Genomic DNA, 134,639 nt, shown 5'->3' with positions numbered 1-134,639 from the left:
GACACATGGAATTTTCCATCATTTCAAGCTCTTCGTCAGGATATATATATGAAATATAACATTTAAGTATAAGAAGTTATATTTCATATATATTGTCAGGATGTTTGAGAGTGGTTTCAGGTCCATAGGAATCATAATGCAAATTCTGGATTTTGGAAGATCTTCCAAATTTCCAGACTTAGTTAGATTTCAAGCCATTTTCGGATCAAGATGACATTGGTGGATTGATGTGAATTTCTGGACTTGGATTATTTTGCATGCTTTCCTCTTCTGGAATAGGAGTTCCAAACTTAACCATTTTTTATCCAACTTGTATGCCTTCTGACTTTTCCGGATTTAGAAATGGTCTTCAGGAACGTTCAGTCTTCAGCGTCTTCGGAGATATTCAACTTTCAGTGTTTTCTTGTGAAGATCCTGCCAAAAATAGATTTTCCCAAATAGTAAGTGTTTCAAAATGTCAAGGTTTGGGCAAAATAGGTCAGAAAAGCACTTACTAAAAATAGAAACTTAGTAAAAATATAACTTACTAAAAATAGTAAGTTTGATTTTTGGCAAAATTAGACCAATCCGGGACTCAGTAAAATCCCTAAAAAATAGGAACTTTCTAAAAATAGAAAGTTGCTCCGTTTTGGCTCAAATTTTACTGAGAGGTTCCTTGAAGGGTCCTAATTCCAGTCCTATGTTCAGTTTTTCCAAAACCCTAATAGAAACCCCTAAAATCTAGGACAGAAGGCAAAAACCCTAAAATTCACAAAACGAGTCCTAGACTTAGCCGAATTCGCTCAAACAAAAAGCAAATTTAATCAATATGACCCCCAAACACTTGCAAAGCAGAGAGATTGACAAGACTGTTGCGAAAAGACCACAAAAACGCAAGCCAAAAAACCGGGAGGGCCTAAAAAGAAGGGGGTCCCCATTTGCAATGGGGCGATGTGTGAAAACATCACAACAAGGATGACATTCCAAACTTAGCCAAATTTCAGGACATTTGAAGATCCGGATGGCAATCCAGACTTAGCCAAATTTCAGGACATTTGAAGATCGGGATGACATTCCAGACTTCACCACTCACCAATTTGACCTAACTCAGATCTTCAAAGATGATACTCACTCACCAAGCTCCATTGACCTCCTCAAACTCAAACAAGACACTATTAGCAACAAGAGCGAAACTAGGCCTAAGGGAGACTTTCAAAGAAACCCTAACCTGGAGCACCTGCTGACTCCCCCTGGCTCAAGCAGAGCCTACCATCCTAGTGATCCCCCTGGCAACACTCAAAATGCAAAGGCTAATAGACAAAACCCTAAAAACATAGAAAGCAAAAAAAGTAGGGGTCCCCATTTGCAATGGGGCGATGTGTGAATACGTCACAACAGACAGCCAATCCAAGAAGAACAGCGACTAACTCAGATTATGAGCAGCGAACATATAAAACTAGCCATATACTTCGAACATGGTTATTAAGCTGCGATCAGCATCAAAGAGAAGGGCAACATACATCAAGTGTAAACGTCATCAGTTGATGTTAGTCAAATTTACACTTATACCAATTCAGATGGCAATTCCTTGATGGTGATTCAATAAGAAGTGATAGACAATGTTTGTTTATTAAGCCAATAAACAGAGACAGCAGTATAGGGTAGTGATTTGTTCTATCCTCCAAAACGAGGGTTAAAGTTAATCAAAAAAGAAAGACATTTAATATATAAACCATGTGCATAAGTTCAACTCATTATATAAGTTGAGTTTCTCAGGGTTAATTGCTTTGAAATAGCTAATGTCATAGATCAATTATCGAAAGAAATAATTAGTTAAGAGTAGACGTGAATTTGTGTGTATTAAAAAGACGTGGACAAGTCAATTCCACGACCCACTAAAAGACTATATCAACAATAGTTAAAAAAAGTGAATTAAGATTCTTAATTGCCACAGTTCATAAAGAATGTGTCCCTTTGTGAAATATCCCTAGCCAATTTTTTTTAAACTTTAAAACAAGTTGGATTGCAATAACTTAGATGATTGTACGTTTAAGTTAGAATATAATTCCATGTGCTGAAACAACTCTACCCAGAATGCGCCGTGGATGGCGAGCATTGGTCAGAGGATCTTAAAAACAGTTGCTTATGCAGAAAACTCTAACCAGCATGGCGCCGAGATGGCGAGCATTGGTCAGAGGATCTTAAAAACAGTTGCTTATGCAGAAAACTCTAACCAGCATGGCGCCGAGATGGTGAGCATTGGTCAGAGGATCCCCTAATCTAAACTGGAATGGGAACTCTACGCCAAGTATGTGCTACCCACTCCAAACGGACAGGGGCGACCATATGACGGAGTGAAAACTATAATGCTTGTTTGATTAGAGATGCAGAAACTGAAAACACTCAACACCCGGAATGTGCTTTCCGACCCAAGAAGGGAGAGTAGCTACCATAGGGTGGAGGATAAACTGTTACAACAACTTTAATTGAAATTGAGAATTACAACCAGAATTGAGCAAGAAATCAAGACTGCCAGTACTACTGTCAGTTTTACAAAATGCGTATTCCTCTGCTAATATCTTGTGAAATTTTTAAAGGATCAGCATTACATTATGAAGAACCATTCTGATTGTAGACAGAAATTCCAAGCCCAAATGCTTCAAGAATCAAAATACTGGATTCCGGGTTCCTGTTACAAATCTGCACATTCAATGAATAAAACAGTAGTCTATGGGACTTCTTCACATGCTCATATTCTTCACGTGTGACCCCCAATTGACCAGAAAGCAAATGCAATCAACCTTAACAATGGAGATGCCTAAGACATGTCAAGGAAACAAGACCCAAACCCATGCATTAAATCTGTACGAATTCCAATGCACCCCAAATGGTACGGCCCAGCTGAATAGTACGATTGCTCTTAAAAAACCATGCAAACTCCAAAAATTCCACAAACTTGGAAAATGCAACGCCTAGGTCTAGCAAAGACAATGGGTTGATACCCAGAACAATATTTTTGGTATTTTATGATTTATGAATGAAAACATGGATTCGCTATGTCCTGAATGCAGTAAACTGAAAACACTAACATGCCTAAGAACTAACAATGCAATACACTGAGGACAATAAGCTAAATAAATGCAACACATAAAGAGATTAAATCACCACTAGTTGTTGTCTTTCAAACAAGAAGCGATGCCTGTGCTAGAAGGCCTTCATTCCTTGAAGCAAATCCCAGAGCTAGACGGCAGCCGGACAAAATTCTCCAAAAAAATCCCTCCATGATGCACAAGACTCCAATATATAGATTCCTTGGACTCCACGAAACCCTAAATGCAACTTCACCTCAAACCCTAATCTCACCTTCAACATAGCGTCCCATCTTTCCTAGCGCCAAAAGTCAAGGTATATAATAAAGTCTTCACCTTGGTAAGTCACGCCTTGGTTTTGACTTTGGCTTAGGACAAAAAAAATATTAAATATACTCCATGAAGGCGCCACCCTTAGAAACCCCCTTTTAAGTTGTCATTAAGTCATTTGACTAGGCCAAGGGGTAAAATAACATTATAATTATAATGTTATTTTAAAATTGAAATTACTTGACTTCTCAACCTTGCATTCTGGAGCTCGAATCTGTCTACGCCCTTTTGAGTCGACTGAACAAGGAAAGGAGATTGCCTGATGCCACCTGGATACTGCCAAAAATAGAACTTACTAAAAATAGTAAATTCTAAGAATTGCCTCGAAAGCAGAGATGAATATACCGTTGCGAAGCTCTCTGAGCAACCAGAAAGAAACCGCCAAGGAAACCACCCAAAATGAACAATGTCCTCCTCAAAAATAGGAAACCCTAATTATTCCTTCCGACTGGCCTCCGAGTTTCCAAACAAAAGACCAACGGTCGTAGAGAAAATCAGGTCCAAGAAGGGGACATTACACTTTGGTCAAAAGACATCCTTTCATGAGGAAACGTATATATGAGGAGTTGCAAACAGCAGATCGGGGAGGATATATACAGCGATGTTTACAAGAAAATAACAAATCAGCGATTCAGGAGACATTGGACAGTCTAGTAATAAAGCAATATAATTATAATGATTTGTAATTCTTTAAGGGATGGCAATTGATAAAGACTCTTGATAAAGGCCGATACAAAGTAAACAAGGAGATATCAACTACACCTTATCAAAGAGAATCTATTGTATGCAGCAATTACATGATGATCAAGATAGAGATTAGTATTAAACAAATGCAGTGATCAAGGAGGTATATTGAGAATGATTGATACCAAAGGGTGCGATTAAGAAACAAAGCACATAACCATTGACTAAAGCCAGCGATTCATATAATGAAGGGACATGTGATAAAAGTATGATTTGGTTTTAGTAATAATCTTCAAAAAGGTGGAGATATTATTTGAAAGTGAAAGGATAAGCAACGATTAATAAAGACATGTCTCTTAAATGAAGCATCCATCCAAAAGGATTTGACCCTTGAGCTTTGAAGATATAAATAGAGATTGAAATGAAGATGGAAAGGAGAACTTATTTTCTTACGTATCCATTTTGGGATCTGTGGATAAAGCATCTGCCTATTCAGCATATAGTCGGTCTATGTATCTTGCATTTATCTTTTCTGAAAAAACATTCATATATTACAGAATAGTTGGCATCAATAGATGACAACTTCAATCTATGTGATGACCGATTTACCAGCAATGTTATCAAACCAATCTAACATGGAGGATTATTACAGATGACACAGATGATCCTTGACGTTGATTAAGAAGTATCAAGTTGCAGTCACAGAATGGTTTAGTGAGTCGCCACTATAGAGGAATAATGACCTGACAAAGTATTATGGAGCAAAAATATCGTGTGAAGGAATGCGATGTCATCCAACGATAGCGAATACACGTAGGAGTCACTACTATTAAAGAGGCACGATGTTATATCCCAATTAAGCTATGAGGAGGCACCAACAATTACAAGTATGAATCATAGTAAAAGAATACCAAGTACAACTGATGACCAAGATAATAATAAAGGAAATGATTAATAGCACTTGATATAAGAAAGCATTTCTCCACCTTTGAATTGAATCACTGTAGGATATAATAAGAACAGATCAGACACTGCGAACTTAAGATTAAAAGATTACGTCAGACATAGCAGCTCAATGACTATGAACAATTATAAGGCAAGATCATAGCATATCTTCTATTGCCAATTCTGAGAAAACTATCAAGATAAGTTCTATCGTCTTAATTCTTAGAATTTTAAGTTAAATACTAAAATGAAATGTCTTCAGATTTGATAATGTTAATGCATTAGTAGCTTCTGCAAGATAAGACTTTCCTAACTCATTAATCTCCTCTATTCTATTATTAGTTTACTCATTCATGCTTTATGTTTATCAGACTATAACATTGATCATAATTATGATATTGATATTGAATAATGATGGATTAGATTGACGACCTACTTAACTATGTTAAGCGTCAATCTAAATGCTATCGGGCTATTAACCCGATAGCATATCTAAATGCTATCGGGCTATTAACCCGATAGCATATTAATGTCGATTCATACTTAACTATGTTAAGCGTCAATCTAAATGCTATCGGGCTATTAACCCGATAGCATATCTAAATGCTATCGGGCTATTAACCCGATAGCATATTAATGTCGATTCATATATGAATCGGCATTAATATACTATCAGGTTAATAGCCCGATAGCATTTAATGCTAACAGTTATTGTTATTGTTTACTTTAACCGATTCATTATCAGTGTGTTTATATTGATCCATTACCATTAACAATGATACCGATTCATTATCGGGTATGCTTATAGATCTGTTACCATTAACAATGATACCGATTCATTATCGGGTATGCTTATAGATCTGTTACCATTAACTATGATACCGATTCATTATCGGGTATGTTTATAGCATTGATTAGTTATCATTATGGATCGGTTGATGTAAGAGTCACGACCAAGTGACATCTTGGTCGGACATGTCTAAAAGACATGTCCGATCAAGGTGCCACTTGATCGTGGCTATCTTACTATTTATACATCATCCAAATTAAAGGAGATGACATTGAAATTGATACATGTTCATCCTCCTTACCTGCAGTAAAAGAAATATAACAATATTAGTGTCATAATCATAATATCAAAAGAAAATACACCATCCTGCATATAACTTGTCCATTAAATTGGAAATTGCAATACTTTTACATGGTATCAGAGCCAAGTTGATCGAACTTGAGGCTATTCAATTTCGTGAAACAAATTTAAGAACAAGTTTATATACTACATCACATTTCTTCAAATGGCCAGTGCTATCAGATTCAAAGACAGACTCGGAGGTGGCGATGATTTTTCAGCCTGGAAATTCAGAATTCAAATGATCTTAAAGGAGAACAAAGTGGATTTGTTTGTTCAAACTAAAAATGATCAACCCGAAAATGAACCTGACAAAACAGCATGGATTGAGGGAAATGAAAAGGCAATAAAAATAATAGTTGATGGGGTGAGAAACAACATAATGCCCATCATAAGAAAACATCAGACAGCCTATAAAATGTTCAAAGCTCTTGAAAGCACATTTGAGATATCAAATGCAAGTTGAACTCTAGCATTAAAACGAGAAATAAATCATATCACCATGAACAAAGGGGAGACAATCAACGCCTACTTTATGCGGATATCAGTTCTAAAAGATGAACTAGCAACTCTGGACTACGAGATCCAAAGCAAAGAGTTAACACACATTGCTTTAGATGGGTTGCCTAGTGGATGGAGCACATTCATCCAAGGCATCAGTGCAAGGTCCAAATATCCCAAGTTTGAAAGATTAAGGGATGATTGTTTCCAAGAAGAATCAAGATTGAACAAGATAGGAATGAAACATAAGAATATAGATGAAGACCTACAAGTTCTAAACACCAACTCCACCAAGCAAAACAAGAAAAGGCAGTTTAGAAAGAGAAAAGGTCGTCAAGGGAAGAATACTTCAAAGAAGGACTTATCTCACATTCAATGTTACAGATGTGATCAATTCGGACACTTTGTTGCAAAGTGCCCGGAAAGAACCAAGAAACATGCTACATTTGTCAAAACAGGAAAGACTAAAGGGGAAGATGACTCCGGGAAATACGTATTCTACTCAGCACTCACAAGCCAAGCTTCTAACAAAATCAACTCATGGGTGATTGACAGTGGTTCATCCAGGCACATCACTGGGTTTAGAGAAGTACTTGATTCCATGACAAAGGAGAGTGATGAGGACGTAACCATCGGAGATGACTCCACACATCTAGTCAGAGGAGTAGGAACTTGCACCATCAAATTGAAGACAGGCATAACCTTGCGGCTCGAAGGAGTACTATATGTCCCCGGCATCAAAAGAAATCTAGTCTCTATATCGGCACTGGAAGATAACAGATACAGAGTGACATTCATGGACAATAGAGTATTGGCTTGGCCAAGGAACTCCTCCATCAAGAAGGCAAAGACCATTGGACAGAGACGAGGCTATTTGTATGAGCTGTGCACGGAACCCAACCTAGCCCTAATCCATGAAGCCACTAATGCAAATGAAGTTTGGCATAGAAGATTAGGCCATTTGAATTTTAGGGCTTTATCTTCAATGGGAAACCTTGTCACAGGTCTACCCAAGTTAAAGCAAGATCATTCAGGGGCATGCAAGGGATGTGCCCTAGGTAAAAATACCAAAGGTGCATTCCAAAATAGTACTAGGAAAACTAGTAAAATTCTAGAAATAGTTCATTCTGATGTATGCGGACCTATGTCCGTATCCTCTCTAGGGGGATTCTTGTATTATGTAATATTTGTTGATGACTACTCTAGGAAGACTTGGATCTACTTTCTGAAAAGTAAAGAATCAAAAGAGATCCTCTCTAGGTTTAAATAATTTAAATCACTAACTGAAAACCACTTAGGAAACAAAGTTAAAACCCTAAGAACCGACAATGGGGGAGAATACACCTCAGATTCGTTTAAAGAATTTTGTAGAGATAATGGGATTAAGAGGGAGCTCACTATACCTTATAACCCCCAACAAAATGGAGTAGCGGAAAGGAAAAATAGGACTATAGTTGAAGCTGCCAAGGCCATGATCCTAGATCAAAACCTTAACACAAATCTCTGGGCTGAAGCATCCAGCACCGATGTATATATACAGAACAGATGCCCTCACTCCCATCTTGAGGACAAAACTCCTGAGGAAGTATTCACTAAAATTAAGCCTGATATTAGCCACCTTAGGATATTTGGATGTCCTGTCTATATTCATATACCTAAAGAAAAGAGACTAAAACTAGAGCCTTCTGGAAAAAGAGGATTGCTTGTAGGATATAGTGAAACCTCCAAAGCCTACAGAATCTATGTACCTGGTCAAAGAAATATTGAACTAAGTAGGGATGTAGTCTTTAAAGAGGACCTAGCTTTCAAAAGAGCTTAGAACTTCATAGAACCCGAAATCTATGTACCTACCTTTAACTTAGATGAAAAGCCTGCCCCTGAGTTTCAGAGGGAGAATCTAGATGAATCTGAAAATGAAAATGAACACTCACCTAGAAATCTCAAGAAAAGACCACTATGGGCCACCAAAACAGTAGAAGAAGCTCAGAGGTTTGTTGCTCCTTCTAGAACCTTCAGAGAAAGCAAAAGACCTAATAAATTTACTAGCTATGTTGCTCTTATGAATGATCTATCTAAAAACAAACCTGACAATGTAACAGATGCCCTTAAACATCAAGTAAGGAAGGATGCTATGTCTGAAGAGTATCAATCCATAATGAAAAATGATGTATGGGAAATTGTTCCTAGGCCAACTAAAAAATCTGTTGCTTCTTCTAAATGGCTTTTCAAGATCAAACATGCAGCAGATGGCAGCATTGAAAAATATAAGGCAAGATTTGTAGCCAGAGGATTTTCTCAAAAGGAAGGAATAGACTATGAAGAAACATTTGCTCCTGTAGCCAGATATACATCAATAAGGATTGTACTAGCCATTGCAGCAGCAAAGGGATGGAAGGTACATCAAATGGATGTAAAGATAGCTTTTCTTAATGGAGAGATATCTGAATAAGTATACCTAGAGCAACCTGAAGGGTTTGAGATTCATCATGCAGAATCTCATGTGTGCAAACTCAAGAAAGCTCTATATGGGCTCAAACAGGCTCCCAGGGCCTGGTATGAAAGAATTGACACATATCTATCAAAACTAGGCTTCTCTAAAAATGATGCAGATCCTAATCTCTACTACAAACAGAATAAAGGTGATATGCTGATAATGATTTTATATGTTGATGACTTATTAATCACAGGAGAAGATCACCTTATAGATCGATGCAAGAAAGAGCTATCCAAAGAATTTGATATGAAGGACTTGGGAGTCCTTCATTATTTCCTAGGGTTGGAAGTATGGCAGAATTCTGATAACATTGTTCTAAACAAAAGCAAGTATACATTGGACATCCTGAAGAGATTTGGAATGCTAAACTGCAAACCCATGACCGCTCCAATGGAAACCAATCTTCATAAACTGAAAGAAGTAGCAACAGAATCACCTTCTACTGACCCCACTCTATACAGGCAAATGATTGGGTCTCTTATGTATCTGGTAAATACAAGACCAAATATCTGCTATGCAGTAAATGCTTTGAGTCAGTTTATGTGTGAGCCAAAGGAGATACACCTGGTAACAGTAAAACACATTATGAGATATTTACAAGGCACCTTAAATATTGGTCTCAAGTATGAGAAAATTGATCTTAATCTACACGGATTCACATATTCAGATTGGGCTGGAAGTGTGACTGACTAGAAAAGCACCTCTGGGTGCTGCTTCAGTTTGGGATCAGCCATGATATCCTGGATCAGCAGAAAGCAGTCTTCTGTAGCGCAGAGTTCCACCGAGGCCGAATACATTACAGCCTCCATGGCTGCTCGAGAAGCGGTGTGGCTTAGAAAGTTACTTATGGGATTGTTTGGTAATCCGATGAAACCTACTATCATCCATTGCGACAATCAAAGCTGCATAAAACTTTCAGTGAATCCAGTGTTCCATGATAGATCCAAACATATTGAGACCCCATACCATTATGTACGAGACATGGTAGACAAAAATGTGATCAAATTAGAATATGTTAGTACGGGAGATCATACTGCAGATATTCTGACCAAACCACTTTCAAGAGTGAAGGTTGATCACTTCAGAAAGGGTTTAGGTATGATAGAAAGGTAATCTGCTTTGTAAATAAGATGTTGAAAATGTAAACTTCTTTTGTCATGTTAAGACATTCTGGGTTTTGCCCCCTGTGTTCATATCTAAGAGGTGACGATCTCTCAGATTATGAACACTTGTATACAGACATCATAAGGTGACGATCTTATGATTCTCAAACCAGTTATCATGTTGGATCTCTGGTATGTCATGGATGTGCCTGTTAAGATATAACCCTCATGAATCTAACTAATGGTTAATCAGTTATTATCTGGAGAGTGATATATTAACAGAGCATACAGTTTGGAAATTAAACATAAACAAACTAATTGTTATGAACGGTTGCCTCCGTAGGGACATGTCCATACGTGGCAACTGCCACATATGGACATGTCCCTATGTAGGCAACCTTTCCTCTTGTATTTAAACCGGATTCAATGATGGAGACGATCAATAACTCACGGCAATCAGTCTTCCAGAATCGCTGTCATTATTCTTCGATCCATATTTCACAACATGGTATCAGAGCCAGCATATTAAGAGAATAAATTAGACAGCCATATTACTCATAAGCATTTATCGGAAGTAATAACAAATCAACGCAGAGGCTATATACGCAGAGGATATATCCGACTAAGAAAATATTCAAAATGTCAAGTAATATGAGAGTGGAAGATAGACTCGAAGAAGCCTCCAACTTCGTTTCCTGGAAGATACGAATCATTGCCATTCTTGAAGAACAAGAATTAAAGTCTTACATAGAAGAAAATCTAGACATGCCAAATGATGAACCAGAGAAATCTACCTGGAAAAGGCGTAATAATAAAGCAAAGAAAATAATTATTGACTCAGTCAAAGATCATATTCTTCCATCTATAGCCAGACTGCCTAAAGCATATGAAGTATTTAAAACCATTAAAAATACATATGAAGTTAACAATGCGAGCAGAATGTCAACCTTGAAACAACAACTTTTAAACATAAAGATGAATAAAGATGATACAATATCTACATACTTTTCAAGGATATCTGAAGTAAAAGACCAATTACAAACTATTGGAAGTGAGGTAGATGGTCAAGAAATCTCTCTCATAGCCCTAAGAGGATTACCAATTTCATGGGAATCCTACATTCAATGTATTAGCGGAACACCCCCCTTACCCAAATTTGAACAACTTAAGAATGAGTGCATTCAAGAGGAATCTCGACTAATCTCAAGAGGATTAGGGACAAATAAAGAAGGAGAAATCCAAGCACTTAATACAAATACCTTCAACAAAAAGAAAAAGTTCTCCAAACGGAAGAGAGGAAATAAAAAACCATCAGAAAAGAGATATGTCTAAAATTCAGTGTTACAAATGCGACAAATATGGGCACACTCACAGGAATTGTCCAGAAAGGAAGAAAACACAAGCTAGTCTAGCCGAAGTCAAAGGAGAAAACTCACTTTTCTTCTTAGCCCTATCAAGTGAAATAAATACAAATAAAAACACTTGGATCGTAGACAGTGGAGCATCAAGGCATATAACTGGATTCAGAAATCAGTTTGAAACACTTAACGGGCACTCAAGTGAAGAGGTTACTATTGGAGATAACTCCACATATCCTGTGAAAGGAATTGGGACCTGTACTATCAAACTAAGAAATGGAGTATCTCTACAATTAAAGGATGTTCTGTTTGTACCTAGAATAAAAAGAAATCTAGTCTCAATCTCAGGCCTAGCTGATCAAGGATATCGGGTTACCTTCAATGAAGATAAAGTTCTACTCTGGCCTAAAAATACAAATATCAAAAATGCCATAACAGTACGTTCAAGAGATGGTAGCCTATACAAACTATGCAGTGATCAAAAGGAAGCACTAAATCTTGAAGTTTCAAATAATAATGAATTATGGCACAAAAGATTAGGACACCTAAGATATAGTGCTCTATCCAACATAAAAAAGATTACTTCAGGACTGCTCCAACTAAAATCTGAACACACAGGCATTTGCAAAGGATGTGCCTTGGGAAAGAATGTGAAAGTTTCTTTTCCCTCAAGCGAGCACAAATCAAAAGTTATTTTAGAACTAATTCACTCAAACCTATGCAGTCCCATGTCAACACCATCCCTAACTAGATCCTTATACTACATAATCTTTGTTGACGACCACTCTCGAAAAACATGGATATATTTTCTAAAGTGCAAAGACTCAAATGAAGTACTAAGTTCAAAGAATTCAAGGCACTAGTAGAAAACCAGTTAGGGAAGAAAATTAAGGTGTTAAGATCCAACAATGGGGGAGAATATACATCTGACAACTTCAAAGACTTTTGTAATTCTGTTGGGATTAAGAGGGAGTATACTGTACCATATAATCCACAACTGGAGTAGCAGAAAGAAAGAACGGAACCATAATTGAAGCAACAAAAGCCATGATGCATGACCAAAACTTACACACTTCATTCTGGGCAGAAGCTTCAAATACAACAGTCTACATTCAAAACAGATGTCCGCACTCAGTTCTAGAAAACATAACTCCTGAAGAAGCTTTTACAAGGAACAACCCAGACTTAAGTCATTTAAGGATATTTGGCTGTCCCGTATATATACATGTTCCTAAAGAAAAGAGGACAAAACTAGAACCATCTGGAAAAAGAGGTATCTTCATTGGCTATAGTGAAAATACTAAAGGATATCACATTTACATTCCAAGGAAAAAATCTGTTGAGATAAGTAGAGATGTAAAGTTTGAAGAAAACACTACACTCAAAGAACCTGAGGATGATAACATTACTAAAGAAGAAGAACACATAACTGAGATTGAGAGGGAGAATATCATAGAAAATTCCAAACCTTCAGACACTGAGAGGGAGGACATCATAAGAGCTTCTGAACCTCTTGTTGATGAAAATATTGAAACACTCAATAACAAGAAAAGACCTCTATGGGCAAGGAAAATGATTGAAGAGAATAATGTAGAACCAAATGAAATTTCCAAAGAAAATAAGAGAACAAGAACTCTAAAATGTTATGCTGCACTTCTAACCGAACTCACAAATTCTGAACCAACAAATGTCAGAGAAGCCTTATCAAAACAGGCTTGGAAAGATGCTATGGTTGAAGAATATCAATCTATACTAAAGAATGATGTTTGGGATATAGTGCCTAGACCAAAAGACAAATCAGTTGTCTCATCCAAGTGGTTATTCAAGATCAAATATGCATCTGATGGTAGCATTGAAAAACATAAAGCTCGCTTTGTGGCCAGGGGATTCTCTCAAAAAGCAGGAATTGATTATGAAGAGACATTTGCCCTAGTTGCCCAGTATACGTCAGTAAGAACAATCATTGCAATTGCAGCATCCAAAGGATGGAAAATTCACCAAATGGACGTAAAGACTGCCTTCCTAAATGGTTCAATTGAAGAAGAAGTATATATAGAACAACCAGAAGGATTCACCATACGTGATAAAAATTGCTATGTTTGTAAACTAAAAAAAGTTCTCTATGGGTTAAAACAAGCACCTAGGGCCTGGTATGCAAGGATAGACAACTATCTCTCCAAACTAGGATACTCCAAGAACCTAGCAGATCCCAACATCTACTTCAAGGCTTCAAATGGCAATATGATTATATTGGTCCTTTACGTGGATGATCTTTTGATAACAGGAGAGGATAATCTTATTGAGAAATGTAAGCAAGATCTGGCAGCAGAATTCGATATGAAGGATCTAGGGCTTCTACATTATTTTCTAGGATTAGAAGTATGGCAAAAGAAAAACTGCATCTTCCTAAATCAAGGAAAGTACACCACAGATATTCTAACTAGATTTGGGATGATGGAGTGTAAGCCATTAGCTACACCAATGGAAACTAATTTGCACAAGCTGAAAATTGAGGCAGAAGATTCAGAACCTACAGATCCCACACTCTACAGACAAATCGTCGGTTCAATCATGTATTTGGTAAATACTCGTCCTGATATCTGCTATGCTACAAATGTATTAAGTCACTTCATGTGTGAACCTAAGAAGATACATCTAATGGCTGCTAAACACATTCTAAGATATTTACGAGGCACAATCGGACTTGGCTTAAAGTATGAAAATGTTGAGATTCAACTTGAAGGATATTCTGATTCTGATTGGGCCGGAAGTACCACTGACCGTAAAAGTACTACAGGGTGTTGCTTCAGTCTTGGTTCTGCTATGATATCTTGGTTCAGCAGAAAACAGTCAGCAGTTGCACAAAGCTCCACCGAAGCAGAATATATGGCAGCCTCCATGGGAGCTCGTGAAGCAGTATGGCTAAGAAAGTTATTATTTGGATTATTTGGAAAAACTCTAAATTCAACAATAATTCACTGTGATAATCAGAGCTGTATCAAGCTCTCAGTAAATCCAGTTTTTCACAATCGATCCAAACATATTGAGATCCCTTATCACTACATAAGAGATATGGTAGATCGAAACGTCATAAAACTAGTGTACATCAGTACTGATGAACAAAATGCTGATATCTTCACCAAGCCACTTGCAAGATTGAAGATAGAATACTTCAGAAGTAAACTTGGTATGACTAGATTATAATTGAGATTATTAGGATGAAATTCCTACCATGTGTAATTTGTTCATGAAAAAATAAATAAAATGTATATTGCAATATTCTAACTGTGTTCAAGAAGATGACGATCTTCTTATGTTTAAGGTTACTATTTCAAGGTGACGATCTTGACAATAGTTGACCAAGTGTCAAGATTGACTACATTAAGTTGTTGTCCTAGACTGTACCGGATATCTTGATCCTAAAGTATGTGATCATCTCATGATTGACTTCTTAAGTGATTGTCCCGGACTGAGCCGGATATCATGATATTGAGTTTATTGTCATGACAAGACTATATTAAATGTTGTCCCAAATTGTGTCGGAAGTCATGACAGAATATGCTCCCAAGAAAATTACTTAGATCCACTCCTGCTAAGAGGGAGTGTTAAGATATAGCCCTCATGAATCTAACTAATGTTAAATCGGTTATTATCTGGAGAGTGATATATTAACAGAGCATACAGTTTGGAAATTAAACATAAACAAACTAATTGTTATGAACGGTTGCCTCCGTAGGGACATGTCCATACGTGGCAACTGCCACATATGGACATGTCCCTGCATAGGCAACCTTTCCTTGTAATGTCCCCTTCTCAGACCTGATCTTTGACTTGGTCATTATTGGCTTCAGGGCATGATTGAAGAGTTAAGTTGATATATTTAATTAAAAGGTCACGTTTTAATATTATATTCGAACGTTGACCCCTTGGCCTAGTCTATTGACTTTATGTTGTTTTGAAAAGTGGGCTTTTTGAGGGTGGCGCCTTCATTAAAGATTATTTTATTAATTTCCAAAGTCAAAGCAAGCTTAATGTGGGCGCATTTATCAAGGTATTGAATTTAATTAAAATATCAATATTAAGCTTGAAAGGAAAAGGATGCCATCTTGGAGAAATGATTAGGGTTTGGATATTGAAGTGGATTTTAGGGTTTCGTGAAGTCAACAGGAAGTTATAAAAGGAAGACTTTGAGCATCATTTCACATCTTTGGTCTCCAGTACTGTTATGTTGTCGGTTTGGCTCTGGGTTTGCTTCGAGGAATGAAGGCCTCCTAGCTCGGGCATCGCTTCTTGTTTGTAAGAAAACAACTAGTGGTGATTTTAGTCTAGTTTGTGAGTTCCTTGAAATTTGTGCATTGTAATCAGCATTGTAGTTCTTAGTTTCTGATTTTTGCATATTAGAAGTTCCTGGTTTTTGCATGTTAGCTTCAGCAGATTGGATGTTTAATTCATAAATCAAAAAAGACAAAGAAATTCATTGTGGGTATTGCATATTCCCTTCCATATAGGAAAGGCGCCCATGTGTGCCAATTTGTAGATTTATTTGTGAAGCATCAGATTTTTAAAAGAGAAATCGCCCTTTCCAGCTGGGTCGTACCTTTGCTGTCTTGGGAATTATGCATTGAGTGTTACATGCTTTTTAAGTCTATTTTCTGTTCTTAGTCTGAGCGCCTCCTTTCTATTAGAGTTTTGCAATTGATATCAAGCATTTTGAATGAGTAAAGAGTGAGTTCCGAGCATTTCAAAGGAATCCTATGTTGCTGGTTATTTGTTGAAAGGTGCAGGTCTGTTAAATCAGTTTGGAGAAATCTGCAATATCTTTATTCGATGGTGGTGAAAGTTCTTTGAAAGCGATGGGAATGCTTCATTGAAGATTTATTCAAGTCTGGAGAAAAGGTTGGATCTGTTTATTGCCATTTCCATTAATCTTACTTCTCAGCAGAGGAATTCATTAATATTGTACCTCTCTATTTATATGCTGATACGTATTGTTTGCAAGATTTCATCTTTCATAGTGTAAGCTGGCAGTAGTACTGACGGCAGAGTAAAATCTTGCTTTATCAAATTGTAATGCTCTTCTTACTTTCAGCATTTGATATTGTATTTAATTGGCCTCCGCCCTATGGTAGCTACTTTCCCATTCTGGGTTAGCAAGCACATTCTGGGTGTTGAGTATTTCCAGCTTCCGCATTTCTTTTCAAGCATTGTTTTGTAATCACTCCACCATATGGTCGCCCCTCACTCCATTCTGGATTGGGTAGCACATACTTGGTGTAGAGTTCCCTTTCGGCATTTAGGGTAGAAGATCCTCTGACCATATGCTCGCCATCATCGGCGCCATTCTTGGTTAGAGTTACTGCATAAGCAATTTGTTTTAGATCCTCTGACCAATGCTCACACCTTGCCCACAACGGGATCCTAGTGTACATTCTGGTTAGAGTTGCTTCAGCACGTTTTGGTTTATCTTCTAACCTTAACGGGTGCATTGAATATAATTTGTAATTTGTACAAACGAAAAAATTTGGCTCGGAATATTTCAGTGGTATCAGAGCCAAGATCTTGCCATCCTGTGAACAATCTGTCTATGAGTGACAGAGAAAAGAGGTACATTGCAAGGGAAGACAAGAAGGTTGGAAAAGAGTTCCAGCCTTATCAGGCTCCAGAAGGTCAGACAACTTCAAAGATCTTGAGGGCTCATTGGGAGTCTTCTCAGGAATCAGATATGGCAGAGGGTGAGAGATCAGTTGGGGGTAACGAGAGAGTTACCAACAATAGAGATGACAGTGGGAAAGGAAGAGAAAGATCTATGAGTCCTGGAAAGAGATTTGAAAGAAAGATGGATGCCTTGATGGACATGGTTTCTCTCATGATGGGGAAAGTGGGTCAAAATACTACTCCACAAAACAACTCAGGGCATAGAGGAGAGCATAGTGCCTCCAACCAGCATGATGGACATGCAGCCCGGACTGTGTCAAACAACACCTATATTTCTTCCAGGCCATTCAAACCCACCTTTTTGGCACCTGAAAACACTCAGCCAGAGCCTGAAGAGAATGCTTCATTCGTGGAGCAGTTGAGACTTGGTCGTGCAGAGTATGATTCTCTACCTGACGACATCAAGATGGATATGTCCTATAACGATTTCATGGATCATAAAAGGAAAAACAAAGGACAAGGGAGACACTATGATCAAAGAAGACCATCAAATCAAGGAGACTATTACCAAGCTGTCAACAAGGTGACACTTCCACACTTTGATGGGAGTGATACCAGTTCAGCCCAAGCTTGGATTCAGAAGCTGGATAACTATCTAGCTCTCAGACCTATGGCAGAAGAGGAAGCGATCAAGTTCGCTACGCTACACCTTGATGGGGTGGCGCATGAATGGTGGTACCATGGCCTAGTTACTCTGGGTCATCGGTCTATCACAACTTATGATGAGTTCACTACTAGGCTCATCGAGAGGTTTGAAAAGAAGGATCCTGAAATTCATTTCAGAGAACTGGCACAATTGAAACAGTATGGCACTATTGATGCCTACATTGCGGAGTTTCAAAGACTCTCAGTCATGGTGACTGGAATCACGGAGAGGAGATTGGTGATCCTTTTCAGTGAAGGGTTGACAGAACCACTCAAAGGTTGGATTAAAGCCTTTGATCCACCAACCCTGCAGGAGGCCATGAAGAAGGCAAGAAACATGGAGTGGGCTGCTCCTAAGGCAAAATTTCAGTCAAATTCCCCCTTCCAGAAAAGGGATAAAGGGAAAAGACCTCAGCATAGACCTCCTTTGAGACCTCAGCACAAGGAGTTCAAACATCACAATCCCCATGTCACTAGGTTGGATCCTGAAACCCTGAATGAACTCAGAAGAAAAGGGTTGTGTTTCCGGTGTAGGGAAAAATGGTCTCAAGATCATGTTTGCCCTAAGGGAGTTAAATTCAATCAGATTGAGTACTATTCTGCTGGTGAAAGTAGTTCTGATTTTTTCAACCAGCAATCTGATTTTGAAGAAAGTGAGGTAGAAAGAGCTCCAGAAGAGTCCGGAGATGAGAAGGAAAGTGGTGGAGTTTTGGCTCAGCTTTCGAGCTTCCAAAGAAACGAATCATTCAAGGTTCGAGGGATGATCAAAGGGCAGCGAATCGTTGCCTTGATCGACACTGGAGCAACACATAACTTCATTGATGAAGTTGTGGTAGCAAAGAAGGGGCTGCAAACAGAGGAGTTTGAGGGCTTCAAGGTCATGGTTGCCGATGGATTCCATATTTCATGTACTAGGAAAATCTCGAACCTGACCATGCAATTGGGGAATTACGAAGTCAAGGATGACTTCTATGTAGTCCACATTGGAGATACTGATGTTGTCTTAGGCATTCAATGGCTGCGTTCTCTTGGGGAGATCTCCTTGAATTTGCAGACTATGGAGCTGAAGTTTCAATCTGATGGGAAGAAGATAGTTCTAAGAGGAATGTCCAATGGGGGCCCTCGAGTTGTGTCATTCAAAAGAATGGCAAGGCTGATCCGTCACGATCAAGCCGAGTGGGTTGCAGAGTGCATGATCCTTCCTGCTAGTCCGGTTGAGACTAAACGAGACCATCCTCCTGATGTTCAGTCTCTACTCACGAAGAAGAGCAAGGTCTTTGCAGACTTGCCTCCTGGACCACCACCTGAACGGGGTTCAGAACATATCATAGAGCTCAAGGAAGGAGCTAAACCGGTGATTACAACTCCATATCGGTACCCGAAGAGGCAAAAGGATGAGATTGAGAAGAATATTCAAGAACTCATGGAGATGGGTTTCATTCGCCCAAGCAAGAGCCCCTTTGCATCTGTCGTGGTTCTTGTGAAGAAGAAGGATGGTACCATGCGCATGTGTGTGGACTATTGTGCTTTGAATCAAAGCACCATAAAAAACAGATACCCCATTCCCAGGATAGATGAGCTCATTGATGAGCTACATGGGGCCAAGTTCTTCTCGAAGATCGATTTGAGATCGGGTTACCATCAGATTCGAATGAGAGGATCGGATGTGGAGAAGACAGCTTTCAGATGTCACTATGGCCATTTCGAATTCTTAGTCATGCCATTTGGGTTGACTAATGCTTCGGCTACCTTTCAGTCTTGCATGAACCATGTTTTTCAGAATCAGTTAAGGAGATTTGTGTTGATTTTTTTTTATGACATACTGATTTACAGCAAGACTTGGGAGGATCATCTCAAGCACTTGGAGGAAGTGCTTAGTATTCTGGAATCTGAGAGTTTGTTCGCAAAAGCATCCAAATGTGAATTTGGAATGGAGGAGTTACTGTACCTTGGCCACATAATCAGTGCTGAGGGAGTAAAGATGGATCCTGAAAAGATCAAGGCAGTAGTTGAGTGGCCACCTCCTGAGAACTTAACTCAGTTGAAAGGTTTTCTGGGTCTTTGTGGTTTTTATCGGAGATTCGTAAAGGGGTATTCACAGAATGCTGCTCCCCTTACTGATCTCACCAAAAAGGGAGCCTTTTGTTGGTCAAAAAAGGCTCAAATTGTTTTTGACAAGTTCAAGAAGATCATGAGCTCGTGCCCGGTTCTGGCTATTCCGGATTTCTCCAAGCCATTCGAGCTGCAGTGTGATGCATCAGGTGAAGGAGTTGGGGCTGTCCTGATGCAAGACAAACACCCTATTGTGTTTGAGAGCCGAAAATTAAGGGGTGTGGAAAGAACATACTCAATTTATGACAAGGAAATGCTTGCCATTATGCATGCATTAGCCAAGTTTAGGCAGTACTTGGTGGGGAACAAGTTTGTGGTTAAGACTGACCACAATAGCCTCAAGCATTTCATGCACCAGAAGGACCTAAATGAGAGGCAACAGAAATGGGTGAGTAAGCTTCAAGCTTACGACTTTGACATTGAATATGTCAAAGGGAAAAATAATATCGTGGTTGATGCTTTATCCAGGAGACCTCATCTTAGCTCATTGTGTGAGCTTACTGCAGATTGGAGAGACATGTTGCTTGCTGATTATGCCAAAAATCAGTTTGCAACCAGCATTCTTGAGGGTACTTTTCATGATGAAAGGTACAAGGTGGTTGAGGGATTGATACACTATAAGGGAAGAATCTTTCTGGTGGCTGATTCTAAGCTTAAGAAGAAGATTCTTTTGACATTTCATGATATTCCGGTTGCTGGTCACCAAGGTTTTTTCAAGACATATAGGCAGATCCGAGAAAGGTTTTCTTGGAAAGGGTTGAAAGGAGAAGTACAACGCTACATTCAGGAGTGTCCTGTTTGTCAAGTGAACAAGAATGAGCATACATTACCAGCTGGTTTGCTACAACCACTTCCTATTCCCAGTCAAAAATGGGAAAGCATCTCGATGGATTTCATCACAGGGTTGCCCAAGGCCCAAGGGAAGGATTGTATTTATGTAGTGGTGGATAGGCTAACCAAATTTGCTCATTTCTTCGCCATTACCAGCACTTTTTCTGCAGCCCAAGTTGCAGATCTGTTTTTTCGAGAGGTGTTTAGGCTGCATGGGTTGCCAAAGAACATTGTGAGTGATAGGGACAGCAAGTTCCTAAGTACTTTTTGGCAAGAAGTCTTCAGAATGAGTGGTACTGTGCTCAGTCCAAGCACTAGTTACCATCCCCAAACAGATGGACAAACGGAATTAGTGAACAAGTGGTTGGAAGGCTACTTGAGAAACTATGTGTCAGAACAGCAGAGAGCTTGGGTCAAGTGGCTGCATATAGGCGAGTACTGCTACAATTCTTCTTTTCATATGTCGATTAAGATGTCTCCTTTCTTGGCTCTTTATGGGTATGAAGCACCTAGCTTTGCCGATTTGGTGTTTGGTGAGAGCAGAGCACCCCAAGCCAAGGACTTGTTGCAGCAAAGTCAAGACATCATGAAATCCTTGAAGGATAATCTGCAGATTGCACAGAATCAGCAGAAGATGTATGCTGATCAGAGACGTGTTGAGCGTTCTTTCGAGGTTGGGGATATGGTTTATCTTCGATTGCAGCCTTACAGACAGTCTACTCTCAAGAAAAGTGGAGCTGAGAAGCTCAAACCTCGTTTCTATGGGCCATTCAGGGTCATCAGAAAAGTTGGGGCAGTAGCTTGAGTTAGAGCTACCTTCTGATAGCCGAGTGCGTAATGTTTTCCACGTGTCTCGTCTCAAGAAGGCACTTGGACATAATGTGGTTGCTTCATCACAGTTGCCGCCTTTGGATGAGGAGGGACAGTTAGCTCTAATTCCAGAGGAGATACTTGATTTCAGAGAACGTTCTTTGAGGAAAAGAACTATCAGAGAATACCTGGTGAAGTGGAAGAACCTGCCTATGGAGGATGCGACTTGGGAAAGTGATGAGATTCTGCAGCATCCTGGTTTGCGATTGCTTGAGGACAAGCAATCTTGGGGAGGGCGGACTGTAATGTCCCCTTCTCAGACCTGATCTTTGACTTGGTCATTATTGGCTTCAGGGCATGATTGAAGAGTTAAGTTGATATATTTAATTAAAAGGTCACGTTTTAATATTATATTCGAACGTTGACCCCTTGGCCTAGTCTATTGACTTTATGTTGTTTTGAAAAGTGGGCTTTTTGAGGGTGGCGCCTTCATTAAAGATTATTTTATTAATTTCCAAAGTCAAAGCAAGCTTAATGTGGGCGCATTTATCAAGGTATTGAATTTAATTAAAATATCAATATTAAGCTTGAAAGGAAAAGGATGCCATCTTGGAGAAAGGATTAGGGTTTGGATATTGAAGTGGATTTTAGGGTTTCGTGAAGTCAACAGGAAGTTATAAAAGGAAGACTTTGAGCATCATTTCACATGTTTGGTCTACAGTACTGTTATGTTGCCGGTTTGGCTCTGGGTTTGCTTCGAGGAATGAAGGCCTCCTAGCTCGGGCATCGCTTCTTGTTTGTAAGACAACAACTAGTGGTGATTTTAGTCTAGTTTGTGAGTTCCTTGAAATTTGTGCATTGTAATCAGCATTGTAGTTCTTAGTTTCTGATTTTTGCATATTAGAAGTTCCTGGTTTTTGCATGTTAGCTTCAGCAGATTGGATGTTTAATTCATAAATCAAAAAAGACAAAGAAATTCGTTGTGGGTATTGCATATTCCCTTCCATATAGGAAAGGCGCCCATGTGTGCCAATTTGTAGATTTATTTGTGAAGCATCAGATTTTTAAAAGAGAAATCGCCCTTTCCAGCTGGGTCGTACCTTTGTTGTCTTGGGAATTGTGCATTGAGTGTTAGATGCTTTTTAAGTCTATTTTCTGTTCTTAGTCTGAGCGCCTCCTTTCTATTAGAGTTGTGCAATTGATATCAAGCATTTTGAATGAGTAAAGAGTGAGTTCCGAGCATTTCAAAGGAATCCTATGTTGCTGGTTATTTGTTGAAAGGTGCAGGTCTGTTAAATCAGTTTGGAGAAATCTGCAATATCTTTATTCGATGGTGGTGAAAGTTCTTTGAAAGCGATGGGAATGCTTCATTGAAGATTTATTCAAGTCTGGAGAAAAGGTTGGATCTGTTTATTGCCATTTCCATTAATCTTACTTCTCAGCAGAGGAATTCATTAATATTGTACCTCTCTATTTATATGCTGATATGTATTGTTTGCAAGATTTCATCTTTCATAGTGTAAGCTGGCAGTAGTACTGACAGCAGAGTAAAATCTTGCTTTATCAAATTGTAATGCTCTTCTTACTTTCAGCATTTGATATTGTATTTAATTGACCTCCGCCCTATGGTAGCTACTTTCCCACTCTGGGTTAGCAAGCACATTCTGGGTGTTGAGTATTTCCAGCTTCCGCATTTCTTTTCAAGCATTGTTTTGTAATCACTCCGCCATATGGTCGCCCCTCACTCCATTCTGGATTGGGTAGCACATACTTGGTGTAGAGTTCCCTTTCAGCATTTAGGGTAGAAGATCCTCTGACCATATGCTCGCCATCATCGGCGCCATTCTTGGTTAGAGTTACTGCATAAGCAATTTGTTTTAGATCCTCTGACCAATGCTCACACCTTGCCCACAACGGGATCCTGGTGTACATTCTGGTTAAAGTTGCTTCAGCACGTTTTGGTTTATCTTCTAACATTAACGGATGCATTGAATGTAATTTGTAATTTGTACAAACGAAAAAATTTGGCTCGGAATATTTCATTCCTCTTGTATTTAAACCGGATTCAATGATGGAGACGATCAATAACTCACGGCAATCAGTCTTCCAGAATCATTGTCATTATTCTTCGATCCATATTTCACAACAGTGCCATGATGGTGTTGTGATAAAACATTTGTATAAAATGTTTGTGCACATATCACAATCTAGATAAGATGAGAATTTAACCATCCTCATATGTTTATCCTTAGTATTGCGTGTTTAGGCAATACTGATATCACGTGTTTAGGTGATATCTTGTCATAATAAAATGATGAATCTTTTATATCACATGGTTGGGTGATACTCTATAGAGTGATGTTTTTATATTTGTATCTTATGTCATGATGATACTTCGTATCATACGTATAGATGATATATATTCTTGGAGACTGACATTATGGAAAAGAAATGTGATGCAGGTTATTTTATCTATCTTCAAAAGCTAAGAGGGAGTGTTAATGCATTAGTAGCTTCTGCAAGATAAGACTCTCCTAACTCATTAATCTCCTCTATTCTGTTATTAGTTTACTCATTCATGCTTTATGTTTATCAGACTATAACATTGATCATAATTATGATATTGATATTGAATAATGATGGATGAGATTGATGACCTACTTAACTATGTTAAGCGTCAATCTAAATGCTATCGGGCTATTAACCCGATAGCATATTAATGTCGATTCATATATGAATCGGCATTAATATACTATCGGGGTATTAACCCGATAGCATATAATGCTAACAGTTATTGTTATTGTTTACTTTAACCGATTCATTATCGGTGTGTTTATATTGATCCATTACCATTAACAATGATACCAATTCATTATCGGGTATGCTTATAGATCTGTTACCATTAACAATGATACCGATTCATTATCGGGTATGCTTATAGATCTGTTACCATTAACTATGATACCGATTCATTATCGGGTATGTTTATAGCACCGATTAGTTATCATTATGGATCGGTTGATGTAAGAGTCACGACCAAGTGACATCTTGGTCGGACATGTCCGATCAAGGTGCCACTTGATCGTGGCTATCTTACTATTTATACACCATCCAAATTAAAGGAGACGACATTGAAATCGATACATGTTCATCCTCCTTATCTACAGTAAAAGAAATATAACAATATTAGTGTCATAATCACAATATCAAAAGAAAATACACCATCCTGCATATAACTTGTCCATTAAATTGGAAATTGCAATACTTTTACAGATAAAACTATTTTTATAAATTTATTACAATTCTCATTTTAAGTTATAATGGTTGTCTCAGGACTAAGTTAAGGCAAATCTCAAAGGGAACATTACAACAAAAGGGTAATGCAAACTAGCACTTCAGTTACTCTCAACCCAATGATGAATAAATCTAGTTGTCCTGTGATTTGTACTTGTTTCTACTTGCTTTCATCATATAACATGTCCACTATTAGCTGAGTCTCATCTTTCTAAGTTGTACAAATCTATTGTATCTAAGTGAAAGAGTTGCAAAAGTCTCAAATATCAGTGAAAATTTTATTATATAATATATCAAGATTCAAAACAATTGGCTTGGAGTGAAATCCCCACTAAGAGCAAGAATTCTTATTTTCCTTTTCAGACTTTTGCAAAGCCTAGAAACTCCACTTCAAGATCTCTCAAAAAATGGTAATACCTATGCTTCAAGCAACCTTTTATCTTGCTTTGAATTTTCCTTTCTTTGATGATCCAATTCAAATCAGAAAAAACTATTTTTGATATAAATAGGAAGAATGTACAACCTATTGACGTGTTTTTTAGGACTACATCTAACACAGAATAAAGTTTACCAACGGTCACTCTATTCTCTCTTGATTAAAGTTATACTGTATGCTAAGATTGCAAGAAAGTTCAAACGGCTAACTCCAAGGTTCCTTTATGCCTGGACGTGACTCAGTCAATTGATGTGATTGCTGATAACCCAAGGGGCCTTATGCATTCACTTGAAGAGGATAACAAATTTGTGCAAGTTCAAGGATTTGATACGAATAATTTAGCTTTGAAAACAATGTTTTTGTGGGATTTTTTGGTTTGGAAAATACTGATAATAAATAAGGTGAGGGTTTAAGAAACTACACTAAGACTAACTTAATTCTAAGAACAAGGAGACGAGATCACTTAAGTAGAATCAAACCATGCTTCGGTTTGCCAACAAAGCACAACTACGCGAAGGTGGTGCAATCTTCAGAGGGTGTGTAGAGGTTTTTCAAATCATCAACAGAGACCATCAAGTCGAATAATCTTCACTGATAATAGAAGTTAAGCATACACATTTAATAGGCTCAAGCTAACTTTGCAAAGTATACAACAATCAGCTGCACACAAAAAGTATGAGCTCGGACTCTACAATAAGCAATCCTATCAAATTCAGTTCTTATAACAACATAAAACAAATCTAAAACAAATCTACTTTAAGTGAAGAAAGCGAGAACATGCAAGCTTTGAAACAACACAAGAACACACCAACAATCGAACAATGTATTAAGTCTTTGCTTCAAAAACTCTAAGCAACAATATCTGAAAACAATCTCTCCTCGTTTTACAAATGAGGGGGGTCACCCCTTTATATAGGCTTCTGGCCTTGGCAGCATGCAAACCCTAATTAGGGTTTTCCCTAAAAGATTCCCCACTCAACATGCAACAAGGTGGGAATCAACAATTAATACCCACTAAGCCCATATACAATTAATTCAAACAATCCCAAAAATGGCATCCATTCGTGCATTAAATGCACCCCATTACATCAAATTTGCCCAAAATACCATAAATATTCTTCATGCAGAAATAAATGCCAATCATTCTCCATGCGACAGCTACATGCACAAGGAATTTATCATAAAATCATTAAGATGGCGGCTGCATGCAAGAAGATTCTTCATGCATTCAACATGCATTGACCGGGCCGCCACTAAGTCAAAATATCCCAGCAGTAAATGTGTCGCCACTACTCGGTCAAAAGATTCTCGTCCAAGAATGGACTACCATTATCTCGTTCATTAATTGCATACGCAATGAATTTACCGATGATAGCCTACAGCTCTCCTATGGAGACACTTGGCACACTTTCAATGTCAAACTCCATCAAGGTGATTTCTTCCTCGCTCCTGGAAAAGAAGTTTTCCCATTCCACAATCATTTCTTGTGCCTTCTTCATTGTGTTGGAAAATGAGGAAACATTCTGAAAATGCTACAAAGAAGAATTCATGTAACTGGGATCTCAAGGATTTCACCGTTACTCCATCCTCATTGAGTCTCTTTGCGAACAGTGCTTTGATCACATTGACACTTCCTCCTACACCCTTCTAATTGAGTGTTTCAAAGTTAAAGACTCCATGCTAAACTTTTCAAAGGAATTTTTTCCTCAGCAAACGGCACAGAACCATCGAGAAAAGTCATAAATATCATTCTCTTGGATTACTTTTCCATCAATCAGTGTTTGCCTCAAAATTTTCATTAGCGCCCTGAGTCGCGGAATGGTTAAGTCCTGATAGATGTGGACATCTTCCCACAAACCTTCCGCTACTGTAATGTCCCCATTTGGGCATTTCCTTAAGTTCATCCTCTTGCAATTGCTAATATTAATCATTACTTCCGAAGGTAATAGCTGGTGGCTGTTTGTTCTCTTATCATCTTTTACAATCTCTCATTCTTATCTATGCTAATGTTGCTCCTTCAAGAAAACACAGCTTCTAGATTCCCATCGCTGTCCCTTATCTTCACATATTTATATAAAAACGATAGTCTTTGTTCATGCGTCTATTACTATCTATTTATTCTGATCCATAACGATGCATCGTAATCCTTCCCGCTTGTAATATTCCCGGAATGGATGTATTGCTCCCTGTATATATATATATATATATATATATATTTGAAGGGCGACATCTCTTCATTATTCCCTGTTCTAAATCTCCTGTCTATTTCCTCCTTTCGCCACACCACATTCTTCTAATATGACATAGAAACGTATTGCCATTATTAGTCATACCACCTATAGCAGCTTGTTTAAGAATCGCAGTAGCATATAGATCGCATCCTTCGTAAAGATAATCATTTGATTTGTCATATAATCCATTTCATCGGGTCTTCCTGGTTCAATTTAGGTATCCATCAATTAATAGATTCTATCAACTCCGCTCGACAGTATGTATTCTTGTTTGTGGTAATAATGTGTTGATGTCTTCCATGGAGCTTGTTGTGACATCTTCATACATCGCCCCATTGCAAATGGGGACCCCCACTTTTCGCTTTTTAGAGCAGAAGTTTTGCCTAATTTCCTAGTGTTTGCCTTTTCCGATGAGAAGGTTTTTAAATTTTGAATAGGATCATGTGTTTAAAATGTCAAAATGTTAGAGTGATCCTGAGTTTTGCCTAAGTCTAGGGGTTGCCTTAGTGGTTTTGAGTGGAAATATCATCATATTCCAGATGAGAATCCACAGTCTAAGGGTCAAAAGGTCAAAATTCCAGACTAGAGGTGTTTTTCCCCTCATATTCCTAACTACCCATGATTTTCCCCGCTCAAAATCCAAACTAGACATGGATTTCCCTTGGAATTCAGACATGCCCTATTTTTCCCCCATTCAAAATCCAGACTAGGGGCGATTTTCCACCAAGATGATTAAATTTTGTCTGTGTTGGAAATTTTCCTGACTACCTTCAAATTTCCGCTAGGGAGTGTGGATGAAGTTGTGGATGACTTAAGTGAGGATTCCTAATGACAATTGATTTTCCACCAGAGATTTTCATGATGACTTTTTGTGGATTTTAGTGCGGATAGTGATTCCAGATTTGGTGCAAATTTCCACCAAGTGCAAATTGAAGATTTTTAAGTCCGGATAATTGTCCAGACAGAGATTGATTTTCCCCCAAAGACATTTTCAATGATTTTTAATAAGTTTTCATTGGGATTTTTATCCCAACATGGGGCAATTTTCCCCCCAAGGGTCAATTTTGATCTAAATTTTAAAATATTTTAAATAAATTGAGTCGAAATTAATTGTTTTTACAAGTGTTGACAATTTTTTAAAAATTAAAAAACAATTATTTAATGATTTGCAATGATCATTTAATAATTAATTATTTTCCTAATGCAAATCGATTTTCCCAGGCAAGTATAAAAGGCAAGTTTTTATCCCACATTGCTTGTGTGGTGAAGTTTCAAGGGGAGAACAAGAATAAAAGGACCCAGCCAGCATTAAAATATTATTATAAGTGTTGATGGTGATGGCCAAGTGGCTGAATGAAGGCAAATTGAAGGTCCCGGCTGGGCGATTTTTGCCCAAGTGTCCATTGGACACCATTTTCGGAAGCTAAGTTGCAGATTTCAAGAGTTTGTTTGCCCAATCAGACCTGGGCGCCACCATTGGAGAGGAGCTACAACATGTTTAATGGCTGATTAAGCCACATATAGTGATTTTGGGAGATGGCACCATGATTGGAGGGGCTGCGATTTTGTTTGTGAGGCATATTGCCCTTCATTTTGGGTGATTTTTGTGATTCTCTTGAGCTCCATTGTTGCTGGGAGGTTGCCATTACACTCAGATCAGAGTTTGATGCCATTGCTGGAAGTGATTTGGACATCATTGTTGGCTGAAACCTTCATTTCCAGATTTAACTTTTCACTCCCAGCCATCACACACTTACGCGATTTCCTTGGGAAGCCATTTTGGAGTGATTTGGAGGCATTTTTTGAGGTACAACATTGTTGTTACAGTCTGAAACTCCATAGTTGTAGGTGTCTTCAGAGTAATTTTCATTTCCAGCTACCTCCACACTTGGGCGATTTTCATTGTGCATCATTTTGGGTGAGTTTTGGGAGCATTTTCTAGAGCTTCCATTGCTGATCTAAGTCGGAAACTTCACTTACAAATTTGTCTTCAGACTTGGATATTTTTTACCAGCATTTTGTTCGTGCCCAGATTTGACAAACTTCACTTTGGGAAGGTGAAATCCATCAAATATAGGTGTTTCCTATGACTGCGACAAGTTTAAATGACTGATTTATTTAAGTTGCAGGTTGTCTTCAGACATTGGGCAGCCATTGTTGGACCTTGGAAGGGTGTCTTCGGACTTTAAGAACTAAAAATCAGACTTTTCCACACCTTTTTCCAAGCATTTTCAGAATTGCGGTATACTTCCGGGCACCATTTCTAAGTTTTGGAGGGTAAAATAATTCAAATGCAAGCATGTGACATGGCCATGACCACTTCCAACCATTGATATTCATAATTTTCAGTGTGTCTTCAGACTTTTTGGAGCCATTTTCAGACTTTCAGAGGGTGTATTCAGACTTAAGAATCTGAAAATAAGACTTCAATACACCATTCTCAGAGTGTTTTCAGACCTGGACATTCATTTTTGGGCACCAAATCATGCCATTTTCTGAGTTTACAGGGGTGTCTTCAGACTTATTTATTGCAATCAGACTTATCCTAAGTCTAAAAACTAGGTTTTCTTAAGGAGAATTTTCCAAATTTCAATCCGGACCTTCATATTTTCCAGAATCGGTGCTACAATTTTCTAAGACTACCTATCACAAGTAGGGACAAATGTCAGGAACAAAGTCTTGATGGTGTCTAGATTTCCGCTCCAAATGATGATGAAATCAACACAAAATTTTCAAGGACAATGAGTCTGGATGGGGGTCAGATTTCCCCTTGAAGACAGAATTACGAGGAAGAGACAAATTAATTCGGATGAAGATCAATAACAAAGTTGTCTAGATAGACATCAAATTTCCACCAAGTGAGAATGGACAAGGATAATACGGATGGTTTTGAGGGCTAAACTGTCCCTATGCAGATAGTTAACTAGGGATGCATATACAACTATCTAATGATGTATTATATAGGATTAGGCCCAAAAATCATGAACTAACAACAGGCTGACATTTTAGCAAACAGTTGTCATACACCCTCAGAAAAATCATGAATGAAGATGCAATCAATATTCCTTCCTTCTTTATTCATATGATGATCAAATGAGACATTACATTGGCAGCAATATAATCAAATACATGGACTGCTATCAAGGACCCTTTATAGACTTTCTGTAGACAAATGACATCAACTAACTTATACTTTCAGACTAAGATTACAATGAACTAACAATGCCAAAAGAACCTGGAATTTAGCGCCTTGAAGAAGCAAGCAATATCATGGTATAGGGAGCCTCCAATGAGTCAATTCGACCACCTTGGCAAATCGCCCCTGCTGCTGCTAATGGAGGTCTGATACAATAATGACTGTCAGCTGCAAGTCCTCCATTCTTCTTCAAAATGATCACCCTTCCTCCACAAATATAGCGCTGTCCTTATTGATGAGTTTTGATGCCGAATAGAAGAGCTATGAGCAAAATCAAAGGTAGGAAGCTGACTGGTACGATTCTGATTCAGACTGATTTATCACTGATTTGGTCACAAAATCTCCCTCCAAATGTCTCAAGGAGAATCGCCTTTCACACCCAAAAATATTGCTGACCTCTAATATGGTTTTTGATGCTTCAATGCTGAAGAATGTATAAAATCATGGGTTTGGGGTTAGGAGCACGATTTTGTTTCAGACCTGAGATATGATCAGCAAACTCACAATCCACCCCCAAAGCTCCTCCAATAGGATCGGCTACCCTTTCTAATCAAAAATCGATATGCAATGGACACTCAATCTGCCAATCTGAAAATTCAACGAACTTCATCCACCATGGCATATAGCAAACTCAATAGGCACACCTAGGAAGACTGATATGTCTCCCTCTCTCAACAGCAACCCCTCGGAAGATCTCTCACCTCCTCAGTTATGCTAGCCATCAGGAGTTTTCGTTCCCAAATGATTGTCTGCAGAAAACCCTTTGGCTCCATAAGTCTACACAAGAAGAGATATTCACAACAACTGATGATCAACAATGAATCACCTTCCTCTATTTATTCTTTTCATATCCAATCATGTCATTCCTTCTAGAAGATTCCCTTCTTATCATGTTGGTACACTTTATTATTATTTTATTACACGTGTTGTGACGTTTTCACACATCGCCCCATTGCAAATGGGGACCCCTGCTTTTTGCTTTTTAGGGTTTGTTTTCTAGGTCTTTTAGGGTTTTGTCCGTTAGCCTTTGCATTTTGAGTGTCGCCAAGGGGATCACATGGATAGCAAGTCCAGCTTGAGTGATGTCCTGATCCTGAAATTTTGGCTAAGTCTGAAAGTCCTGATCCTGAATATTGGCTAAGTCTGAAAGTCCAGATCCTGAAATTTGGCTAAGTCTGGAATGTCCTGATCCTGAAATTTGACGAAGTCTGGAAACTGAAAAACCTCAAAAAACTAGATTTTGCAATATAACTCCTGGAGGTCTGAAACCACTCTCAAACATCCTGAAAGTATATATGGAATATAAATTAAAGTATAAGTGAGAGAAAGATAGAAGTTATACTTAAATGTTATATTCCATAAAAATTATCCTGTCGGAGAGTTCGAAAAGTCAAATTTCGCTCCTGTCCTTCACTGAGGATCCAGAGCGCATAGCGCTCCTGTCCCTCTCAGGAGGACCAAGGCAAAAGCGCTCTTGTCCCTCTCCAAGGGACCAGGGCGAAAAGACTTATTTGAGCCATTCCTAGCCTTGTTTGGTCAAATTGAAACATCAAAGGCATAGTGAAGGACGAAATGAACATGATAAAGCATCCAGACTTGATCAAAAACGATGAAATGATGAAGTTTTTGCCTAGAAGGTCAAAAGTGCTCCTATCCCTCACTGAAGGACCAGAGCGCTTTTCTTTATATGCACAATTTTAGACCTCTTTTGGACATTAACTTCTATTCATAGCATGAAGTAAGATGAAATTTTCCCTAGCAAAGAAATTTCGAGGTGAAAAGTAAGACAATTTGGCTTAGAAGGCAAAAAGTGCTCCCGTCCCTCACTGAAGGACCGGAGCTTGAATTTCAAATTTGCACTATCTTTGCAAGGTCAAAGTGATTTTACGATTTGAAGAGGTCAAGGGAAGCATGTTTTGTCCATTGAATATAATTTAAACGGTTCACAAAGGAGTAAATCAACCCAAATGACAAAAAGTGCTCTCGTCCCTCACTAAAGGACCAGAGCGAAATCTCCAAATATGCCCATTTACCTTGCATTTTGAAAGGATATTTTTATTACTGTTGTGACGTTTTCACACATCGCCCCATTGCAAATGGGGACCCCCTGTTTTTTGCTTTTTAGGGTTTGTTTTTTTTTTAGGTCTTTTAGAGTTTTGTCAGTTGGCTTTTGCATTTTTGAGTGCTATCGGGGAGATCAATAGGATAGCAGGTCCTACTGGAGTGAAGTCCCGATCCTGAAAATTTGGCTAAGTCTAAAAGTCCTGATCCTGAAATTTGGCTAAGTCTGGAATGTCTTGACCCTGAAATTTGACTAAGTCTGGAAACTGAAAAACCTCAAAAAACTAGATTTTGCAATATAACTCCTGGAGGTCTGAAACCACTCTCAAACATCTTGAAAGTATATATGGAATATAACTTAAAGTATAAGTGACATTCTTCTTTCTTATACTTAAATGTTATATTCCATAAAAATTATCCTGATAGAGAGTTCAAAAAGTCAAATAGCGCTCCTGTCCTTCACTAAGGGTCCAGAGCGAAAAGCGCTCCTGTCCCTCTCCAGGGGTCCAAGGCAAAGCGCTCCTGTCCCTCACCAAGGGTCCAGGGCGAAAAGGCTTATTTGAGTCATTCCTGACCTTGTCTGGTCAAATTGGAACATCAAAGGCATGGTGAAGGACGAAATGAGCATGATAGAGCATCCAGACTTGATCAAAGACAATGAAATGATGGAGTTTTTGTCTACAAAGGTAAAAGCGCTCCTGTCCCTCACCAAGGGACCAAAGCGATTTTCTTTATATACACATTTTTAGACCTTTCTTAGACTTGAACTCTTATTCATGGCGTGTAACAAGATGATATCTTCCTTAGCCAAGACATTTCATGGTGAAAAGTGAAGCATTTTGGCCTAGAAGACAAAATTCGCTCCTGTCCCTCACTGAAGGACCGGAGCTTGAATTTCAAATTTGCACTGTTCTTGCAGGATCAAAACAATTTTATGATTTGAAGAGACCAAGGAAAACATGATTTATCCATTGAATATAATTTGGAAGGCTAACAAAGGACAGATAAGCTTAGATTTGCAAAATCGCTCCTGTCCCTCTCCAAGGGACCAGGGCGAAAAACCTAATATCCAGTCCTTCTCGCCAAGTTTGGACAAATCTAAGCCAAGGCACGAATTTGAAATGATGTTTAAAATGCCTTGAGGTTGATATGATCAAGAATTTGCACAATGGATGCAAAAGGCGCTCCTGTGTCAATCATCCTTTCAAGTGCGAAATTGGAGAGCAATTTGAGGAGCGAAATCCAGAGGAGTGGAGCGAATTTCTACTAAGTGTGGAGAAGCTAGTGGAGGGCGAAATTCATCTTGAAAGCTATTGGAGAGGAGAATTTCTTGCTAGATTGGAGGATAAATTCCAGATGTTTTGAGGGTATTTGAAGACGAATTTCCAGATTTTTGAAGAGGAAGGTGGAGTTCTTTTCCAAGCTAAAGGAGGTGCATTTTATCCAAGGGAGAGCTTTGATCTACACTTTGCCTAGCAAAATTCATCTATTTTTACATCATTTCTTAGAGTTAATTCTCAAGAGGAGGTATGGCAAAATCATCTTGACACCCTTATTCAAGGTTTGATTTTTTTAAACATTTTTTAGAAAAGTCTAAGTATTGCATGGTTAATTAGGAAATGATAACTCAAGATTTATCATGAAGTTTCCTAATTAAAATCTTGAATCTTCCTTTTAAAGTTTAATTTTTAGATTTCAAGATATATTACTAATTTTGAAATGTTGTGTAGGTATCAAGATGGCGACCCCAAAGCCCGGAGGATCTACAAGTCGGCAGGTTCTCATCAAGGATGATCAAGCAAGGACAAGGGCGACCTCCTCCAGCCTAGCATCGACAAGGACGGCCTTCTTTGGACTAACGTCATCAAGGGCGACTTCTCCAATCCAGTATTCCAAGGCGAGGTACAACAATCATCCTGCACATCAAGGACACAAGAAGTTAGAACAAGGGTTCGTTGAAGAAGCAGATAGTTCCAGATTAATTAATTAAAGCTAGCTTCTCAACAACATCAAGTTGAATATTTACTAAGTTACAAGTGTCAGACAAGGTGGCACCCTAGTCATCACTCCTCCAATCGGATTGGTCCACCTCAGCATTTCCAGATTCAATGTACCTAACTCATGGAAGGTGGCACAAACTCCGATGTACCTACCCCAGCTATCCATTGGTGGAATTTTCTAGAGAGGACATGTGTCCAAGCAATACAATTTTATCATTGGTCAAGCATTAAATGTTTTGTAATGGTTGTAACAAACCCTAATTAGGGTTTTCATTGTTGAATCTTGGCCATTGATCTCGAATTGATCTAAGCCATCGAATTGTATTGAGGGCACTATATAAGCCCTGGCATTTCATTTTGTAAAGGCAGTTAGAATATAGTTGGAAGTAGTTAGAAGACAAATAGAGAGTAGTTAGAAGGTGATTAGCTAGTTGATAGAATAGCAATTAGAGTAGAGTAGAGAGAGAAGGCAAAGATTGTTGCCAAGATGTTGTTGTAAAAGACTTGTAACTTCATTGAAGAAATGGTGAAATTTATGGGTCGATTCGACAATTTGCATGGTCTTTATACTTCTTATATTTGATTTCATGTTATTAGATGAGTGGAAGAAATGTGCTTGATTGATGGTGAAATTCGTATATCCATACTACTAGTGGTTTGTTGATTGCAGACTTGCCTTGCGTAGTCAACTGGAATCATTCAGCTTAAGCTTAACTTCAATTGTCGCTTCTTCATTGATATGCATCAACCTGATGGTGTCTATGCTTGCAGTGATGATTTGAACATCATAAAGTTTTCCTTCGAAGATCGCACTAACCTTGTGGAGATGTTCCTGTGATGTCAAAACAAGACTTAGTTAGAATTTCATCAAAGATCATTCATTGCTCCTACATTCTTAGTATTAGAATTAGATCCTTTCCTCGCCCTCGTCTTTTTTTTCCTTTTTTTTAAATCAAAGCTAGTGAAGTCCTATGTTCCAGCAATATTCAAAGCAGATCAGACGTTCAATCATCAAATGTAAGTCCCCTTGTGATTCCAGCAAATCACATCATACCACAAAGAGCTTATCCACACGTAGAGACCCTACATACAAGAACCTTGAAGTCATCCTGATTGATCCTTTTCCACGATATCTTCAGCAATCAGAGGCTTTATTCAAGAGAGGATAAGGTACCCTTGGGTATTTTATTCTGTGTTTGATTGTGTACAAAATACACGTCAACAATTACCAAGGCTCAAAAAGGAGTGAAATATGATGTTCTACGCCTTGAGGGTAATTTGAAGATTAATGTGATCAAGAATTTGCACAAGGACTCAAAAAGTGCTCCGGTCCCTCACTGAAGGACCAGGGCGCTTTTTATGAAACAACAAATTCCCTCCGAGATTATGCTAAGGCAAAGTTGTGTGAGATGGGAAAGATCTTCTAAAGCATGGTGAACAAAGGTTTGACTTCAAAAAATTGAGAATCCTAGCCTAAAAATGAAAAAGTGCTCTTGTCCCTCTCCAAGGGACTAGAGCAAAGTTAATGGCATTCATTATTTTTTACCATATTTGGGCGTTAATATCCTCCAAATCGCATTAGATGCCAAATTGCTAACTTTGGAATATTTGAAAAATTTAATTAAATTGGCATTTAATAAATTAATTTTGGGCCTCAAAAAATTGAATTTCTATTATAAAGGCATTTAAAATTAATTTTTGTGAAATAAAAAATTAAAAGTTGAGCGCACAAGGCATTATTTTGTCTTTATTTATCAAGTCAGCCTTCTTCTTAGTGTTTTTTTTATATTTTATTTTAAGGCTTATTTGCTAGGTCGGCCTCTTGGAGGAAAGAAGGTGAGCGCTCTATATAATAGGGGGGGCATTGTTTCAAGTTCAAATCATTCATTCATCCCTTCTAAAGTGCGAAAGTGTGGAGACTAAGGAGGGCGAAATTCATCTTGAAGGCTATTGGAGAGGCGAATTTCTTGCTAGATTGGAGGATAATTTCCAGATTTTTTGAAGACATTTGAAGGCGAATTTCCAGATTTTTGAAGAGGCTAGTGGAGTTTATTCTTTTTCAAACTAGAGGAGGCATACTTCATCCAAGGAAGGACTATAAATCTTGCCCAACAAAATCCAGTCCTCTTCCTTCATTTTCCAAGGTTTTGTACTTAAATACTCAAAGGGAAGGTATGAAGAATCATTTTTTGAAGTTCTTATTCAAGACTTATTATGATCCCATTGCAATTTTGTAAAGTCTAAGTCTTGAAGATCCAAAGTCCATTCATTATTAATTTGAAAATGCATAGTTCTTGATTTATCATGACTTTTTTCAAATTAATATCTTAAGTTTTACCTTTGAAAGGTCTTAAATTTCATACTTTAAAGTTTGATGCTCAAAAGACTAATTTTAATATTTTGTGTAGGCATCAAATGGAGATCCCGGAGTTGGAAAATCAAGCCAGATCAAGGACAGTCTCCTCCAAGAAGATCAAGCAAGGACAAGGGCGACTTCTCCAATCCAGCATTCCAAGGCGAGGTACATCAACATCCTACACATCAAGGACACAAGAAGTCAGAGCAAGGGTTCGTTGAAGAAGCAAATAGTTTCAGAAAAGTTAATTAAAGATAGCTTCTCAACAACATCAAATTGAATATCTACCAAGCTACAAGTGTCAGACGAGGTGGCATCCTAGTCATCACTTCTCCAGTCAGTGTGGTCCACCTCAGCATGTCCAGATTCAATGTACCTAACTCATGGGAGGTGGCACAAACTTCAATGTACCTACCCCAGCTATCCATCGGTCGAATTTTCCAAAGAGGACATGTGTCCAAGCAATACAATTATTTCATTGGTCAAGCATTAAATGTTATGTAATGGTTGTAACAAACCCTAATTAGGGTTTTCATTATTGAATCTTGGCCATTGATCTCAAATTGATCTTAGCCATCGAATTGTATTGTGGGCACTATATAAGCCTCGGCTCTTCATTTTGTAAAGGATAGTTGGAAGCAGTTAGAAGACAAATAGAGAGTAGTTAGAAGGTGATTAGCTAGTTGATAGAATAGCAATTAGAGTAGAGTAGAGAGAGAAGGCAAAGATTGTTGCCAAGATGTTGTTGTAAAAGACTTGTAACTTCATTGAAGAAATGGTGAAATTTATGGGTCGATTCGACAATTTGCATGGTCTCTATACTTCTCGTATTTGATTTCGTGTTATTAGATGAGTGGAAGAAATGTGCTTGATTGATGGTGGAATTCGTATATCCATACTACTAGCAGTTTGTTGATTGCAGACTTGCCTTGTGTAGTCAACTGGAATCATTCAGCTTAAGCTTAACTTCAATTGTCGCTTCTTCATTGATATGCATCAACCTGATGGTATCTATGCCTGCAATGATGATTTGAACATCATAAAGCTTTCCTTCGAAGATCGCACTAACCTTGTGGAGATGTTCCTGGGATGTCAGAACAAGACTTAGTTAGAATTTCATCAGAGATCATTCATTGCTCTTACATTCTTAGTGTTAGGATTACATCCTTTCCTCGCCCTCGTCTGTTTTCTTTTTTTTTTCAAATCAAAGCTAGTAAGAGCCTATGTTCCAGCAAGATTCAAAGCAGATCAGACATTCAATCATCAAATGTAAGTCCCCTTGTGATTCCAGAAAAATCACATCATACCACAGAGAGCTTATCCACACGTAGAGACCCTACATACAAGAACCTTGAAGTCATCCCGATTGAACCTTTTCGCGACATCTTCAGCATTCGGAGGCTTTATTCAAGAGAGGATAAGGTACCCTTGGGTATTTTATTCTGTGTTTGATAGTGTACAAAATACACGTCAACAACATGTTAATTTAATTGCACTTTTAAAATATTATTATATTATAATTAAAGTGCACACGTCTCACAATACGTGTAATCTTCTTATTTCGCCATAAAACCAAGTAGATATGAAATGTGAAGTCATAAATCACTACAAACCGACCCCCTAATCAATCCTCTTGGCCTACGAGGGTCAAGTGATAGGCCAATCTTGTGAATATCCACGGACTAATGAGAAGGGGACATCACAGTCCGCCCTCCCTGAAATTGCTTGTCCTCAAGCAATCTCAATGTTGGATGTTGCAGAATATCCTCTCTCTCCCAAGTAGCATCCTCAACCGGCAAATCTTTCCACTTCACCAAATATTCCCTGATGACTCTATTCATTAACCTGCGCTCCTTGGTATCAATGATGGCCTCAAGTACTGATATCAATTTCCCCTCTTCATCAAGAGGAGGCAGCACTGTGGAAGGTACAACGTGATGTCCTATTGCCTTTTTAAGGCGTGATACATGAAAAACATTATGTACCTTTGCATCTGTCGGTAGCTCAAGCTCATAGGCCACCTCCCCAACTCTCCTAACAATCCTGAATGGCCCATAATAGCGCAGCTTGAGCTTCTCCGCACCACTCTTCTTAAGTGTGGATTGCCTGTATGGTTGCAGCATCAAATACACCATGTCACCTACATCAAATGACCGCTCAACTCGCTTCTGATCTGCATACTGTTTCTGCTGATTTTGTGCCTTTTTTATGTTCTCCTTCAATGATCTCACAATGTCTTGACTCTCCTGGAGAAGATCCCTAGCACTTGGCACTCTGTTATCACTCAACAAAAGATCCAAGAAGTTGGGCACATCATACCCATACACAGCCATAAATGGTGTCATCTGGATGGACATGTGATAAGTAGTATTATAACAATACTCACATAGGTGCAACCACTTAACCCATGCCCGTTGTTGTCCAGCTATGTAATTCTGGAGGTAACCTTCCACCCATTTGTTTACATTCTCTGTCTGACCATCAGTCTGTGGGTGGTAGCTCATACTAGGAGTAAGCTCGGTACCATTGAGTCTAAATAGCTCCTACCAAAAATTACTCATGAAGCTGCTATCCCTATCACTGACTATGGTCTGAGGCAACCCATGAAGTCTGAAAACCTCTCAGAAGAATAAATCTACCACCTGCACTATTGAATAAGTAGCTGAGATCGAAAAGAAGTGAGCAAACTTTGTAAGTCGATCAACTACCACATAGATACAATCACTGCAATGGACTCTAGGCAATCCTATAATGAAATCCATCGATAGGCGTTCCCACTTTCTGTCAAGAATGGGAAGTGGCTGGAGAAGTCCTGTTGGATAGGTATGTTCCTGCTTGTTCTGCTGACAAACAGGACATTCCCTAACATACTGAAGAACATCGGACTTGAGCCCTTTCCAAGTAAACCATTCCTTGACCTGTCTATATGTCTTATAGTAACTTGGATATCCGGCCATGAGTGAATCATACAAGGCTCTCAAAATCCTGCTCTTCATCTCTGATCCTAGTACAGGAAAAATTATCCCTTTGTAAATGAAAAGATCATTTACAATGGAGTACCTGCTATCCTGCACTATACCATCCATAATGCTAGAGGCCCATGAATCCTTAGCATATTATGCTGAAATCAAATGTCTCCAATCCTCAGTAATCTCAATCATAGCGCTCAAATGTGGCCTAGGAGACAAAGCATCAGCTACAACATTATTCTTCCCTTTGACATAGGTGATGTCAAAGCCATATGCCTGCAGTCTACTAACCCACTTCTGCTGGTGGTCATTCAAATCATGCTGCCCAAGGAAGTGTCTCAAGCTGTTATGGTCTGTTTTGATGTTGAATTTAGAGCCCACCAAGTCCTGCCTGAACTTGGCCAAGCATGCATAATGGCCAACATCTCCTTATCATATATGCTATAAGTCCGCTCAGGCCCTCTCAATTTCCGGCTCTCAAAAGCAATAGAGTGTTTGTCCTGCATAAGAACTGCACCAATACCCTCTCCTGATGCATCACACTGAAGCTCAAAGGGTCTAGAGAAATCTGGGACAGCCAACACTGGACATGTGGTCATCAACTGTTTGAACTTTTCAAAACACTGTTGTGCCTGATCAAACGAAAGCACCCTTCTTCGTCAAGTCTGTCAATGGTGCTGCCTGTTGGGAAAAACCCTTGACAAAGTGCCTGTAAAAACCACATAATCCCATGAATCCTCTAAGTTGTGTAAGGTTCTCAGGAGTAGGCCATTCTATAATGGTTCGAACCTTATCTGGATCCATCTGCACCCCCTCAGTACTGATAATGTGTCCAAGGTATAACAATTCTATCAATCCCAAAGCACACTTGGACTCCTTAGCATACAAGGACTTTATCAAATAACACAAGGACATATTTCCTCAACTGGCGCTGGAAAACCCTGTTCATAGTGGACTGGAAGGTAGTTGGTGCATTTGTCAAACAGAAAGGCATGACACAAGAATTCAAAGTGTCCACAATGGCATCGAAAAGTTGTCTTTTCTATGTCTTTCTCCCTTACCTGAATCTGATGATATCCTGATCTCAAGTCAATTTTCGAGAAATAGCAAGCTCCATGCAACTCATCAATGCACCGAATAGGGTATCGCTTCTTGATGGTTCTCTTATTCAAAGCCCTGTAATCTATGCATATCCGAAGAGTACCATCCTTCTTTTTAACCAACACCACTGATGAAGCAAAAGGAAACTTACTTGGACGTATGGGGCCCATGTCCAACAACTCCTTGATGGTCTTCTCACTTTCATCTTTCATCTTTTTTGGATGCCTATATGGTGTGATCATGACGAGTTCGACGCCCTCCTCTAGCTCAATGATATGCTCAATACCCCCTATCAGGAGGTCTACTTGGTGGAATAGCACTAAACACCTTGGGGTGTTTAGTCAACAAGATTTGAATATCGGGTGCATACTCGACCTTCTGTTGCTCCATTTGTGTAGGCATTATTCTACATGTTGCTGCCCACTCTAGCTGATCATGGTGAATTAATCTCTCCATTCTCCTAAAAGAGATCATTCGCAAGCTCGTGTTTGTGATTGCTTTGAGCACATGCTTCCTCCCATTAGCTTCAAACTGCAGCTCCATATGTTTCACATTGAGTGTGAGCTCCTCAATAGCATGAATCCAAGTTATCACAAGTACTACATCCATATCTCCCATATTGACTAGATAGAAATCAGCCTTGAATTCATAGTCACTCAGACGCATAGGGAGATCAATAATCATCTTATTACAGGTGAGGGCAAAACCATCAGCAACTCTCACACGAACTCCCTCAAAATCCTGTGTCTGAATCCCACGTCTAGCTACCAACTTCTCATCAATGAAGTTGTGTGTTGCTCTTGTATCAAAGAGAGTGATGACTCGCTGCCCTTCTATGACTCCCCTCGTTCGAAAAGAACCCTCACAATGCAAGGAAGTGATGCACATGGTAGTCCTTTTACCTTCTGACTCAATTTCGGATACTTCTGAGGCTTTTTCTGATTCTACATCATCATGATCAGTCTGCTGGTCTGAAAAATCAGAATTATCCTCGTGCTCATAAACCCATTCCATCTGCTTCGCCTTGGCCTTGGGTTTCATGGGACACTCATGATCAAGTGTATAGGGTGCTTTACACCAAAAACAAAGTTTTTTCCTCCTTAAATCGTTCAAACTTTCTTGATTTCTGCCCATTGGAAACTTGTTTTTGAAATCTGATTTCTCATTTCTCTTGTGAGGGAATTTACTATCTTTGTTGGAAGAAAAATTGGTTGGAAACTTACTTCTAGGTGCTGCAAGCTCCATATTGCATGCTTTCTTCATGGCTTCCAACAATGTAGGTGGGTCGAATGCCTTAACCCAACCTCTCAAATGCTCCAATAATCCCTCCATGAATAGTATGACCAGCCTCCTTTCTGAAATGCTAGGCACCATCTCCGCAAGCCTCTAAAATTCTCCAATAAAGGTCTCCAAACTACCAACCTGTTTCAACTGTGCTAATTCTCTGAAGTACATCTCTGAATCCTTACGATTGAACCTCTCTATCAACCTGTCCGTGAATTCAGCATAGGTGGCGATGTGATTGTGGCCAAATGTGACTAATCTACGATACCACCATTCATGAGCAGCACCCTCCAAATGCAATGTGGCAAACCTGATAGCATCCTCTTCGAGCATCGACCTGAGTGACAAATAGTTATCCAGCTTTTGCACCCATGCTCTCGTTGTACTTTTGTCACTCCCATCAAAATAAGGCATGGTGATCTTCCCTAAAGTATGCTGATAATCAGTCTGCGCCGGAGTGTGGTAATCATTCCTCCCACCGTTCCTCCTACTCCTCTGGTTCATAAACTGATCAAAAGACCACATATCTCTCAAGTCGGGAGGCAGTGTAGTATACTCCAGCTATGCTTGTTGAGCTTCATCAACATAAGGTACAGGGGCAACAACCTGCGGTTGTTCTTCACGTGGAGTGAAGGTAGGAAAAAGTGGCCTTGTGATAGATCCGCTAGTGTAGGCATCACGTTGGTTGGTTGTTCTATCTCTTCCTTCTACTTCATTGTGGCTACCACTCCCACTGTCTTCCCCTGAACTATTTGTTTGTTGTGGTTCAAGTTGCTGAGTATGGTGTGTTCGATCCATCCTTCCAAGCAACCGTGACATCATGTCAATCATGGTATCGAACTCCTGTTTGATTCTTGCATCCTTATCATCTTCGGCCATGTTCGAAGCTTCCTTATCTTTTTCTTTCTCTCTCAATGCCTCTGAAAATGTGTCAACTTCAGGTACCTATGAAATGTGATAATGCTACCTTCATTGTTCCCTGTTGTGGTACCTTATTTCCCTTTCACCCATCAATCACGGGATGGCAAGATCTTGGCTCCGATACCATTGAAATATCCCCTGTACTGAAATGACTGAGAATGAAGAATATTTAACTGTCCAAACTGCATGTTATGTTGTTCTGAGATTTGTGTGTTATGCTGACAGAGTTTTCAGTTTGATTTGAAGATCATCACACATGTATAACTCATGAATAAACAACTTCTAATGACTCTTCTTGACTAATACTTAACTAGGGATGCATATACAACTATCTAATGATGTATTATATAGAATTAGGCCCAAAAAACATGAACTAACAGCAGGCTGACATTTTAGCAAACAGTTGTCATAGACCCTCAGAAAAATCATGAATGAAGATGCAATCAATACTCCTTCCTTCTTTATTCATATGATGATCAAATGAGACATTACATTGGCAGCAATATGATCAAATACATGGACTGCTATCAAGGACCCTTTATAGACTTTCTGAAGACAAATGACATCAACTAACTTATACTTTCAGACTGAGATTACAATGAACTAACAATGCCAAAAGAACCTGGAGTTTAGCGCCTTGGAGAAGCAAGCAATATCATGGTATAGGGAGCCTCCAATGAGTCAATTCGACCTCCTTGGCAAATCGCCCCTGCTGCTGCTAATGGAGGTCTGATACAATAATGACTGTCAGTTGCAAGTCCTCCATTCTTCTTCAAAATGATCGCCCTTCCTCCACAAATATAGCGCTGTCCTTATTGATGAGTTTTGATGCCGAATAAAAGAGCTATGAGCAAAATCGAAGGTAGGAAGCTGACTGGTATGATTCTGATTCAGACTAATTTATCACCGATTTGACCACAAAATCTCCCTCCAAATGTCTCAAGAAGAATCGCCTTTCACCCCCAAAAATATCGCTGACCTCTAATATGGTTTTTGATGCTTCAATGCTGAAGAATGTATAAAATCGTGGGTTTGGCGTTAGGAGCACGATTTTGTTTCAGACCTGAGATATGATCAGCAAACTCACAATCCACCCCCAAAGCTCCTCCAATAGGATTGGCTACCCTTTCTAATCAAAAATCGATATGCAATGGACACTCAATCTGCCAATTTGAAAATTCAAAGAATTTCATCCACCATGGCATATAGCAAACTCAATAGGCACACCTAGGAAGACTTATATGTCTCCCTCTCTCAACAGCAACCCCTCGGAAGATCTCTCACATCCTCAGTTATGCTATAACCAAAGATGAAAATATTAGGAAAAAATAGTGCAAATCGCGATTTTCCCCGATTAAAACCCATAAACGATTTAATCGCCAATAAAATCGCAAAAGATTTTATCGAAAAAATCGGCCCGAGTTTGACTTGTAAAATCGTTGAAAATCGCGATTTTTTTAGTGTAAAATCATTGGGAAAAAAAACACATGTTTTTATTTTAAAACGTGCAAAAGTTAGCCCTAACTTCTATTTGCTACGTAATACTTTCGCGTGGGTTAAGACGGCGATATTTTCACGCGGGTTAAGACGGCGACGGCAGGGGCAGACATTTGTGGAGTGTTTGTGGAGTGCTTGCGGCTGCGCAATCTGCAACAGTGCAAGGTAGACTTTCTTTGACCCTTTGTTCTCCTTAAATATACATTTAGTGAAAATTTCCCAGCACACACAGGTAATAAAATATACATTTAGTGAAAATTTCCCTTGACGGGAATTCACAATAAGCATAGAATAATTCTCCCTCACAAAATACACACATTTCTTACCAAGAGCAAGATCAACATCATTCAAAAAAAATACAAGGCGATATTTGAACTTTAATCATTCCACCGTCTATTGACCTTAAACTATCTTTGGTTTTAATAGACAACAATGACTACAATAGCACTTGGTGCTTATTTATTGATATATGATCTTTGTTAAATTTCACATATGTTTATAGTTGTACTTGTAACCATACTTACATGTTAACATTGTTTATTAACACACACACGTGTATATATATAACTTTATACTTACTCAACTACTTCGGTTAAAACCAAATAACTAAATACAAATGGCAGAAAACAGTTGAAACCAAACCAAAACTGATTTACATTCATAACAAACCCGATGCATATATAGTTCGACCTGAACATAGTAATGGATCATGAAGTTTTGTATCCATAGTGCGTATGCAATATAATTTGAATCAAATATTATGCAGAAACAAACATGTTTGCAGATATCAATACTCTGTAGTCTGCCCAATATACTATTATTTCAATATCTTCAGAGATAAATACAATCAAAACAAATTGAAGGTAAAGGCAGTATCATTTTCGTTGTATGTCTAATATTTGTTCTGTTGTCATTCATCAGAATGTTGGTCTGTAAACATGGGTACTTATCACATCAGCAACCAGAATTTTAGACTGTGTATACTGTATATGAATATGATTTTTTTGTTGACTCTCTCTTTTGCTAGGTTTTTTTCAAATATTTATAAAATACAATGGCTTCTTCATCTATTGGTGGTGGTAAAAAGAGGGATCCTTTGTGGAAACATGGCACACCAGGTGCAGTGGCAGGAGAGGTTATTTGTAACCATTGCACGAAAAACTATGACCGATGGCATATATCGACTCAAATATCACCTTGCAAAGATCCCTGGAAAGAATATTACGACATGTACCAATGTTCCTGAAGAGGTTCAAAGCGAGGCAAGCACAAGACTTTCAGGATATGAGCAAAATAAGGCAGAAAAAAAGAAGACAGCAAAGGCAATGGCAGCCCCAATGAGAGATATCAGTTCTACAGGGTCCGAAAATATTGGAGTGGGCAGCAATACATCTAGTTTCTTCATTCCTCGTAACACTCCTAGTGCGCAACCCGGATTGTTAAGTACTTCATGGAATAAGGAAGTGCATCAGTAGACAAAAGCGGTAGTGTCTAGATTTTGGTTTTGCAACAATATTCCGTTTAGTATTGTTGAGAGTCCATATTGGGAGCAAATGGTCAGTGGATTGACCATTTCTCGTAAGGGGTTCAAGTCCCCAAGTCGTTATGAGTTGAGTGGGCCATTATTGCAGCATGAGGTCCAAAACACACATCAGCTAGTGGAACAACAAAGGAGGAATTGGGAAAGCAATGGCTGCACCATTTTATCTGATGGGTGGACGGATAGTAGGAATACGACACTCATAAACTTTCTAGTTGCTTCAGGGGGACAGGTGGTATTTTAAAATCGATTGATGCCTCAAATGAAGTGAAGAATGCAGAAACCTTGTGCAACATGTTGGATGAGGTGGTGACCAAAGTGGGAGTGCAAAATGTTGTTCAGGTTGTGACCGATAATGCAGCTGCATATGTGGCAGCCAATAAACTTCTACAGGCTAGGCATCCAACATTATTTTGGATCCCTTGTGCTGGTCATTGCCTTGATTTACTCCTCGAGGACATAGGGATACTTAGTTGGGTGAAGAATGTGGTTGAAGATGGAAGGGAAATCACAAAGTACATCTACAACCACACATGGGTCTTGGAGCTTGTGAGACAACACACTGATGGTAAGGATCTTGTGCGTTCAGGAGTCACACATTTTGCCACGAATTTCCTCAACTTACAGAGCATATTACATGCATTGCCCAACCTGAAGAGGATGTTTGTGAGCGAAAGATGGTTGGAGAGCCCCTATTGTAGGAAGCCTGTAGTAGAGAAGGTCGTGAAGGCCGTTTTTTATGATAGATTTGGCAAACTCAAGGAGGAGATCATCAACGTAAGTCTTCAAAGTTCAAATTTCAATTCATGATTTATTTTTTAATTTTCTAATATTACACATTGCTGATTTTTGTTAAATTTGTCATGTCTAGTTGTCAGAGCCGTTGGTGAGGGTTCTACGGATGGTGGATGGGGATAAAAACCCCATAGGGTATCTATATGAGGCCATGGATAAGGCCAAAGAGGCAATTCAAAACTTGTATGGGTCAGACAGAACCAAATATGAACCCATATGGCACATAACTGATCGAAGGTGGAACCGACAGCTCCACCAACATATCCATGCTGCTGCCTACTATTTGAACCTCAAGTTCTTTTACTCCCGCACTTTCAAAATAGATGAGGAGGTTCAACTTGGCCTTGACACATGTATTTAGAGGTTGGTTCCTGATCAAAATATTCAAGACCTCATTGTTGATGAGTTGCAGAGGTACGAGAAGGAAGATGGGCCATTGTTTTCTTCACCTATTGGTATTCGTAAGAGAGACACCCTGCTGCCAGGTAAAAAAAATGTCCTCTTAAATCTATTTTACCATTTATTTCAATCTTTAAGTTAAAAAAAATATTTACCGAGTTATAAATGCCAAATTGTATGCTTGCAGATCTGTGGTGGGAAGATTATGGTGCCACAATGTCTAATCTTCAAAAGCTTGCAATCCGCATATTATCTCAGCCTTGTAGTGCTTCTAGTTGTGAGCACAACTGGAGTGTCTTTGAGGCCATTCACACAAAAAAGTGCAATAGGTTGACTCAAAAGCGCTTGAATGTCCTTGTTTATGTGCGGTACAACCTTTGACTGCATGAAAAGAGGGTACAAGGGAACAATTCATATGACGCACTTGACATTGATGAGATTGATCCATACACAGCAAATTGAATTGCTGAACCTGATGGTGCTATTGGTGATATTGATGTGGATGCATTTATCACTGACGATCAATTAGATGAGATGGAGAGGGAGGCAATTGAATGGGCGGCAGAGGTGGCAGAATGTGAGGAGGCGGGAGATGAGTTTGCTAATCCAGAAGAGGCAGATTCCTCCCCTGTTGAGGATATTGCAGCAGCAGCTGCAACACCATCTTCTTTAGCACCCACTCAGCGACAACGGAGTTTTTTGAGCTTTAGTCGTAGACACAATCTATGATTTCCAGTTTTCAACAATATGAAACCATGAACTTAATATGTATTCAGACTTCACAGATTGATTTATTTTGTGGTCTAGACTCTACAATATGTATTTGACTCAAACGTATTTACTATTTAGACCTTGAACTTGTTTTTTGGTATATCACTTTGCTATATGGTATGTATTTGACTCAAACTATGATTTATATATGATGGAAACCAGTAATATGCTATTGTGTTCTATAAATTTAGTGTATACATGTGTTTTTTTAGAATTTTAAGAAATTATATATTTTCAAATGTTCAATAATTTGGCCAATTTTTTCCCAATTTTTTCCCGATTCGTGATTTTTTTAAAAATTTCGGCCAAAAGATTTATTGTCGATTAAGATATTTACATCTTTGATGCTAACCATCGGGAGTTTTCGTTCCCAAATGATTGTCTGCAGAAAACCCTTCGGCTCCACAAGTCTACACAAGAAGAGATATTCACAACAATTGATGATCAACAATGAATCACCTTCCTCTATCTATTCTTTTCATATCCAATCATGTGATTCCTTCTAGAAGATTCCCTTCTTATCTTGTTGGTACACTTTATTATTATTTTATTACACATGTTAAATTTAATTGCACTTTTAAAATATTATTATATTATAATTAAAGTGCACACGTCTCACAATACGTGTAATCTCCTTATTTCGCCATAAAACCAAGTAGACATGAAATGTGAAGCTGTAAATCACTGCAAATCGACCCCCTAATCAATCCTCTTGGCCTACGAGGATCAAGTGATAGGCCAATCCCGTGAATATCCGCAGACTAATGAGAAGAGGACATTACACTTCTTCTCTGTCGGCTGATCCATTCTTTTCAACAGCTCTTCTAATTCCTATGCTGGATCAGTTTCCTTTTCCGGCTCCTCCCTTAATCTATCCATCAGCCAATCAAGAGCGGGAATGGAGTGACTATGAATTGCCATCTGCTCGTGCTCCTGCAATCCTTCATCCATTTCCTCAAGGATGGCCTGCACGAAACTATCCTGGCGAGTTTCTTCTTGATAAGGAGGAATCTCCTGTCTTTGACTTCTTGGCTGGTTTGGTCTATGTGAAGCACTGACGCTGAGAATATCTTGTGTTGGAGCACTGTCAATGATGTTGCTTGGAGGTGGATTACTGGATTTTCCTGTGAAAACATTTCTACCTCCTGCACGCTGGAAGAACTGGCCGGTGACTGCATCCTTTCTACCCCCACTCTCTTTTGCAGTGGTTCTTCTTGCTGAACTTCTTGATGGACTACATGATGGACCTCCTATTGGACTTCTTGATGAACATCCTTCTTCCTTGTTGTCCTCGGCCTCTTTGGAGCACTCTTCTCTTTATCAAGTCGGACTCCTTCCTGCTGAACTTCTCCTTCTTCAGCCTAAGCTTGTGAAGATCCCTCCGTAGCCTTGTTGTGGTAATTGAGATTTTCCATTAATTGAAAAGTGAGGTGGACATTTCCCTCTTTCAACCTTTTGATATGCCTATCAACCTAGTGTCTGGAAAACTTTAAAACAAGTCTGGGCAAGATGTCTAGATCATCAATTTTAGGTTCCAACCAATCTAGCAGGTGAATGGGTTGATCTTTCACCCTTTTGAATTCTAGTTGCACCAAGTCCGAATCTTCCTTCACTTGATTCGGCACCTGCATTATCTCACCTATCCTGATGGTGTCAAGGGGCAGTCTAGAATAAATTTTCTTCTAGACTTCAAGGTCATCCTTCGCACTTGCCCAATAGTCTTCTAGGTGAAACTTATGCATAAATTTCACTCCATCAACCTTTCTGATTTGGCGATAAGGATCATAATGAGTTGTGGATGTGTAAAATGCCAAGCGATAGAATGCCAACTCCTCTGTTGCCTCCAAACTCGGGCACACCTCCATGTAATCACCTAGGACAACTGGGAATTCAATAGACTGCTTCTTCTTCTTCTTCTTCTGTAATTGATCATAGGTTGTCAACTGCCTCATGAGTTCAAGTTGTACCAATTTGTCAGAAGGATACCTTGGCAATTTGTATGGCTGGTACGAGAATCCCTGCGTTCTGATATAGGTGAACTTCGAAAATTGCAAGAACTTGGCTCCATATTTCTAAACCAAGGCCCTAGCCTATTGTGACACCCTTGTGTGCAATTCATTCTGCATAAGTCTTGTCAAATACATAGTGAGGGTGTCATTTGCCAGCTTGTAAGAATTAGTATTATGAAGATGCAGCTGAGGATAACACTCATGCACTTTCAGTTGTGCTAGTCCACAACCCATGATTCCTTTTGCCAGCAAACCATCAAAGCCTCCCCTTCTTGCGAGCATATAAATAACGTACGAGCTCATGAAGAAGGATTGGGACTTCCTTTCTTTCAAATCTCTCAGTTGTTCGTGCAAGTAGTGGCTGATCAACCTGGCCCAATCCACTAACCCATTAGCATTCCTGATTTCGTCGATGTAAAAGAGCATCCACGGTTCAAAATTCACAGTATGTGAACATCCCACTATCTTACTTAGCATCTTTATCAGGTCCACATATTCCTGTTTGAATTCGAAGATAGTATCTTAGGCATTTTAGAAATATGCGGCCTAGGCTTCAGCAACCACTTGTTGTTGATCATATCCCCACATCTGCCAGGACCCGCTTCATATATTGCCCTAGCTCCATTTATAGTCTTGTATGTCATGGAATGGTGTGAAGGAAATCGGAAGGCTTCACCAATTGATTCCGGAGTTAATATTGCCAGCAGCTTGCCATCTGATGTTGAAATTGTCTTCCGCTCCTGGTTGTAATGTTTTGCACATTCCAGAATCAAATCTGGACACTGGATAGAAAGAGGAAAACTAGTTGCGGCAACAATTCTGTTCTAACAAACTTGACAGCTGTAGGAGATGGATTATGCCCTGCTATTCCAAACATCCTGATCTTGAATGCAGCCAAGTTGAACGTTCCTAAATTTGTATCACTGATTTCCTTCCACCTGGAAGCAATCTTGGAATCTGGAAGAAAGCCCTTAATTTCTGCTTTTATCTATGCTTGCCTGGTGATGGTAGCTGCCTTGCTTGATTCTGCCATCCTAGAAAAGCTCCTCGAAAATGATGAGAAAAAATCTAAGTATGACTTTCTTCACCTATTCAACTCTTCTTTCTTGAAACTCGCATGTGAGAAATGAAATGTATCTCGATGCTTATATAGAGCTTCCCTTATGTGCTGCTAAGTTTGGAGGAATCAAATTTGGGCAATTGCATTAATTATGCATCATACTTTCCAATTCACCATGCCATGCATATGGAACCTTCCTTGTAGTTGGGTTCAAATTTGGAAATTTCTCTAATTGTATTGAGTTTTGCATCATACTTAAAATAGTCCCTCACTAACTGTTGTGATGTATTCACACATCGCCCCATTGCAAATGGGGACCCCTACTTTTTGCTTTCTAGGGTTTGTTTTCTAGGTCTTTTAGGGTTTTGTCTATTAGCCTTTGCATGATGATTGTTGTCAGGGGGATCGCTGGATAGCAAGCTCTGCTTGAGCTAGGTTGAGTCAGTAGATGCTCCAGGTTAGGGTTTCTTTGAAAGTCTTCCTTGGGGCCTAGTTTTGCTCTTGTTGCTAATTGTGTCTTGCTTGGTGAGTAAGTATCATTCTTGAAGGTTCGAGCTAGGTCAAGTTGGTGAGTGATGAAGTCTGGAATGTCATCCTGATCTTCAAATGCCCTAAAATTTGGCTGTCTGGAATGTCCTGATCCTGAAATTTGGTTGTCTGGAATGTCCTGATCCTGAAATTTGACTGTCTGGAAAACTGAAGAATCCTCCAAAAACTAGATTTTGCAATATAACTCCTGGAGGTCCGAAACCACTCTCAAACATCCTGACAGTATATATGGAATATAACTTAAAGTATAAGAAATGTTATATTCCATAAAATGGTCCTGACGGAGAGACCAAAATGTCAAATTTCGCTCCTGACCCTTCCAAAGGGTCCAAAGCGAATTTCACTCCTGACCCTTCCAGAGGGTCCAGAGCGAAATTCACTATAAACCTCTTTTGCTACCTTGTTTAGGATCCAATCCTTCTTCCTTAGGTGGAAAATGATCTAAGTTTGCTTCTTGAGGTAGTTTGGAGTTGGAAAAGTGAGTGATCAAGCCTAAACTAAGATTTTCGCTCCTGACCCTTCCAAAGGGTCCAGAGCAAAAATCTTCCTAGACCTCATTCCCTTCCTTGTTTAACCAAATTTTGACATTCAAGACATGATGAAAGGGAGATTGGACATGTTTTTTGCCTTTGAGAATGTTTGAAGCGTTGAAGAGTGAGGATTTTGTCCAGGAGGGTGAATTTCACTCCTGACCCTTCCAAAGGGTCCAGAGCGAAATTCCTTACACACCTATTTTTTGACCTTGCTTAGACCACAAACCTTGTCCCTTGGGTGGAGAATGATATTTAGCTACCTTCTAGAGAGGATTGGAGGTGTAGAAATGAAGGATTCTAGCCTAAAAAGTGAATTTCGCTCCTGACCCTTCCAAAGGGTCTAGAGCAAAATTCTTGAAAGCCCTCATTTTCCCTCTAGCCAAATCAGGATCTTGGTGGAGATGCAAGAGAAAGGATCTATGTTTGCCTCTCAAAGAGGATTGGAGTTGGAAAAGTCAAGGATCAAACCCAAAACATGATTTTTGCTCCTGACCCTTCCAAAGGGTCCAGAGCGAAAATCTTTGTAGCTCTTATTTTCCTCCTTATTTTGGCTAAGCTTTGGCATGATGGAGAAGGAATTAGTATGTTTTGGCCCTGAGAGGGAGTGGGATGCTTTGGAAGATCAAGATTTTAGCCTAAAAGAGAATTTCGCTCCTGACCCTTCCAAAGGGTCCAGAGCGAAATTCACTATAAACCTCATTTGCTACTTGATTTTGGCATCAATCCTTGTTCCTTAGGTGAAGAATGATCTATGTTTGCTCCCAAATGAGATTGAAAGTTTGAAAATTGAACAAACAAGCCCAAATCATGATTTTCGCTCCTGACCCTTCCAAAGGGTCCAGAGCGAAAATCTTCTTAGACCTCATTCCCTTCCTTGTTTGACCGAATTTTGATTTGCAAGGTATCTTGAAAGTAAGAATGGACATGTTTGGCCTTTGGAAATGTTTGAAAGCATTGAAAAATGAAGGATTTTAGCCAAGAGGGTGAATTTCGCTCCTGACCCTTCCAAAGGGTACAGAGTGAAGTTCTTGGAAACTCATATTTTCTTCTCGGAGATGGTCAAATTCTTGAGTTTTATGGCGTGGTTAGAAGGACTTTGATGTGTTCTTGCCTTTGAATATTGGATTGAGGTAATGGAGTAGTCGAAACAAGCTCAAAATAGGAAATTCGCTCCTGACCCTTCCAAAGGGTCCAGAGCGAAATTCCTAAAATCCCTTATTTTCCTAGCAAAGACAAGTCAAACTTGGGTTTTTGTAGCTTGGATGGGTGAGGAGAAGTGTTTCCTTGCCTTTTAAGGTGGACTCAAGTTGAAATGATGGAGGAATAAGCCTAAAACAAGATTTTTGCTCCTGACCCTTCCAAAGGGTCCAAAGCGAAAATCCTAAAACCCATCATTTTCTCCAAAATTTGTACCAAGCCATGCCTAGACCAAGGTGAGGGATACCCTTGAGATTGTCCTTGAATTGATTGTTGTCTCAAAAAATTATGATTTTGGGCTAGAAAGGGAAATTCGCTCTTGACCCTTCCAAAGGGTCCAGGGCGAAATTGTGCAAAACCTATCTTTTCCCTTAGTTTCATGCCAAATCTAGTGTGGATCATGATTAAAGAAGGCCTTAGGAATGACTCCAAATTGCCAATTATTATCAAGATTGAAGGATTTGAGCCAAATGATGAAAATCGCTCCTGACCCTTCCAAAGGGTCCAGAGCGAAAATTCTTCAACCACCTATTTTCCCTTGCAAAATCAAGTCAAACTTGGGTTGGATGTGAGAGGAGAAGTGTTTTCTATCCTTTTGAGGTGAATTCAACTAAAAATGATGGAGGAATAAGCCTATATTAAGAAATTCGCTCCTGACCCTTCCAAAGGGTCCAGGGCGAAATTTCACCAAAACCACCTTTTTTCCAAATTTGTGACAAGACAATTGCAAACTAAAGTGAATTGGGATGGAAGAAGTCTTTAGGAGTAACTTCAAGTTGCTAGGAAACATTGAAATTTAAGGAATTGAGCCAAATCAAGAATTTCGCTCCTGACCCTTCCAAAGGGTCCAGAGTGAAATTCTAAAATCCACCTACTCCTTTCACATTTAGACCAAGCCAGGCCTGGACAAAGATGATAGAAGCCCTTGAGATTGCCCTTGAATGGATTTTGGTCTCCAAATATGAAGAAATGAGCTCAAAACAAGAAATTCGCTCCTGACCCTTCCAAAGGGTCCAAAGCAAAAAACACTAAAACCATCCTTTTCTCCAAATTTTGTGCTAAGTCGGGCCTAGACTAGGGTGAGAAAAATTATTTGGAATGCCTTGGAAAGATGTTTGACCATCAAAAGTGTGAATTTTGAGCTAAAATTGGAATTTCGCTCCTAACCCTTCCAAAGGGTCCAGAGCGAAATTCTGGATAGGTCCTGTCCCTGGCTAGGTTTTTGAGCGAATTTGACTATTTAGGCCTTGTGAAGATCAAACCAATGTTGCCAAGTTGGGAAGTGGATTCAATATGGGGGAGTCCAGATGAAGTGAAGTGAAGAAAGTGAAATTTAGTGTGAATAGGCAAGCAAAAGGTGAATTTCGCTCCTGACCCTTCCAAAGGGTCCAGAGGGAAATTCATCAAAGTCACTATTTCCTCTTCGTGTCAGGACAAGATTTTGATTCCTAAGGCATGAAAAGGCTAGAGAGAGGTTATTTAAGCCTTGCAAGATGAATTCAAGTGAAGGAAGTGTAAAATGAAGCCTAAAGAAGGAATTTCGCTCTTGACCCTTCCAGAGGGTCTAGAGCGAAATTCCCAAAATCACCTAGTTTGCCCATGAGGAAGGTCAAGTTGTGGATTCCTAGCCTTTGGTGAGGAGAAGGATAGCGTATGCTTGCCTTGGAAGGCATTTTGAAGTAGAGACATGATGGAATTTGTCCAAAGATGCAAAATTCGCTCCTGACCCTTCCAGAGGGTCTAGGGCGAAATCCTTTGAAACTACTATTTTTCACCTTGTTTGGGGTCAGGCGAGGAGCTAATTGTGAGGTAATGTTGAAAAGAGGTCTAAATTGGCCAGGAATGCAAAATTCGCTCCTGACCCTTTCAGAGGGTCCAGGGCGAAATTCTTATGGAGCCTGTCCTTGGGGAGAATCTTGAGCAAGCTTCATTTTAATATTTTTTGTTGATGATTTGAGGTATAAAATGCTATGTTAGAATAAATATATTATGTGTCCTTAATCATTTTATGGTTTGTCTTGCAAGTGAAAGAAGACAAGGCCAGGGGAAGGACGGCCTCCTCCAATCCAACATCAGCAGGGATGGCCTCCTCCAGTCCAACATCAGCAAGGATGATCTTCTCTAGTCCAACATCAGTAGGGACGACCTCCTCCAGTCCAGCATCATCAAAGATGACCTCTTCCAATCCAGCATTTGAAGGAAAGGTACACCATCCATCCTGCACATCAAAGACAAAGGAGGTTAAAGCAAGGGTCCATTGGAGAAGCAGATAGTCTCAGAAGAGTTAATTAAAGTTAGCTTCTCACCATCATCAAATTGAACATCAACCAAGTTGCAAGTGTCAGACAAGGTGGCGTCCCAATCATCACTCCTCCAATCGGATTGGTCCACCTCAGCGTGCCCAGATTCAATGTACCTAACTCATCAAAGATGACACAAACTTCTATGTACCTACCCCGGTTATCCATTGGTCAAATATTTCACAGAAGACATGTGTCCAAATAATGCAATTATTTCATTGGCCAGAATTGAGTTTGTTGTAAAAACCCCTAATTAGGGTTTTCATTGTAAAATCTCGGCCATTGATCTCAAGTTGATTTGAGCCATCGAATTGTATTAAGGGCGCTATATAAGCCCTAGCTCCTCATTTTGTAAAGGCTAATAATAGTTAGTCGGTAGTTAGAGGGTGAATAGTTAGAAATAGTGAATAGTCAGTTAATAGTATAGCAATTAGAGTAGAATAGAAAGAGAAGGCAAAGATTGTTGCCAAGATGTTGTTGTAAAAGGCTTGTAAAACTTCATTGAAGAAATGGTGAAATCTGTAAAAGTATTGCAAAATCCAATTTAATGGACAAGTTATATGCAGGATGGTGTATTTTCTTTTGATATTATGATTATGACACTAATATTGTTATATTTCTTTTACTGCAGGTAAGGAGGATGAACATGTATCGATTTCAATGTCATCTCCTTTAATTTGGATGATGTATAAATAGTAAGATAGCCACGATCAAGTGGCACCTTGATCGGACATGTCTTTTAGACATGTCCGACCAAGATGTCACTTGGTCGTGACTCTTACATCAACCGATCCATAATGATAACTAATCGGTGCTATAAACATACCCAATAATGAATCGATATCATAGTTAATGGTAACAGATCTATAAGCATACCCGATAATGAATCGGTATCATTGTTAATGGTAACAGATCTATAAGCATACCCGATAATGAATCGGTATCATTGTTAATGGTAATGGATCAATATAAACACACCGATAATGAATCGGTTAAAGTAAACAATAACAATAACTGTTAGCATTATATGCTATCGGGTTAATACCCCGATAGTATATTAATGCCAATTCATATATGAATCAACATTAATATGCTATCGGGTTAATAGCCCGATAGCATTTTGATTGACGCTTAACATAGTTAAGTAGGTCGTCAATCTAATCCATCATTATTCAATATCAATATCATAATTATGATCAATGTTATAGTCTGATAAACATAAAGCATGAATGAGTAAACTAATAACAGAATAGAGGAGATTAATGAGTTAGGAGAGTCTTATCTTGCAAAAGCTACTAATGCATTAACAAAATCTATGGGTCGATTCAACAATTTGCATGGTCTCTATACTTCTCAGATTTGATTTCATGTTATTAGATGAGTGGAAGAAATGTGTTTGATTGATGGTGAAATTTGTATATCCATACTACTAGCAGTTTGTTGATTGCAGACTTGCCTTGTGTAGTCAACTGGAATCATTCAGCTTAAGCCTAACTTCAATTGTCGCTTCTTCACTGATATGCATCAACCTGATGGTGTCTATGCCTGTAGCGATGATCTGAACATCATAAAGCTTTCCTCCGAAGATCGCACTAACCTTGTGGAGATGGTCCTAGGATGTCAAAACAAGACTTAGTTAGAATTTCATCAAAGATCATTCATTGCTCCTGCATTCTTAGTGTCAGAATTAGATCCTTTCCTCGCCCTCATCATTTTTTCCTTTTTTCAAAAAATCTAGGCTAGTGAAATCCTATGTTCTAACTTCTAGCAATACTCAAAGCAAATCAGACGTTTAGTCATCAAGTGTAAGTCCCCTTGTGATTCCAGCAAAATCACATCATACCACAAAGAGCTTATCCACGAGTAGAGAACATACATACAAGAACCTTGGAGTTGCCTCGACTAATCCTTCGGCGAGATCTTCAGCAGTCGGGAAACTTTGCTCAAGAGAGGATAAGGTACCTTTAGGTATTTTATTCTGTGTTTGCATGTGCATGAAAAACACATCAACACTAACTCATTAATTTCCATTTTTTCCAATTCGGAGGGAAATTAGAAGATTCCTTCAAGATTCATCCGATTCATTCACTTGGCTTGACTTTCCTTGCTCTGGAGAAGATTTTCCATGCTTTTTGCCATCTCCTATTTTCTAGGAATTTTCCTAAAATTTAGGACCTGAGTCTAGGATAGAGAGAAATCTCTCACGATTCCAAATCTACAAAAAATTTTGAACCATGATGGGATTTGGTGGCTCTCCATCACCTTCTAAGTTTTCCTTGAGGCCTTTCATTTTGGTGCCTATAATCAAGCTTGGGCGCTATTTGCATGCAAGGAAGGATTTCACTATTCTTTCTATCTTCCATGATGACCCTCCTTTGGCGCCCTTCTCACACCTTGGGTGCTAGAATGCATGCATCATGGAATTCCTCCATGTTTTGATTTCTCCAAGACCCATTGACTTTGGCGCCCTTCCTTGTCTTAGGGCGGAATTTTGCTAGAAGGAAGGAATTTTGGCTTTTCATGAATTCCATGGCAAGGTGGTTTTGGTGCCCTATTCCTTTCTAGGGCGGAATTTTAACTTGGGGAGGGAATGCACCTTGTTGAGCATTCTCGATGAGCATGGGGTTTTGGCACCTTGTGCACTCCTTGGGCGCTATTTCACCTTAGGCGTGGAATTTTGAATTTCTTCCATTCTCCTTGAGCACTCCACTTTGGCGCCCTTCCTTGGTCTAGGGCACAAATTTGCCTTAGGGAAGGAACTTTTGACTTTTGCATTCTTCTTTCTTCACCTCTATTTGGCACTCTTTGACTTCCTTGGGCAGAGTTTTGACATTGCCAAGGATTCATTGCATTTTCACCTATCCATGATGACTCCACCTTGGTGCCCATCTGACTTCCTTGGGCGGAGTTTTGACCTGGAGATAGAATTTCATCTTGCTTCTTCCGGACTTAGGTGAATTTTTTGAGCTTTCCATTTCAGGAATGGATACCAACACTTAGCCATATTTTATCAAACTTGTCTTCTTTCTGACCTTCCGGATTAGACAGATTCTTCAGGAATACTCAATCTTCATCGTTTGCCTACGGGGACTTGTAACAAAATGAACTTTCCAAAGATAGAAACTTTTCAAAAATGTCAGAGTTAGAGCCCAAAACAGGACGCAAGATGACTTACTACAAATAGAAACTTGCTAAAAATAGTAAGTTTGATTTTTTGGCAAAATGAAGACATTTCAGGACGCAATAAAATCCCTAAAAATAGGAACTTTCTAAAAATAGAAAGTTGCTCTGAATTCGCTCAAATTTTACTGGGAGGTTCCTCTAAGAGTCCTGATTCTAGTTCTACACTTAGTTTTTCAAAAACCCTAACAGAAACCCCTAAAATATAGGACTAAAGGCAGAAACCCTAAAATTGACAAAACGAGCCCTAGTCTTAACCAAATTTGCTCAAACGAAAGAAGGCTTAATATGCCACCATTAGAAACAAGTATCTCTTGCCAAGAATTGATGATCTATTCGACCAAAAGCGAGGAGCTGCAGTATTTTCCAAAATAGATTTGTGATCAAGATACCATGAACTAAGATTGAAAGAAGAGGATATACATAAGACAACTTTCAGGACAAGATATGGGCAGTATGAATTCACTGTCTTACCTTTTGAGCTCACCAATGCCCTAGCAACATTCATAAATTTGATGAATAGTGTGTTTAGAGATTGTCTAGACAAGTTCATGCTAGCGTTTTTGGATGACATTCTAATCTATTCAAGGCGTGAGGAGGAACACCTTCAACATTTGCAAAGAGTTCTACAACGGTTGCGAGAAAACAAGCTATATGAAAAGCTATCCAAATATGCCTTCTTTCAGAAAGAAGTACAATATCTAGGGCATATCATTTCAGCTAAGGGAATAGCAGTAGATCCGACAAAGGCAAAAGCCATAGTAGAATGGCCAATTCTAAGGAATGTACAGGAGGTGAGGAGATTTATGGGATTGGCAAGTTAGTACAAAAAATTTGTAATATTTTTTTCTCGAATAGCACATCCTATCACTACCCTTTAGAGAAAAGGGAAAAGATTTGAGTGGACGAAAAAATGTCAGAAAGCTTTAGAATATCGAAAAGAGAAGCTAACTACAACAATTTTGAAAGTGTCAGGTGGGGTCTGGATAAGGGCTAGGTGGGGTCCTTATGAAAGACGAGAAGGTAATTGCTTATGAGTCCAAGAAAGTAAAGAATTATGAGCAAAACTACGCACCCCATGACCTTGAATTGGCAACCATTCTACATGCTCTCCAGATGTGACTTCATTAGTTAATAGGGAAAACATTTGAGCTTAGGTTAGATCACCAAGGATTAAAATACATATTCACCCAGCCTAATTTAAATTCTCACCAAAGAAGATGGTTGGAGCTAATTTCAAACTATGATTTTGAAATCAGCTATATCAAGGGTAAGGAGAATAGAGTGGCAGATGCTTTGAGTCGCCGAAGACATTTATCTTCCATGGTAATTGTTAACACAGATTTTAGAGCACAAAAATTGTGAAATCTTGAAGGGGATGACTATTACAAACAAGTCCGAGAGGCATTACAAGACAATTCTCAAGATCCCAACTATGAAGGGTTCAACATTGAGTTAGATGGACTTCTGAGATTCAGAGGAAAAATGTATATTCTAGATTCTCCGGAATTAAGGAAGCTAGTTTGGAAGGAGGTACACTCAACATTGTATTCCAGACATCCAACTAACTAAAATGTTGGCGATTTATGGCAGGATGCTTCGAATGCCAGAGGTAAGAACAGAATACCAACATCCGACAGGGTTGCTGCAACCACACGTCGTTCCAGAATGGAAGTGGCAAATCATCAACATGGATTTTGTTCAAGGTTTACCCATGATGAGGAATAGACATAATGCAATTTTAGTAGTGGTGGATAGACTCACCAAGGTAGCACATTTTATATCGTGAAATTTGATTGATGGAGCACTTGTAATTGCTCAGAAATTTGTTCAAGAGATTTTTCATTTGCATGGGGTACCAGAGGATTATATTTGATAGGGATGCCAAAATGACATCCAGGTTTTGGCAAACCTTGTTTGTAGCTTTAGGAACCCAGTTAAACATCAGCTCAACCTACCATCTCGAGACAGATGGACAAATAGAAAGAGTGAACCAAGTTTTGGAGGACCTCTTAAGAGTGTACTATATAGACCAGCAATACAAATGAGAAGATTATCTTCCTCTACTGAAATTTGCTTACAAAAATTCATATCAATCTACCATAAAGATGGCGCCCGTCAAAGCATTGTACCAAAGGAGGTGTGAAACTCCTATCAGCTGGGACAAGCTAGAAGATAGAATAACCCTCAATCCTGAGATGCTCCTAGAAATGGAAGAACTAGTTAAGCTGATCAAGCAAAGGTTAGCAGAAGCTAACGATTGACAGAAAAGCTATGCAAAAGCAAAGCGAGTTCCTAGACAATTTGTGGTGGGAGAGAAAGTTCTCTTAAGAGTTAAACCACAAAAGAGTTCTATCAAATTTAGAAAAGCCTCCAAGCTAGCCCCAAGATGTGTGGAACCCTTTGAAGTCCTAGAGGTTATCAACCCAGTAGCCTACAAAATTGCTCTACCTCTAGCTCTCGCCCAATTGCACAATGTTTTCCATGTTTCCTATCCTTAAAAAAACATTGCAGATTATGATCGTATGATTGATTGGAACTCCTTGTAGGTGCAGGATCCAGGGATGGTTATGATCAAACCACTCAAAGTGCTTGAGGTATGTCAGCTTCGCTTACATAACTGCAAGGTTATGCAATGCAAGGTCCAGTGGGACCAGTATGCAGAACATAGTGCCACTTGGGAGGATTATGAGGAAATCCTTCAGAAATTTCCTTATCTTTTCAAAAAAAATTGAGCTATTTGTGATGTTGAAATGAACAATTAATATTTTGGTTTTGAATGTTAATAATCAATCATTGAGCACAATGATTCACAAAGGGCAGAATATGTTATATCCCTCTTTTCAACAATGGTTTTATATTGAATAATGCAATTGTGTGTGGTTAATCATTGATATATCATTACTTCCATATGTGGATGAGTAATCTTAAAATAAATCGGTAAATGGAAATGAACCATTATTATAGGAAATGTATATTTTATATATATTAATGATTAATGAGAAGATAAGATTAGTCTAACCATTTTCATGTAACCAAGTGGATGCAGGATAAGCAAAGCCCTTAGGAGGGAAGGAGAGTATCATCAATGAGAGGATTGCAAACTTTGGAAGAGATCAAACTTGCCATCAAGCCTTGAGTCTAAAGATAAGTTGTTAGAAGTTGATTGTTGCCTTTGGGTGATCATGTCATCTTGTCAGTCAGTAGGTGGTCAGTCTTATCCTTTTCTCTTCTTTTTGAGTTATGTGTGTTGTATTTCCTAAGCTAAATAATTTTAATAACGATTATAAATTGACTTATTATTGCTCGTAAATTGGATGACCATATATATATAAATATATATACATATATGAGTGTATATAGCATACATACATACTTATATGCGTATATGTATATGTACATCCAAATTATTATGAAATGACGTATGTATATATACACGTATATACATATAGATGTAAGCATGAGATATAACTCATACGTGGATATGTATTTACATATATAAATTCGTTATGTTTTATCCATTATGGGAAATATGTTATTGGCTAGTAAGCCGATGCCTTGCTCATTAAAATATTGTGAAGTGGGATGGAGACGTTACTCTCTCCCCGCCACCACTCAGATTTTCCTTGCTTGAAACCATCGAACAAAATGGTGGACATTTTTGCATGGGCAGTTTTCTTTTGTTTACTTCACATTCATTAAAGAGAAGGCATTTTCGATGAGAGGGGGTTCAATCTTCCATTCTCTAATCCTGAAATATCCCCTGCTGTTGATAGACTGAATATGCAAGGATATTTGTCAAACAATAGGCTATTAACCTGCTGTTCTAACTCTTAGTCTGTATAACCTGCGTGTTATGCGATTTCTAGACTGCAGTATAACTTGCGTGTTATGCAGCCCTTGAAAAATTTCGTCGAACACTTGACATATGACTGAAACAAAACTTCAGATTGCTCCTATGGTTGTTTGCTGCTGAAAGAGTGTATGTTTACTTGTTTGTTCACATAGATGCAATGCAATGCGCTAAAGAACAAATTGGCTAATGAAAACAACAAAGGACCCATACAATTTATCACATACAACTAATTGTCATTTCATCAAACATATGGTAGGCATCCTCAGATTAGAACTTATAACAGCACATATAGAGTTTCACAACTAAATCATTTATTCAATGCAGGACTGATTACAAATACTAGAGAAATGGCCAAGACTCTTGGCTCTTCACAATTTATTATCAGAATTTCCTGAGAACTATGGCTGCCACTAATCCATACACATATGACCAAAAAATTCAATGAATACGATGTCAAAGGAAAACTTGGATAAATCGCCTTAGTGTATTGATGAAGGAGCAAGCAATATCCTTCCACCTTGAGCCTTCACCTTGCCAAATCAAACCCTTCTACAAAATCGCCCCTGTTCTGATCTGCAGACTGTTAATAAATAAACACCATCACATATGTCTCCTTTTAAGCACTTAGCCTCTTCAATGATCTCCTTCCAATGGGGCGCTCCAATCTAGGAGTGATTTGATGCACAAAATTGAAGATATAAGCAGAATCAAGGGATATGGCAGGTCTCATCAACTTGTCTCAGACCTGAAATATGACTGAATCCTCCCTAAATTCACCTCCAAAATGCTTGCTAAGAAATCGCCTTCTCTCTCCTAATATGCAGATACAAATTCAGTTGATAATGCACCAAGGAGCTGAAGTCTTTTCCAAAACCGACCACCATGAAGCTGCTGTCAAATCTGAAGGTGTCTTTAAAGCAGATCGTACAGTTTGCAGCCCATAATTCAAGCTTCAATTCCCAATGATGCCACCCATTGAATGTAGCGTTCCAATTAGGAAGCGAGTAGATTGCCAATATGGATTTCAATAAGCAAGTCAGGGGTTGCCCTTAGCCGTGGCAAGACTGACAATGACTGAAATAAAACTCAGAGACTGGAAGGTACAATCAGCATTCATGTAGCACAATCAATGAAGTCTATCACACCAAAGAGTCTCCATTTGATTCCTTCAAAATTGAACCTTAACAAGTTGGCACTTGGCCACAAATCGAGCACAATTGAGATGACTGTAGTATCACCTCCTCATAGCAACCCCCTCGAGAGATCTTTCACTCCCTCAGTTATGCTATCAATGGGAGTTTTTGTTCCCAAAGACAATATCCTGCAAAAACCCTAGTCTCTGCAAACTTCACAAAGCAAATATCAATTCCTGGCTGATTAGAAGCTGAGCTAAACCTCATTTTATACTTTTTTAATCCATCATCCAGAAGCTTCTAGAAATAATATTAATTTAATATTATTTCACTTAAGTGACTTTATGATATAAATTTAAATTAAGTCACTTTATTAAATTAATTAAATATAAACTCATCTTTTAATTTTTAATTTATTTGATAACTTTATAAATAATTAACTTAATACTATTAATTAAAATAATTAATTAAGCTATCCATAAAAAAATAACAATAATTTGGACAACTTAACTAATTAAATTAATTAATTACTCTTACTCCAAAAATGGGGACATTACACATCCACACATCATGGCTCCTTTTGCTTAAGCAAAATTCATCTGCAAACCACTGCTATCATTCCTATTCATACTATCCTTGAGTATTGTATCATTAGCTTTTTTGGCACTCAGTCTTAAGGGAAACTCTATGGGATCATCGTGGAAGTTTGTTCAAGTGTGGCGGTGGATTATCCATCAAGAGGCGACATCCTTTAACAGCATCGCCACAGCTCAAGCACATTTTTCCTTTTTGTTTAATATGGATACCATAGTCTCGATACTGTGCCAGCATTATTGTTTATTATGATTTGAATATTCGAATATGTATGTGTATGAATAGCGCATTGTTGAGAGTTAAATCTGTCTATTATAGAGAGGATCTGAGAGCAAAACAAAGAACTGCCTATATACCCTGTTCATGGTATAACAGTGCAGTGTATTTGAAGTCTCTTTGTTAATAAACTTAATCAAGAAAGAATACGTAAACCGCTAGGTGGATCGTCTCTATTGTATTATTATCAATACGTATTGTTCAATTATAAGCCAACATGAATCATTATTAAAAATTGAAATTGGGTAATTGATCAACCTCTGAATCAGGTCGTAAGACCGATGAGGGATCTCATCATTAAGTCGGTGCAGGTCATAAGGTATAAATATGAAGTTGCATAATCTGAATGTATTTTAAATGTTCTTGTGTTTATAAGTAACTAAGTGGGAAATCGATTCTCTATTCAAAAAGTTGAGATGTAATTAATAGAACCTTTGTAGACAGTTGGGTCAATATGAGTCGGATTTACAGCAGAGGCTGAACTATATGTGTCACTTTTCCTTGAAGATCATATAGACTCTTAATGTCAGTCGTCAAGAAACTAAGGGGCATTTATTGTTGGTACTACAATGGTTCAGTTGTACCTATTGTTTAGAAACCTATGTGTTGTATTGAACTCCAATGTGTACAAGTCGAGTAAGGGTGGTGAAGTCTAACAGCAATTTGTTGTGCATGTTAAATGAAACCTTGGCCAAGGTCGTGTTGCTTAAAGCATGCAACTGTTAGTTCACAAGAACCAGTTATACCTACTAGTCAGATGGTCATACTAGTTAAAGGGTACCTATAATGTGCGACCTACTAGATTTGTGTAGGCTCTAAACACTAGGCTCAAATGGAAAGATGGCAACTAGGTCTAATACTTAGTCTGCACCCTCACAAAGGGTAGGGCCACTTCCAATTTGAAGGTGTGCGGGAGACTGCCAGGTCTATGGTTGGGTGGAAAAGCCCTTGATGATGCTGTCCCTCTTCTAGACTATGCCGAGGCTTGATACAAAAGAATTCAAATGGAAAGCTTATTGATTGTAATCTCTAAAATTTTATCTTATCTTTTGAAAAAGAAAAGTAGTTATATTGAATTCTCCTTTTCATTAAATGGCAAAAGAAGTTTGTTCCTTTTTATGTTCAATAAAACTTTAACTACTTTTCAGTTGAATTAGTTAGATTCTTAATTTGACGAAAGTAGTTAGTTAAATACTTAATTTTCATCTTCAGTTGAAGCAATTAAGTTTATTTGAAAGCTCTAATTACACATAGTTTAGTTAGTATGCTATTTTCTTGAGTATAGATTTGTGGTTCTTACAAGAAGTTCATTCTTCAGAGGTGTTTATCATGCCATAACTTCTATCGGCATTGCATGACTTTTGTTGCCCACTATGCCATTACCTGTCACTCATCGAACTTGTTCAAATTCAGAAGACGTTCCTTCAAACTCTCTGTGTCACCAAATCGATTCTCAACAGCAATCCGCAAACTTAGAACCAAGTACTTGGCCGAAACCACCGCCTCCTACCCGTACATTAGTTGGAATGGAGTGTGTCCTATCATCACCTCGAATGTCGTACAATTTGCCCATAGCATTGTCAAGAATCTCTCTTCTCAATCTTCCTCCTTGATGCCACAAGACTTATAAATCACAGAAACCAACACTTTATTTGTCGATTTTGCGTGACCGTTGGCCCTCAGATAGTACAGGCTGGAGAGGTTGTGAAAAATCTTGAACTTGGTGGTCATGAGTTAAATGACGTGGTTCACAAAATCCACTCCACAATCAATTGTAATATGGATCCCACACCTCATCACTGTCTGTTCATAGATGAATTCTGTTGTACTGACAATAGTATTGTTCGGAAGTGCTCTCGCCTCTACCCACTTCATAAGACACTCCGTTGCCACCATAATGTACTTGCACTGCTGTACCTGGCTCACTTTTAGTGGTCCAATAAAATCCAGACCCCACCTCTCAAACAAAAGTAGAGACAGCGGCACCGCAGCAGTTCATCCCGTTGTTTATGATGTTGAATCTGAACTTGTTGATCCTCCAGTATCCGAGGCGAGAGAAGCAGAGACAGAGACATAGAAGGTGGTTGCATTTGATCTAGGACAAAATTCAACTTTCCAATTTCCCTCCCTTAGTGCATGAGTTTTAATACTATTAGTCCTACCTATAGTATCCCCATAAGAAGAAGTTGTAGAATTAAGGCTTCCCAAGGTTTAATTATTGAGGAGAAGGAACCTAATTTGGCTAGCTTTTCGACCACCATAGTCCTAAAAGTAATACCTTTCACGCGGTGGTATCCAATCCCATGTGGCCTCCTGCCAACCCTTCATATGACTTCTTCAAGACTCCAAGAATCTCTTCCTACGTAACGCATCTCCGCAACACTTGGTCAAGACCCATCTTATATAACAATCCATTTATAAGCTGAAACGTTTTTACTTAAATGCCAGTTTCCTCCTCTTGTTTGGCAGCATCTGTCTCAGAAAGGTTGAAGTGGATAGATACTCCTTGATGCTTTCATACCAAGGTGGTAGTGCAGTAATTTGAAACAAATGGGCACTCGGAAAGTCTTCGTTTACCCCATCAGGTGGCTCTCCTGACTTAATCCTTGACAACTGATCCGTGAAGATGTGGCTTTTTCCCAATCGTACTATGATAGTGAATGTGAAATCCTGCACTAACAACAACCACCTACTCGCTCACCCCTGAATGGTAGGTTTTTTTACCAGGTACATTAAGGCTTGATGGTCCACATAGAATGTGAACAGTATCGCCAGGAGGTAGTGACAAAACTTTTGTATGGAGTAACCATTCCCAGTGCGTCCCTCTCTGTTGTACTATAATTCCATTTAGCCTTCGAGAGTAGTCGACTGGTAAAGAACACCATGTGATCCAGTCCCTATACGCCTACTTGTGCCAATGTAGCCCCGATTGCATAGTTGGAGGCATCCACATGCACATGGAATTCCTTATTCCAATCTAGGTACGCCAATATCGATGCACTCACCAGTCTCGACTTCAGTTCCTAAAATGCCTTATTTTGCTCATCTCCCCATGTGAACAATTGTCCTTTCCTCGTCAGCATGTCCAATGGGTATGAAATCTGAGCAAATTTCTTTATAAACCTTCGGTGGTAACCAACATGACCCAAAAAGGATTTGACTCCTGTTACATTCTTCAATGCCTCCATCTGTACAATGACCCCTACCTTGTTCAGGTTCGTCTTCAATCCTACCTTACAAACTATGTAGCCAAGTGTGGTGAGATGAGTTTCTTGCTTGCTGTATATTGACCAATCATCTAGAAATGCTTTGAAATTCCCCACGGATATCTTTTCAAAGATATGTAGAATGATATGCTAGAAGGTGATTGGGGCGTTGCACAAGTCGTACGACATCCTGTTGTCCGCATACACCCCGTCCTCCACCATGAAGGAAGTCTTGAGTTTATCTTCCTCGACATTTCTTATCCGATTGTATCTGAGAATCCGTCCATGAAGGAGTACATTTCATGGTCTGCTACTTCCTCCAATATGGTGTCAGTGAATGGGATTGGGAACGAGTCCTTGATTGTTACTGCATTGAGACACCTAGAGTCCACACAAATCCGTATTTGTTTTGCTTCCTGTTGACGTGTTTTTTAGGACTATGTCTAACATAGAAAAAAGTTACCAATGGTTACTTTACTCTCTCTTGAATAAAATCAGGCCATATGCTAAGATTGCAAAGAAAGATCAAACAGCTAATTTCAAGGTTCCTTTAAAACGTGGACGTGACTCAATCAGTTAATGAGTTTGATGTTAACCCAAGGGGCCTTACACATTCACTTGAAGAAGATAAGCAAATTTGTGCAAGTTCGAGGATTTGATACAAATGATTTAGCTTTGAAAACAATGTTTTTGTGGGACTTTGTCGATTTGGAATATACTGAAAATAAAATAAGGTAAGGGTTGATAGAGCTATGCTAAGACTAATCTAATCCTAAGAACAAAGAGACGGCATCACTTGAGCTGAATCAAACCAAGCTTCGCTTCGCCAACAGAGCACAACTACGCGAAGGCAGTGCAATCTTCAGAGGGTGTGAAAAGGTTTTTTAGGTCATCAATGGAAACCATCAATTTGAACAATCTTCACCGATGATCGAAGTTAAGCATACACATATGATGGGCTCAGACTAACCTTGCAAAGTATGCGACAATCAGCTGCACACAAAAGGTATGAGCTTGGATTCTACAGCAAGCAATCCTATCAAATCATGTTCATCTAATAATCACGAAAGTAAATCTAATCTAACTGAAGAGAGTAAGACCATGCAAGCTTCGAAATAACAGAAGAATACACCAACAACTGAACAATGTATTAAGTGTATACCTCAAAAACTCTAAGCAACAATCTCTAAAAACAATCTCTCCTCCTCCCTAAATGAGGGGGTCACCCCTTTATATAGGCTTCATGCCTTGAGGACACATGAAAACCCTAATAAGGGTTTCCCAAAAAGATTCCCCACACATGATGCAACAAGGTGGGAATCAGCAATTAATGACCCATCATGCCCATATACAATTAATTTTATGTGCTCAAAATGGTATCCATTGTGCATTAAATGCACCACTTCTTTCAAATTCGCCCAATGTGTAATAAATGCTCCATCATCTCCTGATTACGATAGTTACATGCGAAAGATGCTCCACCACTGCATTAAGTATGATGGCTGTCATGCAATGAATTAGTTGCCACCATGGTCAAATATTCCAACAATGAATGTGCCACTATGCCTTCCTACGATGTGATGTCCCCACCCTAGTCAGTCTCTATGACTGATGGGTTAGCCTATCATTTTTGGACTCTCATAGGCTAACATTCTGGATAGAGAGTCTCAGTGGCAATTCCACTTCTTCAGTTTAGTCTTGGGTTCAGTTCTAGGGCCTTAGCAGTTGGTGTGTGGGCTTAGTTGCGGGACTTACTATTTTTAGTAAGTCAATCTGGCAGTAGTGCTATGTTTAGTCAGGGCACCTGGACACAGGGGGGTTATTCAGTGTTGACCCCTGCTTTTGACAGTTCGTCAAAAGACTGAATATTGAGGGAGATATTAATATTCTTGTGGTTAAGTTATTTAATAAACTTACATGATTATTATAAAGTCATAAAGTGACTTTATTAAATTAAAAGGCCACTTAATATTATAAAGTGATTTTAATTAAATCACTTAAGTGAAATAAGGGGCCCAAGTGACTATTGAAACTATGCAAAAGTAATTAAATATATTTTAAATGTATTTAAAAGCATTTAGGCGTACTTGTGGAAAATCGTGTCATTTGGGGGTTATAAGGGAATTGAAGGCAATTCAAACTCATTATTGATTATTTGACATTGCTTGTTATATTCTCTGTGGATTGTCTGAGACAAGGGTTTCATAGGGTTTGCTATTGAAGAACGTTCATTCTTCATGGATTTGTGATTCTGAGGCTATGAAAGATCAACTGAATTATTGCAAACTGAGAGGGCTTCACACAAAAGTTTTCAGGTGCTTCATCAGAGGTTATTTGTGTTAGTTATTTGCAGATTTGGAATAAGGAAGGAGGCAATACAGTTTAGAAGCCTCATTATCATCATTCTTTCAGTTCAATAACCAGCCGTATAGGATTCATTGTTGGTCGTACCAATTTGGTTGGCACATGGGGCTCCAGAAAAGAGGTGTTTTGCCTGGGAGGCTGGAACGCCTACCCAAAGTGCATTCTGAATGCACAATTCCCAATGTCTAGTCCTTTCAAGCTATTCTACCTACTTTCTGGCTCAGAGAAATCATTTCTTGGACTTGTACAGCCTTTTTGGTCAGTTTCCCAGTTTTGGCTAGCAAACACCCAATTTCTTCATTTAAAATAAGCTAAGGACCCATGGGTATGCAATTAGTAGTAGGATTTATTGTAGCCGGTATCTTATTCATAATATAGTTGCAGTTGCTCTCAATTTTGTTTCTATTTGGTTTTATGTGCAATTCTTGCCTGGCACATGTGTTATTTTATGCTATAAAATTGTTCAAAAACCTTGAAAATCCAAAAACACAACAGCAATAGTATTTCAGGAGAGTTAGAACCAGCAGGGTTCTTACATGCAAAAAGATGCTCCATTGACTCAACATGCGTTGACCCATCTACCACTTGGCAAGAAACCCCTAGAGAGAGAAAAATTTGATCCATGGAGAATTTTCTTGAAGTTTTTCGAACTTTCCTTGCTCTAGAGGAGATTTTTAATGATTTTCCACCACTTTACAAAAATAGGGTTCCAAGTTCTAGGTTCGAGAAAATTATCTCACGAATCCAAAACCGAAAGAATTTTGAAACTTGGATGTGATTTGATGCCCGGAAGTGGATTTTTCAAAAAATTTCCCGAGGGGGAATTTCTTGTTCAGTTCATCCTTTATTCCTACTTTGCCTTAGAAATTTTCTCTTTAATTCATCCTTGGGTGTGATTTCTTCCTTGCTTGGAATTTTGTCCCGAAGGAAAGAATTTCCAACACTTAGTCAACTTTCCACTTTCCTAGAATTCTTCATCTTGGGTGCATTTCTTCCTCGAGGAAGGAATTTTTTTGAATTCTTGAAGTTTCCTTTCTGAAACTTGATTTTCACGTTCTTCTTCCAACCTTAGGCACATTTCGGAACTGGAGAAGAAATTTTGGAAATTTGTTCCTTGAGGAAGGAATTTTTGTGCTTTTGGAGTTCATCTTGTCTCGAGGAGGCTTTTTCATCAATTTGCCACATTTCCTATTTTTTAGGAATTTTCCTAAAATTTAGGACTTGGGTCCAAGAGAGAATTCTCTCACAATTCCAAATCTGCAAAAATTTTGAAATTCGGACGAGATTTGGTGTCTTAAAATGGATTTTTCTAACAATTTCTCGAGGGGATTTCTTGCTTCTTCATTCCATTCCTGACCTTCAAATTCCCCTTTGCCTTGGAAAATTTCCAACCTTGGCCATGGAATTCACTTTGTATGGTGGAATTTCATCATTTTGCACATTTTCCATGCCTTAATGGATTTGTTGCCTAGATTCTTCCTTGAATGTTGTTTGTAGATGGTCAAGGAATTTCACATTTTCCAAGTTCTCCATGGCATGTCACTTTTGAGTGCCCTTATCATGTCTCTTTGAGTGTGATTTTGACTAAGTCATGGAATTGACTTTTTGAAGTTTTCCTTAGCTCTCTCCATTTGGCGCCCCTCCAAGACTTTGGGCGGATTTTTACCTTGGCCAAGGAGAGATGAATTTTGAACCTTTTCCATGCATCATCCATTTTAGTGCCCTATCCAAGACTAGGGCGCTATATGCCTGTGGTGATGGAATTTGTTGAATTTGGAACTTTCCATGACCTTTCTCTTTTAGCACACTTCCAACTCCTAGAGCGGTATTTTGTACTTGTCAAGGACTTTGAACATCTTCAATTTTTCCATGCTACCCCCTATTTGGCGCTTTATGACTTTCTTGGGCGGGATTTTGCATTAGGCATGGAATTTCATGTTTTGGAGTTTTCCTTGATACCTCTACTTTGGGACCCATCTGACTCCTAAGGCACTATTCTTCACAAGGCATGGAATTTTGAAATTTCCAAACTTTCCATTAGGTAGTCACTTTAGCGCCCGACCTCCTGCTTGTGCGCAGTTTGCATATAGGGAGGGATTTTGACATTTTGATGAGTTCCATGATGACCTTGATTTGGCGCCCATACCTGATCTTGGGCACCAAAATCACTTTGCCTTGGAATTTGATCCCCTTTCATCCAGACTTAAAGATGATTTTGATGTTTCCAAATTAGAATGCCACTTTAGGAATAGAGATGAACTTTCCAAACTTAGATGATTTTATGCTTTCCACTTCTGGAATGGATCGCCATACAGCCATTTTTGATCCAGTTTGTCTGCTTTTGACTTTCCGGATTTGTACAAATCTTCAAGAATGCTCAGTCTTCAAAGTTTGCCTGAATGGTTCTGTCAAAAATGAACTTTCCAAAAATAGAAACTTTTCAAAATGTCAGAGTTAGACCCCAAAATAGGACATAGGATGACTTACTATAAATAGAAACTTTCTAAAAATAGAAATTACTAAAAATAGTAAGTTTGATTTTGGCAAAATGAAGACATTCTGGGAGGCAGTAAAATTCCTAAAAAGGGAACTTTCTAAAAATAGAAAGTTGCTCAGAATTCGCTCAAATTTTATTGGGAGGTTCCTTGAAGGGTCTTGATTTCAGTTCTACATTCAATTTTTCCAAAAACCCTAAAAGAAACCCCTAAAATCTAGGATTGAAGGTAGAAACCCTAAAATTGACAAAACGAGCCCTAGACTTCACCAAATTCACTCAAATGAAAAGCAGACTTGATCAAAATGACCCCACTCACTCGCAAACCCAGAGAGACTGATGAGACTGCTACCAAAAGACCCCAAAAACTAAAACCAAAAGACTGAGATGGCCTAAAAAGTAGGGGGTCCCCATTTTGAATGGGGTGATGTGTGATTAGGTCACAACACTTCCTTTTTCAAACTTATAACAATCAACGAGACCCACTCGTTTGTTTCCACCTCAAATATTATGCTAGCTTCCAGCATTTTTTCAATCTCCTTGTGTCTAGTAGGGCCGCTTTCGTATGGGTTGTGCACCTAGTACGAGAGGAATTCTGTGGACGCATAGTTTCGGTGGTATCCCCTTCAGGTCTTTGTACGTCCATGCAAAGGTGTCCTTATACTCCATGAATATTTTGAATGTTGTCACCTTCAGTATCGGGTCCCAATCGTCACCAACAAGAATCACCTTTAGGTTGCCTTCACCACCCAAGTTTACCTTCTTCACATTCGGCTCTTCATTCTTCATGACTTTATTCCTTTCAAAACAATGGGCAAGCGTCTCATCCACTCATGCCACCCCTTATATTCTTCATAAACTAGAGGGAAGGTAGCACTCTTCGTACCTTCGGCAATTTCTTCAATCCTCGCGATCTATAGCATGTTACTCTGGGTGGAAGACTTCATAATCCTCCATCTACTAGTGAAATCGCTCGTTAAAAATACTTGTTTCGTCTTCCGAGTAATCTTCCAATTCCAATACCCCTTCGTCATTCGGTTCCATCCTCTTCCTTCCTACATACTCCACTCTCTGTCTTCGGACTCCGAGTTTGAAGATGCCAATTCTTCACTCACCACTTGATTCCTCAGGTTGATGATGCACTTCCTTCCCTGACTCTTGATCAAGAGTGTGTTTAGCTTCCAGTTGTGATCTGCATTGGTAGTGATTAACCACTCTCTCCCAAGGAGAGCCTTGTACGCCTTCTTCTGTAATGGGACGACAACGAAATCCAAGAAGAATGGTTGTGTCCCAATTATTATCTTTTGTGCCATCAAAGTCCCTAAGGGCTTAATGCCATGCTGGTTGACACCCACCAAGTTGAAGGTTGGCAGCCAGAGTGTAAGTTTTCCAAGGCTCTTCCACGTTTCCTTCAATAGTACATTGCTCCCAAGCCTCCATCGACGATGGTGTTTGTTAATTTTATTCCCATAATTTCCATCTCCACAACGATTGGCTTCTTGCCAATGCTCACCGTCAGCAACATTTGGTCACTCACCCCGTCCCCTTCACATGGCGGTTTCTCCGTCAGTTTCTCTTGTGGCTTGTTCTGTTTCTAATGACTGGAGTTGTCATCACCAACACTGACTATATTTGTAATTGCTATTTTTAGTTGCGGCATGGTTTGTAGAAGGTCAATTATCTTTATGGGTATTGTGGTTTGAAGCACCTGTCTTACAGTGTTTTTCTCTGACTCTGACCATAATGGAGTACTAATGGCTTCATTTAAGGCTCTTCTTTCATTCACCATTGCCCGTTACACGTCGGCACTGGCTTCCCAAAATCTTTCTTTCTCTGTACAGGGATCTCGATATATTGCTTTCTTTGTTTGTAGCTCGGTGATCACCAATACTTCTTCCTCTGGCTTTTCCACGGCCAGCATATTTACCCCCTTCTGCTTCAGGCAGTCAACGTCTCCATGATTTCAGGTCCACTCCATTTGCATAGTAGACTTGCGTTGTTATTTTGACCAATCTAACAATCCAGCACAAAGTGACCCCATTCATTACTTTTTGGCATTGGATCATGGGTCTGCCCTTCATGTCATCCTATATTCTGCTTTGTGGGGTACTGTTGTTATTATTGTAGCAGTTGTTATTATTCCCTTGTCTATTGTTATGGTACTTGCTAGGCGATGCATCAGGATTGGCAGGTGGTTTTGGTGGTGTGGTCGAAGAGGTTGCTTGTTCCTCTTGGGCAAAGAGCACTTGTGCTTCTTGTCTTTAGTTTGTACAGGCACTCCTTGATGGAATGTCCCAATACTTGACAGATATTGCAAAACAATTTCTTTGGACAGGTTGTTTTCGTGTGACCTTCTACTTTACAGTTAGTGCACCGCATTTCCTTACTCCCCTTTTCGACCTTCAATTCCTTCATCATTCTCAACATATCTCGTCGGAAGGCTTGTATTGTTTTAGTTTCACCATCGTTGTTGCTCTCCTTTGTACTATCATCAGCACTGACTTTCTTCTTTCCTCGAGATAATGCCCATCACCCAATTGTAGACATTGGTGTACGATGATGGGGGTACCACCTTCATTTTCTTCCTCAACAAGGGGATCAACCCCTCAATGAACCACCGTTTTTTCATCCCATCAACTAGCTGGTTCTCCATTTTACTCAACAACTCCCTGAGCATACAATTGTAAGCTCTCACATTCTCATATTTTCCTTGTTTGGCATTATAGATTTTTGCCACAATTTCATTGTCATCCCGCAAGAGTTTAAATTCCTCCTAGAATGCCTTCTTCAAGCTATCCCATGAATTCAAGTGTCTCACTTCCAACTCTAAAACTTAATGTTGTAGGGTATGACCTCAACCGGTAGTCTTTGTTATCTTGGTCGCTTGCAGCCATATGGTTTCACATGTCTTGCAGTGTCTTACAGGATCCTCTGAACCATTACCGATGAACCTGGAAATTTTTTGCCTGTCCACAATTGGACTTGCTGAGGGGGTCACCATCATCCTCGAATGGTGTATACTGTGTGAAGGAACACAATAGGTCACTAAGAAGGGGGGTGAATCAGTGAATCTTTAAAAACTTTTAATCTAAATGTGCAGATACTAAAGATGCAAATCAAATAACACACACACACAAATCAAATCAAAGAACATAAGATTTAGGAGGAAAACCCAATGTGGGAAAAACCTCGATGAGAATAGTTGTTGGAGTCTATTGCTCCAATCCAGCCTCACAATAAAATCATTGATTACAATATGTTTAGGGCACCAACCCAAGGAGCACCAACCCTTGATGACTTTGAGCACCAACCCCCTAACAATTTAGAGCACCTACTCAGGGAGCACCTACCCCTACTCAGAGCACCCACTCAAAGAAATACAACAATATCAAATTTTTGAAATACAATGAAAAACCTTGTTACAAATGTGTTTTGTAACACTTACAAATTTTCCCTTTCTGAGAATAGTTCACTCTTCCTTCTGATCGTCTCCCTCTGATTTGTTTTCTCCCTTCACCCTACGTGACTAACCCACTATGTCATCTGCCTCGACTCTCCTCTATCTTGTCTTTGATCTCTACTACTCACTTCTGATCTTCTCATTTTGCTCTCTATCTAAGTCTTTGCTTCTAGACTCTCTCATGTCTCTGCTCTTCAACAGCTCCGCAACTGCACCTTCGATTTCAAAATCACGTCCTCTATATTTTTATCACAATTAACTTGTTTGTCTCTACCTACTCAGCTATCACACCTACCCCTATCAAATCTCACCAATCTCAGTATACATAAGATTTTCCCTCCAAGATAGAATTTAAAAATAATTCTTCTCGAGCTCATGAGAAATCATATCTTCCTATTGATTGGATATTCTGTACTCATCTCTTAGACAGATAGCCACCCATATTAAATACATCCTTTCTGTCATCAGATAGTTCTCTGTGTACCGATTACTAAGTTTAGTAATCTTCATCTGCACTAAGAGATCTGGTATCCTTCATCGAGACACACAAACAACCTGCAACTCGGTCGCCATTAATGCATTCTCCATTCTCTTTCGACCTGCCCTGAAAAGATTGACAACTACCTCATTAAACTCAACTTCATCCTCGACTTTGGCATATCAGGTTTCATATTCAACCACCTGGAAGCCACTTGTCTTCATTTTTGTCATCCAAGTCGCCTAGTCAATGTCGGTCAACTGCCATGTGGACCTCTGTGTTTATCGGCATGCACTGAGTCGTTAAAAATCTTCTTATTCAAAGTCCAAATCACTTGGTCAACCGCCACTTGGACCCCTATGTCTATCAGGTTGCCAACGTGTCGACAAAGTCATCTCAATTGATCACACCAACCTTAGACTTTGTCATTGCGGGATGGTGGGATGCGCACCATCTTCCTTTTATCTTACCCCGCAGGGTCCTCTTTCCATCCTTCTGCTTGTTGCAGGATGGCAGGGTACAGGCATCAACACTGTAGTTGTTACCCCACAGTGCATCTGGCCTCCGGTCTTTGACATTGCAGGATAGTGGCTCCACCTTTTCTTTCTTCTTTTGTTTCCTCGTGAGGTTTTCTTACTTCGGCTTTTCTCAGCGCGGGATAGTGGGAGACATCTCTCCATTCACATTGTGTTATCCCGCAAGATCATCATACACCCATTTTACATGGTGCGGGATAGTGGGATACACCGTTCTCTTTGTTCTTACATACCCTGTGCGACCATCGCATTTCTCTTTTCAATATTGCTGGATAGCGGGGGGACATTGTTTCCCCTTTGACTTTTTTGTCCCACACTGGTTTCACATTGGCCTCCATACCCTTATGGGGTGGCGAGATGCCTTCATCTACTTATATTTTCTTATCCTGCAGGCCCAACTTTCTTAAGCTTTTCTCATTGCAGGATAGCAAGGGCTACCATTTATTGCACTGTTATGTTATCCCGCAAAAGGTTATCCTCCTTCTGTCTTTTTCGTCGCAGGATGGCAGGCAACATCGTTTGCCTCGCTTTTGTGTTACCCTGCAGGGTCACATTTCTCTTGTCCATCACGCCACAAGATAGCGAGGAACCTCATTTGCATTGCTTAAATGTTATCCCCCAAGGTCTTTTTACTAACGACTAACATGTCACGAGATAGCGAGGGACGCCTTTAGCTTAGCATATATGTTACCCCATAGGGTCATTCAGCTATGATCCAACATGCGCTACGGGTCCCACACGTACACAGCACAACCTAAACAAACCAATGAGCTGCCGACATGTGTACACTTGCGAACACTTAGACAAGGTGGGGATGTAATGTCCCTACTAGTTAGAGATCACTGTCCTGCAAAACAGACTGTTAGAATGCAACAAATATATATGTAACTAATCTAATTTGCAGTTAAACTTCAATTATTTAATTAAAACTAATCTCAATTCGCCTTCTTGGAACCCATCTTGGTTCCAAGCCATACCAGGAAATCGATGGATAATTCGATTCTTGTCTTGGATGTAACATCTTACATCCAAGCCTACCAAGGAAGACCATCATATATGATCAATTCCTTGCCTTGGATGATGCATCTCATCATCCAAGTCTACTAGAGAGGACCGGCCAGATCCGTCCCTTCTTGAGTGAGCTTTTGACACCCAAGCCATCACATATATGCATATAAATACTCAGTATATACTGCCTACCAGGGATTATCATAATCCCTGAATTAGGCTAAGGGAATTTCCTCCCAATAGCCTCCATCATATAGCCACATTATTCATATAACATTCTACAATTCATTATCATTTTTCAATCCATAATTTATGCTTACATCTACATATTCCTTAATTCCCATTATTGATCCTACATACATATAGATATCCTGCATACATACCTATATTCATTGCTACATACACATAAGATAATATCACTATCCTACTATAGCTCTGTTAAAGGAATTGGTATATTATGATGTATGACAGAATATTCAATAATATATATGTGTGTGTGTGGTACACACGTCCACACACATATATACTCATGTGGCCAGTAAATACCTCTTACCTGTTCGCAGCCCGCAGCCCGCAGTTGCAATTCGTAGTCCGCAGTTTGCCATTTGCTGACCTCCCGTCTTCCCGCTTTCCCCCACTCCCTTGCCCTGGTCTCATACCTTATACCCCGTGGAGGGGAAGGGTTGCATCCCTCCACAGGTTCCTTCCGCGGAAAGGGTGCGACAGTGGTCGCAGCCCAGCCCCGTGGAGGGGAAGGGTTGCATCCCTCCACAGGTTCCTTCCGCGGAAAGGGTGCGACAGTGGTCGCAGCCCAGGCTGCGACTACCGTCGCACCACTTCCCGCAGGGGGGTGGTGTAAAGTCCTTTATAACATCTTAATTGCATTTAACATTATTCACTAACAATACATTTCTTCATTAGTAAATATATTAAATACATTAACATGGTTTAATCAATTATTTATAATAACCTTATTTAATATATTAGTAATATTTAATGATTTATTTCTTTTTGCAATATATTAACATTATTTAATCTATTAACATTAGTTTAATAATTGCTCCTTCATATTAATAAAATGTACATTAGGTGATACAGTAGGGGTCATCACTGTCCCTTCGTCTCAATTTTGCTTGTCCTTAAGCATATTTAGGTCTTCCTCTTTCTCCCAAGTAGCATCCTCATTTGGGAGATTCCTCCATTTAATCAGGTATTCGGTAATGGTTCGGTTCCTTAGCTCTTTTTTTCGCGTATCCAGAATGACCTCAGCGTACAAAGTGAGTTTCCCTTCATCATCTAGGGGAGGTAGTTCACTGCATGGCACCAAGTGTTGCCCGAGAACCTTTTTAAGTCGGGAGACATGGAACACATTATGTATTTTACTATCTTTGGGGAGTTCTATTTCATAAGCTACTTCCCCAATCCTTCGAATTACTTTGAAGGGTCCATAGAACCGGGGTTTCAACTTTTCAGCCCCATTCTTCTTGAGGGAAGATTGTTTATATGGTTGTAGCCTTAAAAACACCAAATCTCCGGCCTCGAACGACCTTTCCGTACGCTTCCTGTCTGCATAGATCTTTTGTTGATTTTGGGCTTGTTGTAAATTCTCTTTCAAGGTCTTCATGATGTCCATACTTTGTTGAACAAAATCTTGTGCTCTTGGTACTTTACTTTCTTGGGTTATTAACTCCCCAAAGCTTGTGGCCTCATAGCCATACAAGGCTTGGAAAGGACTCATCCCTATTGACATGTGGTGTGTCGTGTTGTAACAATGTTCTCCTAGGTGTAGCCACTTAACCCAAGCAGTCTGTTGCCCTGTAACATAATTTCTTAGGTAGCCCTCTATCCATTTGTTCACTATTTCAGTTTGCCCATCGGTTTGAGGATGGTAACTGGTACTAGGGGTCAAGACTGTTCTTGCCATTCTGAAGAGTTCCTGCCAGAATTGGCTAATAAACTTGCTATCTCTGTCACTAACAATATTCTGAGGGAGTCCGCGGAGTCTGAAAAATTTCCCTGAAGAATAGATCGGCTATTTGGTAGGCTTTGTATTCTGTGGAGACTGCCAGGAAATGGGCATACTTCGTGAGTCTGTCTACCACCACAAAAATGCTATCCTTTCCTTGTGCCCTTGGCAACCCTGTTATGAAATCCATAGAGATGTTCTCCCTTTTTTGATTGGGAATAGGTAATGGTTGAAGCAAACCAACTGGGTGGATGAGTTCAGTTTTATTGCGTTGACAGGTTAGGCACTCTTGTACATATTTTGGACATCTCTTTTTTGGTCTTTCCATGCATACTTTTCCCTAATGTGTTTATAGGTTTTATAGTATCCTTGATGTCCTGCCAGGGGTTATCATGGAATTCTTTTAGGATCTTGCTTTTGAATCCGGTTTGAGGGGTCAAGTATACCCTTCCCTTGTACAAGATGAGATCTACCCTAACTTTAAAATCTTCATTGGGAGGGTTTCCCTTCAAAATTTCCTTTGCTTGTGGATCTAGGTCATATTCATTAAGGATTTCTTCCTTCTAGTCCTTTGAAATGTTGGTAAGGGTATTGAGGTGGGCTCTTCGGGATAACGCATCTATTGCCCCGTTATTTACCCCTTTTACATATTCTATATCAAAGTCATAGGCTTGTATTTTGCTCACCCATTTTTGTTGCCTATCATTAAGATCCTTTTGGCTCAAGAAGAAGCGTAGGCTGTTATGGTCGGTTTTCACACTAAACTTCCCACAGACAAGGTATTGGCGAAATTTGGCCAACGCGTGCATTATGGCTAGCATTTCTTTGTCATAAATAGAGTAGTGTCTTTCTACTTCGGTAAGTTTACGGCTCTCAAAGGCTAGGGGGTATTTCTTTTGCATGAGGACTGCCCCAATTCTCTCCTCGGATGCATCACATTGTAGTTCAAAAGGTATAGAGAAGTCGCGAATGGTCAATACTGGACATGAGCTCATAGTTATTTTAAGTTGTTCAAAAGCCTTTTGGGCTTGGTCATTCCATGTGAAAGCCCCTTTCTTAGTTAGGTCAGTAAGGGGTGCTGCAATCATGGAGAACCCTTTTACAAAACATCTATAGTAGCTGCATAGTCCCACAAATCCCCTTAATTGTGTTAAGGTTCTAGGGGTGGGCTATTCCTTGATGGCCTTGATCTTTTCTTCATCAACACTTACTCCGGCCTCACTAATTTTGTGTCCTAGGTAGATGATTTCTTTCATCCCAAATTCACACTTGGAGACTTTGGCATATAATGATTCAGACTCAAGGATATTTAATACCTCCTCAATGTGTCAGAGATGTTCCTCCCATGTCTCGCTGTAAATAAGTATATCATCAAAGAATATTAGAAGAAATTTCCTCAATTGTTGCCTGAACGTATGATTCATGCATGACTGGAAAGTGGCCGGGGCGTTTGTGAGACCAAATGGTAGGACCAAAAACTCAAAATGCCCATAGTGACATCTGAATGCTGTTTTGGGAGTATCCTCTTCCCTCATTCTAATCTGATGGTATCCTGACCTTAGATCAATTTTTGAGAAATATCTTGCTCCGTGTAGTTCATCCATTAATTCGTCAATTCTCGGAATGGGGTATCAGTTTTTTATAGTCTTTTTATTTAGGGCCCTGTAATCTATGCACATTCTCATCGTCCCGTCTTTCTTCTTGACCAATACCACTGATGAAGCAAAGGAGCTGCTGCTTGGTTGGATGTGCCCCATTTCTAATAACTCTTTTATGGTTTTTTCAATCTCCTCTTTGAATTTGTGGGGGTGGTGATAAGGAGTGGTAATGACGGGTTTTGCTCCTTCTAATTCAATGGAGTGTTCAAATCCCTTTTTTGGGGGTAAGCCGGAGGGGATGTCTTCGAAGACTTTTTTGTGTCTCCTAAGGATGGGTTGTATATCACTATGAATGGTTTGACCTTCGGTCGGAGATTTATCCAAGACCATACATTGGGCGACCCACTCTCCTTGATCGTGCCTAAGGATTTTCTCCATTTTGTTACATGATACTATCTTTGGAGAGCCATCGGGAATTCCCTTTAGTGTTATCTCTTTCCCTTCATGTTGTAAGCATATCTCCCGATTTGGACTGTCCATGGTGAACCGGCCCAATGAATTTATCCATGGCATCCCCAAAATGATGTTGTTCTCTAAGTTCACCACAAAGAAGTTCCTCTTAATTGTATGTCCCCCCATGGTGACTTCCAATTGAGGTATAATTTTAGTGCACCTGTCTATGACTCCGTTGCCCGTGATCACTTCAAATCCTCCAAACTCTTGAGTTTTTAACCTTCTCTTTGCTGCTAAGTGTTTGCTAATGAAATCGTGTGAGGCTCCTGTGTCTACCAAGGCGATTACGTTCTGTCCTTTGATTATCCCTTTGAGTTTGAAGCATCTTCACGAATCCAACTCTGCCTAAGTACACCAACGAACGAACGCCACCTGGACATCTGCAGACATATTTAGCCTAGCATGATGGGCCAATGAGTAACACAAGTTGTCTGGTCGAACTGCCATCAAAGAAGATTTTCAACATATCTCGACCTGCAGTGTTCATGAATTAAACCCTGCAATCCATGTTCTTCTGCAACCTACAACTGCAACCTGCCCTAGTCGACATCCCAGTTGACATCAATGACAACATTTGCCAACACTGTGTGCCCAAGACCAGATTGGACTACTTTGCTCTCGACATTCCGATGCTTCACTTGCAATCTTAGCCATGTCCAATCCCTCTACCCATCCATCGTCTGCGTCCTCTACACCTTGGCTACCTTCCTCGTTCCTGGACTCCCTCCTCCCCAAGTGTTTGGATCAGGCCCCCCTATTCTCAATCCCTCTCTTATGGATAGGCTCTCAATGCAGTGAAAATTGTGTTCAAAGATTTTGGCAACCTCGCTTTGGATGTCCCTGGCTTCGTTGTCTTCTTCATCATGTACCGATTGTATGGACGGGCTACTTTTTGTGGATTCAATCCCTTCATCCAACACTAGGTGTACGGACTAATTATTTACCTGGTTGGCAAGATCCTTGTTTACTTTGTCCGAGAGTGGTAGATTCCTGGCAACTTCCTCCCACTCACTCCACATACGTGGTCTCTACCTCTCCCGATTACGGCTTTGGCTAACACTTCTTCTCTTACTCCTTGCTAGACTTTAGGACTCCTCAACTATTCTTCATAATCACTATTGTCTGTCACTTTGTTCCTTGATTTAGAGCGATCTTCTCAGTGATCCCTCTCTCTCCTCCTGAGTGTTTGCAATGCATTTTCTTTCTGTGTTTGGTCATAGGGGCACTAATTTCCAGGGGTACGGTGTCTACTCATATCCCTCTCTTCTTCCTCCCTACAGTTTCTCTCCTCGTACCATTGACGTATCTGTTGCCGACACTGATCTTGGTTTTTGTCCTCGCGCAAGTCTTGGAGAGCAATGAGGTTATGTTCCAACAACGTTAGTAATCTGGAAAGGAGATGATCAACAACGTCGTTCATTGTCAAGTTGTCCCGTACAATGCTCTCAGGGACCTCGTTTTCACGAGCCTCCCATCGAATGTATTGATTGACGAATACTTCCCACAAGTATACCAAATCCTGGGTCAACTCGTCCTGCCTAGGGTCGTCCTCTTTCTCAAATGAATCTGGTTGTTCAATCAATTGGCCCATCACTCCACCATTCTTGGCCACTTAAATCTCTAGGTTTGAATTGGCAACGGCGCCAAAATGTTTACTTTCAAAAGGAAATTATTTGAATATGCAGAGTAAACAAGATACAAAAACATGCCATACAATAGTACCATATAACAATAATCAACACAATAACATGGCAGAAAGATGTGTCCTTTATTATCAAAGTGTAATGTGTATATAATCATGAATGTTTCCCGATAAAACAATCAAAGTATATGTAGTGCCTAACGGTTGGTTAAGACTGCCAATTGTCGGCAACTACCACCGACCTCTCAAGAACAAAAGTAATTGCACTACCAATTATCATACTAACAATTTATTTATGATTATGGCATAACTATTGCCTACATTGATGCTCTTGTTGAAGAGATATAAGAAAATTATTCAATATTGATTGCGATTTTTCATTGTGTATTGAGATTTGACAAGACACTAATAGTTGAGCTCATACCCATACCCAAGGGAAAAAAAATTGTCATCCTGTCATATCTGAACCCCATACCTATCTACCTTAACTGACTTACAAGGTATCACTTATTACCTATCTTAAATTGACTTACAATGTATCATTTTTAACCTCACATACATTTTTGACACATCCATGTCCTTTATTCAACCACGAGGACTCAATATTGATGCTAAAATAGGAGCCATCACTTACAAGTAAGGAGGACCAATCAAAGGATTAACTCTTTCTTTGAGTGGTATTTCAATCCTCGTTGTTTACAACTTTATGCAAATATCATTATTTGAAACTTTTTGTGGTTAAGCATTACACTTTTCTGATAAATGAGATGTTTCCTTAGTCGTGACTGATATCATCACACCAGAAGCAAAACCTAGTTCAAGATCTTCACATATCTAGGTGATATTAATGGAAGTCATGTGCAACTTCAACTCTGGGCTTTTAAAAGGCCTAGTTAACAAAATGATTTCAAATGATAAGGAATAATAATAAGATAGCTGTTGACTAAGGAAGAGGACCCAATAGTTGAGTGAATGCTACTAGATGTGAGGGCAAATGGAACTAAAAAACCATTTCTTGTTTGAATAAAAGTTATTAGATCCAACTTTTAAATCTTCTGTTTAAATAAAAAGCAGTCATCACAACATCACATTAAAAATACACAAGGTATCAGATGTTACTTTCAAATCTTGTGTTGAATAAGCAGCACTCATCGCATCATCACATTAGAAAAACGATAACTCAAGTGATGACACATAGATGCACTAAAAAGACATGACTTAATGTACAAGATATGGAGCAGCCTAATTTACTATATTATAAAAAAATTAAATGTCTTAAAAATAAGCTTCTACTTAATTTAAATACCCCAAAGGCTTAGTTTAAAATTTTGGTTGTCTGACGCAGCTCCAAATAAGAGCAGTGAACCCTTCAATGTAGGGTGCCCAACTACTGCCCCGCTTACCTTATTTATTAATTTAATGATAAAAGTGATTCTTTCACAATATGACAGGGTTGTTTCACTGATTCACATATGGAATAAAATTAACTGCTAAAGTTTAAGATGGTAGCATTCTGGAATGGAAGGTCTTGCATGAGATCATCCACAAGGAACATTCAAAAAATCAAAGGCTTCATGTTGGACCCCAAACATGCTAGGAATATCTCTAGAATATTTTAAGTAGGTACAGCAAACACTTTACCTGGCGATGAAGGCCTTCCCAAAAGAAAAGAATAGAGGCATTAGGATTCTCAAGTATCTCATGTGCCTTTCTACTTTCATAATTTGTATACCTGGTTTATCATCATGAATAACAAATGATATAAGAGTGAGTTAATGCTGAATCATCAACAATGCATCCATAAAAATGACTCCTCATAAATAGTCACATAATGAAGTGATTTAGAACAGCGTATATTAAGTATAGCAACTATGATATCCAAGTTTAGTATAAAAAGAAGCCTTACCAAACAAAACCATGTTCATCAACTCCTTTCAGCAAGACCATACGTACAGAACTACAAAAAAACAACATTAAATGTGACAGCTGTACAAGGCCATTAAGAAGCTGCAATATTTCACTGTTGAATTAAGCCTAGACTGCCTTGTTGATTTTTCCATGATTTAGAGTTCTGATATGATAATTAATTGAACAACAATCAGAGATATGCTTTTCTTGGAAATAACAGTAAAATTAGAATGATATATATTTTATATAGTAAAACAACATACGGATGACCAGATTTATCTGTAGTCGCCAAAGCCATTGCATTTGGCTCATTTAATCCAGCCACTACAGCATCCTCGAACCATTCTTGGAACTGCAAAATAGCAGCATTACATCGATAATATAACATTATCTGTTCACTTCATATAGCAATCTTAAGTCAAACCATGTATTGGTCCTTGTCTAGTCATGTATTCTTGTTGACTATACATAAAAATTGTAGACCATCAAACTATACTAAAGATTTTCACAACTTTATCTTTTTTGATCTTGGCTTTCAAACAGAAAATAAATAATCAACCATTCAGAAATGGTTTGTACTTGTTTAATTGGATCATCCTTCAATTGTTCTTCAAGAAAAACTGGAGAAATATAATTCTCTCGAAGAGCTGACACATCAACTGATGGGGGCTTTCCAATGCGCACACACATAGCAGTATCTGGATACTGAGGAAGCTGTAATGAGTATTTTCTTGCAACTTCTGGAGGCACAAACCTACCCCCTAGAAAGTGATGGGGGCCTGTGAATTTCCTCACACACAGTTTTGGTGCAGTTAAAGACACCTGAAAAAGCAAGTGACATGTCTGTAGTAAGCAACAATAAGTGTATAAACCAGCCACAATAGGCCTTTGCTTCCACAGTCAGTTCTCTATGCATTTTGAATGGACGCCAAGATTAAATAATGAAATCTAAATAGATATGAGCCAAACAACTAGCAGTAATTATCTTGTGTAAGAAGATAAAATAGCATGGATGATGAGAAACCAGCATATCTGGACTAAGGCCTGTGTCATTTATATCGCCTTCTTCCACATGCCATCCAGAGGGAATATCAACTGACACAACAAAAGGTGTTCCACCATTTTTGGAAGTAGAAGCAGTTGCCATGACAAGTTTGTGAATCAAAGCATCAAAAGGAGGCCTTGGTGTACCTACAAGATTCAAATACTACACTCTTAAAGTTAAAATGCATATATATATTATGACCATGAACATTAAGACGAGCCAACATCTCAACAAACTGAAAATTATAGTTTATTATATTTTTATAATAAGGATCCCACTTTGGAATACTGCCACCATTTTCACAATTCCATGTGCTGCATGCATTAAAGGCACGATACCTAATAGATTAGTTTCAAAATTAACTGAGCCATTTCAACATGCAAATTCTCTTAATCAACAATAATCTTGGATTCAATTTCTACCCATTTCAGCATAATACAATCATTGACACTGCAGAAAATTAAAAGAAATCCCAGTATGAGCATTGGCATTGTCTACAAATTGACACATAGGCCAAGGTTGTCATATTCTTCTTTTCTACAATTAAAATCCTATGGGCAAGCCTTGCATCTCTTTTTTATTTTTAAAACTCGAGCAGTTTGTAATGAAAAACTGAAAAGGCAGTGAGAAAACAAAAAAGTCTATTCATTTAAATTTGGGATTCAAAATATAGTAGGATGCATCCGACAAGATTGGCCAAAATATGCAGAAGTTAGCATTTGCAGATGGGGTCCTAAAACTCGGTTTCATGATAAAGAAAATAGACCAAATCATTTTAAGACAGAAGATTTAAACGAAAGAAAAAAGAACAGATTCATAGAGTGAAAAAGTGGGTTCGAACAAGTTGAATTATGACTGACAGTCCAGCGGGCACCACTGAATGGTAAAGATGGAGTGCTCCACAATGAGATCTGTGTTCAATTCCCCTTAGCCACTACTAGGTAAGTTTCTGTTGTATTAATATAGCAAAATGAAGTGCAAACTGTAGATACTTGGGGATTAGACCCCATTTGTGCTCCATGGGCCAACGAGAAAGTAAATTCTCATTTGACATTGGCCAATAAAGGAAAAAAGCTATATCTTTTTCCTAAATGTGATACAAGAACCTCAACAAACAAGGATAGTTTTCTTTCACCCCAAAATCCAAGAGACGTATGGATAGTTTTCTTTCACCTCTGTATGGATTGCTCATAAATATCATAGCATCTTTTAATTTCCCTCTTGTTTGTCTTTATTTGCAACTAAAAATTGTTTTTCAATTTCTTGTATGCAATTCGCTTGCATATATTTACCTGCGTAGAAAAATCAATTTTCTGCCTGTATTTTCCCTTGCAAGTGAATTTTTTTAACTCTGGACAGTTTGTTAGAATATTTGTCATTAATGTCGAGTACAGAATTGGCAATTCTGATGCAATGCAGAAGTTAAATGAAATTTGCAGAGATTGTGAAACTCTGGTTTGGATTGTAATGCCAGTGTAATGATCATCATTTTTTTCTTGGTTGTTTCGTGAATGATAACTAATCCTGATAAAGAACAGATTTATTAATCTTGATGTTGAAAAGCAAACCCATACAAATCAGATTAATATTGAAGAGAACAAACACATACATTTTACAAGTCCCGTTGGTTCTATCTGAATAATTTAATCTTCGTGTTAATACTCAAGATTCGATCTGTGTTGAATGATCAAAATGCAATTTTCACTTCTATTCACTTACAAAATATCTCAGAAAATTGATTGATCGTTTCAGTTCGATGATAGTTATTAGGATATCATCACTACTAGGGTTCTTGCAGTCACGTTTTATTGCTTTTTCATAAACATGTTAAAGGATTGGCATTTGATATACATTGGTTCTAATGGTGGTTGATGCAGTAAGAACTGTTACTATCTCAGTTATGGTTTACAGACTTCCTTAAGTATAGTCACCTCTAGAGCCTTGCACATGCTTCAGCCACATAAGTGTCAACTTTTAAATAAGAGATGTCAGTTGTAACTACTAAAGCTGCAGTTGTAACTGCTTAGGCAGTTGAAACTACTTATAACCATACAACCAATGGAAAAAAGATATACCGTTGCTCAAGTTCGATGGTTGTGAAGTTGATTGTCAATTGCCATTGCAGAGCATAAGACGTATCATTCATGTGCCATTCCCAATAAACTTAGTGTCAACTTATGTGATGTTTCTGAAAAGTAGTAATCAGAATGCCATGATTTATAAATAAGACTCTGCAGTCGATTATGGGTGATGAATGGAGTATAGAATCTATTGAAGAAAATCTGATCAATGTGCAAACTCTGAGGTATACAGTATTTATGCAAGTTATTTGTTTTGACAGATCAAAGCATTGTGTCAAGTATACATTGATTAGTTGATTCAAATAGCGAGAAAGGTCTGATAGTACAGTGATTTATAATATCTTGTTTCGAGTTATTGTGAACAGGACTTATCAAAAGTTTGCAGACTGTATATTGTTTGTAAAATTCTTAACAAATTCTATCTGAGTTTGTGAACAAAACTTCTAGGTTGCTGATGGATGGTATTGAATCTGTAAAGGTTAATCAGGAGATTCTTAGCATTATGATGTATAAATCAGACCAAAACATCTGAAGGATGATGTTATTCAGTTTGTAGTATTTCTACTTGTACATCTTTATAGTTGTGAAGTTAAAGTCTTCATAGTTGTGAAGTTAAAGTTGCAGATTGTAAATCAGTAAAAACTTGTTTTGTAACATCCTTTGGTTGATGCCTCAATGATGCTGGGTTGGTGCTCAGATTGAAGAGTTTATGATAACAAGAGTTGGTACTCTTTAGCAAGGAATTGAGTGATTCCTTAGGGTTGGTGCCCTTAAAGTGTTGTAAACAGTTTTATTCGTGACACTAGATTAAGACAGTAGATCCTAGCAGCATTTCTCACCATGGCTTTTTCCATCCTGAGTTTTCCACGTATTTATTGTGCATTAGCTTCATCATGTGGTTGCATTCCTTTCAGATTTCAGTTTAAAGTTTTATTAAAGTGCATCAAAAGTTTTAACTGGTTAATAATCTGAATCTTATCTCTTCTACTGATTCACCCCCTTCCTGCAACCCCCGGGCCTTTCAATAGAAGAATTGTGTTCTACAATTGGTACCAGAGCCTAGTGTTTGAAAAGGCTTAATCAACATAAATAGATCTTGGTTAAAGAACACATGGCTTTTTTAGAAGGACCTTCCTCAAATAAAGCCCCCTTATTTGATGGTACTAATTATGCTTTTTGGAGTATTAGAATGGAAAGTTATTTGTCTTCTTTGGGGTTTGATGTATGGATGTCAGCTGTTAATGGTTATATAATGCCTACAACTCCTTTAACTGATCTTGCTGATAAGAGAGAGTATGAAAATAATGCTAAGGCTAAGAATGCAATTCTGTGTGGTTTGTCTAACACTGAGCTTGTTAAAGTAATGTATTGTTAAACACGACTCTGTAGTTGTTCAGAATGTTTTGAAGTCTTTACCTTCAAGATATAATGCTAAAATCTGAACAATTGAAGAAGCCAGAGATCTCAGTAAAATTACAATTGATGATCTACGTGGCATTCTCATAGCATATGAAATGGGAATGGATGGTGAAAATACTTCTAAAAGAGTAGTTGTTTTTAAAGCAACAAAGAAAACAAAGGAAGTAAGTTCAGAGTCAGACTGTGATATTAATGAAGCTTGCAAAGCTTGTTAAAAAACTCAAAAAAGTGTTTTGGCAATTACAAAGGGAAGCTACCCTTCAAATGCTTCAACTGTGAGAAAATTGGGCATTTTGCTACTAATTGTCCCTATACCAAAAACGATAAAGATAATGAAGAAGGCTTCAAGAACAAAAACAAAGACTAGTTTCCTTACAAACAAAAAAATTCTTCAAAGAAGAAGAAAAGATTGTACATCAAAGAAGATAGTTCAAATTCACAAGATACCAATGAGTCTGATGCTAGAAACTGTGAGACATTGTTCATGGCAATTGGGTCACTACCGCAAATCAGAGTGATAAAGATTTGCATGATGTTGAAGAAGGAGAAATAGATCTTGAAGGAGAATTATTATGTGCCCTAGATGAAATCACGAGATTGAAGAAGGAAAATTCTCAGCAAAAGGTTTCAGCATTAAAGGATAATGAAGCCTTGAAGAAAGAACTTGAAGAAGGTGATCAGATGATTATCAATCTGAAGGTTGAAATTGAAGAAGGTAAGAGATGAGAAGAGGTAATCAATTCTGAACTTATGTTAGAATCTGAAAACTGTTCGAAGTTAGAAAGTGTAGTAGCCTTGAGAAATGAACTTGAAAAATTGAAGATTGTGTTTGAATGAAAAGCTAAATTTGAGAAAAGTTCTGATATGTTGGATGAAATGTTAGCTAACGAAAGATTAGATAAAGGCAAAACTGGTTTGGGTTTTGACAAAGGCCAAAATTCTAGTTCTTTCAATGGGAAGGATAACAATGATGGTTTTGATAAGGTTCAAAGGCAAAAAAGGTATCCATAGTGGCATCCTCCTACAAGAAGAGTGACAACAAACAAGTTTTATCCTTTTTATGGTTATTGTGATTTCTAGTTCTACAATTATCTTGGTCATAAAGCAATTAATTGGAGTTATATCAAGAAGGAAAGCTAATTTTGTTAGTCGAAATCCTTTTGGTTCTTTGAAAGACTTCAATGTGATCTGCTATAAATGTCAAAATATTGGTCACAATGCAAGCTAGTGTAGCTTGAGTTTTGCATAACAGAAAAGGACTGGAAGCAAATTCTTAAAGGATTCTGATTTATCACATTACAAGCCAGTGTATCCAGGGGACTGATTTATCCATTGCTGAGAGTTGACTCTGTTAAAGTGTTTATATGCAACAGTCGAGGACAAGATAACAAGGAGACAAAATAAACTCGATATTATGGTGTGTTGTTTTCATCTTTGAAATTTAATTAAGAGTGCTACAAGTTGTAGATGTTAAATACAACTCCAGGCAGCAAACATGGTAAGTGGATTGCCTTACCATGGAATGAGAACCCAAACATAGCATCCACAATAATGTCAAAATCACTAGCCAATTCTGTTGGCAAATCATCCGGTAGCAAGAATGGAACAGCAAGTGCCTCCAGCTATAAAACACAGAAAAACATAGTCTAAGACATTTTAAAAGAAAATTAACGCAGATATTGTCTTACAATAAGCTTGAAATTTCATTGAGCAAACTGTCAAATAATTTTTGTGGGAACTGCATCTAAGACAAAATGTACCTGAGTAACAAGCCCATGGTAAAGAGGCTTATCAGTGCGTCTGGGATAGCAAACAAATGGCATGTATCCAAAATGATAAAGGTGGCGTGCAGCCACCAAACCATCACCACCATTGTTGCCAGGGCCACAAATTATTAGCACTCGGTTGTACTCATTTGGTTTGTAAACCTAGGTAAACCCAGCAAAGATGTTAAATAATATAAGGCATCAAAACAATTATTTTGCATATTTTATTAAGCAAGAAATTTTTATAAACATAGAATTAAACTGATACAAACAACATAGTCATAAATACTCTTAAGCTTCTAAAGTCTGTGGAATAAAGATTATCTTAGTGAAGAATCATATACCCTAGGTGATTGTTTAGCATATAGAAACGTCACTGTGCTAGATGAGCAAATCCTAAAGCTAAAAAGTGATGAGATGGTTCTTTCTTTCATTTCCTTTTCTATCGAATCCCTTAGACTAGTCTTATCACTGTAAAATTGTCAATTTAGTGCAATTATTTGTAGCTTAGAATCTCTGTTGTGAGCTATCACAGATCAGAGGACCTTTGTAGTTAAGAATTTTTCAATTTTCATGCTGTTGGATAGCTTAAGTCTGTTCTGTATATCTTCCTAAGCTGCAAACTGCAGATGTTAATGCTGATTGCCTTTAGTAGTACTGCAAGTGCATACCTTATGTATAAAATCCTCTCATAGATTTGTAGTTTTTACATGTCTTCAAAAAAAAATTCTACTTCGATATCAATTTGTCTAACTCAAATGTCATGATAGATATTCATTGTTCAATATTAAAATAGTAAATTCGGGAATCAGCGTTATCTCTTCATAAAGATCATCATTAACATTAAATGGTATAGGTAGACTAGAGAATCACAAGGAGTAAGGATCACTGGCAGTTGCATTAAAAGTATGTTGACTATCTGAATTCCTCAAAAAATGAAGATAGTTAGGCTATGGAAGCATCCAATTCAGTATGTTATGGCTCTACATCATACAACTCCTTTGCCCCTTCCTTGCAATCATTTTGTTTGTGCAAAATAAGGCACAAATTCGAATTCACATAAACTAATTGCTCTACCTTTTTTTATGCCAATCAGTTGCACTTTACTTTGTGAATGGAGGAGTGTATATTCCAATTGCACTCAGATGTAAACAAATTGACAACCAATTGACACAAAATTAGAGAGTTGAGCTATATAAAATAAGTGAAACTTCAAACTTGAAAAAAATTATCAAAAAAATTAAAAAATTAAAATTTAGAGAGTTTTAGATTAAAAATTTTATACTTGCAATAGAAGCTTGATCGCAAGAGGTTATAGGTGTTGGAATGCTTGGTCATGCATATACCACCAATTGTTAGCATTCTTCTCATATTTGTCATGAGAAGTGTGTTGTGACCTAATCACACATCACCCCATCCCAGATAGGGACCCCCCTAGCTTTTAGGCCCTTTTGATCGTTTGGCCTTGGTTTTTGTGTGTGTTGGTAGCAGTCTCTTCAAATCTCTCCGCGTTGCGGATGTTTGGGGGTCAGTTAGAATTAATCTGCTTCTCTATCAAGCGAATTCTATGAAGTCTAGGGCATGTTTTGTCCTTTTTCTAGGGTTTTGCCTTTTGTCCTAGATTTTAGGGGTTCCTGTTAGGGTTTCGGGAAAACTGGGCATATGACTGGAATCAGGACCCTTCAAGGGACCTCCCAGTAAAATTTGAGCCCAAACAGGGCAACTTTCTATTTTTAGAAAGTCCCTATTTTTTAGGGATTTTTCCGAGTCCCAGAATGTCGCCATTTTGCCAAAAATCAAACTTACTATTTTTAGTAATTTCTATTTTTAAGTTTCTATTTATAGTAAGTCATTATTGCACCCTGTTTGGGGATCTAATGCTGACACCTGGAAAGTTTCTATTTTTGAAAAGTCAGTACTGGCAGGGTCAGTCAGACAAGGCGTTCGCAGACATTTCTAATTCCGGAAAGTCAGATAGCAGACAAAGATAGCCAGAAATGGGTCAAGTGCTGGAAATCCATGCCTAAAATGGAAAGCTCAAGAAAACACTTCAAAAGCACAGGAGGTCAAAATATTCTAAGTCTGGAAGCCATTCACAGGTGGAAAAATCCATGTATCCATGGACAAAGCCAAAATGCGCCCAAGGCTAGACTGGGGCGCCAAAACCAAGAAGGCATTCACAGGTGGAAAAATCCGTGTATCCATGGACAAAGCCAAAATGCGCCCAAGGCTGGACTGGGGTGCCAAAACCAAGAAGGCATTCACAGGTGGAAAAATCCGTGTATCCATGGACAAAGCCAAAATGCGCCCAAGGCTGGGCCGGGGCGCCAAAACCAAGAAAGCATCCACAAGTGGGAGAATCCGTCAATCCATGGACAAAGTGAAAATGTGCCCAAGGCTAGGTTGGGGCGCCAAAACCAAGATGTCATTCACAAGTGGGAAAATCCGCCAGTCCATGGACAAAGTGAAAATGCGCCCAAGAAAATGTGCCCAAGGCTGGGTTGGGGCGCCAAAACCAAGATGTCATTCACAAGTGGGAAAATCCGCCAGTCCATGGACAAAGTGAAAATGCGCCCAAGGCTGAGCTGGGGCGCCAAAACCAAGAAGGCATTCACAGGTGGAAAAATCCGTGTATCCATGGACAAAGCCAAAATGCGCCCAAGGCTGGGCTGGGGCGCCAAAACCAAGAAGGCATTCATAGGTGGAAAAATCCGTGTATCCATGGACAAAGCCAAAATGCGCCCAAGGCTGGGCTGGGGCACCAAAACCAAGAAGGCATTCACAAGTGGGAAAATCCGTCAGTCCATGGACAAAGTGAAAATGCGCCCAAGGCTGGGCTGGGGCGCCAAAACCAAGATGCCATTCACAAGTGGAAAAATCCGTCCGTCCATGGACAAAGCCAAAATGCGCCCAAGGCTAGGCTGGGGTGCTGAATTCAAGAAGGCATTCACAAGTGGAAAAATCCATGAATCCATGGACATGGTGAAAATTTCACCTAAGCTAAAAATTAAAATTTTGCCTAAGGCATGGAATCCAAGGGGTCAAGAAGGAATAAAAAGCAAAATTCCCCTCAGGCAAATTTTCGAATATGCTATTTTTAGACACCAAATCCCGACCAAAAGTGGAAAATTTTATAGATTTAGAATCAGGATGAAATTCCCCATCCAATGAAGCTGACTCCTAAATTTTAGGAAGATCCCTAAAAAATAGGGATGTGGAGAAGAGCCATGAAAATTCCTTCGAAAGCAGGAGATGACAAGTTGGAGTAGAATCGAGCAAATCTTGAGCAAAATCCTTCAAAATTGGAAAGAATGAAATCAACAAGTTGGCAAGAGGAATCTTCCAAGTATGACGCATGACTTGGAGCATTTAAGGAAAGTTCTAAATTTGAACTCGTTCGCATGGGAAGTTGCCTTTGCATGGCATAGTGATTGGGGAAAGTATGACGCGCCATAAATGCAATTACTAATTAGATGCCTCTTGAGAATTCTATATAAGTTGGGAAAGGCATTTCATTTCTCACGTGCAAGATTCAGGAAAGAAGAAGTGGAGAAGTGAAGAATATTCATACTTAGTCTCTATTTTCATCATTTCGAAGTGCTTCCAAGATGGCAAAACCCAGGAAGGCAGCTACTATCTCCAGACAGGCATTGATCAAAGCGAAGATGAAGGGTTTTCTTCCTCATTCCCGGTTGAATTCAAGATGGGAAGAAATCAGCGATACTAACCTTGGCATGTTCAACTTGGCTGCATTCAAGATCCGAATGTTCGGAACAGCAGGGCATAATCCATCCCCGACAGCTGTCAGAATTGTGAGAAGTGGAATAGTTGCAACAGCTGGCTTTCCTCCCACTATTCAATGCCCAGATCTGGTCTTGGAATATGCAGCACATTACAATCTGGAGCGGAAAACAATCTCAACGCCAGATGGCAAGTTACTGGCAACATTGACTCCAGAGTCAATTGGTGAAGCTTTCGGAATCCCTTCACATTATTCCATGACGTACAGGACTAGCAGCGAAGCTCAGGGAGTATATGAAGCAGGCCCCACCAGGTGTGCTGATTTGATCAACAAGCAGTGGTTGCTGAAGCCTAGAGTGCACGCTTCCAAAATGCCCAAAACTCTCACAATCTTCGAGTTCAAGCAGGAGTATGTGGACCTGATAAAGATGCTGAGCAGAGTAATGGGATGCTCACATTCGGTGAACTTCGAGCCCTAGATGTTCTTCTACATAGGCGAGATCATGAATTCAAATACACTGATCGACTAGGCTAGATTGGTTAGTCACTACTTGCATGAACAATTGAAGAACCTGAAAGAGAAAAGGTCTCAGTCCTTTTTTATGAGCTCCTACTTGTTCTATATGCTTGCATGAAGAGGAGGATTCGATGGGTTGCCAACAAGAGGAATCATGGGCTGCGGACCAACTCAATTAAAAGTGCATGAGTGTTATCCTCAGCTACATCTCTCCAATATTAGCTCTTACAGGTTGGCAAATGACACCTTCACCATGTACCTGACACGACTTATGCAAAATAAGTTACACATGAGGTTGTCTCCACAGGCAAGTGCCTTGGTCCAGAGGTATGGCGTTGCGTTCCTGCAATTCCCCAAATTCACCTACATCAGGACGCAAGGGTTCTCCTTCCAGTCTTACAAATTGCCCAGATATCCGTCAGACAAGCTTATATTGCTCGAGCTCATGAGGCAGTTAACTACCTATGATCAACTGCAGAAGAAGAAGAAGAAGCAATCTATTGAATTTCCAATTGTCTTGGGGGATTTCATGGAGATATGCCCAGGTTTGGAGGCTGCTGAAAGTGCAGCAGGGGAATTGGCATTCTATCGCCTACCATTTTACACATCCAGGGCCCAATATGATCCTTACAGCCAGATTAGGAAGGTTGTCGGTGTCAAATTCATACACAGATTTCACTTAGAGGATTACTAGGCAAGTGTCGAGGATGACCTTGAGGTCAGGAGAAGAATGCATTCCAGACTCCCCCTCGACACCATCAGAATAAGTGAAATTCATCAAGTACCGGATCAGGTGAAGGAAGATTCAGATTTGACGCAACCCGAATTCGAGAAAGTGAAGGATCAACCTATCCAATTGCCAGATTGGTCAAAGCCTGAGGTAGATGATTTGAACATCTTAGCTAGACCAGTGCTAAAATTCACCAAGAACTGGAATGACAGGCAGATAAGAAAGCTGGTAGAAGACAATGTCCATCTGACATACCAACTTATGGGAAATCTGGATCCCACAGCGAGGCAACTGAAAGCTCTTCACAGGTTCAGGCAGGAAGAGAAGCCCAGATGGACAAAGGAAAAAATGCCCCAAAGAGGCCAAGAGCAACAAAGATGAAGGATATCCAGCAAAAAATCCCACACGAAGTTCAACAGGAAGCCCAACAAAAAGAACCTCCACAAAAGAGAGCAAGGATAGGAAGGGAGCATTCACCAGTTAGCTCCTCGAGCATACAGGAAGTGGAGATGTTTCCACATCCCATAGGCCCACTTCCAGGGAACGTTCCAGCGCCGGATATACTCAGCATCAATGCTTCACAAGGCCATCATCAACGAAGAAATCAAAGGCAAGAAAGTCCCCCGCACCAGGAGGAAGTTCACCAGGATAGCTTCGTGGAGACTATCCTTGGTGAAATGGAAGAGGAATCTCAGGAACAAGTACATGCAGACAATCATAGCCATTCCATCCCCGCGCCTGATTGGTTGATAGGCAGATTGGGGAATGAAGTAGAAGGAGGAACCAATCCTGCTCAAGAGTTAGAAGAATTATTGAAGAGGATGGATCAACCACCGGAAAGGAAGGCTCCCCGAAAGTTTTTCAAGGTAGTCAGGGAAGAATCCGGATCCCGGACTTTGCACATCGCTGAACCTACAGTGGATAAAGATAGGAGTGAGATTAGGCAAGAGAATTACGTCATCAGACAGGTTGATCTTGGCCATGCTTCCACCAGTCAAGTTGTGGGGGATTTTGAAGATTCCTCCTTAGCCATGAAGGAGAAGTTGTTAAAATCAAAGGCAAAATGTAAGCGGCTAAGGGAGAAAAATAGATTTCTATGCGAATATGTCAGGAGTTTCAAAAGACCCCTCAGGGAAGCAGGTCCTTCATCCACTCCTCCTCCCTTCCTTCCCAAGGAAGTAGTTGATGATGCAGAACTTATTAGAGCAATGGCACAACATTCTCGGGAATGGGTAGAGGATGTCTACGCTGAGGCAGGAAAATTCATTGAGGATCTAGCTCAGCTTCATTCGAAGTTCGTGGCCCTCCTAAGAAGATTAGAGACAGCAGAAGGACTATGGGAGGATGTAGATGTTTACCAAGACTTAACCATTTCCCGGCTCAGGGCTTTGACGAAGACTCCAAGGCAAACTTTGGTGGACGGGAAAGTGATCCAAGAGAATGAAGCCTACGACTTTCCTTGATGGTTCTACGCCATCTGTTCAGGAAAGAACACCCTTGACAAATTCAGCATTGACTCTGTCACCTTGAAGGAGTCTATCAGAGGGATACAGGAAGAAATCCTTAGTGCCATGGAAGCTTTATTTTCAAGGAAACTCAGTGACGGAGGAATAACGGTGAACTCTCTGAAATCCCAGTTGCACGATTTCTTCTTCGTCGGCTCGTTCCCTAAGGAACATTTTGCAAATGTTTCTTCATTCTCCGGTATGATGAAAAAAACACAGGAAGTCATGGCAAAGTGGGAAAGCTTCTTTTCCAAAAGCGAAGAAGAAATTGCCTTGATGGAATTCAACATTGAGAATGTGCCAAGTGTCTCCATCGGAGAACTAGAAGTTGTCGTCGGTAGATTCATTGCATACGCCATTAATGAACGAGATAATGGTCGTCCATTTTTGGACGAAAGTCTTTTGACTGAATAGTAATGGCGTACTTATTGCTGAAGGAATATTGACTAGGCGTGGACCAGTCAATGCATGCCACCACCAGATAGGGAATCTTCTTGCATGTTGCCTTCTCATTATTATTTTATGACAGATTCTTCGTGCATGCGGCCGTCACTTGGAGAATGATGGGCATTTATGATGGTGTCGGTTATATTCTGGGCATGGTCAACATCATGAGGCATTTAATGTGCTGAGGGGGCGCTATTTTAGGCTCTTTTAATTAATTGTGCATGGGCATAATGGGTTATTAATTGCAGATTCCCACCTTGTTGCACCTTGAGTGGGGAATCTTTAGGGCAAACCCTAATTAGGGTTTTTGCATGTAATCATGGCTTGAGGCCTATATAAGGGGGTGACCCCCTCATTTGTAATCAGGAGAGACTATCGTCAGAGATTGTTGCTAAGAGTTTTTGAAGCAAACACTTAATACATTGTTCAATTGTTGGTGTGTTCTTGTGTTGTTTCGGAGCTCGCATGGTCTCATTCTCTTCATAGATTAGATTTGCTTTCATGCTATTAGACGAACTAGATTTGATAGGATCGCTTGTTGCAAAATTCGTGCTCATACTTTTGGTGTGCAGCTGATTGTTGCATACCGTGAAAAGTTAGCCTGAGCCTCCGTTATATGTGTATGTTTAACTTCGATTATCAAGAGAGATTGTTCGACTTGATGGTTTCTCTTGATGATTTGAAAAATCTTTAACACACCCTCTGAAGATTGCACTGCCTTCGTATAAGTTGTGCGTTGCTGGCAAAGCGAAGCGTGGTTGGATTTTGCACAAGATATCCGGTCTCCTTGTCCATAGGATTAGATTACTTTTAGTCTAGTTTTTCTCTACCCTATTCCTATTTACTTTCCGCATAATTCAAAATCCGAAAGATCCAAAACTAGAGCTTTTATTGCAAATCATCCGTATAAAAATCTTTGAGCTTGCATAAGTTTCTTCAACATACGTAAGGCCCCTTGGGTTATCAGCAAACCCATCAAACAACTAAGTCGCATCCACGCACTGAAGGAACCTTGGGAATTAGCCGTTTGAACTTTAAGTAATCCTAGCATACGGACTAATCTTAATCAAGAGAGGATAAGGCGACCGTTGGTGACTTTATTCTGTGTTAGTCGCGGTCATAAAAAACACGTCAACAGAGTGGAAATCCTTTGACCATTGGAGTGTACAAAATCAACAAACTTGTTCATGACTACATCCTCCAAATCAAGATCAAGGAAGAGTCCAACAAATGCTAGCTTGTAAACTTTGTTGACTTCCACTTCTCTAGTTGCAAACCTCATCAATAAAGAAGGGGTCTTAATGCTGTAAAATTTTCAAATCAATGCAAAGGTAAGAAGATGTAGTGGAGTGGTCAATTTGTTCCATTGTCCAACAAGAACTATTTGCACCTATTTGAAGAAAGTTTCTTTAGGATCTTGCTCTCTTATTTATGGCAGTCTTTATCTTCTCAATCATTGAGTTGATGCCACCATATACCTTACCTAAACACGGTTTATTAATGTCAATATAGAAAATCATACTCAAGAAGAGGTTGGTGAAACCAAAAAGATATTCCACAAAATTCCACTAAATGTCATCTAGGATCATCTACTTAATATTTGTTGCCTCACTTTTGTTGATTGCCCCTCTACAAAATAATGTTAACTAATGAACATACTGGAGAGTGCCTCCCAAACCCTCACAAGACGATTATATTGGAGGCAAATAGGGTCCCAGCAACCTTTTCAAAAATGAAAAAAAGAAAAAGAAAAAACAAATAAAATAATATACATAAATTTTAAAATTAAATTATTAAGAGAAAACATCAATAAAAGGCAAAGAAAAAATGCACTTAAATTTTAAAAATTGAATTATTAAGACAAAACATTAAATTGTACTGTTTTACTTACCTTCAATAGTTCTAATTTTGAAAATAAACTGAATATGCCCTCTAACATGTGGTGGTTGGTGATGGACATTTGGATCTTTTCAACCTCAGCATACACTATTTGATTCAATCAATTTTGTTACTCATCTTTTGAAGCATGAGGTTGGGCAAGTGGACAACACAAGGTATCTAAAAGAGGTGTGAATGGCATGCCCCAACAACAACAACCACTCTACAATTTGTTGTGTTGTTTGTTATGACTTGAAAAACATTACTAGGCCCCACTTCTGCATTGGCCCCTATGACGATGTCAACAATAAATTGTGCATCATTTATCTGCCCTCATAATTCACTGTTTTCAAAAACATTGCCTCTTTAGGGAACATTGCAATCACATTAATCGAGGGCCAACTTTTGGTATCCTTCCATCCATTGGAAACGATGACCAACCCCATCTCAACCCACAAACTCCTAATGCGCTTCAATGAATCTTATCTTCTACAAATGTCGCTTTCTCTACCAATAAGGTGCTATACATCTCAAAAATGAGACCCTTGTACCATTTTGAACCATCATTAATTTTCCTTGCCATTTTAGCAATATTGAGCAAACAACATTGAAAATCAAACTCTATGCATGGATGCATCTTCCAATGTGTTGATCAGCAATTTCTTGTATTCATTTTGAAATGCCTTCTCCAATGGTCCCTTCATTCTCTTATGTGCAGTGGTATCTTCTTGATTTGTGGCCAAAAATGTGTGCCTCTTTTACTACAACTTCAAGAGTAGATGGGATAATAGGGAGCCTCATAGCTTGAGATCCTCTCCTTGCCAAAGGATGATAAATTCTACAGGCGATTGTTTCTTCTGATTGGTCTTTCTCTCTAATATATACCTAACACTTTAGATGTTAGCAAAGTTGCATCTTTCTTGTCAAAGCAAGTTTTGATGCCAATTCTAAGAATACCACACAAATGAGCTTTCACCCAACTATAGGAGCTTCTATATTTCTTAGTACACCCGTACAAAACCCAAACATATATCCCACCACCTGTAACCTACAACATCATGTCAACATACATTCATAATGCTAAATTGGGGTCTATTTTGAAGCAAGGTTGACCAAGGAGCTAGAATTGGTTACTATGGCAACAAGGTATAAAAAACACATTCCAGACTAGTGTTTCACAAAGATGCATCCCCCAAAAAACATTTTGTTTCCAAGTTGGGGCGTCCCCAAGATGCAAAAAAGTGGAGGAGATCTCCCCTACCATGCTCACACCACCACCAATGGAGGGGAAACGACCTCAAGATGCTCAACAAAAGCAAGGGCATCTTCAAGTCATCCCACCAATTGGGATGCTTAGAGGGATGCCTTACATTTCTAAATCATCAATAAAATGAAAGAAAAGGTCCCAAAATGGAAATTAAAATCAGAGAAAGAAAAGATCTTTTCTACCTGCAAAAGATCATAATTTGCAAAGATTTGACAATCACTAGGGCACTCAACAAGAGGAATGGAATATTTTTCGTATTCAATCACATTTTTAACTATTCAGTCAAGTGAAGTTGCAATATCCATGCATGGTAAAACTAGCCATAGGAGTCCCCCATTAGTCACGAATCACCTAAAATTGTGCAAATTTTGTATCAAACATGTTGTATAGGGCAATGTACATGTACTCTAAACTCTACGGAACACTCTCTAAGCTCTTGAATTGAATCAATGAACACCATATATTATAAATATTAAAAATATAAATGAAAATTAAATCTCCCACCCATAAATAAAATAAATACCAATTGTGTAGTAATTTCACAAATTATCCTACATAATAGTCTATTACTAAGTATTAGATGAATGAATTTGACATATATATTTATTATTAATAATCTATAAATAAATATTATGATATATATTATTAATCATATTAAAATATTTATTATTATTATATTATATGGTCATCAACCCCCTACTATCCCTAAATTCAAGTCCTTGGTCCCCTTGTCCTCAAAAACTCCATGGCATTATGTTCCAAATAAATGAAAGCAAAACATATATATATATATATATCCTAACTCACATATATTTTAAATATAGAATAATATATATATATATATAATATATAGAATAATATATATATATATATATATATATATATATATATATATATATATATATATATATATAACTCATTTATATTTTAAACATAGAATAATGAAAATGATGAGGATTCATAATATAAAGGTTATAGCATTAGGATTTTTACTTTATTATTTTATTAGCTTTTAATCTATATAAAAAGTTAAATGTAAAACTTAAATGTAAAAGTCAAATGTTAGTTTCCTAGTTGTTAGTAGGTTAGTTATTGAGCTAATTATTAATTAGTTTTTGTTTTATTCTTCACATTGAGATTTGGAAAATATTTCCAAATAGTTTAATTTAGGTATATTCATGCCTCTATATTTGTAATATTTCTTCACATATGACATATTGGGAAATACAAGATTGTAATTTCATTTTGCACAGACTACTATCTTTGTGTTGAATTTGATCTCTGACTTTTGCTTGCTTCATTTCCATATCAGTTGGTATTAGATCATGAAGATCACCATTTCAATCTATGTATTAATGGTCTTCATTGGAATTCCAACAGACATATATTCACAATGTTTCTTATACATCAGCAATGAGTATTTAGTACAGCCATGTCCTCCATTGCGAGTATTCTCGGGATAAAAAGGCAATATAAGTTTCTATTGAGTGGACATTTGCTACATCAATTGGAGAAAGCTGCCACCATTATTGATCTCCAATTTTCCGATAAGGCACAATGTAGAAGGAAAGAGGGCATGTTTCATAAGAAATTGAGCAGAAACACCAATTTGTTGTTTGTGCCCAGTGTAAAGGTGAAAAGAGTTAGAGAGAAGTTGAAATTTGTCCATTGGCTTAAGTCATTGTGGCTGCATACTATTTGACTGCCAAAGCACAAGTAGCACCATGGAATTTAAGAGGGGGGGGTGAACCAATCCGGACCTTAAAACAACTTATTTATAATCCTTTAAACTTCAAACCACATTAAGTTATCTCTACAACTATGAAACATGAAAGCACAAAGCACAATACACACAAGAACACCAAATTTACGTAGAAACCCCAAGGAGGGAAAAACCACAATGAGAATCACACTCACGATATGAATAGCTGGTTACAATGCTTAAGGCTCAAGACCAAGGGGCTCACTGCACCTAAATAGACTTGCAAAACTAAGGTACACAACCTTAGGACAAGATACAAAAGACTTGCATTACTGAAGCGCACTACTCCAGGGCAAGATACAAGAACTACACAGGCTACCAAGGGACTCACTGTCTTCCGATAGGTACAAGAAATAATGAATTGTAATGAACAAGATCTCCTGATCATGAAACTATCCTTGAACCTCTGTGTCAAGCGAACAATATCATGACAACCATCTTTGACTTCATTCACTCTCTCAACACACTGTCACACTGAAGATATGATCATCAAGGCTCACCATAAACTGAAATTCACACTTCTGCTACTTGCATATCTTTCAAATCCAATTCACAACAATTCACACACCAAATCACACATCCGCACTTCCATTTATACAAGATTATACATTGAAACCATCAACTAGGTCGACCACAGACAAAATATACATGAATTACATAAACTAGGCCACCCGGTCCAAAAATACATAATGTGGTCCACTCTAGGAGATAAAGGGGACCCAAACATATCACAACACATCTTCCTAAACTGGATCCAACAAACCACACACACTAACACTCCCTCCGAAGTCAACGAAAAACGTAACGTGTCGAAAAACAACGAAACACGACCCAAACACATCACCCAATGCAACATACTTAATGCACATCTACACACGCCATGGTGAGACCCATATCAACATACTAACTCGACCTCCAATGCATATCCAAGCCAAAGGAATATGATCCAAATAAGATAAATCCACTGAGTCAACCAGAGGCCAACACAACTAACAACGCTAAACACAGAACAACTGTAATATTCCTTGCCAATTCTGACCTCAAAATGTTGATTAGAGGCTCAAAGAATATCGTCAAACACTTTGCATACAACCTCTTTACTGGCTGTTTCTATGTTTCAGTCTGATAATGATTGCTTGAAATGATGTCAAAAGTAATTTAAATGCTTTCCAAATGATTACTAAGATGTCTAGGCAAAGAACTAAAATGTAAGTGCAATTCATTTGCCTTTATGAATGCATATAGATGACCCACACAATGTAAATATGCACCTACAACAACTAGACATTAATTCAAACAATTGGCATGCAATCTATTATGCTGTCTATGAAGATTATAACCATAGGCATTACATCAAACATCTATCATGCAAGCTCTCCTTCCTTTCATTGATGTTCTATCTCATTCAATTTATTCAATGGCTTACAAACCAAATGCATTCCCAAAGGAATGAGTAAGTATTTTTATCAAAACCTGATAATAGGCAGCCACTGCTGAAGCTGATTACAAATTCAATCTGCTGCATATAAGTCACTGCTGGGACTGATTATAAGTTCGAACTGCTGTATGCATGGATTTTAATTCACTATTGGCTGCAAAACACAGAGCTACAGGCCTGCTTGTTAAGGAGTTTTCAATCTGCAATGTTTGTCCCTTTTAATTTGCTCTCAAAGCCTGCTGTAACATTCTGGGAAAAATATTTTGTTGATAATATGAATTTGTGTGCAGACCCTAGCTGCCATTATGCTAAAAACATGAATTAAGAACCTGCAATAAACTCCATAGTGATTCCTGAGTGAAACCACCTCACAATGGTGCTTGGGTTTTCGTCCCACACCAAGAAATCCAAGGGTTTTCGTCCTTAGAACAATCCAATCACTGATTTCCAGCAACAATGGAGAAATAGCTTCAATGAAATAATCTCATAACATGCTCTTGAAGAAAGACAAGGTTTGTTTATAAAGACTCCTCAAACTCCAAATCAATCTCCACACTCAATGTGGGATAAATCCTCCTTTAATTTTAATTCCTCCTTATGAAGTCGGCCATCTAGAATCTTCTAACAAATCATTAATAATATAATTTTATAATTGCACTTTATGTCATTTAATTTCCTCCTTGGCTAGGCGCTCAATAATTAATTAAAACATGGTCCCATTTTAATGATGAGTATGACCATTTCTTTATGAAATAATAATAACTTATAATATAACAATAAATGAACTCATAATAAAATTTATTAATAAAGTTATCACTTTATTAATAATCAAATAAGTATGACTCCATGATTAATCAATATTTCTTCATTTTGTCTACACCGGGGAGTAGACCATTTTGTCCTTTGTCCAACCCACTAACTTACTAAAAATAGAAAGGGTCCCTCTCGATCACCTCCTAACTTACTATAAATAGTAAGTATATGAAATTGAGTCCAAACGAAGTCCAATTTGAACCAAACGAAGAGCAATCCTGAGCACTTTTGGCATCCGAAATGGGAATAAGCCTCCTACACTGCCAACTGGAACCCTCTAAACGTCAGTCTTAGCCTACGAGGGCCAATAATAGGCTAATCCAATCATAAACCATATCATCCGAAAAAGGGGACATTACAACAACATAACTTCACTTGCCAATCAAACCAACACTAGAAATCTAAACTGGAACACTACACAAACCATATGAACATGTCCTCCACCCACAACACTTGAATCACCATAGCGGAGCAATGCAGAACATTCTTCGAACTAGTCCTGAAAGACAACCTCACTGTCACTCAACAGCCAAAACCAACTACATCATCAAAGCAACGGAGAACCTGAAAACATGATAGTGCAACATCCACAGAATATAGAAATTATATCAAAAACCGCTGGCCATGAACATCAAGAACTGGAGGAATGTAGAGCATTCTTCCATTAAGACATTTAAATACTCTTTCCTACATATTGAAACTTCCACTACACTAGCCTTCCAAAAACACCTCATACTTACTCGACATCACCACCAAACAACATAACAACATTTAAACACTCATTTCCGAACCATCTACAACATCTGCATAGCTGAGTAACTACAACTACCACACATAGTGACATCAATGACAATACCAGACAAGTTGACATAAATGACAATATAAGCAACACAACTCAAGTTTCCAACATTATTGTTGCTCAACCCAGTAAATTAGAGATTTGCAGTAGTGACAGATGCAACTCGTGTGCAAAGCTATGAGGAAACTTGTTGAGGCAGCCTACAAACATATTCAGCGGACTCCATGTTGTGTGCATGCCATGAACAATGCACTCAAAGACATGGGGACGATTGAGTGGATTAGAGGAGTGGTCAGCGATGTGAGAGATGTGCAGTTGTTTATTCACAACTACCATACTTCACATGCTCTCCTCAGAAGCTTCTCTAAGAAAGAGTTTTGACTAGATATGCATCCTATTTCATTCTCTTGGAGAGAATGAGTTGCAAGAGGCACTACAACTCATGGTTATGAAAGCTGATTGGAATTGATGGGCTGAGTCCAAGACAGAGCAAGGGAGGAGGGTGAAGGATATAGTGAAGAGTGATATGTTTTGAAGTGATGCAAAATACATAGTTTCCATCATTGCTCCAGTTTTCCAGGTCATCAAATATAGGGATCGAGATGCACCTAACCTTGGAGAGGTGTATGAGTGCATCGATTCTATGCTTGACCAAATGAGGGTTGTTGTGCGAGTGAAGTACCCAACTTTAGTATTCTACAATGAGCACATTTAGCCAATCATTCAGTGGAGATGGGAGAGGCTCAACACTCACTTGTATATGGCTGCCTAAGCATTAAATCCTAAGTGGTACAAGACTAGGCCTAGTAGAGTTACACCAATTCAGGATGCTAAAGTGAAAGCAAGGTTCTTTAGGTGCAATGAGAGGGTATATGATGCTAATAATGCCAATACAATTCGCACTGAGTGGACCAAATTTGCCACTCTGAGGGGTTATTCTGAGGCGGCCAAGATGGATATGGCAACTATGGCACAAGAGGACCCAATTTTGTGGACGAACTACCATGGACCAAAACCTTTGACTACCACTCTAGCCATACGATGGCTATCTCAGGTTTCTAGTTCTTCAATTGCTGAAAGGAACTGGCTTACCTATTGCTTCATCCACTCTCTTAAGAGGAACAAACTTACCTCTAGGAGAGCACAGAAGCTTGTGGCCATACATACTACATAGTGCTTTGCATCTCATTGATTGCAAGGCACTTGTGTACAAAGGGAGTCCAGCAGCATGATGGAATGTAGAGTCAGAGGAGCCATCAAAGATTGATGAGGATGCTACGACTTCAGATGCAAGGCTGGTTGGTGTTAGTTTAACAGAGCTTGACCATGAGTCCAACAGTTCCAACAATGAGGAGTTTGGTGATGACTAGAGGACTCCCTTCACTACATTTTGACATTTTGAACTTATTTTGATATCATGGTACTCATCTTTATGGTATTTTTGATATAATAGAAATCTCCAAATTGACATTCTCATTTGTCAAACCTTATTTAGTATTCAAGTATTTGAAATGAAAATCTTAAATCTTAGTATTTAGTATTTGTAATTTTGATGTTTTACTAATTTGCCAAAGTTCCATTTGAAATGCAATTCTTATACATCTTTTCATAACTAATTTTTCAAGTACTCTATGTATATCAGCACCGCTCACCCCCCAGCCCCCCCTCCCCAAACTTAGGCCCCCAGTCCCCACATCAAGAAACTCGGTGGAACATTGTTGCAAAATAAACTAGAAATAAACACATGAATGATGTATATGAGAGTTGCAAAGTAATTCAATAGAGTTTCAATATGACATCTTAATTCATTTACTCATAGATTCTCTTATATGAAAACTACAATAAGGAAACAATTCCAGCGCACAACCCCTTTCCCTAAGTGCAAAGGTTCTATATAAACTCCTTAATGGCTTCCAAGTAAACACTAAAATCGGCAACTACTAAAAACTATTTCTTGTAGCTACCACAAGCCAATGATGTATTATCATACCCATTGGTGATAATCAAAACATAACTTATACAAATTATACTATAGAAAAGCACTAAATTAAATATTTTCAATATAATATTTGTATATAAAAATAAAGTTTTCATATTATAAAATTATAAATTGACTGATTTTTTGGTATTAACACTAAATATTTAATATCTTTGAATCTTGTCCCATATCTTCCATCAGAAAACATCAACTGTGAGGCAGATTTGCCGATGTCAAAACCCTAGATGTATTGAATGAAGGAAATAATTGCAAGAATCACATAATAAAAAACTTAACCACTAGTATTGATAAGATTAGAATTTTGAACATAGCAGCATCAAAATTTGTACTAATGATGATCCAGCAGGCTCTTTGCCCAATTTGTATACATATTAAGGATGAGATTGACGCACCTCAAACCTTGTAATGTCCCCTTTCTAGTCAGTTCAATATGGTGGACCCTTAGCCAATCTGGTGGGTTCCCATGGGCTAATGAATTAGGGTTAGGGGACTCATGGAGATAGTCTATCCAACAATTTAGCAGTGACAAGTGTTATTTGAGCTCCAATGTGCACAATGTGCACAATGTGCACAATGCTCTTTTCTAGAGTGGTTTTGATGATTTTCAATGCTTACTATTTTTAGTAAATCAATCGTGTGCATCGACTAAGCCAATTGTCAGTGTTGCTGTTTTTAAATGTGTTGGTCGATGCGATTAATATCGATATCTTCATTTATTTCTTTTTATACCTAGGGTATCCCCAATCTTCGCGGCCCCAGCCCAACATTTCCTCCCAAGGGCGAGTCTAGGGGCGAGACTAGTCCTTGGGGGGGTGAATCCGCAACCCGCAAGCAGTCCCCACTCTTAAACTCGGGAGGGAGTTGAACCCGAGACAGATGGGGAGCAAACCCACCACCCAAGCCAACTCACTACCTATGTCGTCTAATATCTTCATATTTAGTATAGTCCAATACATTTTAATTAAATAACGATAAGTTATTAAATAATAAAGTTAAATTGAATATTTAACTTTATCATTATTTTTAATTTATTAAATAAAGGACTACAGTGGCACCAAAAGTTAAGTATTTTATTTAATGAAAGGGACCGTCTAGCCACTTTATGAGGGAGACATAAGGATTAAAAATAAATTAATATTACATCCCTGGGCATGGAATTTGGGGAGGTTATTTAATGTGTTTTGGAGCTCATTCTTGGCATGCTTGGATTGATATTTTGATAAACTTGTTTGCTGGAGGAACTTCTTCTTCTTGAAGGTTTGTGAGGACGAAATCCCTTGCAAGCAACATCTTTCACTTTGGTGAGAGACCCAATTTGGAGGATTTTTGGTGGTTCCATTTAGAAGTCACATTGGAGCTTCATTGGTGTTTAATACCTTATTCTTCAGCTTTGGAGCTTCAGATTGACAAAGTTCATTCATTGTGACTGATTAAGGAGGATTTCTGAGTTTCTTGCACATTTGTTGGCTGTTTGAGGCTAGCCATACAACCCTTCTTGGCTGGTTGCACTTTCCAGGAGGTGGTGTGAGGGTTTACAAAGGGTTTTTCTTGGAGTTTGGGGGTTGTTTGCTGGAGTTGAGAGACATCTTGGGCCTGCACCTTCAATTCTATTCCTTTTGTGGCTTTGGGAAGAGTTATTAAGGAGTGGCGTCCAAAATACAAGTTCCAGTTTGCAGATTTTGATACCAGTTCAATATTTCTCATTGCTGCATTGTATGGGTATGTCTGAAATACATTTGTAATGTCATTTCATGAACTGGGTTGTTCATACTTTGAGAAATATTGTATCTTCAGTTCTGAAATAAAATTTGGGATATTTCAGCCTGATGATTTCCCAAATATTGTCAATTTTCTGAGTTATTTAATTGCTGAAAGCATTTCTATTATCTGCACTTTTCTTTATTTTACAAAACAATTCCAAAACACAAAACAATACACAAAAAACAAGGCAGAACAGGGCTGCATATTACAAACCTCCAAGCCAAGTTATTATTGTTTCTGAGATATTGCAGCTGGTTAGCAAGAGAAACAGATGTTTATGTATTGGTTCGTCAATTTAACTTATCATGTTGTCACTATATGTGTGGTGATATTTTGATGAGACCTGTTTGTATCTTAAGACTAGTGATTACTGAATTAAAAAGCCCTTCAAAAAGCATATTAGCAAAGTGGTGGCATAATAGTATGGAATAGTAATATACAATTAATCATTTCAGACAGTCCCTTTCCCTAATAAAAATCCTACCTCTGCTATGGAAGTTGCAACGCTGAGGCCAGCAAGCTCCTGCATCCAGTCGAATGATTATGAGAGTTAATTTAAATTGCCCATAGCCACAAATCTTGCATCTGCAAAAATTCTGCTTGTTGACTCTAACACTAGACAAAATAATTTAAAATGTATATTCTAAAACTCATGGTGCAAATGGTTTTGTGTCCAAATCAGATTGATCAGTATCAGTGTCAATAATAAAAATAAAAGTAACATACCATCAGCTGGTCTACACTAAATCCAAGTGGACCCATAAGGAGTTCATCAATTGCAGCAGCATCCATCTGTGAAATGTATGATATTAATTCTGGATCATGGATGTGCTTAAGGGACTGAATAACTTTTGTTCCCATTTCTGCAGATCCTCCAATGCTCTGATGATAATCACGTTTAATTGATGAAAATCTGGAATAAATGCCTTGCACCTGAGAGCTCCAGATGCAACTACAAGACTACAAATAACATACAAAATCAGTTGACATAATTTGTTCAGAAGCATCTTGCTTGAGAAAAGAAAAGAATAGCTTATAAAAGCCAGCGTTCTTTACTCAGACTTTTAGCAGGCATCCATGCAAGTTCAGGCATTCCATCAATGAGGCACTAGCAAACAGGGAGAAACAATCAGGACTTTTTTGTTAAGGTATCATACATCTTTTTTGATATCCAGATTATGTTTTTTCAATTGTCTGCAGCAAGACCGTATTCTCAAGCAGCAAAATTTCTTTGAGAATATGAACCACAGATCATGGAAAACTTGAATCGCATAATTTACACATGCACACAAACATGATTTTGAAATTGAACAAAATTCCATCCTTTTTTAATTTTAATAAATATGTACGGCATGCTTTGGACAAAGGAAAAAATTAAGGAGAGTTTGCCAGTATTCAATACTAATAGCACACAACTACAAGTGTTAACAGATGATTTCAGAAGTCTTCGTAGTGAATAAGCAATTCACAACAAAACATCCTTGACAATAATAATACATAAAAGCCAACTCTTTATGTTATGCAACATAGATAGCTCCTATAACGGTTGGCAGAATTTAGAAGAGAAGGTAAATAGAAAATTCATATTCAGATAATGGAAAATTAGAATAAAAATGACTTACAAATTGTAAATTTATCCCATAATAGTGACGTCTAGGATAATTTCCCACAGCCATAATCATTTGCCAAACAGGCCAGATCCATGTAAGACAGACTTCATGATGGTGGAACACATCTTCTATGTCATGAAAAACCAAAAAACAATTCAAGACAACGCAAAAGGCATTTAAAAAGTCCATGGCATTTGATCCACAATGCTAATTCTCTTAAAGAGGAGCTCCAAAAATCTCACACTCAAATTGTTGCTGCAGAGAGAGATTACAAATGGGCATCCACAACCACATGATGGTGATTAGTGATCCACGCCCATCTAGGTTGATTTCTTTGCCAACCAAATGAGAGCATTCATAGGTTTGAGAAGGCACTGGTAATGTCTGTATTGCTTGCTAGAATTGTAATAGCTCCCTTCAAGTATCATGTCACACAATCATGTCCTTCTCATCGAGATCACTGAGAGCCCCAAACGAGACCCCCCCCCCCCAAATTTGTCACCGATCATCAAGGATCTTGCCTTTCTGACATGAGACTCAAAGATCAAGTGATATCCATAGACCTGATGGCGTGGAATCACATATTCATGACTGCCTCTGATCTATGATTTCACTGATAGTTCCTTATGAGCACTCTGTATAAATGCAGCTTCGAATCTGCTGGTGGTATCCATACCTCTTTGAGATATCTTCTTTATGGTTTGTTACTTCCCCCCAACTTCATCCTTTTTTTTGTTCATAGTAATGATGATCCAAACCTTTACATATGCTAAGATTTTCCATTGTATCATCCTTCTGTATGATTTTTTGGCCTAACTAGGAGCATCTAGATGCCTCTTTGTGACTAGACCAAAGATGGGCTTTCTTATAAGAAATTCAAGTTGTAAAGATCTTCTATACATGGATAAAATCCATATACAATGTTTCATGGGCTAAGTAGTATTGATATCTTAGAGCTCTTTATTATTGCTGCCATGAGGCTCAACATGACTATAGTCGACCATCAAAAGTAAAACTAGAGTCAATTAAGGATGCCCTCTCTTAGAGCACTCATGTTTAGCACAAACATACCTTATCTTACATCTTGATTGTAATGCTTCTTTTTGTCAATGATGTAATCCTCCTAGCTCATTCTCCCAAGGGATTTCATAATTGGATACTCTTGTTTTCTTTTCCATACTCTACTATTTAGAGGTTAACTTTAGAAAGACTAAAATTATAGTCTTCAATTGAGGTTTCCCTTCTCCCAACAACATATTAGAATTTTAATTTGCACCTTTCAGAGGGACACAAAACAAAACAAATGTGTGGTAAAACCACTATTCAAACTAGAAAGGGAAGCTCTTTATAAATTAAACAATAATGTAAAACTGCACAATATGTACTTGCAATTCACAATCTTTAAAATGATTTTTTAGGGTGTTTCACGTTCAAGCTAAAAAATTTGGATACACATCTTTTCGGTTTTGCCTAGGGTAAAAGGTTAAGACACTCTTTCAACATTGGGCAAAGGACTTTTATGCTTTTTGAATTAAAACAAATCTATGACTACACACTTACACCATTAAGTTAAAAACAAGGACTGAGCAGGGTAAGCACACACAGAATTGACTAGGCTAACACATAGAAATGAATGCTACGGTTAAATTGAATGTAAACCACGAGCAACACCTCTGAGCTTGCCTACAATACAAGTCTTGCAAATTTTCCAAAGCAATTTAACCCTTAGCACACATAATTAAACATCACAATAAATATTTATAAGCAAGATAGGCATAATAAGTGTCATTAAGTGATACGAATTATGGACCGTAATAACACTAAATACTCAATGAATATCAACTCCAACGATATGTAGGCATTAGAATTACTATTGATTCAACCAAGTGAAAAAAGGCACTTATTCATACTATTTACAAACAATTGCATGAATACAAATGAAACTAATTAATTAGACTTCTACCTTAACTACAATTGTTTTTACATGATTTGAAGGTTTTATTACAAATTAACCCTGTTCACTAATTCTAAGTTTATATGAGATTACTAGTTCAACTAACAATTGAAATCATTACAATTATCCCTTAAAGCTCATGTCTCGCACATGATGAGATAGGCAATCTAACAATAGTTGATTCCCAGCCATAAATAGAGGATGCTAAAAATAGCAAGTTCTAGTTAAAAATAGCTTTATTCTATAATATGCCCTGTGTTCGAAAATGATGACAGCTAAAAATGGCGACACTTTTTAACACATGCTCAAAATAGGTTTTCTGGAAGCAGCTTTGGAGCTGATTCTGCTGAGTCTTCTCTTCTATGCATGTCATGGTGGAACTCTGAAAAGTTGAAAACTCCTGACATCTTCACAATTTTGGCTGGATGTTTTGGCTCTGAAAAAAATTTCATTCCATTGATTCTACATCAAATCCTAGCTGAGAATATGGCAATTTAACTGATCTAAAATTGTAGCATTTATCCTTTGCCATATATGTTGATATTTGTATGTAGGCTTGCCGAGATGACGACAAAACAACAGTATAAGAATTGAAAAATGTTTTAACCACTCGGCACATGTAGAAGTCTGATTTTTTGAGATGTGAAGCCTTGTGAAAACAAAGAAAAACCCTTCTTATCAGTCTAAATCTGCATGATATGATAAATACTCCATTGAAAACTCAATAAGATCACTGTTACACTGCTGCCATCTGTTCACAAACTCGCTCAAATGATGACTGAATATTGTCTTGAAATACTGGACACACCCAGTCTACTGGAAACTAAAATAGTCATCATGCATGCTTATAATTGTAAGCTTGCTGCAATAATGACCAAGCTATTTGCAATTTTGAAAAGGTAAATTAACCAAGGTTTTGAACTTGCAATTATTAACTGAATACCAATCCAAAATTCTGAGTGCAGCTGATAGTTTAAAATTCTAAATTTTCTGTGCAAATCCATGTGGAAGAAAAAAACCCTCGCCAAAAGAATGAAGATTACCCAATTCCAATGCAAATTATTGCTGGTATCAGGTGACTTTTCTGTAGGTAATAAAGTCTGGTATAAAACCTTACTGTACTGACACAGATCCTTTCAATGATGGAAGACACTGCTGATCAAGTGTTATGAATGATCTGTTGTAGGTGGCAAAGACCCTACTATCCTCACTAAAACCCTCTTCAATAAAAAATCTGCAATAGACCCACTCTTTGTATGAGCTCACATCTATATAGCAGATCAGCCATATCTGCTCGTTGAAGGGTGTGCTCTATTGATAGCTTGAACAAGCCTTCCTTTGGAATTAATTGACCATTTTCTTATGTATCACATGCCTCTATTAATGGATTTGCATAGTTTGAGAAATCTTGACCAGCAATGCTACCAAACACAACCAAAAAATGGATTTTGATCTTTGACTTCAAATTTACTTTCACAATTGCAGGCATGTGCCATTTTATGGGATTTCCTTATTCTGATTTCCTTGTTAGTATGCAAGCTAATCACCTCAAAAATCTATATGATGCAATCAATTTTTCTTTATACTTTTTTCTGAGGCACATGATCTAACACCACATATGCACCTAAGTATAGATTGTGGAAAACCCTCCCTATTCTGAGACACATGCCTAGACATTAAAAAACTTCAAAACACACCTCATAATCGCTATGTATGCATCCATGTTGTTTTGATCGGCAAAGAAGAATGAGTTTTTTGTTCAACGTGCATCACTGCTCAAGTGCACCCCTAACTAACAGAATGAAAACTTGATCTCCTATAATGGTGTGCCTATAATCTCACGCATGTTCATGCACTCTAAGTTCTATGTACACGGGAATAACATTAGTTAATTGTGTGTAATTGTTTTGGTTAGTTGGCAACCGAGGGGTGGAAGTTGCGGTGCGACGGTTGGCGCTCGCACCCCCTCGGTACCCTTTTATACTCCAGAATGTAACTTGTAAAACACGTTTGTGATGAATAGAACATCTGAGATACTTTGTCTGAGATTTACGGCATTATTCTGCGTTATGTCCTTTATGTCTTAAGTTATTCACCCGAGAGGGCAAACATTTGGCGCCGTTGCCTAGACGAACTCGGGAACGGAAGACACGGATGGCGCACAGACACAATGGGCCTACCCGTTGGTGAAGTAAACCCGGAGGCCGACGACGCGCGGACAGAACTTTACACAGGAGAAGACACGGCAACGCGAGAATTTTCAATTTTGCTCCAGGTAGCCATTCAGACATACGTTCGACGAGAAGCGATGGAGGCAGTGGATACAAAAGAGAAGGAGTTACTGGAGCCAGCACACATGGTGAAGACAGCTCTAGAGAAGGTCCTCGTAGCGGAACGGGATGTGGCTGCACGCACTCAGCAGGTGTATGAGCTTCGTGCCCGCTTGGCGACCCAGACACCGCCATCTCACACTTCTACTTCAGGGACGCTTTCTCAGCCCCCTCCCTAGTCTTTCAGATATCTTGTATAGGTTGCATTATCTCCATTTTTGTAAGTCGCCTGGAGACGACTTTTCTTTTTGGGGGGGATGATGTTGGTGGCATTATTGTACACGGGAATAACATTAGTTAATTGTGTGTAATTGTTTTGGTTAGTTGGCAACCGAGGGGTGGAAGTTGTGGTGCGACGGTTGGCGCTCGCACCCCCTCGATACCCTTTTATACTCCGGAATGTAACTTGTAAAACACGCTTGTGATGAATAGAACATCTGAGATACTTTGTCTGAGATTTACGGCATTATTCTGCGTTATGTCCTTTATGTCTTAAGTTATTCACCCGAGAGGGCAAACAGCAAGCTAGTGCCTTACCTCATAAGCCTTTTTAGAACCCATTTCCTACATGAACCTAGCACACTAGGCTAAAAAAATTAAAAGTATTTGACTTATATTGGTGTATGCCTATAATCTGGAGGCAATTTTAATAAGAAAATAGATCCTGTGTGAGGCATGTGCCACCATCGAGGTGTGTGCCAATACATTGAACTTTAAATTTTCAAAATCTTTGCCTTCACAGAAGCATATGCTTCCTCTGCTTTACTGTTACACACCTAATGACTGATGCATTTCAAAACAATCGCAATGCCAGTCATGAGACATCATTCCTCACATACACAAGTAATTTTGACTTTTAGACTTGCATCTATTATTCTTTATAGGCATGTTTCCAAACTCCTAGTGCAACTCTATCTAGGATTTGAATATTGTCTTTGTAAAAGCACATGCCACTGTCTAGGCACACAACCAATCACTAAGACTCTTGCCACATGCCTATTCACTGAGCTTTCAATTTTCAAAATTTATCTTTTACCAAGACACTAACCTTCTCTCCCCTGCACAATTGTCCACTAACGCCAAGCTCTTCATTGGTGTGTTTCACCTACTTGGCACACACTTACTATCTATTATGACTTGGAAAATGTTTAAGATTGAAAACCTCCTTTCTTCTTTCAAGACCAATGTCTTCAAGAAGTTCCTTCCGTAATCCTATAGGATGATAGAATAGAACTTAAAGAGAACAAGATTTGAAACATGATAGGACCAAGTAAATGATGGGTTCTAGATCAAAAATTTGACACAATACGAAGGTTTCATACGAGTACAACACAAAGAAGGGCCTTCAGGGGTCAATGATAATAAAATATTTGACTAATAGGTTGAGATACTCATGCCAACATTAGGGCCAAAAAGCACTTGCCTGAAACTTTAAGAAGGCCAAGATGGACAGATTAGAGGCACTCGACCATGTTAAAAGTCAATAGTTTTTAGTCCTACTACTGACTTGGCTTCCTATGTATGCAAGTTGTTTAGATTCAAAATACTTACCTACATTGCCCTCTACCTTTCACCCATGCTCTGCACTATCGTGCATGTAAGAACATTAGACATGGAAACCTTTGACTGGTTGGATAGAAGAGAATGGTTGCAGAAATGACTTTGGATTAAATTCATTAGGAATATAAAGAAGAAATTATAAGTTGGCACGCAGTAGAGGTATGAAGTTGTGGAGCCATGTGATAAAGCAATGGAAAACAATTCCAATTCACCAATTCAAGAGATGGCACTTGATTCTTCGATTGTATTTTTACATGTAACTAGATGCAGCAGGTTTCCAAAGGTTAGACAATCTTGAAAATCTTGCGCAAAAGAAACAAGAGAAGGGAAGGATGCATTCTTATGGTGCCCACAACTCAGGTGGGAAAAAGCACAAGGTTTTGCTATTTCCAGATGGCATCCATTGGGCTCTATCATGAACACCACCTCTTCAATGCTGCAACAAAAGAGCTTTAGAAGCTACTTGAAGGAACGGAACCAACAAGCTAGTAGTCGCACAAAGATTATGGAAGATTCACCATAATCCATCGCAACATTCCAAAAAGTTTCAAGAGAATACAAATATTTGTGATAAGAGAGACAAAAGAGGTAGCTTGTCCAATTATGTACAAGTTCTTGAGATTTTGATTAGAAAATGGATAGTTGCATTGGTCTTAGCCACTTGAATGTGTCCTCAACATACTCACTTTATTGTTCCTTTGAACGTGAATAATAACCAAAATCTTTTGCCATTGATGGTGAATGATTTACCAAATAGCATGTTGTATTGACTACTTATGTCCACAACTCTTGCTCCAACTTCGCATTATTGAGGATGTTCCTTGCTCTTTCTAGAAGAGTCTTGTTCATGCGTTCAGCAACACCATTTTGTTGAGAAGTGTCAACTATGGTTTTATGCCTTTCAATCCCAGCTTCCTTACAATAATCTTCAAATTCCAAAGATGTGAACTCACCTCCATTATCTGTTTTTAAACACTTGATTAATCTGTCAGTACTTTTTTCAACCAAAACTCTAAACTGCTTTAATACACTAAATACATCAACTTTGCTTTTAACAATATAGACCCATACCTTTCCAAAGCAATTGTCTATATATATCACAATATATGATCATCCTCCAAAAGAAACTGTAAGGGATGGCCCCCAAACATCTCAATGAATATAGTCTAGAATACCATTACTTATATGACTACCTGATTTAAGATTCTATCTACAATGCTTTCGAAACACACAATGCTTGCGAAAATTCAAATTCAAAGATTTTAAATTTAGAAGTCACTTATAGATTATTAGTACCTTTAGCCTTTCTCGCTCATATGACCTTGTCATTGATACCATAAACGAGTAGATTCATTTACTTCCTTAGATACCACCATTGCATCATTTATTTCAATATTCTCTTATAGCATGTATGGGGTTTCCAACCTTTGTAGCCTTCATGGCCACCAAAATGCCCTTGGACACTCTCCACCTTGACAAGTAAATTTATAACCTCTAGAATCCAAAACACACAAGGAAATTAAATTCTTTTTGAGTTCTCATACATGTCTTACCTTTGTTAATGTCTTTACAACACCATCAAACATTTTAATCTCAATGCTCCCTCTCCCAATAGTCTTACAAGAGACATTGTTCCCCATAAGAACAACACCATCAATAGCTTGGTAAGTAGAAAACCAACTCCTATGTGGACTAATGTGATTAGAAGCACCAAAATATATATTGTAAGATATTACAAACAAATAGTACTTCACCGACCATACTTGAACTTGTCTCAACCGGATTTGCTTCCTTTTTGGAGTCATCCTTGTCCTCTTTCTTCTTCCAACAATCTTTCTTGAGATGCCATGTTTTAGTGTAGAACCAACATTTTCCCTTACACTTTTCACCTTTTGACTTAGATCTAGATGTGCTTCTTGAATCCTCCCCTTTTTTTGTGGATCAATACCTAGCCACCATTGATTTTGGTGTGGAAGTTTCTATATTAGATTTCCTTTGCACCTCTTCAAACAACAAAGCTCTTACAATAAAATCAAATTCAAGGGTGTCAGTTGTGCTAAAGTTAATGGAAGTGACTAAGTGACTCTAGTATTCGAGTAATGTACACAACAATGTAACTGCCTTGTCTTCATCTTTGATTTTTACACCCATACTAGCTAATTGGTATATAAGTGTATTGAAAATTTTTATATGATCAGCAAGTTGTGTACCTTCATTTGCAAACTATACAACTATCTCTTCAAGTAGATTCAATTTGTCAAGGATTTTGTCATGTAAAGATTCTCCATACTGCTCCATAAGCCCACTACCATTTCATCTCCAACAATATTAAAAAGAATATTATTTGCCAAACACAACCAAATTGTGCTAAGAGCTCTTGTATCTAGATCCTCCCAATCCTTATCAATCTTAGTTGCAGGTCGCTTTGACTTGCCAATCAATGCTTTGTGCAATCCTTGTTGCACTAATAAATCATACATTTTGAGCTTCCACAGTTCAACTGTATTCTTCCCATTAAATTTCTCTACCTCAAATGTTGCATTCTAAACCTTCGCCATTAAATAATGCAAACAAGCAGCAAATCCTAACACGAGCACTACAAAGAAAAAATGAATTTGATACCGCTTGTTATGGAAGCAGAAACATAAATCCACAAAATTGAGTAAAATTGCAGCACTAGTTGTAAAGAAATAATGACGGAAATAAAATAGAATAATAGAACAACAAACAAGACACATATATACATGGTAAAACCATGACAATATACCAAGGAAACATCCACAGACAAAGTATCGGTATTCTTATTGCTCAGAAAAAATAATTACAATCTTCATACAGCTGTTGCTATTACAATTGATTTGCCTTCAAGGCAACAAGATATAGAGAATATCTTTGAGATAACAAACACAATCAAAATTAGAAAAACTATATTTTTTCTTTAAAGAAATTATAAATTATCTCTTAAGGGTAAAGCAGTTTTCTTCATAAGATACGATAAGATAAGATAAGATCTGTTTTATGGTTTTAACTGTTGTCATTATCCAGCAAGACTAACCTTGGTTTTGGTTTTAATGATCACTCTAGCAATCACAAAGAAATGGAATTTCATACAAAATGTGTAAGTGATAACAAAAGAGTGGATGAATCTTTACAACAAGAGGCTTCGAGAAGGTGGTGCGAGGCTAAAGATGAGGTGAAGGTTGTAAGATCCCACATGTGTCAAACAGGATTTAAGGCTAATGGTTAGTAACAAATTGCTTGGATGATAAGTGTCTCTTTGAAATAAGTTAGCAATTGGTGACTATTAAGAAACAAAAATTTTATGTTTTGCCCACTTAAACACACGCGGCATAGGGTTTATTTAAATTTACACGTCAAATTAATCTACAACGCATGCATGAAGCCCTCATATAAATTTTAACGGTCATCATTCATTTAAATTGTTGTCAAAGCACGCATTGCTATGTATACCTACATGCTCCAGAAGTAAAAACCCCTACCAAAACGAACATGCTATGGAAGTAAACATTGTTGCTGAGGATCACATCTAGACAGTCACCATTAAGGACCATGACTATTGTGGAGTGCAATGGGAAGCAAAAAGTGTAGTGAGTGTTATAATTTTGCATTGAAGATGCATGGACTCCACCTCGACTTTATGCAATTGACTTGAGTTGTCACTAAGTCATTCTAGGGTTTATGTTTTGTTTATTGACATATAATTAATAATACTTAAAAGAATAGTTACTATGTTGTTATTCCTTGTATCTACCCAATGAAGCTATATGAGTAACACATTTTTCTCATTGCAGGGAACTTTTTTTCAATCAATAAAGATGAGAGTTATTGAGAACTTCCAGATTTCATAAGAAATAGCTTTCTTTTTGCAATAGAATGAAAATAACTTGCAAGGATTTTATGCCATGACAGAAATAAATCTTTTCAAAGCATAATCTTGTAGATTTTATAGTTTATTTTTACAAGGTTATAATGCATGTCGAGTGATCAGCACTACTTGGTTTGCTGCATTAATCCAAGAGAGTATTTAAATATTATACAACATCCTACTAAAGGATAAATTATGTCATTATTTCTTTGCATATTGTTATTTTCAATTCATCTATTAGCTGATCTTTGTAATTATGTATTATTGTATATGTTTTTGTATGTTCTGTCACTTGTAGATTTTCCTTTTATTTTAAATAAAAGGAAATATCCCTTAATAATAAGGGGAGGACTAAATCCAACGCTACCCCAAATCAACATGTGCATGCAAATTTTAAGAACAAACCGTAAGAAAGAGGAACTCCTCTAATAACTTACCTAATGAGAGCCTAAAGTGAATTGAGAAGCATAATAATAGCATTCTAGTCCGAACAAATTTTATGGATTACAAACTATAAGGAAAAGGAACTCCTCTAATAACTCACCTAACGAGATCCTAAAGTGAATTGAGGAAGACAAAAATGTCATTCTAGTTCACAGAAGCTATTCATGCAGTCCAATCCATACTTCCAAGTTCCCTCCGTGCTTCAGCGCATAAATCATGACACCAATTGTGCACCTAAAGGTCTTCAGCACTCACACCACGACCTCCTTCATTGGCCAAGAGCATAAATGCCCTCTGATCAACCAAGTTCTCTCCTCTCTCATTGATCAAGAGCCTAAATGCCCTCCCCTTTGAATTAAAGAAACCCTTCAAGTTTCAATTTTTCTACATGGGTTAGCCAATAGAGACAATTACAATCTGCATCTACTGAGGATCTGCTTACAAGGCCATCAATCAATATGATGCCTCCCTTTCAATCATTACTTTGTCTAAAATTGCTTCCCTTAATTATGGAGACTCGCTGCTTTTAAATGCATTTTAAAAATACTTTTTAAAGATATGTCTACTAGATTCAATTATTGATCATTTTCTATGAACTGAGGGCTAGTGAACCTCAATTTAAGTCCTCTTGCTTGTAACATGTTGAGAAAGTGCAAACTATAATCCTCCAGCATATGATCCTTTGCAATTTGGAAAGGAACACTCACAGATGAATTTAGTCCCCAGTCTCTTCCTATCGAAGGACTCAAGTAGCATTGTTTGGGTCTGTGAATCTCTGTGTCTGCGTGTATATACATGTGTGTGTATCTATACGTAAATGCATGTGTGTATGTATATCAGTAAATTATTATTTATATGTACACTTATATGAGAATAACTAGAGAAGGTGAGAGCAATATCCTGTCCAAACTTGGTTTCCAGTATAGATTCTAAAGCCACAACAAGATATCTAAGTTGTTGATACATGTACAGGTACTCCAGTACAACAATTTTTTCCCTTGGGTACGATACGTTGGGGTAGGCTGTGTGTGTATATATCTACAAAAAGAAAAAAAAAGAAATATACAGAATTGTACAACTAAATACATTTGATAGTATGATACTTCATCATTGATCGATGCCAGATGTCAAAATGGTAGTGATAAAGATAAATATTAAATGTCAATTGATGGTTCAGAATTTCAATATTATGTCATTTGCCATATAATATATATATAAGTTGCCCTTCAAAATGCCAAAATGAGAAAAGAGAGAGTGAAGAGAGCAAAATGATCTTTGCATCGAGTGCAATGATGCTTTTAGAGGCATTTTAGGGTTTTTGGATGAAAAAGAAAAGGCTAAAAAGTGTCTTTTTTTGTTATTTTTGGTGCTCAACGCCTTTGGGTACCCGCAGGTACACCTAGGTACACCCAAACATGCACCCTAGGCATACCCGACTGAAATCATATCTGGACAGGTTCTACGCGACCCAATAACATAGCAAGATATAATTCTAGAGTTGTGACATATTGAAACAGTATAGAGTTTAAGTGAATTTAGTAGGCACACCTGGGTATGCACCCTGGACATACCCGGGCAACCTGTATCCCGATGAGTTCTGGGCGACCCAGTAACATAGCAAGATATAATTCTAGAGTTGTGACATATTGAAACAGTATAGAATTTAAGTGACTAGTTTCTTAGATAACTTGTCTGTTAATAGGACATTATGTGTGTGAAGATAAATTGGAAGCTTTGAATTGAGATTGGAACTTATTATGTCATGATAAGGCCTCTTTTTCAGAAAAGCATTTCAATTCCTTTTGAAGATTATTTCTATGTTTGTTGGTGCTCGCCATCTACCACCGGTTATTCAATAGTTTCACTGCTCAAACTTCATATGGGCAGCAAGGTCAGGCTGCCAAATAGAATTCAACAAGGTACAAACATCTGTTACTTCCACACTGTTTTAAGAGAACGTTTGTTGAGGGCCCTGCAGTTAGTATTCCTTCCTAACTATTTGTTAATACGTTTGTAGGATGTGCTTTTTGTCTTGAATATCGCATTATTGCAATCGTTAATGTTCATTTCATGCTCACATGGAGACAGTGGGTTAGTGTACAGCTATTGGGGTACCATTTCAAATCAGGGTACAGTAATAAATGAATAAAGGTAGAATTATTTTATATATAAACTATAAATATAATAAGCAGGAGATGTTACAGAGTTTAAGACCAAGCACAGATTCCTCGTCCCCATGATGTTGTTTTTAGGAGACTATGATCCCACTCCAATTGCTCAGTTAACAAAGAAAAGTATCAAAAAATTTATCTTTTATTTGACCCCGGATTTTTCAACCAATACCCATAAAAGAAGTTCAATTGACGTCCAATATCTCTGTTTTGATTTCTGTTTCTCGTTCCCCTTTCCTTTATGTATAGAATTCAAGTACTTATTTTGAACGAGTGTGAACTTTGAAGATGCTAACTTATTTCAATATGTCAAAAGCTGGGCTTAAAAAAAATTGCGTGGGCTAATTGCATGATTAACTCTCTATAAAACTTAAAATGTAAAGATTGTTTTTAACTTTTAAGGTCTAAAGTCAAGCATATATGAGATCTCCTTTGGAACTCCACTAGGGATTTCTCTTCGTTATGTTAAGTATTTTTCAAAATTCATACCATTAAATTTTGACATCACAAGCATCCAGCTAAAATGAGAAGATATTATCATACCTTTGAAGGCAATATGTGGCACGTTGACGAAGCTGAAATAACTAGATCAGGTCTCTGTGATGCCTTTGCCCTTCCAATTATACTGTAATCACACCTGCGTCCTTATAATCATATTTTCCTCAATAAATTAGACAAAATGGCCTTCATATTACTCAATTTATATCTTACAATGCATATATATATATTTTCTATAGATAGTAATAAAATCTACTATCTTAAACTATCCATACATTACCTATGTTTAAAGAAAATAAAATAATGAGTAAAATGTTGGTGAAGAAAATTGAACAAATTTAATTTGTATCAATGTTGTGGATTGCACTCTATAAACGGCATCTATAATTCAAATATCACTACTTTAAAATGTGATCCAAAATATTCGAAATTACCTAATTTCCCCACCTTTATTCACCTCTACATCTTTCCTTCATTTCCCCCTTTTGTTTATTAAATATTTTATGATTCTATTTTTACTTGAGTTTATGATAGATCACAGTGTGATCGGAATCGTGATACAAACTAAATTTATATAATTTTCAGCAGAAACATCTTACTCATTTTAATAGTCTGAAAATCTCGTGTCTAGTAGAAAGTGATTATCAGATACTTACGGATGAAACAGAAACTTTTGGGAAGAATGCGAGGAAGATGAAGCTTTAAAAAGTGGACCACCATACCCGCTTACGAATAGTTGCAGTGCTCCTCCCTCTGGTTTATCTGCATCAATCCCAATTTCTACGTCATTTTAGCCATTTCTAAGTAGGCGAAAAAGCAGAGGATTAATAATAAAGCTCCATAAAACGTGTGGACTGCCAATAGAATATATTTGAATTAGCATTAGCAATGATAATGATATTGAAGAAATCATACAAGGTTCGAGAGGTTGAAGAAAGTAACTATCGCCCACGGTTTTGGGCGTGGGAAAAGGGTAATCCATGCACTCTATACACGGCTAACATTAATTTTTCATTTGTCCTATTAAAGAATTATAAACTATGTTTTTATATGATAAAAATAAATAAAATAATTTTAATTATCTGGAAAGTATTTCCTAAACAATCTATTTTATAAAATCAATGGTTCAAATTTCATGAGCATGATTGAATGAAGGAATTTTAATGGCGTTTACAAGACAAGTCGGTCTAAACAATCAAGGGACACCAAATTAACTCTTTTTGAATTCTTTTCCATGTCGGTTCTTCTATTATAAATCTTAAGTAAGAATATCGTTGTTTTGTGAAGTTTTGTCTCTTCAAAAAGCTCATTCACCATGTCCAGCGTTAAGTCGCTATCAAATTGACTATGAATATCTTTTGCACACTCCTTGATGAAATGTCATCTAATTTCTACTGCCCCTTGGCTACAAAAAAATGCAAGTCATTTATTTCGAGTCTTCTAGAATTTTTGTCTTTCCCTTAATCGTAGATCTCAAATAAACTTTTTCATCATGCTTCCATTTATATTAAGTTTAAACAAAATCTTTTATGATAAAAAATTTTTAAAAATGATTTTAATATTATTAATTAAGAAAAGAATGTGCATAAAGAAAAAATCCCCCTTTTATTATTACCTATCTTCTTTTCATATGAATATCTTTTATTATTATTACATTCTTTTGATAAGAATATCTTTTAATATTAGCTTCTTTTGATAGGATATTTTATCTTGTTTTTAGATTTGAAAAAAAGAAAATAAAAAATATTTAAAAAAGAAAGAATTAGTTTTATTCCAGTCCTTCTTATCATTAATTTTTTATTAAGTTTAAAATTAATTTTAATTGTTTATGTCTTTTTTATGAAATGACAAATAATAATTAAAAATTATTAGAATCAATTTAATTATTATTTGTCTTATTAAAATTTTAATTATTATGGATGAGAGGAGCTAAGGTTAGAGGACATTTTCTGGTACGCAGGTAGGGTTTTGACCCTACCTACATTTTCTTTTTGGTTGTTCTTGGTTTCGAGGGTGGATTTGGGGGTATTTGCAAGGTTTTTGGTGTGGGTAAGGGTTGCAGAGATGAGCAAGGGGCTTTCAAGCCTATGCTTTGGATTTGAGGAAGGGATTTCAACAATTGGAGGTGTTTTTTGTGGCGGTTGTTCTAAATTTTTTTGCCTCCCTCTATGGCTCGAGCGATGTGGGAGTGGATCTACCTATGTAGGCTCTCCCTTTGGGGTTTTAGTGGGGTGTTTTCTCTCCTCTGCTACTTTTTTATTTTTGTTCCTTTTGGGTGTGCTTTCATGGATGGGGGTGGTGTGTCTTCAAGCTTGATGGTTTCCAGAGCCTTGGGCAAGGCAGATCCATCTTCATCTTTACATGCAAAAGTTATAAATTATTTAAACAATGTGACAAATGGGGAGACCTCTTCCTCGACAAGTGGTTTTCCCAGACTCAAGAAAGTGAATGGTTGTTTGGAGAGAAGCAACGATCGTCCAGCTTTGGTGATTCAACTAGAGTCAATTGTTAGAATTCGTGAAATGTGAATCCCACAAGCCCAGTTATCTTCTGCAAGAAAACTTGCCACACATAAAGAGAAAATTGAACAGTAAAATAATTGAAGACAAATAACAATAATTAAATTGTTTGTATTGCTTATTTCTTTTTGCTTAAGTTACAAAGAAGGATATTACATCCTTATAAGGAAATCTAACTCTAAAGATAGAAATCCCAAATGGTGGAGTCTACAAGATAGACTGAGAGTTTCATGCATTAGTTAGTCTATTATGTTATTTATACATACGTGACTTATTCATGCATGAAGAAGCTGCAAACACTGTCATAGAATGCCTGCTATGATGCTAAAAAAAGAAACTCCAAAAATAGGAATGCAAGAGTGTCGATATGTTAAGTGCTCCATCTCACCTAAAATGCATGGGTATAAATAGTCATTGCATCTCATAGTACATGAGTGCTCCATCTCACAGGAAATGCATGGGTAAATGGCCGATGCATCTCCTAGTACATAGGAACAAGTATTGAATACATGGAACACTCCAACGCGAAACCAAGGAAGCATTAGCACCAATAGTAGAAACCCCCCCATAATGCTGACAAGGGAGAGGTATGACAGGTACATTGTTCAATCTAAATGCTATTCTCCATGATGCTAAAAAAATAGAGATCTGAGACAAAAAAAAGATGGAGCTCGGATCACAGGAAGGCAAAAAAGGACCAAAAAACCAATATTGACTTCAGAAGGAAGAGACAATGGGCTAGTAATCTATCTGCAAAAATGGACCTAAGATCTAGATAGAGCTATAAATCATCTTTCTAAATTGAAAAACGGAATCTATTCTAGATGCACAAGATATGCCCCCGGGAGTGCAAACAACAACTTCTGACTTCAACAGACAAAAAATCTTGCCAAATAAAAAAATCAGAAAAAAATACCTCCATATCTAGATAGGGCTTGGAAAGAGCTTTCCAACGATATCTTGTTTTCCCAATTTCAACTTTGTATGGCCAAGTTATGGCCAAAACTAAAAAACATCTCTTTTAGGGCACAAAGAGGGTTCAAAGAGCCATGCATGCTGACTGTATTGTTGACTGTACCGTTGATGTCATGCTGATGTCAATAGCCAAAAATCAAAATCCCTGATTTTTTTTTTTACAAAAAATTTCAGACATAGGTACAAGGATTGTCGTACGGATTTTTGTGCCTCGAAAAGTGTGCCAATAAAAAAATCATTCCCCAGATGCCCCTATCATCGAAAATAGGCAAATTATTTATCAAAATTCATGGAATCAACCTTCTAAATCCAACCGTGAGATCCTTTTGGGTCCAAAAATCTTCAAATTTTTAGGTACCCTCTGGAATAGAGAAAAAACCCCGAACTTCGAACCCTTGAAAAATGGACTTTGTATATCGGATTTTAGCGAAAAAAAAAAGGCGATCCTAACTTTCTCGAGCCTTTTGTAACTAATTGTGCAATCCAAATTAACCCAAGATGAACAATTTGTTGTGCATACAAATAATCTCCAAAAAAAACGAACAAGAATCTTCAAATCTGGAGCTCTGATACCATATTAGAATTCGTGAAATGTGAGTCCCAAAAGACCATTTATCTTCTCCAAGAATACCTGTCACACATAAAGAGAAAATTGAACAGAAAAATAATTGAAGACAAATAACAATAATTGAATTACTTGTATTGCTTATTGCTTTTTGCTTAAGTTACTGTTCACATTAAAATTCCTCGGTCTAAGGTTTGTCACTGGCCCGATTGGTTTTGCTTTTTGTTATCTAGCAGTGCAGAGCGCGTAGGACAATTGTCGGCACGACGTTACTCCCTCGGTTCGTATTTGGCATCCAGTTTTTAAAGTAGCGCGATAGTGACAAATGGCAAGGCATGTTGACTGTTTTTCTTTTTCAGGGCCCACCTTTTAGCCCAGTAAACGAGCAGTTTCCCGTATTTTTGTAATTTTCTAGCATCTCGTCCGCGGTTAGTAGAATCTTTTCGGTTCGTGTCAGTTTGCGGATTGTTGCAAGCGAGAAATGGAATTCCAGGGGCTGTTTTGTTGGGTGTTGTCTCCAAAGCGACACGACATGTTTTTCTATTCAGGGAGGTTATGCCCCTTTGGCGTATTTTGGGAGCTATTTTCAGGAGCCTAGTGCTCTATTTATGCTGGTTTTTTCCCTGTTGCAGGGGTTCAGAACTTTTGAAAGGAACAATTAAGTTTGCTAAGTAGAAGTTTCTTTTCAGCCTTTAAAACTATTATTGTTTGTCTGAAGAAAGTTATTCAAATTGTGTCTGCGGCCTTTATGACACTTCTTTCAATATGCTTTTGATGGTCTTTTATGTGTTGTTTTGTTAAAGTTCCAATGACTTTGGGAATATATCTATCTAAGATTTTGTCGATTAAACTATGGTTCACACTTGTTATCTGGTAAATGCATGATGAGTATTTCCTTATATTGCAAAGAAATTTGATTGTATCTTTGGTTATGTTCTTGATCCAGACTTGTAGATTGTTGAATGGGCTTATGAAAGTCATGTATTTTTGGATTTTGTATGCTCGTATCTTTTAATGATCTGGCATATCACCTCAGTAGTCTAGTTTTTATTGTTCTAAAGGTGTTTCTTTCTTCCCCTTTCCTCAAAACACCAAGGAAGAGTCGGCTTCTCAATCCTGGAGGTCATTCAGTGGAACTTGCGCAATCAGTCCCCCACCACTGAATTTCCCATAAGATTGTTTGTTTCCAAAGTAAAATTTAGAGTCAAGAGTTCTTTTTCTGGCACGCCCGGTGGGACCAATTTCTTGAAATATATTTCAACTAGTTTATGAGTCATAGGCCTATCACCAGGAGTCAGACGGCTTTAAACCCTCACCTTCTTTTTCCACCATTGGTGACCGTCCATTCAGCCACAGTTTCACCTTCTCAGGGTTTTCCCACAATCATACACGTTGTGATGGCACAAGTTCCTCCCCGAAATTTTGTGACTTGGGATAATGGTATCCCCCTCATTCCCCCAGTTCCACCCGTAGTTTGGGGGGCCATCCCGGCAGCTGCACTTAAGGTTGTTCCTAAGTTCACAGGAGAATGTCATAAAACCCCTGGGGAGCATTTGCAAGATGTAGCTACTGTTTGCACTGTCCATGGCATCACCAAGAAGAACGTAGCTTTAAGGTTGCTCGTAGCATCTTTCAAAGGAAAAGCTTTGGACTGGTTTAGATCCTCAGGCCCTAGTACTATAGGAGATTGGGATCATCTAGGAGATCGTTTCTTTCAGAGATTCTCAGATAAAGCTGGCAGATCGTCCTTAATGCACCAACTCATTACAATCAAGAGAGCTCCTACAGAAGCATTAACCGATTTTAATATGAGGTTTCAGCGAACCTAGCAGAGGATATCGTTGTCTTCTCATCCTTCGATAGATATGGCTTTTGTATTCTATCTAAAAGCTTTCAATTCCGACATATCAATGATGATTCAATCTTTAGGAGGTAATACTCTTCCACAAGCATTTGATATAGCAGTCCAGGCTGAGAATAACCTTATTGACACTGGAAAGCTAGCCCCTCGTCCTATAATGCCAGTATTCCCTGAAATATCCACTCAAGTTGTGGAGTAAGTCGCTCCCAGTACTTCCGCTCTGCAGTCTATGTACTCATTCCCTACTCCCCAAACCGCTTCTTTGGCTGCGGAAGTTAGTGATATGAAAAATCTCCTGAGATCCTTCTCCAATGAAATTGTCAACTTAAAAAGAGCCCAGGTCTCGCCCACCAAGCCCCCTTTTCAACCAAATTTCCAATGAAACCGACCTCCGTACCAACATACGAATCATCATGCTGAAAAACCTCTTCCACCGAATGGCCAAATAGTTCCAGTCCCCAATCCATTGCAAGTCATCTACCCAACCGCTGGTAGAGAGCTGACAGTAGGTCAAAATAACCTAGCAAATGACACCAACTCTTGGTGTTTCCCATGCAACAATGCTCATACTCCGAGGAATTGCCCAAGGGGGAATTTACAGCAGAAGGTCGCAAAACAAAGGAACTCAAGCATGACGGTGAATGAATCCGCATATACATCTTTGGGTATGGACAATGCGGCTTTTGTCACTCAGATGCAAGGAATGTCATTACAACAAGAAGCGGAGATCACCCCCGACCATGCACTTTTTTCATGGATGGAGGACAAGGACGCAATATTGACCAATGGTGTAACCACCCCAAAGGATGAAGCCCCTCTTGTGCAGTCAGAATACAATCTTCGCTCTAAAAGGCATTTGACCGGGGAGGACGCCGACAATATGAGATATGTGCCTGTGGACAGGCCCCTAGAACCACCGGTCATCAATTCTGCCTATCCGAGGAAAGAGTTCATCCCTTAAAAACTGAGAGAGCCAAAGGTCCTCACGCCTCAGGTGCTAGACATAGTTGAACAGTTGAAGAAAGCTTCGGCTCATGTCTCTCTGTGGGATCTCCTCAGTATCCTAGAACAAAAGAATAGACTAAGAGAGGCATTGTCTCGTGATCAAAAAGACGCAAGTGCGGTAGCTCCACCATCTCTCCAGACTGACGAAGCGGGTCCCCGACCAGTAGCTGGTAAAACGTACTCTCCAATCGTATTAACAAATGAAAGCTCACCCCCTGCTGCCCAAGGAGAAGGTAAGCCTAAGCTGAATCCTTTTTACCTTACCCTTATAGTTGGAGACAAACTCTTGCATAACTCCATGATAGATTATGAGGCTAACACTACGGTCATGCTTAAGCAAATTGTCGAGGTGTTAAACATCAGGTACGATCCTTTAAATAAAGGAGTAATGCAGCTCGATGGGAAGAAGGTTCAAACGGTAGGCCTCATCAAAAGTCTCCCCTTAACATTATTTGCATGTCCAAGTGTAATAGTATCCCAAGAAGTAGTAGGCTTCGACATCCCTCCTGTCTTTGGACTTTGTCTTTCTCAAGATTTTACTGCTAAAATAGGAGGCTATATGTCCCTAGATTGGTCCCATCTTATCCTTCGTACTCGACATGGCTCCAAGATGAAAATCCTTTCAAAACCCCTTCACGTTGAGCACATAGCTAACCAGGCCTTGATTAATTTTGAACCTACCCACACCTCTATATCCAATGATGAATGAAAGGTGGTGGAGCTTTTAGAGGAAAAAGAAGTAACAAGAGAGATTCCGCCTGAGCAAGAAGCTTTCCTAAATGAGTTCATGGATTCGGACCCCTTCTCTAATTACCATGCCACCGGCCTGGGTACCTATTGCATTTTTGAAGAAGATTGGACCATCCCAAAGCTCACTAAGGATCCGTTCTCTGAAGATCAGTTGTCTTCGGCACTATGGACCTTACACTTCGACAGCGCTAAATGCAAAATGGGCTCCGGAGCCAGAGTTTGTCTTCCTTCCCCTTCGGGCGATCAAATCTGAAAGCTTTTCCAATTGCAGTTTGCATGCTCAAATAATACCAGAGTATGAAGGATTGATTCAAGGTCTGAGCATGGCAGAAAAGATGGGCATTAAAAAATTGAAAGTCCTTGGCGATTCTGAGCTAGTAGTGCACCAAGTTCGAGGGATATCCAGTGCTAAGCATGTCTGCATGAGGTCTTACTACGCCAGAGTGTGGGATCTAATAGAAAGTTTCGATGCTTTCAATATCATAAGCATTCCTCAGAAACTAAATACCTTAACATATCACATGGCCACCATAGGAGCGCATTTTGATCATGTCGTGGACTTCCTAACCGGCTCCTAAGTAGTTAGTGTGGTGGTCTGCCCGGCTATCCCAGATAATGATACATATTGGCAAGTGTTCGAAAGTGATGAATAGATCGCTTTGTTTATCCAAAGCTCGAGAGAATTTGCTGACCAGCTGCAACCTAAGATCAAGGAAGCTTACAGGAATCAGGTCGTTCAGTTAAAATCCAATAAGCTCCCTAATGGTTTAATCACCTTAGAGAATTTGTTTGACCACGAGGATACTAAAAAGGATAAGTGGAAGCTCACAGCAAATAAAGAAGATTACGTCGAGATGTCAGTCGGTAGCGAAAGGATTCTCAAGGTAGGAAAAGGTGTCTCCTTCGAAGATAGAAAGAAGTTGGCCCGATATTGTGATGAATATGAAGGTGTCATGGCTTGGTCTTATGAGGACTTAAAGGGTTACGATCCTAACATCATCCAACATACCATCGAGCTCACAAATGAGGCTAAGTCAGTACAGCAGAAGCAAAGACCAATCAACCCCAAAATTGAATCCCTCATGGCTCAAGAGTTGAAGAAGCTGA

The 134,639-nt window shown here is 38.5% G+C and overlaps 1 protein-coding gene across 1 annotated transcript; it reads right to left on the bottom strand.

Annotated features, from left to right (window-relative positions):
• Nucleotides 1-51,067: 51,067 nt before the first annotated feature.
• Nucleotides 51,068-126,880, bottom strand: LOC131062988 (uncharacterized). Its single transcript, XM_059215510.1, has 15 exons — nt 126,773-126,880; nt 126,514-126,619; nt 125,903-125,996; nt 112,131-112,364; nt 111,889-111,927; nt 92,742-92,909; nt 92,498-92,603; nt 87,461-87,627; nt 87,016-87,258; nt 86,700-86,788; nt 86,435-86,485; nt 86,170-86,260; nt 80,084-80,745; nt 79,363-79,672; nt 51,068-51,367 (listed from the first exon to the last, which is right to left on the bottom strand). The coding sequence occupies exons 1-15, from the start codon at nt 126,837-126,839 to the stop codon at nt 51,068-51,070; spliced, it is 2,727 nt and encodes a 908-aa protein (XP_059071493.1). The 5' UTR covers nt 126,840-126,880.
• Nucleotides 126,881-134,639: the final 7,759 nt, after the last annotated feature.

The sequence above is a fragment of the Cryptomeria japonica genome, chromosome 2 (assembly GCF_030272615.1).
Source record: "Cryptomeria japonica chromosome 2, Sugi_1.0, whole genome shotgun sequence".
Classification (NCBI taxonomy): Eukaryota; Viridiplantae; Streptophyta; class Pinopsida; order Cupressales; family Cupressaceae; genus Cryptomeria; species Cryptomeria japonica.
The sequence above is the reverse complement of the archived record's forward strand: the minus strand, read 5'-3'. Positions and strand labels throughout refer to the sequence as shown.

What these genes read in the sequence shown, in the direction of transcription:
- LOC131062988 (XM_059215510.1), bottom strand. Translation starts at nt 126,839, where the DNA reads ATGGATTACCCTTTTCCCACGCCCAAAACCGTGGGCGATAGTTACTTT. An exon ending in GTTTGGGTTCTCATTCCATG is followed by an intron (nt 87,628 to 92,497) that starts GTAAGGCAATCC and finishes TGAATCTTGTAG; the next exon opens with GTACACCAAGGCCTCCTTTT. An exon ending in GGGAAGGCCTTCATCGCCAG is followed by an intron (nt 80,746 to 86,169) that starts GTAAAGTGTTTG and finishes CAATTCTGGCAG; the next exon opens with GAACTCTTCAGAATGGCAAG.